General features: G+C 34.2%; 6 protein-coding genes across 12 annotated transcripts; 5 read left to right on the top strand and 1 right to left on the bottom strand.

The window, feature by feature from the left end:
* The first annotated feature begins 2,408 nt into the window (after window positions 1–2,408).
* On the top strand, window positions 2,409–26,569 carry LOC111048274 (acyl-CoA:lysophosphatidylglycerol acyltransferase 1-like). The gene is made up of 7 exons (XM_039438488.1): window positions 2,409–2,558; window positions 8,017–8,278; window positions 10,970–11,175; window positions 14,765–15,001; window positions 17,924–18,105; window positions 20,415–20,729; window positions 24,838–26,569. Exons 2-7 carry the CDS (start codon window positions 8,274–8,276, stop codon window positions 25,078–25,080), a joined length of 1,188 nt encoding a protein of 395 aa, XP_039294422.1. The 5' UTR covers window positions 2,409–2,558; window positions 8,017–8,273; the 3' UTR covers window positions 25,081–26,569.
* Window positions 26,570–35,370: 8,801 nt separating this feature from the next.
* LOC111055379 (protein lifeguard 3) lies at window positions 35,371–69,598 on the top strand. Of its 4 annotated transcripts, none has more exons than XM_039438492.1 (8): window positions 35,371–35,611; window positions 52,440–52,790; window positions 54,202–54,383; window positions 58,080–58,133; window positions 59,714–59,804; window positions 62,280–62,405; window positions 63,618–63,767; window positions 65,355–67,711. In XM_039438492.1, exons 2-8 carry the CDS (start codon window positions 52,440–52,442, stop codon window positions 65,508–65,510), a joined length of 1,110 nt encoding a protein of 369 aa, XP_039294426.1. In that variant the 5' UTR covers window positions 35,371–35,611; the 3' UTR covers window positions 65,511–67,711. The 4 variants fall into 4 exon arrangements, with proteins under 4 accessions (XP_039294426.1, XP_039294425.1, XP_039294423.1 ...); XM_039438491.1 differs by having other exon boundaries at window positions 35,385–35,611; window positions 54,199–54,383; window positions 65,355–66,839; XM_039438489.1 differs by lacking the exon at window positions 35,371–35,611 and adding an exon at window positions 49,133–49,607 and having other exon boundaries at window positions 54,199–54,383; window positions 65,355–69,598.
* Window positions 69,599–74,789: 5,191 nt separating this feature from the next.
* Window positions 74,790–80,608, top strand: LOC111055376 (mitochondrial import inner membrane translocase subunit Tim9). The gene is made up of 3 exons (XM_039438493.1): window positions 74,790–74,952; window positions 77,535–77,630; window positions 80,338–80,608. The coding sequence occupies exons 1-3, from the start codon at window positions 74,896–74,898 to the stop codon at window positions 80,449–80,451; spliced, it is 267 nt and encodes an 88-aa protein (XP_039294427.1). The 5' UTR covers window positions 74,790–74,895; the 3' UTR covers window positions 80,452–80,608.
* Window positions 80,609–83,810: 3,202 nt separating this feature from the next.
* LOC111055371 (39S ribosomal protein L48, mitochondrial) lies at window positions 83,811–93,441 on the top strand. The gene is made up of 4 exons (XM_022342558.2): window positions 83,811–84,058; window positions 87,223–87,509; window positions 88,302–88,404; window positions 93,141–93,441. The coding sequence occupies exons 1-4, from the start codon at window positions 84,032–84,034 to the stop codon at window positions 93,327–93,329; spliced, it is 606 nt and encodes a 201-aa protein (XP_022198250.2). The 5' UTR covers window positions 83,811–84,031; the 3' UTR covers window positions 93,330–93,441.
* Window positions 93,442–100,003: 6,562 nt separating this feature from the next.
* LOC111055380 (guided entry of tail-anchored proteins factor 1) lies at window positions 100,004–110,084 on the bottom strand. The gene is made up of 4 exons (XM_039438499.1): window positions 109,698–110,084; window positions 104,324–104,489; window positions 102,725–102,792; window positions 100,004–100,246 (listed from the first exon to the last, which is right to left on the bottom strand). The coding sequence occupies exons 1-4, from the start codon at window positions 109,767–109,769 to the stop codon at window positions 100,049–100,051; spliced, it is 504 nt and encodes a 167-aa protein (XP_039294433.1). The 5' UTR covers window positions 109,770–110,084; the 3' UTR covers window positions 100,004–100,048.
* Window positions 110,085–110,092: 8 nt separating this feature from the next.
* Window positions 110,093–121,659, top strand: LOC111055381 (high mobility group protein 20A). Of its 4 annotated transcripts, none has more exons than XM_039438494.1 (8): window positions 110,093–110,167; window positions 110,761–110,954; window positions 113,050–113,229; window positions 115,694–115,818; window positions 116,974–117,126; window positions 117,513–117,588; window positions 118,394–118,609; window positions 120,171–121,659. In XM_039438494.1, the coding sequence occupies exons 2-8, from the start codon at window positions 110,801–110,803 to the stop codon at window positions 120,305–120,307; spliced, it is 1,041 nt and encodes a 346-aa protein (XP_039294428.1). In that variant the 5' UTR covers window positions 110,093–110,167; window positions 110,761–110,800; the 3' UTR covers window positions 120,308–121,659. The 4 variants fall into 4 exon arrangements, with proteins under 4 accessions (XP_039294428.1, XP_039294431.1, XP_039294430.1 ...); XM_039438497.1 differs by having other exon boundaries at window positions 117,516–117,588; XM_039438496.1 differs by having other exon boundaries at window positions 110,101–110,167; window positions 110,773–110,954.
* Window positions 121,660–121,896: the final 237 nt, after the last annotated feature.

Below are 121,896 nucleotides of genomic sequence, written 5' to 3' on the forward strand. Positions count from 1 at the left end.
TAAAAATGAAAATTAGAAAAACATTATTATTTGTATAAATTGAGATCCGACAGCAGAATTTAGTTGAATTATCCTTAGACAAAAAGAGTCAAGTCTATGGACTTCACTTAGTATGATTCCCACTCTAACTCTAAACTATAAGTTTAAGTCTAGACTCATAAGTCTTAATTCTAGACTTATGTGTGGCTGATGAAGGATTATGAATGAATTTTCAGGTTTAGGTCAGTCCCAGACCACCTAGCTTCATGTGGTCACCTACTACACTGATATTAAATTTGGATCTATTCATTTTTCATTGATGGTCCAGCGATCTATAGAAGACATATTACAAAATAATTATGGAGCTCTTCAGAAAACACTGGGAAATTTTGTTCTTAAACTTTTAGTTTGATAATTTTTTAGATGCTATAAAAAGCTACAAAATGTTAGTAGCCGACATGATTATTGAACACATGGATTATGGACATATTGACCAGTGATTTCATACTACATTAGGCCTACATGATATGCATATCGATCACACCAAGTAACAATATTTAGGATCAACTTGAGCAACCTAAAGCTATATACAGTATATGGCATGCCAATTTCTTGGCTCAAATCAGTCTTTCCAATTCAAAATCAAAGTCAAATATTTTATTGCAGCAGCTAATTGAGAACATCAATTGCATTACAAATGCCAATGATAGATTGAATAATAATTACAAGCAAGGTTTCTAATTCAATGACAATACCATGTTGTCTTTCCTACGGAGGTAAACTTATCTACACAGATTTGATCAGGGTATTATTTTTAGTTGCACTTCATAGTTGAAGGTTTTTTTTTTGCTGAGGGTTATGCCCACATGAGCTCCAGGCTTGTGCGTGGGTAATGAGACTGATAATGGGAGGTTAGTGGACTTACAGCTTTAGGTGTGTTCCTTATTTATTCCCAATTCTTATTACAAACTCTTTATAATATGACATATCATTAAAAATATAAATAAACATAATTATTCATACATATACTTGAATAAGATAAGAAATTATTAATTAATTATTTACTTCAATTTGTTAGATTTGTATCGCATGGAAAATATTCTGTAAAATACTGGATGAATCTAAAAATGAAAATTAGAAAAACATTATTATTTGTATAAATTGAGATCCGACAGCAGAATTTAGTTGAATTATCCTTAGACAAAAAGAGTCAAGTCTATGGACTTCACTTAGTATGATTCCCACTCTAACTCTAAACTATAAGTTTAAGTCTAGACTCATAAGTCTTAATTCTAGACTTATTTGTGGATTATGAATGAATTTTCAGGTTTAGGTCAGTCCCAGACCACCTAGCTTGTATGTGGTCACCTACTACACTGATATTAAATTTGGATCTATTTATTTTTATTGATGGTCTAGCGATCTGTAGAAGACTTATTCGAAAATAATTATGGAGCTCTTCAGAAAATACTGGGAAATTTTGTTCTTAAACTTTTAGTTTGATAATTTTGTAGATGCTATAAAAAGCTACAAAATGTTAGTAGCCGACATGATTATTGAACACATGGATTATGGACATATTGACCAGTGATTTCATACTACATTAGGCCTACATGATATGCATATCGATCACACCAAGTAACAATATTTAGGATCAACTTGAACAACTTGAAGCTATATGGCATGCCAATTTCTTGCCTCAGATCAGTCTTTCCAATTCAAAATCAAAGTCAAAATATTTTATTGCAGCAGCTAATTGAGAACATCAATTGCATTACAAATGTCAATGATACATTGAATCATAATTACAAGCAAGATTTCTAATTCAATGACAATACCATGTTGCCTTTTCTACGGAGGTAAACTTATTTACACAGATTTGATCAGGGTATTATTTTTAGTTGCACTGTCTCAGTAGAAAAAAACAAAATATTGATTTAAATTTCATTAACGTACAGTTTATCCTACTACCACCACCACCCAACATACCAACTGTTTGACTATGAAGTTTATTTTAATATATTTCATCCAGTTACCTCCTAGTGAAAGGAGTACATTTATAAGGATTTATCAATTTTTTAGTAAAATTCAAGTATTTTAAACGGTTTGAAGATGTCAAAAATTAGTAACTAAATAATTATTCTACAGAGCCTACCTCTTGAATACAATGCATAATAGCCAGTTTATCGATACCGTTATGTAGCAATTCATTTAAGAGTAACAATGTAGATTATTACTAACTGAATGAATCATTATTTGCATTATTCTTATAGAATCATTTCTGATAATTTCCTCAACACAAGTTATGTTCAAAATATATTTCCTACTCATTATTGATGACAATACATTTCAATCATGTTGTTCCCAAAAGATGCAAGATAGAGGCTGTTGAGATCATAGGTTAATGATTAATAGGCGTTTAGTGTTTGATACAATAATCTATTAGCAAGTCATTTCGCTACAGAGCTGCTTGGGATTTCAACATTATTATACTGAATATTTTTTATCATACACAAAAGTTTGTGAAGTTAAGTTTATTTCAAGTGAAGATTTGAAATTTATTCCCGCTATGTTTCTATGTGCGTGAATGTCATGTGTATCTTTATTAATAATTCTAGTCTTGTCTTATCTTAGCAGAGGTATAAGATTGGAGGAAAATCAAGGAGTTATAAAACCGTGCTTAGAAGTGTTATACTGTTATTTTATATGTTAGATAGTAGGCACATAACAGTTGGAGAGTAAGGTGATTGGAAAGTGTTTGCGTTTTGATAATAGGCTGGCTAGTCCTTTATCCACAATATATTTTGAAAAAATATAGTTTTGTTTACCTGTATTTTTTCTTTAGGACTACTCTTAAATAATATAAATAAAAATTAGAAATCTAAGTACCCTTTTAAAATTGTTTCGATTATATAATGCCTTTCTATTATAATGAATATCATGAGTTATACAAATGTAATGAATGGCAGTATATAGCCGAAACATGTCGTGATTGGATAATTTTAAGAGGGTACCTACTTAGATTTCTAATACATATTTAACCGTAACCCTAAAAAAAGACAGGTTAATAAAACTATATTTTTTCATGAGATCACACTTTGAGATCCGTGTATTATGCCACTGTCCACTCTCATATTTCATATGGCATTGAGATTTATGGTGGGACTAGTGCATTAACTTGAATAGGATATTAAAACTCCAAAAAGAAGCAGTAAGAAAAATATTTAATTTAAATAGACAAGAGTCGTGCAGGACATTTTTTAAAAAGTTAGAATTAATGACTGTGTATGGACTTTATATTATAAAACAATATTACACGTAAAAATAATGAAGACAAATTCCCCAGGCAAACCAGTGTGCATGACTATAATAGGTACAAGAAATAGGAACAACTTTATTATCAAAGAACATAGTAAAGAGAAGTACAAACAAAGCCCGACCTATATGGGCATCAAATTCATCACTTATCTTCCTACTAAGATTAATCATGAAAAGATATTACAAGGTTTAAAAACAACTGAAAAAGTATATCGTGGAATTAGAATTATACAGTTATGAAGAATTTTATAGTGCCAATTCATTATGTATTTAGACTACCTATTGTTGATGTATTTTGTTTTTTACTTTTATTTATTTTATTATTTTGAAAATAATAAAGAAAGACGCATTCATGTACATTTTGATGTATGTTTTGAATAAAGAGATTGATTGATTGATTGATTGATTGATTCATAATATATTGTGTGATTGAACAATTTTAAAAGGGTACTCAGATTTCTTATAATACTTAGAAATCTAAGTATCCTAATTTCTAATTTTTATTTATTCTTGTTTACCTGTTTCACCTCTCCTAATACAATTTTTATGACAAATAATTGCTGTACAAATAAAAACATATTTTTTTCAAAATTACAAGTAGGGTATTATTATTATAATACAGTGTAGAAAAAGCTTCATAAATGTTCAATTCGCCTTCCTTCAGATATGTCCAGACGTCTACTATAGTGGGTTTCACGTTATAAAGTCAGAACGTGATTAACATTTTTGTTAGCTTACCTTTTCTGTCATTTGAGTTCATAGATAAGCATTTTTAGTTGAGTTCTGAATGTATTTCACTCCTGTTTGCAGACAAGATTTTCTTAAGCAAACAGTATTGTATTCAATGATCTGTATTATAATTTGTATAATGGAATGTGTTATGTAAGTGATATCATTGAATAAAAGTTGATTTGATTAGAGCAAGCAGATAGCTCTATCGTTTTCTACCTCCGCACTATTCCCAGATCGTTTCACTGTTTCGGGTTTGCGCACAGGCATTTTCCATGCATACAATTTTCTAAAAAATATTTGGCTTAGTGTTTTTATGAGATTGTTTTTATTTGTTGTTATTTGTATTGAAACTGAGTAGGCCTACATAAGATTTTTATTTTGTAAATTGCATTTTTTTGGAAATAAATATATTTCTGTCTGTCTGTCGTTTTTTGACTATGAATAAACATAATGATCTATCAAAATGTTTTATCTCAATTATCAAAATTTATTACTAAATCGTGAGAACATTATATCTTCTTGGCGAATAAAATACAAGGTGACCCAGAATATCGGGAACTTTGAAAACGCCATAAAATGTTAGTGAGAAGGGCAAAAATGATTTTATTCAAACTAATGTGAAGTTCAAGGCTTGCCATTTAAATAACATCTATTATTAATAACATCTATCACTTTTTGACAATAACTTCATTTAAATGGCTTCCTCCTGAACTAATACATTGTACAAATCTGTGTTGACGATTCCTCATTGATCGCTGCAATATCTCATCTGGTGTATTACGGATTTCATTTTGAGTTTGTTTTAATTTTTTAAAATTCAAAATTATTGATCAAATTGTGAGCGAAATCCACACTGCACAGCAGTTAATGGCAACTGTCCGAATGAGTATTGTTTGGTAACAGTGTAATCTCACGATTAGGTTGCGTTTCCTCATAGAGAAAGAATAGCGTAAGTAGATATCCCATGGTATAGGGCGTTTATGTCGCAACTTTTACTGTTATCTCAAGCCGATAGCCCACGTAGTTCTTTCCCGTGAAGCTTTATGACGCTGGTAGTCTCTCATATTGTGCCGTTCATACACTCTTACCCGGTCAAAACAGTAAAAATCAACAATAATCGACAGAAATCGGCTTGGGATAACAGTAAAAGTTGCGACATAAACGCCCTATACCATGGGATATCTACTTACGCTATTGTTTCTCTATGGTTTCCTGGTCCCATGGATCTGTCTACCTGCTATTTTCTGTTTGTGGAGCTATCTCAAATCAAGCGTTTTCACAACTTGACCAATAACTGTCGTTGAATTATAACAGACAATTCATAATTAAATAAAAAATATCCCATTTGAAATTTTGCAGCAATCGTTCAGGAATCTCAACACAGATTTAAAGAGAGTATTCATGCAGGAGGAAGTCATCTCAATGAAATAATTGTCAAAAAGTGATAGATGTTATTAATAATTCTCAAATGGCAAGTCTTGAACTTTACGTTAGTTTGAATAAAATAATTTTTGCCCTTTCCACTAATATGTTAAGGCGTTTTTAAAAGTTCCCGCTATTCTGAGTCACCCGGTATATTTGTTCTTTATTAACAAGGATCAGCAATTGATATTATAACAGATGTACCGGAATAACTTGAATCACAGCTATCTACTGTAGAAGGCGGTTATAATAGACAATTATTCTCATATATATATTGTCTATTTTCCTGTGTGGCGAAAAATAACGTTCTCACCATGGGCAAAAATGTTTTTCCGGCTCTCAATCTTTTCTAGTCCTCGGCCTACGGCCTCGGACTTGAAACCCGATTTCGAGCCAGAAAAGTCCCATTTTCGGCCCTAGGTGCGAAATATACTATTGCTTACCTTTTCTGTCATTAGAGCAAGCAGATAGCTCTATCGTTTTCTACCTCCGCACTATTCCCAGATCGTTTCACTGCTTCTGGTTTGCGCACAGGCATTTGCCCATGCTGACCATTCTCTAGAAAGTATTTGGACTAGTGTAGCCTATTTATGAGATTGTTTTTATTTTTTGTTATTTGTATTGAAACTGAGTAGGCCTACATAAGATTTTTATTTTGTAAATTGCATTTTTTTGGAAATAAATATATTTCTGTCTGTCTGTCGTTTTTTGACTATGAATAAACATAATGATCTATCAAAATGTTTTATCTCAATTATCAAAATTTATTACTAAATCGTGAGAACATTATATATCTTCTTGGCGAATAAAATACAAGGTGAACCAGAATATCGGGAACTTTGAAAACGCCATAATATGTTAGTGAGAAGGGCAAAAATGATTTTATTCAAACTAATGTGAAGTTCAAGGCTTGCCATTTAAGAATTATTATTAATAACATCTATAAATTTTTGATAATTATTTCATTAAGATGGCTTCCTCCTGCATGATACACTCTTTAAATCTGTGTTGACGATTCCTCATTGATCGCTGAAATATCTCATCCGGTGTATTACGGATTTCATTTTTAGTTTGTTTTAATTTTTTAAAATTCAAAATTATTGATCAAATTGTGAGCGAAATCCACACTGCAAGGCAGTTAATGGCAACTGTGCGAGTGAGTATTGATTGGTAACAGTGTAATCTCACGATTAGGTTGCGTTTCCTCATAGAGAAACAATAGCGTAAGTAGATACCCCATGGCATAGGGCGTTTATGTCGCAACTTTTACTGTTATCTCAAGCCGATAGCCCACGTAGTTCTTTCCCGTGAAGCTTTATGACGCTGGTAGTCTCTCATATTGTGCCGTTCATACACTCTTACCCGGTCAAAACAGTAAAAATCAACAATAATCGACAGAAATCGGCTTGGGATAACAGTAAAAGTTGCGACATAAACGCCCTATACCATGGGATATCTACTTACGCTATTGTTTCTCTATGGTTTCCTGGTCCCATGGATCTGTCTAACTGCTATTTTCTGTTTGTAGAGCTATCTCAAATCAAACGTTTTCACTTCTTGACCAATAACTGTCGTTGAATTATAACAGACAATTCATAATTAAATAAAAAATATCCCATTTGAAATTTTGCAGCAATCGTTCAGGAATCTCAACACAGATTTAAAGAGTGTTTTCATGCAGGAGGAAGTCATCTCAATGAAATAATTGTCAAAAAGTGATAGATGTTAATAATTCTCAAATGGCAAGTCTTGAACTTTACGTTAGTTTGAATAAAATAATTTTTGCCCTTCCCACTAATATGTTAAGGCGTTTTTAAAAGTTCCCGCTATTCTGAGTCACCCGGTATATTTGTTCTTTTATTAACAAGGATCAGCAATTGATATTATAACAGATGTACCGGAATAACTTGAATCACAGCTATCTACTGTAGAAGGCGGTGATAACAGAGAATCGGCAACTCTGTAGTCCTATAATTTCTACTGACTCTATAACGTGAATCGCACTATAGCATTTTACTCCAAAATGTGTGAAATTTATCCACTGTCACTGAAGCTGATGCAGCTGATAAATTTGTTTCATTTCTTGATCATTTCTTACTTTGAAGATCATGAGCGTCGACGAAGGATGTTTTCAGTAAACCCCTGTTCTCTTCAGTTTACTACAACCCATTTTTCTGTCTTATTTATTTAAATTACTTACTCCTCAGCTCTACAGGTCGCTACAACCCTTGGTCTCCCTCGTGAAGCGTCTCCATCTCTCCCGATCCACTGCCTGCCTCTTCCAGTTGTGAACTCCAAGCGTTCTCAAATCCTGCTGTCCATCTATTCCTTGGCCTTCCTTTTCTTCTTCTATTGTATATTTTTTCCCTCTATATATATTTGGCAATCCTTTCATTACCCATTCTCACGAAGTGCCCTGTCCACCTAATCCTGCCAGCTTTCATAAATGATGTTATTTATTCAAATTAATTATTATCAATTAATGAACATGATTCCATTTTTTTTTTCATTTAAAAATGGATTTTACTTTTTATCATTTTAACAATAGTTTTTATTGTTTTTCAGATCATAAACATGTGTGTCAGCGCAAACATTCAGCGAATACATAGTAACAACTGTACTGTCACATGAGGCTCAACAATTGTACCTATAACGATTGAGTTTGGTGGAGATTTGTGAGAAAATAAAGTGCCGAATAGACAAAATGCAAGCGAGTAACGAGGAATTGTAAAGCGTGCGCATGATTGTCATAACAAGAAGCCTGTACCGACTGATGGAACAAGCTAGATATCCTAGGTAGAAGCTGACAGAAATCTAACATCATGGGGTGAGTAAAAAGAAGACGACAATAACTTTTTAAATTATTTTCAATCACGTGGCCCTAGATGCACGAAAACCTGTTACATTTTAATCGTTACTCCAAGAGAACCAATCATAGAATACCTCTTTTTGTTGAAGTCTTCTCTGATTGGTTCTCGTCGCATTTAACAGGCCTGTTAAATTTTAATCGTGATTGAACTCCACGAGAACCAATCAGAGAAGACCTCTTTTTGTAAAAGTCTTCTATGATTGGTTCTCGTCGCAATTAACCATGATTAAAATTTAACAGTCTTTTGTGCAACCGGGCCGTAACGAATTATGTTTAAAGTGTGTTGTGTAGCTGAAGGCTTCAGGAATGCTTGGTAGGTGGAGAAGGAATCATAAAGGTTGTATTGTACCTTGTTAAGTCGTTTGAACACGATCAAATTGAATATTTAATTAAATTCAAAAAAGTGAATGCATAAGATTGATTGGATGAATTTAAACTGATTGAATATTTAATTAAATTCAAAAAAATGAATGCATCAGATTGATTGGATGAATTTAAACTGATTGAGTATTTCATTAAATTCAAAAAAATGAAGGCATCAGATTGATTGGATGAATTTAAACTGATTGAATATTTGAATAAATTCAAAAAATGAATGCATCAGATTGATTGGATGAATTTAAACTGATTGAATATTAATTAAATTCAAAAAATGAATGCATCAGATTGATTGGATGAATTTAAACTGATTAAATATTTCATTAAGTTCAAAAAAATGAAGGCATCAGATTGATTGGATGAATTCAAACTGATTGAATATTTAATTAAATTCAAAAAATGAATGCATCAGATTGATTGGATGAATTTAAACTGATTGAATATTTCATTAAATTAAAAAAAATGAATGCATCAGATTGATTGGATGAATTTATTACTGACTTCAAACTGAACATGTTGTACTTACTATAGTGAGGTCCACGTTTTAATGGCAGTGGAGAATGATAGGAGAGCAGCGCTGCCGATTCTCTGCCTTGACACGGCCTACTATGATAGATACTTGATACCGGTGTATCTGATGTAATAATATTACCCGTTTATTCTTTTCTCAATAATCAATTATATTTTATTCGTCAATAAATTATGTTTTTCAATGATTGAATAATGAATTTTTATGATTGAGATTAAATATTACGTTAATTAACTACATTTTTATATTGTTGAAAAAAGATCTGGCAACGCTGCAGAGGTAGAATAAGATAGCGCTATCTGCTTTTTCGACAAGGATAGCAACACCAATGTTAATCAAGTACTGCCATTATAACGTGGACCTCACTATAGGAGATGTTTTGTCTGTTTTTTCTTCTATAAATAACATTGTATTTGTTTGCTGCTTTCAATGAATATTAATTGAAAAAATGTTGAAAAGAAATGTTCTTAACACTTGAAAAAGCGAACCTATCTCTTAACCAATGTTCACTCTGAAAAATTGTAATTAGATTGTTGAGTGCAATTATTATTGCTATTGCCTGCTATGTCAAATCATCCGCACTGTGAATAATATTGGGCCATATGAATAAAAACTGAGCATATGCTCATGAGCATTAGGTAGAAGCATTTTTATATGAATAAGCTTTACCTTATGCTCCTGAACTCTGGAGCAAATTCTCACGTATTTTAAAGATTTTTCATCAGCTTATTCGCCTTACTTTGTTATTAAAGGTTAGAATGTGCCACTCACGTAAGCGCTAAATATGCAAGTATTGACACCGCTTATGTTTGGTCGTCTGCTCTGTTTCTATCTATGAATTGATTTTTAGGCTATTTGAGTTCTTAATTTTGAAATAATAGCGTGAAAAAATGTCATCTCTATAATAATCTTCAGCATAATCTTGTAATCTCAATAGCCTTCTCATAATCCTCTACACTAAAAAAAAGTAAATTCGTATGGCTTTTGTTGGTGGGGAGTCCCTTGCGGGAAGGTCCCACCGCCTGAATATATAATTTAAGCCGTCAATGGGCCTTACGACTGTCATACTTCAGCCGGAACCGACAGTTTAACGTGCCCATCCGATAACACGGGAGTGATCTGGTTAAAAAACTTTTGGTATTGAGAGGGTTTGAACCTGGGATCTCAATGCTGCTACGCAAGCACTCTATCCACTAGACCACGGATCACTCCATCCTCTACACTATATCATCTTCTTAAATGCCTACTTCCTACTCTGTGATGGCTATCTTTATATCCGATAGGTATTTTTTTTTATTCTTTTATTGGAATAATGGTGATATATAATATCATGGTTGAATCTAATAAGAGTTTTATAGTTCTCAACTATTGGTTGTGATCGTATCTGGTATAGTTTCCTCTTCCTCACACGAATTAGTTGAGCCATTTTACTATAAGCAAAAGGTGAAAAGCTGCTCTAGACTAGACTCACCTTTTTTGAAGCATTTTCTTCAAAAGTTGAGCAAATGCTCTAGTTTATTCATACAGTTTTAAGTATAAGCTTTTACTTTTGAGCAAATGCTCAAACTATTTTTTTATGAGGATGAGCAAAAGGTTTTGCTCACGTTTATTCGTAGAAAATGAAGCATATGCTCCATATTTTAGAATTATAAGCAAATGCTCAACATTATTCATTGTGTATTTTCAGAATTGTATTCATATGTTTTTATGATATGTTATCAAAGTTTGTCATTTTTTCACAGTGTGCTGCTCTATGCGAAGATAGTGCTGCGGATAGTGTTTGTGATATTGAACAACATCTACACGATTCCGACATACTGCTTATGGATGCTGGTGCTGCAGCCTTTCAAGCACCTGCACCCCGACTTCTACTGGAAGATGGAGGGCATCTTCTTCCACTGGCTGCTGGCCATGGTTAGCATGTGGAGTTGGTCAGCCGGATATGACAGTGAGTCTCATTTTATCTCATACAATTACTATAGTCAACCGCACAAAAATAGTCCTTCTGAAAACGCCTGAAAAAACTCTTAGTGTGGCTTAACTCTAATTCCGTATTATTGGGAGAGAGTATTAAACGATTGGGAGAGAACCCGTAAGGAAGAATCAGTAGAAGTGCTCCATACGTCTCATACGGCACGACAGGGCAGGAAGCTCTCCGATTGGTTGATTATTGGTTGTTATGTGGGATCTGTAGTGTTGAAATAGGAGGAATGGTAAATATTAGATTAAACTTTGACGTCTCATATACTGCGGGATCGTTGCTCCCTTAATGCAGCTCAGTAATTGTGACGAACAAGTAAAGTAAAGTAAAGATTATCAACTGATTCCCAAACGCCAACAGCCAATCGTAGAGCTTCCTGCCCTGCCGACTCGTCTGAAAAATGCCTCATGTGGCTTAGCCAGAAATGTCTAAAGGCTGACAGGACTTCCACTGATTCGCTCTTCCATGCTGTCTGATCGTGCTTATGTAGATAGGCCTACATGATTAAATGTAATTTTAGGGCCGGTTTCCGAACTCGGGATTTAGCTAAGTTCTAGACTAAACAGCTGGAGTCAGAAACTTGGCTTTCCGAAACGGCGCGTGGTCGTAGTCCAAGTTTAAATTAAGTTTCGAAAAACTAGAAAATTAAACACAAAATAAAATGAACAGAAATTAGTGTAAGGTTTCAGCTATTTTGAATTATTTAAGTATGTTTTATTTCGTCAAGGAAATCCGTTTTCAATTATAGAAATGAGAATATTATCATAAAACTACGATTACATAACCTACCTTTTAGGCATTGGCTTTTCCTACAGTTACGTTGAAAAGTGGCCATTGCTGCACTGATTACAGAACGCAAAGAATCACTTTTCCGCTCTAGTGCGGGAAAAATTTTTCTGCACTCCAGATTTGCAACATGGCAACGCAAAATACTTAGTAGGTTATATGGAGCAACAGTGCAGCAAAATCAAAATGAAGTTGGTAACAGTGACTGCTATGGCTGCTATAGTGAGCAGAGGTGCAACGAAGCACAACGCGCTAATTATTATTCATTATATATTATAACCAAGGACAACGAGGACTTTAGGATTTTAGGATTAAGGTTTTTATCAATAATAAAATTACCCAGAAAAACATTTGATGCATTTCAGGCAATTTTACCCATAATTACCCACTTTTCATATTCAATGGTAACTGTAGGAAAAACTTAATGTGAAATACGTGCGCAAAGTTCCTCTGCTGCACTCAAGAAACCATTCCACGTTTCTTTCGGTGCAGCAAACTGTCACTTTGCGCACTAGTTGCACAAATAACTATACTACTATACTATAAAAATTTGGAAAGGGAACAGTTTTGGGCTAGGCCTGTTGGTCCTTTTCTAATCATGTATTTGATTTGTGCATTGGTTAATGTGAATGAATAAATGAATTACGCCCCGTTCCAGAAAGCCAATTTTCTGACTCCAGCTGTTTAAAGTCTAGAACTTAGCTAAATCCTGAGCTCGGAAACCGGCCCTTAGAGCTGTCAAACAAATAACTATTGCATTTTTTCTCTATGCTACCAGTCTAATACTATCCATTTTCTACCAATCTTTTCACAAATTTACTTGTTTTAGCCCTTAACCTAGCTCCGCAGTGCAAGCTGGTTGCTTGGCTGAATCGGACTAGGCGCTGAGACAGCAAATAATAGCAGCGTTGATGGGAATGCGAGCGGCCGCAGTAACATCTTACACCCAGCAATGGTCGGCGTAGTTCCGCCTAGCGGACAGACGAAAGATCAAACCAGTCGGTTATTTGATCCCTCCAGCCAGGCTCAGCCAAGCAGTCGAGACAATAGAACAATGGAGTGGCGGTCTTATTCGCGTTCATCAGCAGTTTTCTTTCTCACGATTATTTTGTTTTTTGTGTGTCAATAATAACTCCAGTCACCAGTAAACAGTCACCCAGAAACGTGGTGTACTACCATATTAATGACTTTTCATGATGATTTTTAATTATTTAAAAACATTGTTGTCATTCTGAGCCTTTAGGCTAAACTTGGGGTCGCTGAGAACGAATCTGCAATCAGAATTCCTCTATCACGAAAAATAACGAAAAAAATCCAGCTTTTGATCTTCCGGCAACCGTTAACAGTCATCCTGCAATGCGGCCGAAACACTTCCAAGCCAGACACCCATCTCAAATGACAACAACGCCAAGCTGTGAGAAACCATCCTGCACTGCGGCGCTAGGTTTAGAGTTGTCATATAAATAATTATTGCATTTTTTTATCTATGCTATCAGTCTAATACTATTCATTTTCTACCAATCTTTTCACAAATTTACTTGTTTTAGCCCTTAGAGTTTTCATATAAATAATTATTGCATTTTTTTTATCTATGCTATCAGTCTAATACTATTCATTTTCTACCAATCTTTTCACAAATTTACTTGTTTTAGCCCTTAGAGTTGTCATATAAATAATTATTGCATTTTTTTTATCTATGCTACCAGTCTAATACTATCCATTTTCTACCAATCTTTTCACAAATTTACTTGTTTTAGCCCTTAAAGTTGTCATATAAATAATTATTGCATTTTTTTTATCCATGCTATCAGTCTAATACTATCCATTTTCTACCAATCTTTTCACAAATTTACTTGTTTTAGCCCTTAGATTTGTCATATAAATAATTATTGCATTTTTTTTATCTATGCTATCAGTCTAATACTATCATTTTCTACCAATCTTTTCACAAATTTACTTGTTTTAGCCCTTAGAGTTGTCATATAAATAATTATTGCATTTTTTCTCTATGCTACCAGTCTAATACTATCCATTTTCTACCATTTTTTTCGCAAATTTACTTGTTTTAGCCCTTAGAGTTGTCATATAAATAATTATTGCATTTTTTTTATCTATGTTATCAGTCTAATACTATCATTTCCTACCAATCTTTTAACAATACAAAAAACTACTGTTAACTGCTTACCATGGACTTATACTATCTCATATTAGGTATGCTATTTTAGAATGGGGTAATTCATCTCAACAAAATATGGACAGGGTGTTTAAGATTCAAAAGAAGGCACTCAGATGTATAGAGAAAGTGAATAGGTTAGACTCTTGTAGGCCTTTATTTAAAAAGCTTGGTCTATTAACTGTGCCATCTTTGTATGTATATGAAGTTGTAATGCATGTGAAAACGAGTGGTGTGATCCAGAATTCAGATGTTCATGAGTATAATACGCGAAACAGAGCAGATTATCATATAATGGGTCACAATAGTAGGTTATTTGAACAAAAACCAGATTATATTGGTAGGAAATTTTTTAACAAGCTACCTCAAATCTTGAAAAGTAATGATGATTTGAAGATTTTCAAAAAACAAATTAAAAAATATTTAGTTGATAGAGCTTTTTATAGTGTACAAGAATTCCTTTCAAACCTAAACTAGGTTGAACTACTTAGTGTTAGAATTATTATGTAATAACATGACTTGTCTTATACTCCATGACTGGAGTCTTTAGGACGTAATCTTAAAAAAAACAAAAAAACAAATTGACTTGTTTTGCAGTCGTCGAGGTGGGTGACGACATCCGGTGTTGCCTGTCTTGCCGCACCCTGGTGATAGCCAACCACCAGTCGACGGCAGATGTGCCAATGCTGATGGCCACATTCAACGCTCGGCCCACCGTCCTGCCCAACATCATGTGGATCATGGACCGCGTCTTCAAGTTCACCAACTTCGGCATTGTCTCTGTGCTACACGAGGACTTCTTCATACTGTCTGGCCGAAAGGCTAGGGATGAAGGTCAGCTAAGTTCAAAAAAAATGAGACTTGAGACTGGGTTTCACTAGGAGAGTTAGTGGTCGAGTAACTGGCATACTAACTCTACCGAGGTAACTCTACTCTATAATTATTATTTAACGAAAATCCTAAATAAATGCTGCAAATCATTTAGGATTTTCGTTAAATAATAATTATATATTAATTAGCATTTGAATAAATGCATTCTCTATTTAATTCCATCTGTAACTCTACTCTACTTGGTCGAGTAACTGTTTTTACTACAATTGAGAATAGTAGGTAAAGTGTGTTGTCTAGTGAATAGAACCAACCTTAAAATGTCAATACTTTTTGATAAATTAACACTTGAATACTTATTAACACTTTAATATATTAATACGTTTTAATAAATAACAATATTTCTTAAACTTGATAGTCCACGGCACGACTTTACTAGCTCGAGGCTATTTTCATTAGCATAGTAGTGGTAGAGTAGAGTGGGAAGCGATGTTGGGGGAAGGCAAGTGTTATTGAGTACTATCCCACGGTGCTATCCCACTCTACTAAAACCTAGTACTCTACTCTATCATGAACTTTCTCATTGATTGATTGATTGATTGAGTACTTTATTTATGTAGATTACAATATATACTGGCTTATACACTTATATACAATAGCTTATATACAGCAAAATTATAGATGAATTTACATAATATAGACTAAGAAAATAACTATTGAACTGTATATGATATGAAAAAGCAATTTGTAATATAATAACTGTAGATAATAATCATATTGTTATGCATCTACATAAATTGGCGGAGCTTTGGACATATCAATGTCCATTCTTTGGGAAGAATATTAAAAATATCCTCCCCACTAACTCTCTACCAAAAGAGTAGTATTATCTCTCTCATGTTATCTCTCTCATTGTGAGAGTTAACAGGATAGTTAGTACCAGGGAACTCCACTAATGAAAACCAGTCATCAGGGTGTGATCACATTGAATGCGTATGCACATCAGCACATGCATGAGTTGAAAAACAAAATTTGTAAAGTACCATTAAAACATGTTGTGACTTGCATGTAGCTACTCACACTGATCGCAACCGGTATATTGGAATTGTTATTTGTGCAACTAGTGCGCAAAGTGACAGTTTGCTGCACCGAAAGAAACGTTTACGCCCGAGCCGTAGGCGAGGGCGGAATGGTTTCTTGAGTGCAGCAGAGGAACTTTGCGCACGTATTTCACATTAAGTTTTTCCTACAGTTACCATTGAATATGAAAAGTGGGTAATTATGTGTAGAATTGCCTGAAATGCATCAAATGTTTTTCTGTGTAATTTTATTATTGATAAAAACCTTAATTTATTGTCAAATTGAATAAAAATGTTGTCCTTGGTTATAATATATACTTAATAATTAGCGCGTTGTGCTTCGTTGCACCTCTGCTCACTATAGCAGCCACAGCAGTCACTGTTACCAACTTCATTTTGATTTTGCTGAGTATTTTGTGTTGCCATGTTGCAAATCTGGAGTGCAGAAAAATTTTTCCCGCACTAGAGCGGAAAAGTGATTCTTTGCGTTCTGTAATCAGTGCAGCAATGGCCACTTTTCAAGGTAACTGTAGGAAAAAATAAATACGTGCGAGGATTTGGAACATGTAGCTGCTCACAATAAACGCAACCAGTACGTTGATGCGTTCAGTGTGAGTGTTCCTATTGCTCTCTCCATAGTTTGTCTCTTATCTGCACGCTTGGTCATGCATAGCCAAGCGTGCCCTTGCTCCTATACGCATTCAATGTGATCATCACACCCTTAGCGTACGAACAGGACGGTTAGGACGATATATTTATTTCAGCTAGCTATCGACCTTCTATAGATAATATCGGGGACCGAGCTTCGCTCTGGAGTACAAAAGCATAAAAAATGTATTACGAAATAAGAAATTATATTAAAATTCATACAGAAATGTTCTATCCAATCACAGTAAATTGAGATTAATTCCCAGAGGAATGCAAAAATTTCCCTCAAAGGCCCAGTTGCACAAAAGCCGGTTAAATTTTAATCCTGATTAACTTCACGTGAACCAAATCAGAGAAGACCATTTCAAAAAGATGGATCTACTGGAATTAATCAGGATTGAAATGGCTTTTTTGCAACCGGCACTAAGTACCTGAATGAATGATTACAAAAGTTCAACAGCTGAGTCATAATTTTGACAGAGTCCCACACACATGAACTCGCTCACTCACTTCCATCACCAACAGACGACGAAATAATTATTATCAGCTGTTTTTCTAAGGATGAATAATAATTATCCTTTTAATGTCCTTGAGCGAGTTTTCCCAGGTATGAGACCTTGTGCAATCGAATCTTTATATTATATACCTACTATGTTCTGAATTTCGTGAGAATCGTTAGAGCCGTTTTCGAGATCCGGTGAAATAAAAACATATATATATATATAACATCCAAACATCTAAACAGTAGTTGCTCGTTTAATAGTAGGCCTATAGGATATCTATACTCCATCTACACAAACAACAGACAAGATAAAACGACAAATTAAAAAAAAAACATACATGAAACAAAAATCATCTTTCAAGTCAGCTAATTTGTATAATTCAATAAGGAATTCCCTAAGTGTTTTTAACTCCTTCAAGCCCTCAATTTCTCTAATGTGAGTTGAATATTTTCATTCTCATACAAAACGGGCCACTCTCCAGCAAAGTCTATGAGGTGGGTATTTCAATCCTCTAAACCTTGTATTATAGGGATGATTCGCCTGGTTCTTTTCTTGTTGTATGTTTTAATTTGTAATACTGTTTCCTTTTTTCGTTTACTTTAATTTGTAATGTTTTAATTTGTAATTCTGTTTGTTTTTTGACTTTGTCTTGTGCTTTTTGGCTGGCTGACGATAAAATGTCATTTGTTTTGTTGTAGGTATCACCCAGCTGCGCAACCATTTGCACAATTCTTACTTGCCGCGTAACCGGAAGTTGATGATTCTGTTTCCGGAGGGAGGCTTTCTGCGCAAGCGCCGTGAGGCCAGTCAGCGATACGCGCTCAAGCACAACCATCCCATACTCAACCACGTGTCGTTACCAAGAATGGGAGCCATGCAGGTAACCTAACATTTATCCTTCTACTTCCTCCATTGCTTTCTTCCCGTACTCTTTTTCCTATCCTATCATAGGAAAATTATGGATTCTATGCAGGATTCCTATGCAGTGGCGTAGCCTCAAAACTTACCTATAGTCAGGTCCACGTTATAATGGCAGTGAAGAAAGATAGGAGAAAAACGTTGCCAAGTCTCTCCATTTTGCCACTGAGTGATTTTGCCATTAAATTTGATCTAATAATAATTATCATTTCCTTGTTAAAATAATCAATTTAATGTCAAATTAATCGAGAAAATATATTTTTTTTCATAATTTGATTCGAAAATTTGCTTAAATAACTGAAATCAGATGTTTATTTTTATACAAACCTGAAATGGCGGCTAATTTAAAAAGCTGTGATACAACAATCTGAATTTCAAAACAACAGAAATTAAGTTATTTGGTAGATATTCTATTCCAATTTCTTTTTAAAATAATAGAAAAATAGAAATACTATTTAAAATAAGTAATTTCAATGGAAATAATTCTGAAATAACCTTTCAATATTATTTATACCGGTACGAGTAGGTCTAACCTATACGTGTAGGCTAACTGAAGCATGGATGAAGTCTAGGATGGTTAGTTATCAACTTTTGAAATGTCATTTCAGGTATTTTAATTTGTGTTTCTCATACGTTAAATGTCTAAAAATTATTTTATTGTTTAAAAAATACATTTTAAATCAATTATACGACTTATGTAGCTACTCAAATATTTTGATAGAATGAAGAAAAAAAATGTTGCCTGAGAATTGTTTTTTTACTTTTGTACAGTCACTGTCAAAAGTAAAAATAAAATATTCTGGCAAACGGATAACATTGCAAAGCGAGATAGAGATAGCGCTATCTGTTTTGTTGTATGATAGAGAAGGACAGCAACAGTATTGTCAATCGTACACTGCCATTATAACGTGGACCTCACTAAAGGGCTAGCTCTCCTGGCAAATCCAACCCCCCACACATTAATTTTAAAATTACCTTTCAAAAGTCAAAAAACTTCATTGTAAATTATTACAGTTGTTACTTTCAATATCAGCATGGAAATATTAAACTAAATTCAACCTGTTTGTGCTTCAAACAGCTCTTGCGAAGCACGGGTTGCCTGTTACTGAAAAATAAAACAAACTTGTAAAAGCAATAAGCTTCAACAGATCGAACCAAAACTGGCAAAAACAAATAATATAACCTCAAACAATAACATTTCAAGCCTGCACTCAACTCGCATCGGCTTCAGTCGGCTGTTATCGCCAATATTCGGACGAAGTCATGCTCTCCTATCAGCGAAGCTTTCGCTCTGACTCACTCCACTGCAATGCAATATGAACCTACTCACTCAGCACCCCTCCTCCTTTGAGAATAACATTGTCATTATATGCCGATAGTCTAGCGCTCAGCTTTGCTCTAGCTTTGCGTATACGGCCTCATCGCGCCGCATCACACATGCTAAATTTGAGTTAGAACATGAAGCCACTACTGTTTTTACGAAACGTTCTACCTCTCTGAATAATACATGGATGATTATAATAATTATTTATTGAAACTAGTTGGGCTTCGCAGCTAGCCTAGCTAGCCTTGAGAATACGTCACTGATCCTATGACACTTAGAGCCGGTTTCCGAGCTCAGGATTTAGCTAAGTTCTAGACTTTAAACAGCTGGAGTCAGAACATTGACTTTCAAAAACGGGGCGTAGTCGCAGTTTTTATGACAGTAGTCGCCGTTTTTATTTTCTCATTTTTGCCCATGATAAGTTCTAAACTCTTCAGCCGTTATACGCATATCTCCAGTAACTCTCGTTAACTGATATCTGAATCACAAAACATTGTAGCTTATTATACAATAATATATGATTGGGATTAGACAATATACATAGCCAAAAACTGCCTTTCTCCCAAATCTTGAGCAATAAAGGTTTCGAAAAAAGAATGAGGTTATGTTTTCACTTTTCACTTTCGAGTCCAATTTTCACTCCAAAACTAACGACGAAACTAGAAATTTTCATGTTTAAAAACTAATTTTAAAACATTACGAAAGCACAAAACTTATTAAATACGGATTCCTACATTATCAGAGTCATTGACTGGTACAGTGAAAATGTAATCCAATGTAGTCTAATGGGACTATTCACACTGAGCACTGCCGGGCAGTGTGGGGATACTCCCATCAGAATTTATGGGAATAATATTATCACTAAACCGGATACGTTCACTGATACTGATGTGTGGGAATCTTCCTTAATCCACTTTTTCTGATTGTGCCTTCTTGTCGTTTTTTAGGCGATAATTGACACCCTGACACCGTCAACGTCGGCCAACAACAAACTCTCTTCGAACAACAACAGCACCGACTCGAGTTCGCAGTCGTCGACGACATCGCCGGCCGAGTCGCTGTCGTCGGTCACGACGCCGCTGAAGTTGTCGCAGCACCACTCTGGCGGAGGCAGCGTGGCAGCCGACGACCAGCTGAGTTGGGTACTCGACATCACTGTGGCCTATCCGGAGGGCAAGCCCCTCGATTTGCCCACTATCATTTGCGGGCAGCGCAAGCCTTGTCAGACGCTCCTGTTCTACAGGATGTATCCTATTGCACAGGTATAGAAAATATTGCATTGCTATAGATAGCAAAATATTAGATATGAGATATCCAAATCAAATCATCTTAATTCACTTCATTTTGCAATTTTATGAAACATATTATGCAAAAATAAAAATATCAAGTGCACTCCTCATTAGGAAGCCTGAGTCGAGGAATGGTTCGTCTTGTAACAAATAATTAATTAACTAAAACAAAAACAAAATCATTAGCTTTTATAAAAAATACAATTCAGCTGCTTACAGAAACTAATGTAGTGCCATTTGCATAAATCCTATAATTTGTATGTTATTAAGTGAATCTCACAATAATATACATTCTCCGTCAAAACAAATAAATTGTCAATAACAATGTTCAATTAACAGAATAGATAATTTTATTATTGAACGAAAATCCTAAATAAATGCTGCAAATCAATAATAGAATTATTATGTAATAACATGACTTGTCTTATACTCCATGACTGGAGTCTTTAGGACTTTAGTCTTTAGCACCCCTCCTCCTTTGAGAATAACATTTTCATTATATGCCGATAGTCTAGCGCTCAGCTTTGCTCTAGCTTTGCGTATACGGCCTCATCGCGCCGCATCACACATGCTAAATTTGAGTTAGAACATGAAGCCACTACTGTTTTTACGAAACGTTCTACCTCTCTGAATAATACATGGATGATTATAATAATTATTTATTGAAACTAGTTGGGCTTCGCAGCTAGCCTAGCTAGCCTTGAGAATACGTCACTGATCCTATGACACTTGGGGCCGGTTTCCGAGCTCAGGATTTAGCTAAGTTCTAGACTTTAAACAGCTGGAGTCAGAACATTGACTTTCAAAAACGGGGCGTAGTCGCAGTTTTTATGACAGTAGTCGCCGTTTTTATTTTCTCATTTTTGCCCATGATAAGTTCTAAACTCTTCAGCCGTTATACGCATATCTCCAGTAACTCTCTCTTCAACTGATATCTGAATCACAAGACATTGTATTATACAATAATATACGATTGGGAGAAGACAACAGACATAGCCCAAAACTGTCTTTCTCCCAAATCTTGAGCAATAAAGGTTTCGAAAAAAGAATGAGGTTATGTTTTCACTTTTCACTTTCGAGTCCAATTTTCACTCCAAAACTAACGACGAAACTAGAAATTTTTATGTTTAAAAACTAATTTTAAAACATTACGAAAGCACAAAACTTATTAAATACGGATTCCTACATTATCAGAGTCATTGACTGGTACAGTGAAAATGTAATCCAATGTATTCTAATTGGACTATTCACACTGAGCACGGCCGGGCAGTGTGGGGATACTCCAATCAGAACTTATGGGAATAATATTATCACTAAACCGGATACGTTCACTGATACTGATGTGTGGGAATCTTCCTTAATCCACTTTTTCTGATTGTGCCTTCTTGTCGTTTTTTAGGCGATAATTGACACCCTGACACCGTCAACGTCGGCCAACAACAAACTCTCTTCGAACAACAACAGCACCGACTCGAGTTCGCAGTCGTCGACGACATCGCCGGCCGAGTCGCTGTCGTCGGTCACGACGCCGCTGAAGTTGTCGCAGCACCACTCTGGCGGAGGCAGCGTGGCAGCCGACGACCAGCTGAGTTGGGTACTCGACATCACTGTGGCCTATCCGGAGGGCAAGCCCCTCGATTTGCCCACTATCATTTGCGGGCAGCGCAAGCCTTGTCAGACGCTCCTGTTCTACAGGATGTATCCTATTGCACAGGTATAGAAAATATTGCATTGCTATAGATAGCAAAATATTAGATTGATTGATTGATTGATTGAGTACTTCATTTATGTAGATTACAATATATACTGGCTTATACACTTATATACAATAGCTTACAATACAGCAAAATTATAGATGAATTTACATAATATAGACTAAGAAAATAACTATTGAACTATATATGATATGAAAAAGCAATTTGTAATATAATAACTATGGATAATAATCATATTGTTATGCATCTACATAAATTGGCGGAGCTTGCTTTGGACATATCAATGTCCATTCTTTGGGAAGAATATTAAAAATATTCTCCCCACTAACTCTCTACCAAAGTAGAGACCAATTTAGATATGAGATATCCAAATCAAATCATCTTAATTCACTTCATTTTGCAATTTTATGAAACATATGCAAAAATAAAAATATCAAGTGCACTCCTCATTAGGAAGCCTGAGTCGAGGAATGGTTCGTCTTGTAACAAATAATTAATTAACTAAAACAAAAACAAAATCATTAGCTTTTATAAAAAATACAATTCAGCTGCTTACAGAAACTAATGTAGTGCCATTTGCATAAATCCTATAATTTGTATGTTATTAAGTGAATCTCACAATAATATACATTCTCCGTCAAAACAAATAAATTGTCAATAACAATGTTCAATTAACAGAATAGATAATTTTATTATTGAACGAAAATCCTAAATAAATGCTGCAAATCAATAATAAAATTATATATTAATTAGCATTTGAATTAATGCATTCTCTATTTAATTCCATCTGTAACAGAATAGAGTTGTCGATATTTCAGTGAAACAAAAAAAAAACAAGATAATTCATAAAGACAATAAACATGAAACATACAAAAGAAAGATAATTCAATAAAGACAATAGTTAATATAGTTTTAACCTTCTACAGAATATGGGATAGCTATATCATGGAGAAACAATAGCGTAAGTAGTACACGGGTGAGAGTGTACACAGTATGAGAGACTACCAGCGTCACACAGTTTCACGAAAAATAACTACTAGGACTATCAGATTGAGTTAACAGTGAAATTTGGAACATAAACGCCCTATACCATGGGATAGCTATATCATAGAGAAAAAATAGCATAAGTAGATATCCCATGGTATAGGGCGTCTATGTCGCAACGTTTACTGTTATCTCAATCCGATTATTGTCAATTTTTGCTGTTTTGACCGGGTAAGAGTGTATAAACGGCACAATATGAGAGACTACCAGCGTCATAAAGCTTCACAGGAAAGAACTACGTGGACTATAAGCTTGAGATAACAGTAAAAGTTGCGACATAAACGCCCTATACCATGGGATATCTACTTATGCTATTGTTTCTCTATGATATAGCTATCCCATGATATAGGGTGTACATGTTCCAAATTTCACTGTTAACTCAATCTGATAGTCCAAGTAGTTATTTTTCGTGAAGCTGTGTGACGCTGGTAGTTTCTCATACTTTGCCGTTCTTACACTCTCACCCCAACAAAACAGTAATAATAGAATATAATAGAATGACTTGACGTGGCGAATTTTGAACAGTGATGTCCACTCTATCAATTAACCATGATTAGACGGACAGTAGTCGACAGTAATCGACTTGAGATAACGACGTATGCCATGGGATATCTTCTTATAGTATCTTTTTTCAATGCTAAAACGCAGTCGTCAAGTCATGTCAGAGGCCCACAGATTGATCAGGTGCGACCTGGAATCACTGACCAGTCAGGTCACACGGCATTCATTTTATCTATGAAATCATCAAAAATTAAATTTCCAGTTTCAAATATTAAGGACCAGTTGCACAAAATCCTGTTAAATTCGAATTATGATTAACTGCCACGAGAACTGATCACAGAAGGTTTATTAATAATTCTTAATTGATTCATACAATAAGTACATCATCAAAAATGATAGGGAGAGAAAAAATAAGGTAACCTTGTGCTATTCCTCTCCCAAATTTAGATAAGGTTACACATAGTCCGAAATAGGTTAAGTCTTGTAGTTGTTCTCTTCACAAAATCTTTATTCCTTCATTATTTTTATTTACAAAGTAGATTTTTAAATTTAGATGCTTCAAAACCAAACATAGAAGAAAAATATCTGAAAAGAATGCTACTTTGATTGGTTCTTGTGGCATTTAATTAGCCTAAGACTTTTGTGCAACTGGTCCTTAATATTTAAAACTAAAAATGTATTTTTTTATTATTTCAAAAATCTCATCTCTGTGGAATCATGTAAAATTTCAATTTTAAACATCCAAAAATCGTCCTTTTTTGTAATGTGTGAAACTAACGAATGACATGTTGCAATCTTTTTCTAATATTATATCATTGCAGCTACCCAAAGAGCCTGAAGAACTGATGAAATGGCTGTTCGCGAGGTGGGAGGAGAAGGAGAAAATTCTGAGTCATTACTACCAGACGGGGGAACTGCCAGTGAAGGAGTACTGCACCTCCCCCATGCCCCCCCAGCGGGTAGTCCAAGATGGCCTCCGCTTCTTCATCCTACACATGTTCTTCATCGCATCCACCTATCTACACTACAGGCTACTCACTTATTTCTATACGTTGGTCTGGTAATACACCATCATCAACTATCTTTGAGATACAGCGAATGATAGTACACTATCAGTGAATTTATCTTTGAGATACGGTGTTATGGTAGTTCACTATCAAGAACTATGTTTGAAAAACATTGGTGTGGAAGCAACCGTCTTTGGTTGAGAAAGAGACGTCTCTTTCTGGTGTGGTCCGAGAATTGTCTATGAAAAACGATCTTCGAGATACAGTGGTATGGTATCAAGTAGTTCACTTGGTAGTTCACTATTCATGAACGATATTTCAAGTGCGGTGGTATGGTAGTTCACTATTCAAGAACGATATTTGAAGTGCGGTGGTATGGTAGTTCACTATTCAAGAACGATCTTCGAGATACGGTGGTATGGTAGTTCACTATCTAAGAACGATCTTCGAGATACGGTGGTATGGTAGTTCACTATCTAAGAACGATCTTCGAGATACGGTGGTATGGTAGTTCACTATTCAAGAACGATATTTGAGGTACGGTGGTATGGTAGTTCACTATCTAAGAACGATCTTCGAGATACGGTGGTATGGTAGTTCACTATCTAAGAACGATCTTCGAGATACGGTTACGGTAGTTCAGTATCTAAGAACGACCTTTGAAGTATGCTTGAATGGTAATATTTCACCAATATCAACTGAAAACAACTTGATATTGTCAAAATCACCGGATATTAAAACAATTTAAGATACTAGTTTTGCTTTCTTAGTAGCTGTGAAGGTGATATTTTAGTAGTTCATACTGAATAGAAATCTGTGTTTAGACAAGATCTAGTCTTTTTATTCAATACTAGTTTTGGTTGATACACTTTTATCAGTAGGGGTACTAAAATTATTAAAACAAAAAAGTTATCTAGAACCCGTTTTTTATATTTTATGAATCACAACTATATCAACCCATTGGCACGCCATTCTCAAGTAGTAATTTACACTTGAAAATGGCTCTAATGAGTTGAAATTAGTTGTAATTTATTAAATGTACTTGATTATTTAATTTTCAATAGTTTTGGTTGTTACACCATTATCAATCTCTTGTAAACTTAAAGCTTAAACATTGAACATCAGAATTTATAGTGTGGGTGAAGCCCTGCAATTGGCCAGTAGCTGTCGTCCAATAAAGGCTGAGCTTTACTGACTACATAGGCCGAGACAAGACTCGGTAGTAGAGCTTATCCTTCATTGGTCAACAGCTAATGGCCAATTGTAGAGCTTCACCCTCAATACATTTGTAGTTTGATGCTCAATTTTTAAGCGTTTAGTTTACTAGGGATTGATAATGATGTAACAACTAAAATTAGTATCTCAAATTATTTTTGTAAACCCGTGATTTTGTCAATATCAAGTTCTTTTCAGTTAATATGGTTATTTACTACAACATTACCTTAACAACACCACTGAAAGTTGATAAATTCTTTATCAATGATCGATCTTTCAAATATGATGATTAACAATGAACTATCTTCGAGATTATGGTGGTGTCAAAGTACGCTATTAATCAACGATCTTTGAAATTGGTATAATATTACACTAAAATTGAATGATTCTCGTAAACTTCGTCTAAATACTGAACTGTAAGAAAGTGTTTTACGTCGAAAATAAAAATGAAATTGACAATGATTGAGTGTTTTTGCGTCGAAAATATGGACATTGAGAAATCTTCTATGCTCGAGGTGGTTCAAGTAACTATTAGATCGAAGTTGACCGTTATTCGCCTCCATACTATTAATAAATATTGAAGAAACTTCAAGTGTTATAACTATCAAATCAAAGTTAACTGTGGTTTTAGCATCGGAGATTAAATTAATATTGTAACGAAATGTTGGGAAATCTTCTAGGCTAGAGGTGTACTGGTTATGTAACTATGAGATCAAAGTTAATTGTGAGTTTTGACTGGAGAATGTGAAAATTGAAACGAAATATTGAAGAATCCTAAGGTTAATAAGGTTTAATAACTAAGGTATACTAAATAAGGTATACTAAGGTTTAATAACTGTGAGATTAAAGACCAACAAATTAAATATGGTTTTTTATAGTTTGAAACGAAATTTGAAAAGCTTTCAAATGAAGGTATAGAAAAGCGTTCCTCGTGGCTTTTGCCTTCAAAATTAACATATTTAGATATTCAAGATCAATTATCACATCTACAAATTTTGTTAAAATGAAAGTAGTTGACAGTTACTATATTCCATCTACATTGGAAGTTCTTATTAGTAATAATTGAAGTATTGGAAACCTCAATATTGAATTTACCTCTAAATTTATTCAAAACCTTGAAGATTGAAATATCAAATTCAAACCTAGCGTTATACGTGAAAATGACTTGAGTCTTTAATAATAATACTGTTCTGCAATCTCAATATCTTTGTCAGGAACCTAAATTGAAGGTTTTGAAACTAATCTAATCTAATCACCCTTCGTAAAAATAATCGAGAATAGTACGTATTGAAGGTTTTGGAAAAGTTTTAGCAAAAATCGTTATAAGCCTCAAAACCGTCTAGGATATCGAACGCTGTATTCTTCATAATTTTTCCTTGATGGCTTCGAAACTTGAATTCAAGACATTCTTTTGATATTTCCGTCTCGAGTTTCAAAAATATTTTGAAAATGTAATGAATATTAAGGCTGCGAATCAGTTTAAAGAAATAAAAGACATTTCTGAATATATTATGTTAACCTTGATAATGATGAGTCCACTATTTTACCTGTGAATGAACTATTAACGCACTAATTGAGTATGATCGTAACAGATGTCTTATTGGTCTAGTTTGTTTTATTTTTGCTTTCTTCAAGTTGAAATATAGACAAACGAGTTAATATAACTTTTTCGATTTTTATATATCATTTTACCTTCTAGGTTTGTATTGCTTTTTTAAAGCTACCGTTATGGAGGGTTTTTGGATACTGTCAGGGTTTCAAATAAAAATCCTGTGGTGAATATATTTCAAGTAACTAATTACTATTTTATGGAAATCACTTTATTGATAGATGTATTTCACAGTAAATATTCTACCGTTGGTTGTATTAAATAGTGGATAATTTACTGTTAGATTTATTTCACAATAGATATTGTACTGTAAGATGAATTTTACAGTAAATTTATACTACTGCTAGACATACTTGACTGGAGATGGTTTACTGTTCAACGATGTATTCAACTCTAAATTGTACTTTTTCACAAAATAAAAATGCAAATAATTGAAAAAATTGCTGTAAATTTCAGACTTGAGTTTTGGTAATATGTGATATTCAACATGACACCATGTATATAAATACACTAAACAAAATACATTATTAAAAAAAACACAAAAATATGAAAATTTCAAACAAGATTAGTTTTGAAGTGCTTTATTTATTTAGACTCATGTCAAAAATGCGGATGATTTTAAAAGTAAATTACTCTAGCATTTTACTAATTTCACATTCTTTCATAACAATCTCTGATCAATCAATTTAGAGCCGTATTATCTAGTATTCATGAACGATTCTGAAAACATACTGAGCCATTTTTTTAGTTTGGCTGAATTGTTTCCTAGCAACCAATTTCAAGTTGCTATGCAACCAAATTGAGCTTGACTAAGCACGTTTTTAACAACAGTTTATGAACACTGCACAAAATATTTTTAGAAAGTATGTATTGAATCATTCAACTAAATTATCAATTATTGTTTTCTATAATTATTGTTAGCTACAAAATGTTTTGAAAATTAATTTGTACTTTCAGTTTGTAAGTTACTTTGATAGTTGTGACAGTACACAAGAACTCTCCATAAGTTGTAATTTGTAATACTGTTGTATAGTTTTTAGTTAGTGTACATTAAAATTTCAAAGTTTATTTCTCATATATTGTGATTAATGTCGCATTTATTGTATAGTTTATAATGATTAATTGAAGGAGTTGATTTAGTATACTAATCCGGAAAATGTGAGAAAACCACACAAAAAAGGTTCGTCGAAATCTGTTGTGGCTCTGGAGTATTGTATATATATAATTCTTGTTGATTAATAATAATTATAATTTAATTAGTTATAGATTCGTATTATTTGATAATTGTCTCCAATCAAATTTGTGTAGTAATGCTGTAATTTTATAAAGCTGATGCATAGTTTTCATTTTTAACTCGATTAAGGAATTGAGTCGATAACTTCACAAGCCCCTTCAAGACTTTCAATTTGGAGATATATTTTTCATTTGATTTAAAAAGTAAAAAGTTTATTTTTATCCAACTTGATTAAGAAGATATTTTATTCTTGATTTTTATCATTTTTCAAATTGATTCTCTATTTAATCCAATACTGATTCTGTAATATTTTTCTGTTAATATGTTAACAATAATAATCTTCAAGGGGATGTTATTGGTGGCTTATTAGAAAAAATTAATAGGTTGTAACTGGCACAAATGATTATGAATCCTATTGAAATTGATTTTCAAGATTTGTTGTTTCTTTTGTTTAACTTGTATCTTTCTTCAATTTTATTTCCTTGATAAAATCTGTTACCATGTTGAATAGTGAAATAAGTAGACAGCTATGATGTCTAGGTAATTGTCAGTGATATTACAATTTTTAATTCAATAAGCCTCCTCAAAATAATTAAAAACTCATTATTATTCCTATAGTGAGGTCCACGTTATAATGGCAGTGGAGAAAGATAGGAGAAAAACGTTGCCGATCCACTGTCTTGCCAATGCCTTCTATGGAGGGTAACTGATACTGGTTCATTGATGTAATATTAACTTCATTTCTGTTTAATCAATTATATTTATCAAGGAAGAAATTATATTTTTCAATGATTTAATGATGAATTTTCATAATCAAGATTAAATATTTTGTTGATTAATTAGATTTCTACATTGTTAAAAACGATCTGGCAACAGAGCAAGGCGAGAAAGAGATAGCGCTGTCTGCTTTGTTGAATGATAGACAAGGATAGCAGTACCATTGCTAATCAAACAATGCCATTATAACGTGGACCTCACTATAGCAAATGCATTACTTTCAATTTTCAGTTGAAAAATTGATCTCCGAATAATTTTGAAACTGTAAACTGATTACCCCCTGCAGCTTTTACCCTACCAAGCCTTAAAAAATATATCTGTGATAAACTAGACTAATCAAAGAACTAGAAGCATTTTTATTTGCATTCCACTGGTAAAAAAGACTTGATTCATCATTTATCAATTATGGAACCATGTAGTTAATATACTGTATACCGTAGGGTCCCAATCTACTGGATCCCAAATTTGGGATTCGACTGAATGGGAAAGTTCCAGTTTCAATATTTCATTAATTCTGTCGAATGGGAAAAAGTAGTTCTCGGCTGTTTGGGAAAATATAGCTTTTCGGTCACTTGAGATTCGGTCAATTGGCATGCCACCCTGTATACTACCATGAGTTTTTCAATTAATTGATTTAGAAGAATATCTAGGTCTGGATATACGAATTTCTTACACATAAGGTACAGAAGATATCCTTGAAGTTATAATTTTATAAGAAACGAATGCGTCCAGCCACGCACGCCACGTGCTGTGTGGAATGGCCTTTATGTTATTAATGATTATTATTTGATAATGATCGTTTCGACTGTATATCGATCGTTTCGACTGTATATCCGATGAAGAAAACCAATGTTGATATGTACCAGTCATTCTATTTCAATCTCTTTAGAAGACAATAATGATAAAATTGTCAATCTTCCTCTATTTCTTGTATCTATGAGCATTTAATCAACCTTTAATAGCCATTTATGCCTAGAAAACATATTCCTTTATACTTCTATAAATTCAATCACATTTCAAATAAATAACTTAATCACCAAGTGCTTCATTTAGCATGTCATAAAATTAAGTGAAGGAATACCGACTCGCATTTCAAGTATGTTAATTTTTGTTCCATAATAATTGAAAATTCATCGGGTTAAGGCGGATTTCCTCATATCATTATCAGTCAGTGAAAATTTAATTCCCATGATTTTAATGGGACTATTCACACGCAGCCTGGTTTAGCGAGTATGAATGATCCCATTAGAGCTTATGGGAGTAATATTCTTACTGTATCGTACACTGATACTGATATATGGGTATCCGGCCTCAGTAGTCTGGAATTATAAATGAATTTAGATCAAGCTATATTTTAGGTTTACTTTAATTATATCTATATTGGCAATTAACTATTTTTTCCACATATGCATTTCGAGCTTTGATAACTAGAGTTGTGATTTGTATATTGATACTTTTCTACAATTAGAAACTTTTGTATCTTTTGCTTTCAGTTCAAATTCATTTTAGCAGTGTATTTTTCGCCTAGTTTCAGAGCATTTTCTATAACAGCTGCATTGTCATTTTACCACCTAATGTATCTAGCATTTATATTTTTGTATCAAATAAATTAGGAGATATTTTTCTACACGTTCTTATGTACTCCCGTCGAACGTATTTTAAAAAGTGTATTTCATTTAAATTGATGACTTTGAAATATTCACATCACTTCATTGAGATTCATAGTTGAAAGATTGAGAATGTAGTTTGCTTTGGTACGGCTGCACATTGGATGGTTTCAAATTTGTAAAATAAAGGACACTATTTCAATGTTCTATGACTTTTCATACTGTACACTGTTGCAATAGTAAAAGAGTTGAATGTACAAAAATCCAGTTAAATCTAATCATACTAAAAATGTAAGATGTCGGATTCATTGGTTGGTTACGTAAGCTGACGTCTCTTTTTGATTGGATTTTTATTCAACTGATCCTTTAAATTTATGTACATCACCATCTAAAATGTTGATAGATAATTGTTCAAATTGTTTCATTGTATATTGTACAAAAACATATTGTCATAATTCAGTTGGTCGTAATTTTACAAAATCATTTTCAGCAGCACTAAATCAATTTTTGCAACATCTATAATTTGAAAAATACTTCTGCAAATACCAAAAGTATTACTCTGTTGTAGTCAACCAACCCTCCAATATATTGTCCTATTCTAACAATATGTTACAAAATCTTTTATCGTCAATATAAATACAACTTTTCTGTTGATAGATAATAATTATGTTGAATCCTATAAACCATTGCACACAAACAATTCTATTGTATGCAAATTATTTTTAGTTCCTGATAACATTAGTACTGTGATGATCCTCTATTTTTATTAACTTGGAAAGACTTGTTAGTGATGGAATTTTGCTAAAAAAGATAGTAATAGGGCTTAGTGATATCGGAACATACCAGACTGGATTGAAATGTATAGAAATTATCGAAAATGGTGTGGAATATATTTGGTATATTGCTATAATTTACTTTTCTAGCCTTTCTACAGTCGGTAGGTAGGGAGAAAATTGTTTTCAAAGAGTTACTCTTATAAGAAAAAATATTTTATGTTTTTCTCTCACTAAGCTATGTAATCCATGGCAGATTTTCAACACTGCAATGAGTGAGGAAGATTCTGGTTTCCAGAAGTGTAAGGCACACAAAAGCTATTTTCTATCACTATTGTACAGAAATATAAAAATGGATCTTACAATGTAATGAAATGTGAAAACTTGTAACTATGCTACCCTTTTTCCAATGGAAAAATAAGTTGCACTTTACATTAAGATTTGAACTAAGAAAGAAAAATAATGAAGAAAATATAGAGATATTTAAAATTTGTTTTCAAAAATATACTAGTATTTTCTTATGATAGTCTAATTTTGCAAATAATTATTTTTCAAAGTTGACTTGTGAAATATAGATCTTTTTGATACGTTCACGATATAATTCCCAAAAAGGCAACAAGCTGTTGTATATTTTTAAATTGTTTAGGAATTATTTTCAAGTACACAGGTTTTTGTACATGTTTTGTTCAATTATTTTTCACTCGTGTTTATTAGACGTTTTATAGAAATCCCCCAAATTTGTTGGAGATTTTAATAGATTCAGTGTTGTGAGGATGACTTCTATGAATATCTGGCATATAAAATAAATATGTTAGAAGTCCTAGAAACGTTGTATAGCACAAGCTCCATGTTTATTGTTAGTCTATTTACAGTGCTGTGATAAATAATTAACAATCGAGAAAATAATTGACAGAAATCATTTAGCTTAATTGTCTATAAAGGTAAACGTATAAAGGTGTCAATAATAAATAAAACAGAAAATGTGTAAATTATATAGGTAGAAGTAACAAAAAATTGTGAACCTATGACATAATGAATATCCTTTATAAAATAATAAGCATTCCAAATAATGCATCTTGAATTTCTTACTAAATGACTGATCAAAATATCTCAGTTTCAGGGTTTTTATTGTTAAAATCATTATCAATAATAAAGATATGGTATTTCTTTCTACTGCTGTCTCAAACACTTGAAAACGCTTGTCTACTAATTTAAAATTTTAAAATAATTCAATAAAAATAACATTAATTTTATCTACAGTGGCATGAATAATAATTTGTACAGCTTTCAACAAATTGATTCTGTCAAGTTTTTTCAATAATAAAAATTTGGTAAAAAGTGTTGTGTAATTTAGTATCTACCCTAAAAACCATCCAGTTTTCATAATTATTAGTATAGTTTATTGTTATAGTATAGAGTGACATTTTTAATTTTAGCTTATATACGGTATTTCAAGGGACAGAACCCGTATTGAAATATGCTGTTTAAGAGAAAGGATTTGATTTCTGAGGTGATGACAAGTTTTTCTAAATGCTATGCTATATTTTGCCAGTCAACTGGCACATTTATCTGAACATTAAAAAAATGACAAGAGATTACCATAAATTATTTTCAAAAGCAAAGAATTTTACAAATCTTCACTAAAAATCTATAATGATTAACTTAGGACTATCAGTTACTTTTACATTACCTATTTAAAAGAAGAACATTACTTACTACCATGGCCATCCATATCTAAGTAGATATTTAGCCGCACCAACAGAGCCCACCTCTCTCGACTCTCCGCGTCCTCCTCGGATGCCCCCCAATTCTCTCCATATAGGCCTTCACTTGACTCCATCATTTACGTCGTGGTCTTCCTCTCGGTCGTCGTCTTTCCGGATTGGTTTTCAAAACTTGATTGAGATTGCTGTCATCTTTTCTTTTCAAAACATGCTCAGACCAAATGATCCTTCTACACTTGAACTCGCATACTACATCTGGCTCCCTATAAAGGCATCGAAGTTCTCTGTTGTGTCTCTTCCTCCTCTCTCCTCCCTCCATAGATTTTTCTAAGGATCTTGTTCTCAAAAATAATCAATTTCCTTTCCTCTACATCCACGTCTCAGCACCGTAGAGCAATATAATTGTTTTATAGATTTTAATTCTCGTAGTATGAGATAACAACTTTGAGGACATAAGTTTGTTGCATGCATAGAAACATCTGTTTGCAAGGTTTAGCCTATTCTGTATTACTTCTGTGTTTTGTTTAGAAATGACAACGCCTTAATACTTAGAAGTATCCACTTTTTTCAAAGTAGGCTACTGACCGTTCACTTGGAGAGAACCTTGGTCTCTGTTATCTCGATTTTTTTGTGAAATGTACATGTATTTTGTTTTTGTATTATTTACTTTTAATCCAATTTTCCCTGCTTCTTCAATAAACACTTTTGCTAATTAACTTTTTAGGTCGCAAAAATTATCACGTCATCAGCAAATGCTAGTGTGTTGAATCCAGATCCAAGAGAAAAATTTTATATACAAGTGGATAAAGTATTTAAATACAATTGAATGAAGAAGATTTTACAAACTTTGACAATAAAAAAAAATAATGTAAGATCCACATTTTAAGGTAGCCTCTATTGTAGGTACTTATTCTAGAAATATTTTTACTCACTTAAAACTAATTAGTATAATATTAGGCATGCACTGGATAGATCGCGTTTATACCAAACTAAACATTGCGTTAAACTATCAGAAAAGCTGCGTTTACACCAAAGTTATTAACAAAATGTTAATAACTTGATCCTTATAGATTCTATTAGATTGAACATAACTTATCATACACATGATGAACATAAGTGTTGTCAAGTTCCGTTCAATCTAATAGAATCATCTATAAAGATCAAGTTATTAACATTTTGTTGATAACTTTGGTGTAAACGCAGCTCTACATTCCTTTCTCCAATTCAAGTGATTTATCAAATGTCAATAAGTTTATTAAATAAAAATAATCAGTTTTCAGTACCGTATTTAAAATGCTGCTTGTATCTCAGCTTGAAATCTTGATTCTTCATTCAAATATTGCCGCCACAGTACGGCGGTCTTGTCACGTGGCTTTGTTTATCTCAAACTGCCGCTTTGCGCATGATCAATTTTCTCCATTTTTCATTTCTCAGGTCCCTCTTTCTCTGACTTGCGTCGGCGTATGCTTGGTATTCAACGTTATCACTATTAGCTCTATTAAAACATTACACAACATTAGAACATTTTGTTTAAATTTGTTGAATTCTTGAAAAGTAAATCAAGTGGTTAGTTCTAATCAGTGAGTTGTATTTGTGCTGTAAATATCTAGGAACGCACGTTTTGTTCCACTTGGATAAACACATTCAAGGTACGTTGGTAAAAGTAGGCCTTGTCCAACCTATCATAAATTCATGTAATTTGTTACTTAAATTAATAAAATCTCTCTAGATTCTTCATATTTTGAATGTAAATGAAAGTTCAAACTTTTTTACTTCTTTTATGTAGGGTTCTTTTATTTCTTGAGTAAAACTCTGGTTTACTGTAGTAGGCTAATAATTTCCTTATCAGCTCAAGTTGAAACTAGACCTCTGATTAGTTGGGGCTTGGTTATTGAATTCTAAAATTGTCCAAAAATGCTTTTTCACTTAAATACAAAAATAATAAGCATTTTTAGGTTATGATGTATAGTAGGTTTTAACCTTGGTACTTATGTTGAGATAAATTTTCTATTGGAGCTAGACAATCCCAGCTCTAGGCAAGAATGTTCTTCCTATTTATAGTACTGTAGCCATAAATTTATAGGCTAATGTTCAAACAAATTATATATTTTAAATTTGGTAGGCTATAGCATTATGAGCTATGCTATCTTTCCTCTATGGTTAGGATAATAGTTTATAATGAAACCTTTTTGAAAGAAATTCTTTTTAATTTTACCATTCAACTTTAATTTATTATGAATTGGCACCCTACTAAGACACTTCAGAACAGGCTATTAATTGATCTATCTATCAAATTAGAGACAGAAGCTCTTGTTGATACTTTCGCTTCCAATCCATCAGGAACAGGAATAGAATCATAACCTTCAAAATTCGGTTGTTGACGCACCCAACAAAGGATTTGCTGTCTTGAAAATGATGAATTGATATCTTTTCACCAGCCTCTATGGAGGCATTCTTTTTCATTGTGGGTGTGGAAGCACCTGATCAATCAATAATCAGAAAACCCGCATCTAGAAGACTGGCTACTAACGACAGGACATGCATGATGAAATGTGTGTACTAGCGGGTGTACTAGTAATGGTGGCTAGCGGGATAAACGCGCGGAATACTTGAAGCTTGTTTACAGGATGCATGGTCTCCTATGAAAAACACAAGACAAGATGTATAGTTTGGCTTCATATTTATGTATTCATGCATTTCACAGACTTACAGTATAAAATTCACTCGTCTATTTTGCTCGTACATAATATTTGTATAGTCTATGGGCCCAAAGACTACCTATTACTTAACGAAAAGGCACTCAATGATAAGCAATAGAATTTGTCTCAAAACAAGAGAAACACCAATAAGCTAACTACCCAGACTTGCTTCATTATTTAAAACTGTCGGAAGACGCCATTCCAATCAAATTAACTCTGGATTTTTTCTGCTGAAAGTGATGCCCACGTGAGCCGGCTTGTGCGTTGGTCATGAGGCAAATGATCATGAGCGATGAGTGAGCTTATCTAAATGTTTATTGATCTAGTAACTTCCAATTTTCTCTATTCAATTTGTATCTGAAAACATTCTAGAGATATATAAAACTTTTTTGTGGTATATGGTAGGCCTAGAAATCCTTCTTTTTCAATTCAATTCTTCATCAATCCATAACCAGCTTGTGCTGGATAGATTTCGTCATGAAAGAATTGAAAACTCAACACTAGAGCACAGAGACTAAAGTTCACACTAATAACACTCAATCAAGATGGCATGCCAAATAGGTAGATAAAACTTGTGATCTCCCCCTCACCCAATGAGTAGAGAGGGTGGTAGTGGTGAGTGGTGAAAATTAATAGAATTTTAAACATCGTTTGAATACCTATAAATAGTGAGGTCCACGTTATAATGGCAGTGTATGATTAGCAATGGTATTGCTATCCTTGTCTATCATTGGTATCAATGCAGATAGCGCTCTCTCTTTTTCGCTTTGCTCTGTTGCCAGATCGTCTTTTAACAATGTAGAAGTAATTAACAAATATTTCATCTTAATTATGAAAATCCATTATGCAATGATTGAAAAATATAATTTCTTGCTTAATAAAATATAATTGATTATTTTAAACGAGAATGAACAATTTTAATATTACATCAATAAACCTGTATCAGCTACTTCGTCTATAGATGGCATTGACAAGTCAGAGGTTCGGCAACGTTGTTCTCCTATCTTTTTCCACTGCCATTATAACGTGGACCTCACTATAATATTATTATGCTAAAAGATGCAGAAAATATTTTATAGTTTATATCTATTTTCATGTTGAGTTGGAAGAAAAATTTACATATTAAGGTGAAGTGAAAGAGATGTCAGTTTCATAATAATTCAACATCTTTTTTATTGTGTGTTATTATAATTATGACCAGGTGACAATATGGAGAAATTAAACAACTTATCTGTTTCTGTTGTTCATTTATTTTTTTCTAAATACAATTTTTAGCAGAAACAATATTTGCAGCTGATCAAAATTAAATCCTTTTCAAGGAAATAAAAATAACACACATCAAAATATTTTATGAAAAATTTGTTAAAATTCGTCAATAAATAATGTGTAAATTGAGAATTGAAAGACAATGTAACTAAATGAGAATCGTATATTTGCCTAAGATAAGGTTTATCTCGTATACGAGATTGAATTAAATTTGAAAGCCAACGGTTATCAACTATCAACTGTAATAATATAATCAAGACTCTAGTAGTCTCGTGCACTGAATGAGTCATTGTCATGCAAGCATTTCTCTTGGGATAGCACGGCGCTTATTGATGAATAGATGTGACGTAGATATGTGACGTCATGATACTCTCAGATTAAACTGGTTTAGAGGATTGGACAGTTTCCTTTCCAAAAATAGACTCCTCGAAAAGGCCACTTGGATGGCGCAAATGGTGAATCATATTCACTGTATACAGATTTACCATATACACATATGCATTTACTAAATTCACATTGTATACAGTATTAAACAATGATCGTTATGCATGCTACACGCCTATAGTGAGGTGCACGTTATATTGGTAGCATTTGACATTGATATTTATATCCTAGTCTATCATTCGAAAAACCCGATAGCGCTATCCTTTTCCACATTCGCAACGTTGCCAAATCATTAACAAGAATAAACAGTTTATATTTCGTCAGATATACCGGTATCAGCTACCTTCTATAGAAGGCAGTTGCAAGGGAGAAAATCGGCAACGCTGTTCTATCTTTCTCCACTGTCATTATAACGTTGACCTCTCTATGTGGTTCAACCAGTTATCAATTTGGATCCATACCATATTGCTTTCAAGAAAAATCTCAATGTTTGGAAAAGCTTTATCGTGATCTCTTTTAGTTCTACTTAACAAAAAAAATCCTTTTTATTCTTAAAAGAACTCCTCCTATATTGTGGTAGGTCCATGTATTCTTCGTTCATCCATTGAATCAAACGACTTGAAATACTTATTAACTAATAAATAATAATCTATTTTCTGTTCCATTATCAATATCTAGTGAACTCAGTTTCTTGAAATCTGTAGTAAACTATAAAAAGTTCGTTATCTGAGATTGGCAGTGGTTTTACAACCGAATCTAGCTCATTCATTTTATTTGTTCTTCTAGAAAGATTTGGGGAAATATTTGGCAGGCTATTGTCACCTGGTCATATGGGACATATATATGATTCATATATTTATCTCATATTGATCAGGATTTTAGAGTTTTATTTTACGAAAAGTTTAATGAACGGTGTTTCTGCCTTTGAACAGTTTTGTCATCGACAGAAAGATTGTTTATTTCACTTGTTATCAAAATTATTGTAGTTTCTCTTTTGTTTTTCATAACAAACGTGATCGGCTTGTGCGACTGATAAAAAATATGTATTTGAAATGGCTTCATGTTTGGCATTGACTGAGTTATATATTAATACCCAAAAATTTTACTAGTGGTGTGTGAGCTCGTTCGTTAGGACTGAGAGTAAAAGTCCGGCTGTTCTGGTGAAGGGGATAGATTTTGTTCTTGTTTTATAATACAGTTTTCCTGTCACAGTTCGGGCAGTTTAAAGAGAATTGTATTATTGAATAAGAAGGGATCTGAACCCACTTCATTAGATCAGTTTTTTTATTTATTTTTCATTAATAATTAACGTCGCGATTAACCAGTGGATGCCAAATTGGGGGCCATTATCATAAAGGTAGGTGACTACTGAGTCATTGTTTTAAATTTTCCATAATCACAACAAATTTAATCTTCACTAGCAGCCAAGCGAGTAGCCCTTGAAATATTTATCTATTTATTGTTATTTCATAATTTCTAATTATAATTCTAATTTTTTTTGTACAAATAATTTATTGTTTTGTTTTAATTATCAAAACCAGTACGATCATTTCTTGTTTTCATTTCCCCACCTTTACATACTCGGTGTAGGCACATATTGCTTACATATTTGGTGGAGGTTTATCCTGCCGTCCATATCTTGTTTACACTATAGCTTTCAATTTGTTTTTGTATGAATCAGTCAGTGATCAATACGATAAAATGCACTATTTTACTGCTAGGTTTCCTTGAAGGATATTGTTTCACTGATACAGTAGACTATTTTTTCAATTTACTTTTGTATTGGCATCTGGCCAAGAGCATGAATGCTGCTATGAGGAAAATATAGCAATTTCCAGGAATACAGGCGAATACAGCTTTAGTTTCCCTCTTGCTCTAACAAGGTTCAAGTTACTTTGAATGTACAGTATTCACTCTTCTCTGAGTTCATCCAAAGTAATACAGTTGATCTTCTGAAAGTAATACATAACAGTTTTAACTAAAGCTGGATTCGCACACAACAGTGAAAATATAGTTCTCATAAGTTGTAATGGTATCATTCATACTTACTCGGCTGGGCTGAGCGGGAATAGTACAATAAGAAATAATAGGAATTATATTTTCACTGTCACTGCCACTGTTGTGTACGAATCCAAATTAAAACAGTAGAGCTTAGAGTGAACATATTGCTTCGCCCTTGAACCCCTTTGCAATAAAATTATGACTTGGACGCTGGGAGTAGTGGGAAACAATGTTTGTCGTTCTGTGTACATGGAATGTGGTAAATTGTCCGATTCACAATTTACCAAGTAAAAAGTTCCGCGTTCCATGGGAAGAATTTTGACAGATTCTGTTCCAGAATCCTGTTCCAATCCCAACTTTCTGCCCCACAGTTGAAGTATGGTAAATTGTCCGACCTGGTACCGTTCCAACTATCTGAGCTCTCATTGGTCGATTATTGTAGTCTGCTTGCTTCTCTGCAACATGCACTGATAGTTTGTTTACCATAGCATAGTATAGAATACATAACCAACAATATGATGTTTGATAACCATCCATTAAATGAATTTTTCTGGATAGAAAATTTGAGAGTAATGGAATAGAAGAAATTTACACTTTTCTAGACGGTAGGTTTGTAAAACAGCCTTTCTTTATTCACGCAGCTAGTAAACGACACATTTTAATGTAAATCAACTTTATATGTGCGCGCCAAAAGCTTGAACCAAAGATTTTGAAATGGAGTTCCATGGGAACATTTTGCACTAGTCATGTGATGGAACAATTTACGATTCGAATTGGAACAATTTACTGTACACAGAACGTACACAATATTGAACATAATTTTTCATGTACATTTAAATGTTTTAAAATGTTTCATGCACATTTATTTCATGTTCATTGTATTTTTTGCATTGTAGGTCTTCAATAATTCCTCGCATCTCAAATAAATTATGTAATCCATATTTTGTAGCTCTGCAGGTGGAGTAGTGTAGAATATTTTATATGCAAATACAGCTTGCAGTCTATCCCATGTGACCTAAAACGGCCTAGCCTGTAGTAATGTAGTAGATGCCGTAATAGGAGCTCCCAGCTTCGACCTTGGCATTTTTTTAACAATGAGTCTGTCGTTGACTGTTCTTCAACTCTTATCAAATGTTTTATTCCACATTAAAAATTCTCATAGAGCTGAACATTGTTGTTTATTTTTTTTTTTCAGTTAGTAGACTGTAACAATTTTTTCATACGAATTCAACTGTTAGTACGTCTGATCCATTGAGAGAGAAGAATTGTTCCACTGCTCATCTCACATTACAAGGAATTAGGGAGAAATAAAATATTTGGTTTAGAAATAATGGTGTGGTTTTGAACCCTGTGAAAACAAAAATTGTTCACTTTAGGATAAGAAGGAATGATAGCGATGGTGTGCACGCTGGTGGGGGTGATGATGTTGAAAATGTAGACTCAGCTAAGTTTCTTGGCTTGCTTGTGCAACATAATTTGGAATGGGAAGGCTACCTACAGAAATTACAGCAAAGACTCTGTCGTGCTATTTATGCCATTCGTACAGTTATAACAATTACACATTTAAAGACAGTGCTTTTATTATACCATGGATACTTCCTTTCAATTATAAGGTACTAGCCGTCAGGCTCGCTTCGCTCGCCATATCCGTCTAGCCAGGGGGCTCTGCCCCCTGGACCCCCGACTTGATCGTCCAAGAATGAGATCAGCAGGCTCGCTCCGCTCGCCTGCATTTTTCATTTGAGCATTTTTATCATATGTTAGGACGATCCAGTCAGGGGTCCAGACTAAATGTCTGGCTAAACGGATATGGCGAGCGAAGCGAGCCTGACGGCTAGTAATATAATATTCCCAGGATTGAAGTAGCAGTGCCCAATCAATTTTTCCGCGATAAATGCATTTAAATCTTCAACTTGGTGCCAACCTAACAAAGTCAACTCAACTTAATGCCAACCTGACAAAATTATTAATTTAGTTGCCAGTTAACAACTGCTTCGAAGAGGTACTCTATCTAGATTATAGTTCTATAGTAACATATGATATGGAAATTTCAATTATAATTAAGAGATTGGGAGAAGAAGAATATACATGCTAAAAGACGAACTTTAAACCCTTAAAAACAACCCTTAGAGTTGAAATATTGCCAAAAGATTTCTTAGTGCGCCTCTAAAGGGCCAACTGAACATACCTACCAAATTTGAACGTTTTTGGTCCGGTAGATTTTTAGTTATGCGAGTGAGTGAGTGAGTCAGTCAGTGAGTGAGTGCCATTTCGCTTTTATATATATAGATGGCATAATTTTTTGGGGCTCCTCCACTGGCGCATTAAACATTTTTAGAATCCAAAAAAGAGTGATCAGGAATCTAACTCACTGGGAGGAGAAACTCTTGCTGGCCCATATTTCGCAGACTCAACCTTTTAACCCTTCCGGCATTATATATTGTTGACATTTTAATGTACACGAAAAGAAATAGTGAGATAATTGCTGACAACCATCCCATTCACAGGTTCCCTCAGCGTAACAACAATCTTTATTTGCCCAAGCACAGACTTACCGCCTATGAGAAGGGAGCATTATATTCAGGCATAAAAATATATAACTCTTTGAAAAATGATTTGAAAAAGGAGACTAATTTGAAAGTATTCAAAAATAAAATAAATGATATACTATTAAAGAGTTGTCCCTATAGTGTTGAAGAGGGAATGAGGTCCTTGTCTGGTAGTTTAGACGTATTGGTTTTAAGAAAATTAATATATTGGAAAATGTATTAAATAAAACCAATCTTGTATGTAAAAATATATGTAATTGACAGGTGGCATGTTGTGTGAGTTTTAATGAAGCTCACATATACACAACTAAGCGCCATGAATAACAATAATAATAATAATTGAATAATGTTTAGAATATCAACTCGAAAGTTTCACTAGTTATAATGGCAGTGGAGAAAGAAAGGTATGTCTGTTCCATTGAGTGTAAAATATCAACTCGAAAGTTTCACTATTATAATGACAGTGGAGAAAGATAGGAGAAGAGCGTTGCCGAGCTCTGCCTTGCCACTGCCTTCTATAGAGGATAGCTGATATCTTATGTAGGCCTAATATCATGTTCATTCTTTTTAAAAATAATCAATCATATTTAATTCATCGAAATAAAATATTGTTTAATGATTTAATAATTTTGAATGAAAAAGACTAAGAAATTGTCAAAAAACCACTGATTTATTGATAATTAGAAAGACCGGTTTCGGTTATTACACCATTGTCAATCTCTGATAAACTAAAACTAAATACAAGAGCAGCAGAATTTATACTAGTAGGCGAGTACTGCTATTGGTCGAGGGCATGAACGCCTGCCATTGGCCTAGCTAGACAGTCTCCTCCCCCTCAACGGTGTGACAAAATGGCGGCTTAAGCAACAGAATCGCCATGATAATAAAATTTACTTTTAGTACAAAATAAGAACCAAGAAAACAAATGTGAAAGATAATAAAACAAATATGTAAATGGAAAAACTATTGACTAATGTATGCTTACATGTTTATGATAAAACTAAATTTGTAGTGTTGTACTGGTTGAAATGAAACTGGTCATTTAAACTATACTGGGGATTTTCCTTAATTACTCTTGTTATTTCTAAAGCCTCTAGAATATTCAAAGATCTGCCTTTGTTATTAACATGCAGAAACTCAACATTCTCCTTAACTGTGAACTTGTGATTATTTGTTATCAAATGTTCTGCAAAGTTAGATTCCCCATTTTGTTTATTCCAATCTCTGATGTGTTCTTTAATTCTACTTTTGAAACTTCTACCAGTCTGACCCACGTAACAAGCATTACAATCATCACATTTAAGTTTGTACACCCCGCTTTTATCCCAATATCAATTTTGTCTTTACTCCAGCTAAATAGACTATTTAAAATCGGTTTGGTCTTGAAAGCAACATGAAATCCATTCCTCCTCAATTCCCTACCTATCTTATCAGATACAAGGCCTAAATATGGGATTGTTATCCAAGTCTTCTCCTCACAGTTTGAGCCTACAAAGCTAGAATTGATTGAAATTTGTCTATTAATTTTACTCAATAATCTGTCCACCATACCCACCAAAAAAAAAGATTTAATAATTCATTTTTATAATATAACATTAAATATTTTGTTTATTAATTATATCTCTACATTATTGAAAAAAGATCTGGCAACGTTTCGAATTTAGAAAAGGATAGCGCTATCTGCTTTGTCGAATGACTGACAAGAATAGTGACACCAATGTTAATCAAATACTGCCATTATAACGTAGACCTCACTATAGGATACTGAACTTCTACGATTGATTCACCTAGTCTGCATTGAACTTATCTTTCCTAATTCAAAATTTAAGAGAATCAAATTTGATTGAGCCTGGTTGAAAAGCTGCGTTATTTTTTCCATTTTAAATTTTATTTCATTTATAAAATGTAAAAAAAATCAGTAGTAGCCTAACTAAAACAACATCATAATTATAATCATAAAGTCGATTTCTAGATTGTTCTAGAATCTTCATTACTGTTCTCAGCTATTATTCAAGCCGTGGAGTGATCCGTGGTCTAGTGGATAGAGTGCCTGCGTAGCAGCATAGAGATCCCGGGTTCAAACCCTCTCAATACCAAAAGTTTACATCTAGAGTGAAAAATACGTCTTTTTCTCCCTGAGGGAAAAGTTTGAAGCCCGAGGCGAAGCCGAGTGCAACAATTTTCCTGAGGGAGAAAAAGTATTTTTCACTCGTGATGTACACAACATTTTTCCTCCATCTACATTTTTTTATAAAAACTGCAAATAAAATCATTTTAATAACTTACGTATTGGTGACAATGTTTCCTAACAACATAACCTAAAATCTAAAAACTGGCCGTCTGATTGGCACTGCCGATTGCGCTATCTAGCAAAAGTTGTAACAATTATATCAGCTGGGTGTCTACCAAAAATGGCTGACTCCAGATCACGCGGTTCAGATTTGAATTGCAGATCAAAAATATTTGTTGGCTGGTATTTAGAATAGAATAAGATATTTTAAAAATTGTATAAATTTTTATCGTCTACTAATATTAAGAATATAATATCATACAAACATATATTTCATGAGTTGATCAAATTTCTGGTTGTGGTATTGAATTCAGTTGACTCAATGGCAGACACCTCTTTATGCTTTCTCATCTGAGCTTAGACCTTCTAACCTATTATAATGTAAGTTTTTAAAATAGAGATGCTTCCCATGTTATTTAAATGGAGTCACTTTTACTCCCTGGGGAGTTTTTCTGTTTTTTACTACCGAGAGCGAAAAAGTGACACTTTAGTATTATGTTTCAGGGAGTAAAGTAAGTACTTTAGCCAGTAGGTGGAGGAAAAAGTTTTTTAATCAGATCACTCCCGTGTTATCGGATGGGCACGTTAAACTGTCGGTCCCGGCTGAAGTATGACAGTCGTAAGGCCCATTGATGGCTTAAATTATATATTCAGGCGGTGGGACCTTCCCGCAAGGGACTCCCCACCAACAAAAGCCATACGAATTTACTTTTTATTCAAGCCGTAATTAGCGTCGTTTGAGGGTTTGGACTACCGGACAACCTGTTGGTCAACGTAAGAAGGTCACGGAAAGTACTAAAAATAATTCTCTTGCAATCGATAAAGTTTTGTTGTCGTTTTACTGTTATTGCGCTATCCACTGCCTTTTGGACGCATTTTTCTTGGACAAGTCAGTTGTCATGTTATCTCATTCTAGTTAACATGCGGTCCTACAACCTTCCTGTTCTATTTTCAAGTTCAATTGTTGGAAAGAACATCACTGATTAAACAACTTGTGTTACGGTTCATATAGGCTGGCAGTGTTTGGAAGATAGAGTTTTGCACTACTATGTACTGTGATCAAGTGTTATTAAACCTGTGATACAAGAAATGCGCTTTGAATGCGCATTTCACAAAACTTTTCATTATTCAAAAACATCTTTTAAAAACTATTCTAGGCAAACCCAGACTTTTTCCAACAAAAGATTTATTCAGGGAGTTCAAGGTTTTAACAGTTTGACAACTTTTCATAAAAAATTTGGTACTATATATTATAAAAAATAAAAATTTATTTGAACCTCGAGAATCTCTTTTGGGCTTGCGCCCCGCGCGAGACATTTTCCAATTTGTCAGAATGGACTTGAATGTGTGTAGGAGACAGTTTTCTTATATTTCCAATAAATTAATAAACCACATTCCCTTGAATATTCTTGAAAAAACAAACATAAACCAAAGGCTTAGATCAGACATAGATAAATGGATAATAGCAAATAAAATCGAGGAAAAATTGTTTTAAATAAACTAATTTTCGTCTACTCCATGGTTGCAGTTGACTTACCTACCTCTTATCGTTCTCTTCTTCTTCGTCTTCTTCTTTCTTCTTGGCCTTTTCCGTCTTTTCTCCTTCCGTTCCTTTATTTTTAGTATCCTCTTTATTATTAAGTACTAGTTTTTATTCTATATTTTTTTCAAGAAATTTGTTTTGGATCATTTTTGTTAAATATTTTTGAAAAACATTTATATTGCAACTCACACCTGCGCACAGGGTTTCTTTGCAGGTGTAGATTCTTATATATATATTTTTTTTGTCTTGAAAGTGTTGTATATTTTTTTGAGAATCAATAAATTTGAATTTGAATTTGAAAAATATTATTTATAGAAATTACAACTAGATTCATGTTAGTTGGCAGTATACAGAGTGCTTTGAAAAAAGGTGCCCATAAGCCAGGGGGCGATCCTCACATCAAAAGAAGAAAAAAAGTTCTAATTAACATAGGTCCGAAAATGCTTAGTTACCAAGTTATATAGTGTTAAAGATTTCAATGCTTGTTATGTCAGTCAGACTGGTAGAAGTTTCAAAAGTAGAATTAAAGAACACATCAGAGATTGGAATAAACAAAATGGGGAATCTAACTTTGCAGAACATTTGATAACAAATAATCACAAGTTCACAGTTGAGGAGAATGTTGAGTTTTTGCATGTTAATAACAAAGGCAGATCTTTGAATATTCTAGAGGCTTTAGAAATAACAAGAGTAATTAAGGAAAATTCCCAGTATAGTTTAAATTACCAGATTCATTTCAACCAATACAACACTACAAATTTAGTTTTATCATAAAATTGTAAGCATACATTAGTCAATAGTTTCCCATTTACATATTTGTTTTATTATCTTTCACACTTGTTTTCTTGATTCTTATTTTGTACTGAAAGTAAATTTCATTATCATGGCGATTCTGTTGCTTAAGCCGCCATTTTGTCACACCGTTGAGTGGGTGGAGACTGTCTAGCTAGGCCAATGGCAGGCGTTCATGCCCTCGACCAATAGCAGTACTCGCCTACTAGTATAAATTCTGCTGCTCTTGTATTTAGTTTTAGTTTTTCAGAGATTGACAATGTTGTAATAACCGAAACCGGTCTTTCTAATTATTAATAAATCAGTGGTTTTTTGACAATTTCTTAGTCTTTTTCATTCAATATGAATAATTACCACAATATCAACTTATCAACTACACAAAAAGTGAAAGATTTCGTCTGAATTTCAGTTCTCCTGCCCTCCGTGTATTTGTTGGCTGTTAATTAAGATGTTAAATGAGAGCTTATCAGATTTTGTTTATTTTTCATGCGTTTTTTTAAATTAAGGATTATTTTTTCAAGGTTGCGTTTGTCTATTACAGACTTATTCCACATTTTTCTCTTCGAAATTGAATTTTCTACAAGTTCTGTAAGAAAATATTGTGTGTTTATTGTACATTTAACATAGTAAATCTGCTTCAAACCTTAAAAGTACTTGTTTTTCGGGACTAAGTTTCGCGTATTTCATCACATATATCTTGAAAATTACTGTAGCTAACGGTCTAGAAACGGTTTTATTCAATTTCTCAGTTCATTTTACATAAAGTACGCTGAATTTAACATCTTAATTAACAGCCAACAAATACCCGTAGGGCAGGAAAACTGAAATTCAGACGAAATCTTTCACCCTGTATAACTTGGTAACCAAGCATTTTCGGTCCTATGTTAATTAGAACTTTTTCTCTTCTTTTGATGTGAGGAATCACCCCCTGGCTTTTGGGCACCTTTTTTCAGAACATCCTGCATACAACATATGCTTCTACAACACTCCTAAACATTTTATTTATACTGTGGTACAAAAATTAATATTACTTATAATACGAATAAAATATAATCGATTATTAACAGTTAAGAGTACATTAGATATACTGGTATCAGCTATCTACTATAGAAGGCAGTGTGGCAAGGCAGAGAATCGGCTACGCTGTTCTCTTATCTTTCTCCACTGCCATTATAACGTCGACCACATTATAGGAATTTTCCTTCTGACAAGTTACTTGAACAGTACTACAGTACAGAGTCATTCTATAGTGTGCTTCACCTCATACCGTTGTCATTGTTTGAATACGTAGCATAGATGTTATATAATGAATGCTAACATTTTGGAGTGACTCATTTGGATGATTCATTGGTTAGTGCGGGTTTTTATTACTAGTGAAGTGGAGAAAATTAAAACCTTTTTAGGAGATTGACACATTTTGAAAATAAATTAATCATTTATTACTCAGTATTTATGATGCAATCTTATTTTATTATCAGTAGACTTTTTCTTAAAAAATTGCTCGTGATTTAATAGTTTCTTGGTAGTCAACAAAAACATTTTATTTATTTATTTATTTATAAGGTTAGCAAAAAATACAAGAATCGGAAAAGAAAAAACAGGCTATTGCCTAAAACTTCTTCAATTTCCTAATTTAGTTTTGAATTGTCCAAATATTATAGGTTATGTCCATTTCTACACCAAATCACAATCTAAAATTTAAATTAGAATAAAACAAACAATTTCAAATTTGGATGGATTAATAATAAAAGTTTCTTAAAAACATGAAACAAACTATAAATTCACAAAAAATAAAGTATAAAAACACTTAAATTTTGAGCTCGAAAATATCACATTCACCATAGATTTTCCAAGATTTACCATCAATACATCTACAAATTGAAACTTCAAGTGTGAGCTAGCACAAAATTGGTTTAAAACAAATGTGAAACTTGGACTGAATTGCTTCAAAAACAAATGTGAAGCTCTTTCGAATTAAAGAAGTGAAGTGAATGTTATGAAAAATTATGAAATTAGTGCAACAACGCAGAGACTAGTCTGGTGAACTAAATAATCATTTAAAAGTGTCATCGTGTGTACATAATATGTAAGAAAATGATGACACCACTTGAAAGTGATAAGGTAATCTAAATGCCTCTGAATCTAGTATAAAGTATGGTTTTCCTTGTTCAACTTTATAAGTGATTATCTTTCCAGTTCTCCTTTCTCGAGTTATCCATTCATTCGAGACTTATTGGTTACTGTAATATTATGTTGAAAAATGTTTACTCTTCTTTGATTTTGCCTGCTTTACGATAAGGGACCTATTGTTTGGGCAAATACAAATATATATATATATAATATATATATATATATATATATATTATATATATATATATATTACATTTGAGTGTTTCGCGGATGGATATATTATATGTAAAAGAATTAACCGGGTACATCCGTTTGTTTTGACTTACTTGAGTCTGACGTTTCGTCGCCATCGCAGACGACATCTTCTGAGGGTGGCGTCGAAATCCACACTGAGTCCTAGGTATTCTTTCTGGGTCGAAGAGCATACCTCCTACCCCCTCCCTCCACTTGCTTGTGCTGGCGCTGTTGGGTGAGTGAAATTCCAGGAATGTTGTCTTGTTTTGGTGACAATGGTGCTGTAGCGGGTTTCATTGTACCAGGTACTGGGCGTTTGGTATTCAAAATTAACTTCCATAAGGGAGACACGTTGAGGCTGTCGTCTCTTTTATTTAGAGAGCCTTGCTTTTCGATTTCCAACGCCTCTCTCACAATCCTGACTTGAAAATCTCGAATGCTGGCTATTTGTTTGGAATTCACGAAATTTATTGTATGACCAGTATTTTTCACATGGTTATATAGGGCTGAGGTTGATTGTTGATTTTTTATGCTTAATTTATGTTCATCTATTCTAGCAGAGATTCTCCTATTTGTTTGGCCTACATATTGCTTGTCACAGTTCAGGCAGGGGATACTGTAGACTCCTTGGTTTTCTAGCTCCAGTCTGTTGATGGGTTTTTTTAAGATTTGGGAAATGAGTAGATGGGGTTTGAATAATGGTTTGATTTTGTGGGTTTTTAATACTCTTCCAATTCTGTCTGTGGTGCCCTTGATGTATGGGAGGAGTACTGTTTTTTCAAAATATTCTTCTTTTTCTTGTTGATTCCCTTTTTTAAGTGGAGACAGATTATTTACTATTGATTTTTGAATGATTGTCACAGTTCAGGCAGTTCAATCATTCAAAAATCAATAGTAAATAATCTGTCTCCACTTAAAAAAGGGAATCAACAAGAAAAAGAAGAATATTTTGAAAAAACAGTACTCCTCCCATACATCAAGGGCACCACAGACAGAATTGGAAGAGTATTAAAAACCCACAAAATCAAACCATTATTCAAACCCCATCTACTCATTTCCCAAATCTTAAAAAAACCCATCAACAGACTGGAGCTAGAAAACCAAGGAGTCTACAGTATCCCCTGCCTGAACTGTGACAAGCAATATGTAGGCCAAACAAATAGGAGAATCTCTGCTAGAATAGATGAACATAAATTAAGCATAAAAAATCAACAATCAACCTCAGCCCTATATAACCATGTGAAAAATACTGGTCATACAATAATTTCGTGAATTCCAAACAAATAGCCAGCATTCGAGATTTTCAAGTCAGGATTGTGAGAGAGGCGTTGGAAATCGAAAAGCAAGGCTCTCTAAATAAAAGAGACGACAGCCTCAACGTGTCTCCCTTATGGAAGTTAATTTTGAATACCAAACGCCCAGTACCTGGTACAATGAAACCCGCTACAGCACCATTGTCACCAAAACAAGACAACATTCCTGGAATTTCACTCACCCAACAGCGCCAGCACAAGCAAGTGGAGGGAGGGGGTAGGAGGTATGCTCTTCGACCCAGAAAGAATACCTAGGACTCAGTGTGGATTTCGACGCCACCCTCAGAAGATGTCGTCTGCGATGGCGACGAAACGTCAGACTCAAGTAAGTCAAAACAAACGGATGTACCCGGTTAATTCTTTTACATATATATATATATATATTATATATATATATATATATATATATAGTTTCAATGAAGCTCACATGTATACAACTAAGCGTCATGAATAACAATAATAATAAGAACTAATAATATTAGTAGTCAGCTAGGTATTACAATAGGAAATTAATAGAATAGCTAGTATTTTCTCATGCAACAGGACCCTGGTGTAAACTTGATTTTAATTCCCAATCTCTTTTTTCGCCCATCTTATTCTTCTTTTTCTTCTTTTGATCATCAAGAAGAAGAATGAAATAGGCGAAAAATGAGATTGGTTATGAAGAAGGAGAAGAAAAAAGGAGAAAAGGAAGATTTGTGAACTTTTCCTTTTTTATCTTCTACTTCATCATTATTCCTTTTTCTTATATTTCTTCTTCTTCTTCTAAGAATTTTTTGTGGCAAAAATATTATGTTTACAATAGTCGTACAAAATAATCAATCAATTTAAAATGTTGTACATTTAACCTTTTTCTCTTTTTTCTAGATGTAATTTTCCTTCTTCATCTTCTACTTTATCATTCTTTTCTTCTTCTTCTTAGAATTTTTGTGGCAAAAATATTATGTTTACAACGGTCATACATATTCATTTTTTTCATTTATTGTATAAAACACTATAATCATAATACTGTATAATTATGACATTGGAGGAAAAACTAGGCTGAGCCTGTATTATTTCTCTCCAAAAATTTTGATAAAATGTTAATGTTGTCCAAAAGTAAAGGTTATGTAATCACACACTGCTTCGTCACTTGATTTTCAGTCCAGGAATAATGATTTGAATTTTTTGAATTTTGAAGGTTGAATTTATACTCTAAATGAATCACAGAATACTTATTATTAATTATCAATTAATCAAAAATATTGTAAATTTAACCTTTTTCTCTTTTTTCTAGATGTACGGCTTTCAGAGACAGGAGGAACAGATAATCCCGGGTAACCCCCCCTACCCGCCAGGTGCACCCCAGCCTTATGGGGGCTACGGACAACCCCCATATCCAACACAGGGCGGAGGATATCCTCCACAAGGTGGTGGATATCCACCACAAGGAGGTGGTTATCCACCACAAGGGGGCGGCTATCCTCCCCAAGGAGGTTATCCTCCACAAGGATATCCTCCACAAGGATATCCTCCCCAGGATGGAGGCTATCCTCCGCAGGGGGGTTATCCTCCTATGGGAGGAGGTGGATATCCTCCAATGGGAGGCGGTGGATATCCACCCTACGGAGGCGGACAGCCAGTTGAAGTGAGTTTATTTTTACAAAAAAATAATTCTTACATATTTGAATGTTCTTTCTTTTTTCTCTCGAGTTCTTCTCTGTTACAGGAATTATTGTAATAGTTCAATAATCATTAGCTGAGTAATTTTTGGTGGCACAAAAAATATGCTTCAAAATAGTCAAATCTTAAATGGTAAAATTTAATTTGGAGTCTAATAAAACCGGTTCCAAGCTCGTCTATGGCTATTGAGATATTTGAAAAAATGTGCACAATTATTCAGTACAGTTCAAGGAATATCCCACCAATTATTTTAATATCCTCCGTAGTCAATGTTACAATTTATTCCTCTACTAATATCTCAGCGTACGCATCTATAGTCCATACGAGGAAACATTATAATGATTTTATTTTGATTTGTAAAGTGTTTTTTACTCTGGAGATGAATATTTGATTTAGAATAGGAACATTAAATAATATACACACTAGAAGGAACATTTTTGAGTTTCGTTTAAAAGTGAGTGTGTAAGGGACAAGCCAAATGAAGCGTTTTTCAGGCGTTTTCGCACTGGCGACGGACGAGGGACAAGTCGGCAGGGCATGAAGCTCTTCGATCAGGTTGACGTTCGGGAATCAGCTGATAATCAGCCAATCGGAGAGGTTCCTGCCCTGCAGACCCTTCTGAAAACACCTGAAAAAACTCTTCGTGTGGCTTGACTCAAATACTGTATTATTATTTGTACATACACGTATCATTGAAACGATTGATTGATTGATTGATTGAGTACTTTATTTATGTAGATTACAATATATACTGGCTTATACACTTATATACAATAGCTTACAATACAGCAAAATTATAGATGAATTTACATAATATAGACTAAGAAAATAACTATTGAACTGTATATGATATGAAAAAGCAATTTGTAATATAATAACTATAGATAATAATCATATTGTTATGCATCTACATAAATTGGCGGAGCTTTGGACATATCAATGTCCATTCTTTGGGAAGAATATTAAAAATATCCTCCCCACTAACTCTCTACCAAAAGAGAGAGAACACATAAGAAATAATCAGTGGAAGTGTCCTTACATTTAGAGCCAAGCCACATGAGGCGTCTTTCAGACGGCACGACAGAGCAGGAAGCTCTTCGACTAGGTTGACGTTCGGGAATCAGCTGATAATCGGCCAGCCGGAGAGCTTCCTGCCCTGACAATTAGTCCGAAAACGCCTGAAAAAACTCTCCATGTGACTTGGCTCTAACTGCTATTTTGCTATTTCAAATCATCCATATTTCATTGTGCATTAGTTGGTTTTAATCATATCCTGAAACATACAATTCATTATTGAAGTTTGTAAATCATTAACATATTTTCTTTGTCAAAAAAAGATCAATAATTGAATGATTTGTGTGTTGCTATGTTAGCAGCAGATGCATATGGGGGGTCCGTACCGGCCGGGACGCCAGGGAGATCCCGAATGTAATCCTGAGGGATTTTCAGACGGATTCACCGACGCCACAGTTCGCCAGAACTTCGTCAAAAAGGTCTACCTCATTCTGTTCGTGCAGCTAGCCTTCACTACGGCCATCGCTTTTCCCTTCTCCGTTGTGTAAGTTATTTTTCCTACAGTTACGTTGAAAAGTGGCCATTGCTGCACTGATTACAGAACGCAAAGAATCACTTTTCCGCTCTAGTGCGGGAAAACTTTTTCTGCACTCCAGATTTGCAACATGGCAACGCAAAATACTTAGTAGGTTATATGGAGCAACAGTGCAGCAAAATCAAAATGAAGTTGGTAACAGTGACTGCTGTGGCTGCTATAGTGAGCAGAGGTGCAACCAAGCACAACGCGCTAATTATTAAGTATATATTATAAGCAAGGACAACATTTTTATTCAATTTGACAATAAATTAAGGTTTTTATCAATAATAAAATTACACAGAAGAACATTTGATGGATTTCAGGCAATTTTACCCATAATTACCCACTTTTCATATTCAATGGTAACTGTAGGAAAAACTTAATGTGAAATACGTGCGCAAAGTTCCTCTGCTGCACTCAAGAAACCATTCCGCCCTCGCCTACGGCTCGGGCGTAAACGTTTCTTTCGGTGCAGCAAGAATCAAGAATCAAGAATCAAGAATTTTATTGGCCATAAAACAACATTACAAAAATGTAAGCAATAGGCTTCGTCAATAATAAGTAAAATATCACAAGTTGGACTATAAAACGAACAAATTTACAAATACACATTGAAATATTATAGTAAAATAACACGAGTTGGACTATAGAAACGAACAAAATTACACATATACATTGAAATATTCGAGGTACTCATTGACAGAATATAAAGCTTCAGACTTGAGCCATTTATCAACAGAAATACAAAACGCTTTCAATGGTAACTTCTTAACATTATCTGGTAATAAATTAAACATGCGAATTTGTAGGTACTTATGACTTTTTAGAGTTTTAGTCAATCTAACTGCAGGTCTAGTTATATCGTCCCTATGTCTAGTATAATGTGAATGTATAGAAATATTTTTATCAAAATTAGACAGATTTTTCTTTACTGAGATTAAATTATAATATATATACAGACAAGGCAAGGTCATAATTTTGTGTTCTACAAAAATTCCTCTACAAGATTCATTGTATTTCATACCAAATATAACTCTTAAGTGCTTTCTTTTGCCATATAAATGCTTTTTTTGAAGAAGATGAGTTGCCCCACAGTTTTACACCATAAATCAAGTGTGAATGGAAGAGACCAAAGTAAATCATTTTAATTACATCAAGGTTTACACAATATTTCAGTCTTCGTAAGAGAAATGTTACTCTAGAAAGCTTTTTACATAAATTCACTAGGTGATACTCCCAGCTGAGTTTACTATCTAAGTACATTCCTAGTAACTTTACAGGCTTGAAAACATCATCATTCAGATTCAGGTTACCAGTACTTACATTGTTGAGAGAAAATATTATTTGTTCTGTTTTGCTCTCATTTACCTTAAGTAAGTTGGCATTGAACCATACCTTAGACTCATCCATAGCCCTTTCAAGCGTATCCTGAACAGTTTTTATATCAACGTCCTTATGTACCAGAGTGGTATCATCTGCATATAATATTGAAAAGACAGAAACATTTTTACTAAAATCATTTACAAAGACCAGAAACAGAAAAGGGCCAAGGACTGATCCTTGAGGCACCCCCATGGTTACATCAAGGAAATTTGAGTTTGCACTATTCAAGCTAACCATTTGTTTTCTATTTTTCAAATAACTCTTGATCAGCATGAGCTCCTTATCTTTAATACCATACTTTTCAAGTTTTTTGCAGAGTATAGAGTGAGAGACACAGTCGAATGCCTTGCTTAAGTCCAATAGTAAAGATCCAACTGGTTGCTTGAGTTCAAAACCATTCAAAACATATTCAACAAGTTTTTCAATTGCATCAATAGTACTATGATTCGGTCTAAAGCCTACTGAGAAGGATAGAACAGCTGGTTGTTAACAAAATATTCATTAAGTTGAATTACAATACATGTCTCAATGATTTTACTTAGTATAGGTACAATTGCAATTGGTCTATAGTTCTGGGGTTCATTAGGATCCCCCTTCTTATAAACAGGTGTAACTTTGGTAACTTTTAGAAAATCAGGAAAAACTCCTTCACTCAGTATATAATTTACAATATAAGTCAGTTCAGATATAAAACATCAACTACATTTTTCAACAAATAATTTGACATACAATACACATCCTCAGATTTTGAGTGACTCATTCTATTTATAATAAGACTAATGATTGTTTCATCAACCTTCTTAAATTTAAAATTTTGGTTATTCAGATTACTATTGATACTATTATTTAAAAGATCAGAGAAGTCTACATCATTTGTACTATAACTATTTGTTTGAATATTACCAGTAGCACATGACACATTAACAAAAAAATTATTAAACTGCTCAGGAGAGATTGGAATGACCTGTTTTGTTGAATTTACCAGATTACCTTCATTTTTGACAATTTGCCAGGCTGCCTTGCATTGATTTTTAGCCTCAGCTATAAATTTACCATTAGCTGCAAGTTTTGCCCTAGAAATCTCTTTCTTGTATTTTATCTTTAAATTCTTGAACATAATTTTATACTCAAGGTTATTAGTGCTCTTCCATTTATTATATATCACAAGAAGTAGTTTACGCATACTATCAAGTTCAGGAGTAAACCAGTTTATCACAGATGCTTTCTTCTTACCATTTATATTTCTAACATTTATGTATGGACAGCTAACATTGAAATACTTTGTAAAAATAAATAAGAAGTTCCTAACAGCACTATTTACATCTTTGGTATAAATATCAGACCAGTCTGTGGTAGTCAATAACTGTCTGAAATAGTTTAGATTATCTAGAGTAATAAAACGCTTCTTAATGTATGTTCTACTACATGCGTCATCATTTTCAACCTCTGATGTAGGATCCAAATAGAAAGTAGACCAGATACCTGCATGATCAGAGATCATGTCCTGTTCTAGAAACTCTAGCTCCACACTGTTGGCTGAAATATTTGATGCTACAATGTCAAGACAAGAATTGAATCTGGTAGGACATTTATGAACACAGTAGATATCAAAAGATCTTAGTAGATTTAACAATTCAATACCAGCACTATTATTTTCTTTTAAGATATCTACATTTAGGTCTCCTGTAATAACTATATGTTTAAAATGTTTAGGTCCGTTTGTCAAATCAGATAAAATTTTTTCAAGATTTAAAATGAACTGGTTAAAATTAGAACTAACTGTCACTTTGCGCACTAGTTGCACAAATAACTATAAATGCATTGTATTTCGCATAAAACTGTTCATCTTGTTCAAATAGAACATCAACGAATAGAACATGTGAAAAAATCAAACTTCTACATGCAGACGTAAGCAGACATGTAAGCAGACGGACGTCTGTGTGCGTTGCAACATTTGAAAACCTGGGGAGGGATTTTCCTCCGTCTGTCTGCACACGTCCGTCTGATGCTGCTGTGTGTGTTTGCCTTGAAGGCCCATGTGCAACACTCACTTCAACTCCAATCCATATTTACTAAAGATCCCTTTTATGTGAGTTCATGGTGCATGAGATTATGATTTTGGCCTACTATTTTGAGTGTTTGAAAAATTATAACTGTACTAAAACTTTCATAACTTTTCTAATCATGTATTTAATTTGTGCATTCTTTAATGTAAATGAATGAATAAAACTGTGATCTGCAACCACAATCTTTGAATTGTTTCCATTTTGTTTTTTGCAGAGATGGCGTCAGAGAGTTCGCACATGACAAGCCGTGGTTTATGTTTGTTGGACTGTGAGTATCGATTTCTAACTTATTGATTATTAAAGAAACCAACCAGTATGGTTCGGTTTCACAAAAGTTTGTTAAATTTCAATCGTGATTGAATGCTACGAAGACCAATTAGAGAAGCTTTTTTTTCAAAAAGGAGCCTTCTCTGATTTGTTCTCGTAGCATTTAATCATGATTGAAATCTAACAGGCTTTTGTGCAACCGGGCCATAGGCATATGATTGTGAGTGTGCAAACTTGTAATTTGTACAATCATTCCTTTCAATATTTTGTTTAGAATGAAGTGGATGAATTTGTATTGATTTGTTTATAGATCAATGTGTATTCTTGTCTATTATAAATATTCTTGACTATTATAAATATTCTTGACTATTATAAATATTCTTGACTATTATAAATATTCTTGTATAGTCTAAGGGTAACCGTCCACTGGAACCGTATTCAACCGATCCGTTCGGCCGTTGGATCGGACGAATCTGCCGGCCGTTAACGGTCGTCCATTGGAACCGTTTATGCAGTCTAGTTCAGTAGTTGGCTGGTTGCCAGAAAGTGAAGTGACAAGCTAGTTAGTAGGGAAACTGATTCTTCTTTGTGTGTTTACTTACAAAGTCTTTAAGATTCCATCCATCGAATGGATTTCGATGAGATTATGCTACTTGAAAGTACCTACTAATTATCAATTATAACACTAATTATTTCTACTTTGTAATTCTACATTAGTAGAATTTTCTACATTTTTCCACTTGAATTCAGTTTTTTTCTCTTAGTTTTTTGTAGTTGTAACAAAATAGATTAACTAATAATTTTCCTAACACATTAAAATAACTTTTTAAATTCACAGATATTTATTCATTTACATAATACAAAATGATATTGATATTCATAATTATGTATGTTATTCATATCATCATATATTTATTAACTAAATACTAACGAAAGTAGTAGTATTTTATCTTAATAACTTGAAATTATATTGTTTGATGACTTTTGAGGGTTATTTGAGGATGAACGCTATGGCACAATTATTATAGAGTATGAATTTTCAGCCGATATTGAAATAAAACAATGATTGTAAAGCGTCTGTATAAAACAGAACAACTTCAAAAGACAAAAACAAACAAGACTGTGAAACAATTTTGGGTTAGAAACACTAGTTGTTGACTCAGCTCGACTTGTTAGTTCGGCCGGATAAAGGAGGAAAACCCCATTCAATTCGGTTCAAAAAATTGATCGGCCGGAGACGGCCGTGCACGGATGTTGCAATGGACGAGCATCTATTAATCTAGCATCTATCGTTCATCATTAAGCATCTATCGCATACATCTATTCCTTTATTTGTTGGGGGATCGTTCGGTAGTTTTCGGCCGATGCTAGTTCGGACGAAAACGGTTCTAGTGGACGGCCCACCTAAACGATATCATACTGTTGCTTGTCTACCAATATTAAGGTTAATTAGCAACCTACAATATTATTTCAGCAACATACATATTATTACAATATATTGATCATTTTAATATTCTCAATGGACTTTTATTACTTGTATCTCATTGGTGGCGCTAAATTAATTTGATGTATTGTTTCCAGGGGAATATTCATCGTGACACAGATAATGTTGGTGTGCTGCGAAAGCATGCGCCGCACCTTCCCTACCAACTTCATTCTTCTTGGATTGATGGTGAGAATTTGATCAATCAAGCCTTTAGGTTTCAACAAATTATTACTCATCTGTCTGATCCAAAATTAGAAGTGGAAAGGTTATGATAGAATAATCTTAATTGATATATTATGCTTCAAATCATTCATTTCCTCTCGAAATCATCACAAGGGCGTTGCCAGGGGGTGCTGAAAACCAAAAAAATACTTCAGTTTTTAAACCTGACTGATAGGTCGAAACTAGTTGTTTAAAAGTGATTATTTAACAAGCAGTTCGTAATGGAATCAAACATTGAAGAGACCTTAGTTTGGCTGCTTTTCTGGTTAGCTTACCGAACTATTGAGCGAGGTTACTTGGCGCACAACAAACGCATACGGACAATTTAGCCCAGTCAATAAAGGTTTTTTCGATCCGAAAATTAAATAAAAGCTGAATCTTCTACAAACGATAGAACCCTCCCAGAGGGTCATTCTCCCCAAAAGTCCCAAGAAATCCCATTGGAGCTTTCCCCCCTAGCCCCCCTCAAAGTTGGAAAATGCAGGTAATCACGGAAAATCAATTATCTCTGTACCCATTGATTGGTAACAGTTCTATTATATGCCATTCGATTCGTTACATTATGGACTACAATATTAGTTCTATTCATTTTTTCAATAAAATTGACAGTTTTCTTGATAAAATAATATATATGTAAAAATTTAGGGGGTTTGCGATTGAATTTTTTGTTTTCTTCGACTAACTTCGAAGCAAGTAGTTTTAAAGAAAAATGAGCCGAATAATTAATGTAGCCACTCTCATTGCAAATCCATTGATGTATATTGTTATGTATTTGCGATTCTACACGGGATTATAGATAGAATCTATATTAGGCTGGTCACTATCGGTGGAACATGCATGAGAGACACACATGTTCATCATACATGTTTTGTGATTAGCTAGAGGCTTCCATCATAGAATTAACAACCAATAACAATAAATTAACCATTGCTAAACTACAAATCATATTGATAGAAAAATAATTTAAACTCAAATAGAGCAGCGAAGAAAAAATGAACGAAAAATCGGAGATTTACAAAGAACTAAATTCAAAAAATTTTGCTCGGAGCCTTTCACAGTGATGACGCAACAATGTATGACGAGACGTGTATCATGCATGTTCTACAGTGCCAGCCTTATAAAGAAAACCTTGTTTCTCTTCAATGATAGATAGATAGATAAATTCATTTATTTATACACTTAAAAACATTACAAGTAACGAAGACGCAATGACGGAGGTATATTTTAGGAATTGGGTAGTTTTAGTCTCAAGTCCATCTGCTAGAATTTGAAAGGAAGCAGAACAGTAGTAAGTCGAATCTTTGAGCTCCGTGAAGCTTCTTAAGGTCCCATTCACACAACGTTTGACCTCGGACGTGGCGCGGACATTTTTCACTCCCATGTATACGTATGGTCCAATGCATACAGAAAATACGTGGTGTCGCGTCACTTGTGTGTGCATTGGATCATATGCTTATATAGGAGTGAAAAAAGTACGTGCTTTAATACGCAAATTCCGTTTGATTCGGGCCTAATGCGGCCGTACTATAGTTTTGAGCTTTCAAAAGTTTTTCAATAATCTTAAATCTCAATTCAAGCTGTGCTTTTAGAATATCAAGTTTGTTTTTTGGTCCTGCAAAATTATTTCTTTAATTTGTGAATATTTCCTATTTTAGTGAAAATAATGTGAAATATTTCTTCTGTTTGGTTTTGAAGCATCTAAATTTAAAAACCTACTTTGTGAAAATAATAAAGGACTGAACATTTTGTGAAGTGAACAACTACAAGACTTGACCTATTTCGGACTAGGTGTAACTTTATCTAAATTTGGGAGAGGAATAGTACTAGGTTTTATCTCTCTCTATCATTTTGATGATGTACTTATTGTATGAATCAATAGAAAATAAAGTATTAAGAATTATCAGTTGGATTATAAGTGTGTCTTTACAATCCTAATATTATATAAAAACAGAGTTTTTACTTGAAATAGAATAAAAATTAAGAATTATCAGTTGGATTATAAGTTTGTCTTTACAACCCTAATATTATATAAAAAAAGAGTTTTTAGTTGAAATAATAGAAATACTGTACTTGATTCTACGCCTGCCTGAGTGTAAATACTCCTCGTCGCCTGAGTATATGATTTAGTTTTTAGTTTGAATCCTAAGTTTGTCATTTATATTGATCGATATTTTGTCAATGGATGCTCTGTACATTGCATAACATTTTCTATAATACTATATAAAATCAATTTGAAAACTTGTGAAATGCCAGTTCAAATAGACATTCCAATATCAATAAATAATACAGATCAATATATACAGTAATGTATATCATAGTTATCAATATATCTCTATAGTTTGTCAATAGATCAACTTTGAGGTCTCACTACATGAAATGCCCTCTCTATATTTTACTGTATTTATAAATCATTTTTGTATTAATTTTATCTGTTTGCAGACTTTTGGAATGTCGATTATCGTTGGATTTACAACAGTAAGGTACAAAACTGAAGTGGTTCTTATGGCTTTCCTGCTGGCTGCTCTGGTCTGTCTTGCTGTCTCTCTCATCGCCTGGTGTTGTCCTGTAAGCTCCTCTCTTTCTAATATTTATTAAAAAAAATTAAATCATTCAAATCTATTTAATATTTTGACTTTGCAAACACTTGAAATTAGCATAAAATTTCAAAACAAACGGAAAATTGCACTGATTCGATTTAATATAATTACAGAAGATCAAATTGAAGCTGTGCTTCTAAAAAATAAGTATGTTTCTCATTTTTTTTGGTCAATTTTTTTTAAGTAACTCGTTATTTTACAGTTACAGATTAATGAGTGTAATGTCGTTATTTGATTTGGTTTTAAACAATCTAAATAAAAAAATCTTGTTTTTAAGGGCCGGTTTCCGAGCTCCGGATCTAGCTAAGTTCTAGACTTTAAACAGCTGCAGTCGGAAAATTGGCTTTCCGAAACGGGGCGTAGTCGCAGTTTTTATGATAATCTTTATTGTCTCATTTTTATGATTGGAAAAGTTTCTCCATGACTTGAAACATTTCTAAATAATTTAAAATAGCTTAAACTTTTACACTATTTTTTCTTTATTTTATTTTGTGTTAAATTTTCTAGTTTTTCCAAATTTAATTTAAACGTGGACAATGCCCCGTTTCGGAAAGCCAATTTTCTGACTCCAGCTATCTAAAGTCTAGAACTTGGCTAAATCCCGAGCTCGGAAACCGGCCCTACGTGTTTTCACTGAAAATTGGACTCAAATTCAAAAGTGAATGAAACATAACCTATTTCTTTGAGTAGTGTATGAATCGAAATTCGGGGAAGGAACAGTTTTGGGCTGTGTCTGTTGGTCCTTCCTCATTCATTTTAATGAGTTGTGTTTTGTGTATCATTGAATAAATAAATACAGTATTAATTGATAATTCATTATTTATTTTTGTCATCTCCGAGGATATGACGTATATGTATTGATATGTTATGTATTTTTTGGTAAATTAAATATTTGAATTTGAATTCCTATGAATATTATAAGAAAAAAGGTACACCCCTTGAAATGACTAATTAAGTGCGTGTCATCAATTGAATGGTATTAAAAACTGTACTTGATTGAATGAATAAAGTGAAAAGTTATGTTTTTGAAAATTTATTGTTGTATTGACGAATTGGTTGTGTTGTTGAATTTGGTGTGTATTATATTGTTGCTAATATCTATTATTGTTGACAATTTCAAGACCTTGTACTGTACTCCAAATAAATGAAAATTTATCGAATTTATATTGTTCTGTTTTAGTTCGATATCACCGGCTGCGGTATGCTGATGTGTGTGTTGGGAATTGCCTTCTCAGTTTTCGGTCTCGCTTCGATTGTTCTCGTCTCTTTCTTCAAGATAAAGTTCATCATGCTGATCTACGCTGGATTTGGAGTTGCTTTGTTCAGTTTGGTAAGTTGACATTCATTAAATAGTAGTGTTCATTCTCTTTCTACATTCATGCTTCAAATCAGTAAATGTGGATTGATTTGAAGTTTTTCTCAGGGTGCTCCTGAAGAGTTAATGAAGTGGTACAGGTACAGTACTGTAATACAAGTCTGAGATACAGATTGAAGTACAATAGATTGTACAGCAGATTGTACAACAGATTGATTAATACAGTACTGAGATACAGATTGAAGCTTCATTCGCACACAACAGTGGCAGCGAAAATATAATTTCCATTAGCTCTAATGGGACCATTCATACTCACTCGGCCGTGCTGAATGGGAATAGTCCAATTAGAACTCATGGGAATTATATTTTTTCACTGTCACTGTTGTATGCGAATCCAGCTCAAGTGACTGGTACTGTGAAAATATAATTTCTATCAGTTCTAATGTGACTATTCCCACTAAGCTCAGTGATATTCAACTACTATTGAAAAATAGCGTTCACATATTCATCTATTTGGTTTGTATTACAGTACTTGATGACTTGAGTCCGAATTACTCCCCAAGTACCTGTAGCATGAATTTATCCTCATCTAATTTTTTTGAACAATCTATTCATATATTTGTTATGTTTTAACAGTACTTGATGTCTCAATTATTTTGCAAGTACATGTAGCATGAATTTAACTGTATCTATAGTGACGTCCACGTTATAATGGCAGTGGAGAAAGATAGAAGAACAGCTTTGCCGATTCTCTGCCTTGCCACTGTATTTTATGAAGGATAGCTGATACCGGTTTATCTGATGTGATATTAACAGTTAATTCTTGTTTAAAATAACAAGAAAATTCATTTTTAATGATAAAATAATAATTTTCATAATATTTTAATATCAAATATTTTGTTAATTGTAGTTTACATTGTAAAAAAAAGATCTTGCGACGTTGCAGAGCTAGAAAAAGATAGTGCTATCTGCTTTGTCGAATGGTAGACAAGGTTAGCAACACCAATGTTAATCAAATACTGCCATAATATAACGTGGACCTCATTATCATAGAGAAAAGATAGTATAAGAAGATATCCCATGGTATAGGGCGTTTATGTTCCAAATTTCACTGTTAATTCAAGCCGATGGTCCAAGTAGTTATTTTTTGAGAAGCTTATTGAAGTTGGTTGTCTCTCATACTGTGCCGTTCTTAGGCTAGGCGCACACTAGTTAGTCAAGACAAAACAAGGCTCGTTTAGTCACAATACTTCACATAGTTTCTTGTGACGCATCTCACACTGATTAGTCATTGCAATTAGACATGTCTTCATAAGCAATTATGTGAAGTATTGAGACTGATCATTTCTTGTCTTGTCTTGACTAACTGGTGTGTGCCTAGCCTAATGATAGACAGTAGTGAATGGTAATCGGCTTGAAATTTGGAGCATAAACGACCTATACGATGGGAAATCTACTCATGCTATATTTTATTTATGATATTATCGATTAATTTCAATTATTTACAGTATGAGTTTATCTGTATAGAATTGTTTTCATCTTTGTTTCATCTATTCAATTGTTCTTTTCAATTGTTTCATCTATTCGTTTGTTTGTTTCCAGTACTTGATGTTCGACACCCAGCAGATAATGGGTGGCAAGAGAGTAGAGTTGTCACCGGAAGAATATGTTCTTGGAGCTCTGCAGCTGTACATCGACATGATTGAAATATTTCTGCACCTTCTGCCTCTTGTAGCTGCTTGCTTCAGTGATGACTAGGCATCATCATCATCAATTAATTGATTACTCAATCTGAAAATCGCAGTAACCATCTCTACACAATATAACCTGCAAACGTTGTGAATTATTTGTGAAAGCGTTGTATATTATGTGTTATTCACTCATTCTAATCCTTAATTTGGAATTTATTTTTGGTTGTTCACTATTGAATCTGTGAGTTTCAGCTCTATGTAAACGATTTATATATAACCTGAACAAGAACCGTAATTAACGTCATCAAGTACCCATTTTTAGTTAATCAAATCTCAACTAGTTTCAATGAATGAGTTGAAACTAGTTGAGATTAAAGGTGATGGTTTCTTGATCCATTCCGTGCTGCTTTGTATTAACACACTTTTCTTATGTATTTAAACACGACATGCAGTCAATTATTAAGTAAATAATTAAAAACTTTTACTTACTGACTGAAGTACTTTCGATCGTCTAGCGATCATTTTCAACAGTGCAGACCGGAAATGTTTTGATGGTTAGGAAGTTTCTTGGTGTTTATTATGTGATCAAAAAGTTTGTTGATTTGAAACTTTTTGATCACATAATAAACACCAAGAAACTTCCTAACCATTTCAAAACATTTCCGGTCTGCACTGTTGAAAATGATCGCTAGACGATCGAAAGTACTTCAGTCAGTAAGTAAAAGTTTTTTATTATTTACGTAATAATTGACTGCATGTCGTGTTTAAATACATAAGAAAGTAGTTGAGATTTTTGATAAAATAGAAAAAGGTACTTGATAAAGTTTAATGTGTTGAAATGATTTCAGAAGCCCCACATAGAAAAGTGAGAACCTACAGTTTTGAATTATTTGAGCAAAGCTTTGTTGATGTGCTATAACAAACTAGTTCTACCACTTTCTCTTAATTCATAACCAATTTATCAACTAATACTGAAAATGAGAATTCAGTGCTATTTACACAAAATGTAGCCTATAGATACAGCAAATTCAGTAAACAATTGCAGCCTATAATACAACAAATGCGAATTTTACGCATATATAGTCTACAGAAGTTGTGATTTTTTGACTGTTTTATAATTGCTAGTTCTAAACCATATTGATTTAGAACTAATTCATCATTATTGATTGATAATCAATATTGAAGCTGATGATTGTCGAACACAGTGTATATAGTTCTAGATTTATCGTCATAGTTGGAAGTTTCATAGCCACGATACCTTCATCATAATAATTTAGTATTTATGGAATCATTTCGTCTTATTAATTCATGGACTTCTATTGTTTTGATGTGATAGTATTATTAGTGTTGAAGTAATACTAATTATGTATTGTTAATTATAATTATTCAAAATGGCTACTGATAGTGTGTATGATTGGGATATTGGTTGAGGTCAAAATTTAGTAGAGCGGTGAAGGTAGAATGTAGCCGAGAAGGTAGCTGAGAGTGTTAAAATACACGTATCTAATATCCTTCGCCGTTCACCTTGTATTGACCTTTACAGTAATATATACTAGCAAGTGTTCTTAAGAACAGGAATTTAAGGAAACTTGAGGAAGTTTCATTTTATTGGATAGTTGAGAAAATTTGTAAGGGTTGCTATTAATTTTTATTGGATCATCTTTACCAATTGTTAATCAATTCATGAATTGCAACCACAGATTGTATCTTGATTTTTCAAACACCACTAAACTCTGTGAATTTCTTTCACTATCAATCAATTTATGAGTATTAATCATTCAATGAATTTCATAACTGATCATTCATCTTTATGAATACGATTGAAAATAATCTATCTTGTTATTGTCTTGAATTCAATAGTGATGATAATAATATACCAAATACAGTATGTAATTCTAATTGGAATCTTGAGATTTGAGCAAGCACTTTGAACAGTTGGATTTTTGAATTTAGCTTGAAGAAAATTAATTCTACAATATTTCAAAACAACGATATAGCTGTAAAATGTTGTGTTTTCACTGGAAGTTGATAACAATAATATTCTGAGATTCCTTTTTTATTCTACTATTTTCCATCAATTTCGTTGTAGTCTGTTTGAACACCTGAAGCATATAGTTTGAAAATTCGATAGTAATTTTCAAAAGATAAATATATAAATTTCCCAAGGTTTCAATGAAGATGAGAATCTTTGTGAGTTTTTCAACTCCCCAACTATTATTATTTTGTCGATATGCAAGGCCTTCATGTACATATTTACGAGACTTGTAAGTTTATCGTTGTATTCTAATACTATTTAATATATGATAGCTAAGAGGTGATTAACATGAAATTGATTTGCTTTGATGTTGAGATGTTGCATAATATTGCACGTAATTAATTTTAATTATCCATTATAATGTCAGTTGAATGTGTGGTGAAATATATTGCAAATAATATTGAATTCATTAAGCACTGCATGAGCTATCCAATGTAATTGAACTATACTTAGTGCTAAATCATATTAAATAAATACTATTGGATTGATAAAATATTTAGAATAGTCAAGTCGTTAATAATATGCATTACTGTGTATTTAACAGAAATTTCTGTTTTGAGATTAGTAGCATCTATTTTAAATTTGTAAATTTACAAGATTATATTCTATTCTACTATGGTTCAATACTACAATATCCTATGAATAGTTTGAAGAATAATGTTGACAGTGCCTAAAATTCCTTTTCAATAAGTTTTTCTTGTTTTAATAACAGTAAAATGTTTTTGACGAGTCATACATTTATGATATAGTTGATTGAGCAAAATATGAGTAATTACTGAATATTTCAATTATTATAATTTTCAATACCAATATTATGATAGAATATTATTGTGTGAGATTATTCAACACGTTATAATAAACGTTGATAGTTATTAAAAATTTAAATTTATTATGTATCTCAAATTGATTGATTCACAAGCGATACCAATAACAGACTGGTAGCTAATTTTAAAATTTTGGATTTTCATTTATTTATTCAAAATCTCACATTCTTTATGGTATCTGCTCAATTTAACATCGGTTAATGAAACTTATTCACAGATAAAATGCATGGTAATTTCTGTATGATTTTTTTCTCCTTAATTTTGTTATATTATCTGGAAATAGAAAATTCTTGTTTATTTTTTCAATGATCAGCCCCTAAATAGAAAATGTATTCCATAGCAATTTGTATTTTCATAATAAAAACTATATATTTATGGTAGCCTATGAAATAATCCACTGATTAGCTTTTGTATTAAATTGTTGGTACATATTAAAAAATATATATTCTGATGTCCATTAGAGGTGTTCTAGGCAGTTGATATTATCTATCTTTATAATTCAACTTTAACACAACACTAAATCACTATTTTTAATATGATTTATTTTTATAATATAACGTGTGAATCGAGTTTTGAGCCAAAAAATATAATATTATAAATACACAATCTACATGAAATAATAATATAATACAATACTTCAGAGCCTTATGTGTGTTAGGGTAGTGAGGATTTTATTGTGAGTATAAGCATATGCAAACAACGTTATTCATATTTTGCGCATGAATAGAATTTTGCATTAGCTAAAAGGTTTTGCCAGCATTGAGAAAATATATGCAAAACTTGAAAAGCAGTTGATGTAATTTTAAAACTACAATACTATCATTCCATCTTGCTATTATGTCGTAATAAAATGATTAAAATTTATTAGCGAGTCTTTATTGCATTAAATTCCAAAGAATAAGAAGATATATTGCCTTATTGTATTAATTCTTTATTTGAATCATTTTATAAATTGTATCTTTACTAAAGCAAATAATATTAATCATTAATTAACTTTTCAGATGTTCATTAAACACTTCTGATTACATTAATATTGTTTTTGAAAATTTTATCGACGATACCAATTTTTAAAATTAATTGGTGAATTGAATTTTCACAATTTTGTAAACCAAATCTTATTATTTTTAGAATAACTACTATTGTTGTGAAAATGGTTTGGTTGATTAAGATTTTTTTATTTTAGTTTTACTGTATTTCAATAGTCTGATAATATTGTATTTATAGCTTAGAAATTTTTTGTCCATTTATCTAATTAAAAGTCGAATTTGAATGTGTCAATAAATTTATTCATTTGTTTCAAGTAGCTTTATTGTCTCTGCCCTTTCTTATTCCTATCCTTTGATTCAATTATTATTGTGTATTAGCTACAACATTTTGTAGGCTATAAAGTAGTGATGTAAAATTTGGATTGTTAAAAATTATTTAGAAATTCCAAATAAGTTAATATCTTAGAATACTTCCACACAAAATGGATTTTATGTACTTTCAAACTGAATAAGAAAACTAGATATTATCTTGGAGAAACAATAGCATAAGTAGATATCCCATGGTATAGGGCGTTTATGTCGCAACTTTTACTGTTATCTCAAACCGATAGTTCATGTAATTATTTCCCGTAAAGCTGTGTGACACTGGTAGTCTCTCATGCGGTTCATACACTCTCACCCCAACAAAACAGTAAAATTCTACAACAATCAGCATTAATCGGCTTGAGATAAAAGTAAAAGTTGCGATATAACGCCCTATACCATGTCTATTTACGCTATTGTTTCTCTATGATATTATTCAGTATAACTACCACAATATCAACTTCACAACTACTCAGAAAGGAAATTTTAAATCTGAATTATTATTTTATTAAAAACTCAATTTTCTGATAGAGCAAAATTCATGTAAAATTGTCCGACCTTATACAAATAATACGCTTGAAGTAAACTGTAGTATGGAAGAAAGATAGTATAGAAGATATCCCATGGTATAAGTGATTTATATTCCAAATTTCAAGCAGATTCTTGTTAACTCAAGTCGATTTCATTCTATTATTACTGTTTTGGCCGAGTGAGAGTGTAAGAACAGTAAGCCTAGTTTATACGATGTCAATTGGCTAGACAAATGTCATAAGGCAACTGACTGGCATGAAATTATTGTCTTCGTATAAACACTTCAGGCCAACTGTCTCCGGGAGTAGACTATGGACAGTCAATTGGGCCCAGCGAGCCCCCCACCACTCGTAATCTTAATTGGCGCCGTGTGAACGGTGTAGGCCAGTAGCGCTGTCTTGGTTTTGCCAGTTCAGCTGTTTAGTCACAACAGATGACGAGAACTCGGACATGTTTAGCTGTCAACTGAAGTGCCAATAGTTGGCCGCGTATAAACATCTCGTTCAACTGGCCTGGCCTCCGACAATCCGCAACCACGTGATGACAATTTTATTGTTCAAAGACAACTGTCTCGCCAATTGGCATCGTATAAACTAGGCTTATGAGAGACTAAAATTTTATTGGACAGGAAATTAACATGGCATCCTTACATTGAGAGGATATGTAATAAGATATCATCTGGGGTATTTGTCCTGCGGTAGCTTGCTAGGCTGAATGATAAAAAACTACTGTTCACTGCTTACCATGGACTTATACTATCTCATATTAGGTATGCTATTTTAGTATGGGGTAATTCATCTCAACAAAATATGGACAGGGTGTTTAAGATTCAAAAGAAGGCACTCAGATGTATAGAGAAAGTGAATAGGTTAGACTCTTGTAGGCCTTTATTTAAAAAGCTTGGTCTATTAACTGTGCCATCTTTGTATATATATGAAGTTGTAATGCATGTGAAAACGAGTGGTGTGATCCAGAATTCAGATGTTCATGAGTATAATACGCGAAACAGAGCAGATTATCATATAATGGGTCACAATAGTAGGTTATTTGAACAAAAACCAGATTATATTGGTAGGAAATTTTATAACAAGCTACCTCAAATCTTGAAAAGTAATTATGATTTGAAGATTTTCAAAAAACAAATTAAAAAATATTTAGTTGATAGAGCTTTTTATAGTGTACAAGAATTCCTTTCAAACCTAAACTAGGTTGAACTACTTAGTGTTAGAATTATTATGTAATAACATGACTTGTCTTATACTCCATGACTGGAGTCTTTAGGACGTAATCTTTAAAAAAAAAAAAAAAAAACTACCGTACCAACATTACTTAGCTCCACGAAAAATAACTACTAGGACTATCAGCTTGAGTAAGCATTTAAATTTTCAACATAAACGCCCTTATACCATGGGATACATTATTATGAATCGTATCTCTATACCGATAACAGTAGTCTCCATTCATGACCAGCACTTGCTGGATAGATTGCTTAGAAATATTATAAATCTATTTACAAATAAACGTATGACCAAGATGGGATGTCAGTTCTAGAGCTCAGAAAACACTGTATTCATTCTTTATTGAGGGACTAGAGTGCCAGATCAATACCTACTATTACTTATTGTAATAGTAGGTATTGTCCACACTCACAAGCCTCTCACGAAGTGCCCTCTCTATATTGAGTTCCATGATATATGGCAATATTTTGATTCAACATTGGTGTTGCAATCCTTGTCTATCATTCATCAAAGCTGATATTGCTGTCCTTTGCCAGATCGCTTTTAAAAATGTAGAACTATTATTAACAAAATATTTTATCTCAATTTGAAAATGTATTACTTAATCATTGAAAAATCTTATTGAGGAATAAAATGTGAATGATTATTTTTTGAATGAACAGCTAATATTACATCAAATATACAGCTATCCTCTAAAGAAGACAGATGCAAGGTAGAGAATAGGCAACGCTATCTTTCTCCACTGTCATTATACCGTGGACCATACTAAGGCCATATATAGTGTGTGTTATTTATTTATTTTCTTTTGCTGAGGGTAATGCCCACATGAGCTCCAGGCTTGTGCGTGGGTAATGAGACGGATGATAATGAGAAATGAGTAGAGCCACTGAAAAGTGATTTGAAATAATAACGTATTAACTTTAACATACAAGTTATATGGAATTTAAAAGTGATTTTTTCTTTTGTTTTAATAATGAGTAATGCTGTTAGCATAATGGGAGCTAAATTATCAGATAGTGCTAAAAACTATAACCTGAACTTATTATATCTTCCTAATTAAAGCATTGAATCATTTTCTTCAATAAAATCATTTTTATTATTAGGTACCTAAATTATAGCATTTTTTTTATAAATCAATTTGAATCGACTTTTAAATATTAGCGGTTTCTTGTTGCCTGCCAATAGGCGATGTAAGTGATGACGTAAGCCGTTGCTACGCCGCCATTTTGGTTTCTAAACAAACCGTTGCTATGGAGAGAGAGCATGTTATTCAAATGGGACTAAAACATCACCTTGCATTTACGAGTATATCAATGAAATAATAGATTTCTAAGAGTTGAGAATATTTTTTTCAAGTTCTACACACTCAAATAGTCAATTTCCAGTATTTATTCAGATCGAATAAATTTTTTTGGGACAGCCAAAGCAGAAAGTCTCACGAAGTAGAGCTTATAGTACCATGTCTGTAGTCTGCTATGGAAAACCTACCTGTAGAGAAAGTTGAAGTGCAATTTGAATTATTACCTAGAATTTCATTAGATTGTTATAAAGTTGTATAATTTAAAAATTCATATGAATATATTCTGTTTTCCTATTGTTTAGTGTAACTGTTAGAGTAGACTAAAGCTTAAATATATAGGTTAGGTGTTTTGGTTTAGCTCAGGTACTTACTTATAAGTTTGGTGTTGAGGTTTTCTCTGAAGTATATAATTGTTTTCAATTTACGTGAAATAGTAAGATATTGAATGAACTCAACACAGTAAAAAGATGGAGATGCTGTGACCACTAATCATGTTGTATACTTCCTACATTCTAACTAAACGGTGATGATGTTTACAAGAATTTAAAAAGGGGTAAGTGAACATGTAAAGTAAAGCAAATAATTATGTATTTTATGTGCTACATTCACTGTAAACATAATTGTATTTGAATTATTGTATTAATAATTCCACTAATGTACCGTAGTTATTCTAGATAAATTTGATTTTTATCAACAATAACATAACCTAAAAATGTAGTACAGAACTTATAGAGGCGAGCTAGACCTTGGGATTTTCAGGAAATCTAAAAAAATGGTATGTAGCCTGCCTTTTCACTGTAATGTTTACAGTCAGGAACAAAGAAAATGTTCGTTTGCTTCAAACCATTTTCATTTGTCATAGAAATCAGACTGTATATATACCGTATTTTCAAGTAAACATTTCTAATGTGAAACAGCAGACTAAAACTTCCAGCATATGCTGTGAAAGTAAACTTATATTGAAAACAAAATAATAATTAAAAATTTCATGTAAGAATTCATGTGGCACTTTAACTTTCTCTTCAACAAGGCTTACCATAGCAGCCTACATACATAGTAGGCCTAATATGCACTACTTCCTGAGACTTTCTGCTTTGGCTGTCCCAAAAAAATTTATTCGATCTGAATAAATACTGGAAATTGATGATTGAATGTGTAGAACTTGAAAAAAATATTCTCAACTCTTAGAAATCTATTATTCATTGATATACTCGTAAATGTAAGGTGATGTTTTAGTCCCATTTGAATAACATGCTCTCTCTCCTTAGCAACGGTTTGTTTAGAGACTAAGATGGCGTCGTAGCAACGGCTTACGTCACACTACATCGCCCATGGGCGATGTAAGTGTGACGTAAGCCGTTGCTACGACGCCATCTTAGTCTCTAAACAACCGTTGCTAAGGAGAGAGAGCATGTTATTCAAATGGGACTAAAACATCACCTTACATTTACGAGTATATCAATGAAATAATAGATTTCTAAGAGTTGAGAATATTTTTTTCAAGTTCTACACATTCAAATCATCAATTTCCAGTATTTATTCAGATCGAATAAATTTTTTGGGACAGCCAAAGCAGAAAGTCTCAGGAAGTAGTGCATATTAGGCCTACTATGTATGTAGGCTGCTATGGTAAGCCTTGTTGAAGAGAAAGTTAAAGTGCCACATGAATTCTTACATGAAAATTTTTAATTATTATTTTGTTTTCAATATAAGTTTACTTTCACAGCATATGCTGGAAGTTTTAGTCTGCTGTTTCACATTAGAAATGTTTACTTGAAAATACGGTATATATACAGTCTGATTTCTATGACAAATGAAAATGGTTTGAAGCAAACGAACATTTTCTTTGTTCCTGACTGTAAACATTACAGTGAAAAGGCAGGCTACATACCATTTTTTTAGATTTCCTGAAAATCCCAAGGTCTAGCTCGCCTCTATAAGTTCTGTACTACATTTTTAGGTTATGTTATTGTTGATAAAAATCAAATTTATCTAGAATAACTACGGTACATTAGTGGAATTATTAATACAATAATTCAATACAATTATGTTTACAGTGAATGTAGCACATAAAATACATAATTATTTTTTAGGTTATTTTCTGCTAATTCGAAGTGTGATCTAAGTGAAATAGTGTAATAATTAAAAATATTTACTTTATTATAAATTGAAAAAATGTCATCTGGTCTAGCGCAAGGTTTGGAGGATGTCAGTCCCGATCAAATCAAATCAGTAAGCTTATGAATTCAAAATAGATTGTAATCGTACTCTAAAATAACCTATAGGGTAAACATCAAGTCAATGTTTTCATGTTTGATTGTAATTTGATTTAAGTCAGTAAATCTGAAAAGAACTGAAGGTGTAGAATTAATAGATAATTTTAGATAAAATCAGTTACCAATATTGAATACCTTGAATTTGAAGGCCTCAAGTCTCGTATTACATTTAGCCACCAGTCTCGACAACCAGTGGGTCGCCAAAATGGTGACAATAGTCACCGTTTTAGTGGGAATTAGTTCTTAGGCTTCTTATTACGCCCATTGCACTATATAAATCAGAATATAGCGGCCAACCATGACATTTTGGCGACCCGACTAGTTTCTCAAGTTGCTAGCCCGGCAACCAATTTTGGTATTTTAATACCTTATACTTCATTCATTACCCACACTTGTAGGGTCAATGGCGTCATAAAACTCAAAACACGTAATACAAGACATTAATCCATAAATCGTTCAGATGGCATCGATCCAGTGACCGCTTTCAGAAAAAATTAAATTATCACTCATACATTCATTTACACTGTAATATGCCTGGTCATACAGCAGCTTCCGGACGGTTCTCTTGAAGGCAGCCTCATCCATCTGTTTCTCACTACCTATTGGGCAGCTTCAGTAATTCAGTATATTCAGTCCATGACCGGCAGTCGCCAGACAGACTTCGTCAAAATATAAAACAATCAATACACAAATAACGAGAGATGGCCGCAGATAGGTTGTTTCGTGTGGCTCTGTAGATGGACTGCCATAGTAACTCATGAAACAATCTCAAACTGGTCTATAAGTCTACTGGTCTCATCATCTTTCAATGAGTAGAGAGGGTAGTTGATGAGTTTTTCACGTACCAGCCTACAAAACTTCCCATACTCCAGCTCACGAACACAAATTGGCAGTCTGTTGAAAATTTTTAGCATCCGTAAGGGGTAGCATTCGTGTGCTTTCGATAGTCTGGAGTAGGGCAGGTCAATGTTGCCCCGTCTCCTGGTATTGTGGTGGTGCAGCTGGCCCCTCTCCTGGTAGGCATGAACCTCACTCCTTAGGAGCTACTGACTGTTGTACACATGAACAACAAGTTTGTTACATGTACTGACTGTTGTACACTATCAGTATTTTCAGGCGTTTGAAGATTGGCCGGCAGTGCTCCAGGTAATGCGATGACGTGATGACACAAAGAACTTTCTTCTGTAGAAGGAGAATCCTTTCACAGCTACCCGCATGGCCCCATAGTACTATTCCGTAGCTTATATGACTATGGAACAGCCCATGGTAGGCTGTAATTAAGTAGTTGGCAGGCACATGTTGCTTACTGCCAATTTACCCCGAATTTATTGGTGATCAATCTTTCTTTACATTAGACCGCCAATGATTGGTCTATGGTTAGGTACTAGCAACCCACTGATAGCTAAATTTTATATGAGTCAATGGACCATATACACCATCCACATTAAACGCTAATCTGTGATTAGGCTACTTATAGACATGGTTGCATCTAATATACCGTAATGTGTTTCATTCCGGTTTCAAACCAATAGCTGATCTATCTCAATTCAAACCCATATGGTGAATACAGGCAATACAATTTGAGATTGTTTCATGATTTAGTATGGCAGTCCATCTACAGAGCCACACGAAACAACCTATCTGCAGCCATCTCTAGTCATTTGTGTATTGATTGTTTTATATTTTGACAAAGTCTGTCTGGCGACTGCCGGTCATGGACTGAATATACTGAATTACTGAGGCCTGAGTATTGTCAGCCTAATGAAATTCTACTCTGATAAGCAATAGTTATTTGTGCAACTAGTGCGCAAAGTGACAGTTTGCTGCACCGAAAGAAACGTTTACGCCCGAGCCGTAGGCGAGGGCGGTATGGTTTCTTGAGTGCAGCAGAGGAACTTTGCGCACGTATTTCACATTAAGTTTTTCCTACAGTTACCATTGAATATGAAAAGGATAATTATGGGTAAAATTGCCTGAAAACCATCAAATGTTTTTCTGTGTAATTTTATTATTGATAAAACCTTAATCCTAAAATCCTAAAGTCCTCGTTGTCCTTGGTTATAATATATAATGAATAATAATTAGCGCGTTGTGCTTCGTTGCACCTCTGCTCACTATAGCAGCCACAGCAGTCACTGTTACCAACTTCATTTTGATTTTGCTGCACTGTTGCTCCATATAACCTACTAAGTATTTTGCGTTGCCATGTTGCAAATCTGGAGTGCAGAAAAATTTTTCCCGCACTAGAGCGGAAAAGTGATTCTTTGCGTTCTATAATCAGTGCAGCAATGGCCACTTTTCAACATAACTGTAGGAAAAAAATATTACCCCATATTGCACTTCGTTCCTATAGGAGCGTTGACAAAGTGAGAGATAAAAATGTGTGAATACTCCCATGAAAAATAATGTTTTTTCCCTGTTATTGGTTATTCTACCCACACATAGATGTATAAAACTCGAGCAACATCTTGGAAGAGTTTTACATGCAATTTTTACCGCGAATACTGGCTACTCTAGTAATTTTCACATTTTTTTCAGTTCAAGGACTTCCTACTATCCTACAATAAGCTGTCAGAAATATGCTTTGCGGACTGCGTATGGGACTTCACAACAAGAAGCGTAAAGAATCAGGAAGTAAGTAGGAAAAATAACATTAAAATTATGACAATATTTATATATATTTTTAATATTTTACAAGGCTTAATCTTGAAGACTGCATAGTGATAGGTAGTGTGTAGGCAGTAAGGCAAACTCACACAAACAGCAGACGGACTTGGAAAAAATGAAACGTTTGTATGCAGACGTATGAATACATACGGGCGTCTGTATGGGTTGCAATGTCTGAACAAGTTGAAGGTACAGAACAAGATATGGATGAATAACTTATCCGTCTATCTGCAATCTGCAGACGTCTGTCAGCTTTGTGCGTTCGGTTGTAGTGTTGAGTTGGATTCCTAGAATATCAGTGTCAATTAAGGGCCGGTTTCCGAGCTCGGGATTTGGCTAAGTTCTAGACTTCAAACAGCTGGAGTAAGAAAATTGGCTTTCCGAAACGGGGCGTAGTCGTAGTCATTGTCAAAGTCACGTTTGAATTAAATTTCAAAAAATAGAAAATAAAAAAACTAGAAAATAAAATAAAGAGAAAATAGTGTCAGCTAAAAGTTTCAGCTATTTTGAATTATTTAGAAACGTTAATTTCGTCAAGGAAAAACGTTTCCAACTATAGAAATGAGAAAATAAAAACTGCGACTACGCCTCGTTTCTGACTCCAACTGTTTAAAGTCTAGAACTTAGCTAAATCCCGAGCTCGGAAACCAGACTTATAAGTGACTGGTACCGTACAGTGTCAACATAACTCAGATTCAATATAGTTATTTGTGCAACTAGTGCGCAAAGTGACAGTTTGCTGCACCGAAAGAAACGTTTACGCCCGAGCCGTAGGCGAGGGCGGAATGGTTTCTTGAGTGCAGCAGAGGAACTTTGCGCACGTATTTCACATTAAGTTTTTCCTACAGTTACCATTGAATATGAAAAGTGGGTAATTATGGGTAAAATTGCCTGAAATGCATCAAATGTTTTTCTGTGTAATTTTATTATTGATAAAAACCTTAATCCTAAAATCCTAAAGTCCTCGTTGTCCTTGGTTATAATATATAATGAATAATAATTAGCGCGTTGTGCTTCGTTGCACCTCTGCTCACTATAGCAGCCACAGCAGTCACTGTTACCAACTTCATTTTGATTTTGCTGCACTGTTGCTCCATATAACCTACTAAGTATTTTGCGTTGCCATGTTGCAAATCTGGAGTGCAGAAAAATTTTTCCCGCACTAGAGCGGAAAAGTGATTCTTTGCGTTCTGTAATCAGTGCAGCAATGGCCACTTTTCAACGTAACTGTAGGAAAAATAATTGTTCATTTAGTCTATGATAATTCCCCCCAAGAAAATCCAATAGGACTAACAATACTCGCTCGGCCATGCTGAGTGGGAATAGTCAAATTAGAACTTATGGAAATTGTTATATTTTCACTTTGCCGGTCACTTTCACTGATACTGATATGTGGGAATCCAGCATAAGATTGTTGAAGTACACTGTACAAGGTAGATGGATGAGGCCCGGTTGCACAGAGGCCGGTTGAATTTTAATCCTGATTAATTTCACGTGAACCAAATCAGAGAAGACCATTTCAAAAATTTGGTGTGGTACACTCACACAACTTTCCTTGCTCATATTTGAAACTACGATCAGACTTCTGTATATATAATTGTTTTCAGAGAACTTTTTCTTTGTGTGAATTGTGAAATTCGATTATTTTTTTTAGTCGTCATTTTTTTAAAGTCGTAAAAACAGCTGTTCTACAGATGAAATATCTCGACTATGTGTTCTTTTTATGAACTGCGCTACCTACCTACCTCATGCACGAGAAGGAGGTTAGTCTACTAAGTCCATTTCTCAAGGATGGGGTGGACCCCCCATTGGTTTCCCAGAAAGGAGACTCATGCCAGTTGATAGAGCTGATAAATAATTATACAGGGTATGAATTTGAAAAAATCGGTCAAGTTATTTTTGAGAAAATCGTGAAAAACATGGTTTCTTAGTAATTATCCGCCATTTTTCTCAAGAATATTACGGAGCTCCTGCAATTTTCCCAGAAATGAGACTCATGTCATTTGATAGGGCATATAAATAGCTATCCATGATATAAATTTGAAGAAAATCGTTAGAGCCGTTTTCGAGAAAACCGTGAAAAACATGGTTTTTAGTAATTATCCGCCATTTTTTCCGCCATCTTGAATTGAATTTTATTGAATTTCTTATTGTCGGATCCTCATGGTATAAGGACCTTAAGTTTAAAATTTCAAGTCAATCGGTTAATTAGGAATGGAGTTATGGTGTTCACAGACATACACTCTATTTTCGCCACTCCACTTTATTCTGACCTACACAACTAAATTGATTCCAGTATTGACCTTAAATATTCAGCATTGGTTGAATAGCTTTAATTTGATCTATAAGGAATACTGATAGAATAGACTACTTTGTGAAAATAATTAAGGACTGAAACTTTTGTGAAGTGAACAACTACAAGACTTAACCTATTTCGGAATATGTGTAACCTTATCTGAATTTTGGAGAGGAATAGCTCAATTTATCAATAGCACAAGTTATATTTTTTCTCTCCCTATCATTTTGATGATGTACTTATTGTATGAATCAATAAAAGACAAAAAAATGATTTTTGTAGTGAAATTTCTATACCTCCATGTGAAGTGAGTCCAACTGCTATTTCTAAATTATCCAACAATTCTATTCATTTTGATAACCTTTCCTTTTGTTACAGGATAAATGTGTTATCAATTGTGCTGAGAAGTACATGAAAATGAATCAACGAATTTCACAACGCTTTCACGAGTTTCAAATGGTGGCTAACGAGAATATGATGAAGAATTCTTAATTGATTCCAGTACATTATTCAAAAATATTTCAACAATTCAAGTTTTGTAAATAATAGCTGTTTAATGTGTAAAAGTAAGTATTGTATTAGTGTTTGAATGAGATAAACGTTGTTGAATGGAGAATAAATTGCTTTTGTTGTTTTAAATCGGCTCAAATTTGTGAATTTAATTTGTTCTATTACTTGATGTCTGGCTTCTACAAATCCTTAACGAGGTTCTAAATGATTTCATAGTTTGTCCACTTCCAATGAAGGTCATTCCTGTAATGAGGTGCACGATATAATGACAGTATTTGCAAAACATTGGTGTTGATATCCTTGTCTATTATTACTATTGTCTATATTATATAATAGCGAAATGGCACTCACTCACTGACTGACTCACTCACTCGCAGAACTAAAAATCTACCGGACCAAAAACGTTCAAATTTGGTAGGTATATTCAGTTGACCCTTTAGAGGCGCACTAAGAAATCTTTTGGCAATATTTTAACTCTAAGGGTGGTTTTTAAGGGTTTAAAGTTCGTCTTTTAGCATGTAAATTCTTCTTATTCTCTTAATTATAATTGAAAAAGGCCATACCATATGTTACATAGAACTATAATCTAGAGAGAGTACCTCTTCGAAACAGTTGTTAGCTGGTAACTAAATTAATAATTTTATCTGGTTGGCATTAAGTTGAGTTGACTTTGTTAGGTTGGCACCAAGTTGAAGATTGAAATGCACTTATCGCAGAAAAATTGATTGGGCACTGTTACTTCAATCGGAGCTATTCCTTATATATATCCCCTATTCCGGGAATATTATATAACTAGCCGTCAGGCTCGCTTCACTCGCCATATCCGTTTAGCCATACGTTTAGTCTGCGGACCCCCGACTGGATCGTCGTAACATATTATAAAAATTCTCAAATGAAAAATGCAAGCGAGCGAAGCGAGCCCGCTGATCTCATTCTTGGACGAACCAGTCGGGGTCCAGGGGGCGGAGCCCCCTGGCTAGACGGATATGGCGAGCGAAGCGAGCCTGACGGCTATTATTTGTATATAGCCTAACTTTAAAGTGAAAAATCTGGTGTGGCGCACTCACACAACTTTCCTTGCCGTTATGAAAATTGATCACCTGACGCTAGTGTTCACGCGCATCTCAAGTCTACTATTCAAAGATTTGAGCCAGCTGGTGACAGGGCAATAACGCTGGAGACACACATGAGGTCTGCTATCTCTTCATAGTGAATGATTTAATAGAATTAACAATAATTTGCAATTTAATAATCACATTTTCTCGAATTTAAAGCTTATTTTCAATTTTAGGTTAAAATGTTACTGAACATTAATTGTAGAGATTTTCATGGTTAATCTACTCCACTTGATTTTTTTTGTTTAAATTGTATCTAAAGCCTGATAATTGGGAATCTAAAATCAAACTTTGCATTGATGGGGCGGAGCTCCTGAAATTTTTACAGATATGGGACTTGTGGCTGTTGATAGAGCTTATCAATGACTATTTTAGGTATGAATTTGATCAAAATCGTTGGAGCCGTTTCCGAGAAAATCACGAAAAACCCTGTTTTTGACAACATTTTCGCCATTTTAGCCGCCATATTGGATTGCATTTGATCGAAATTGTTCGTGTCGGATCCTTATAGTGAAAGGACCTTAAGTTCCAAATTTCAAGTCATTCCGTTAATTGGGAGATGAGATATCGTGTACACAGACGCACATACACACACACACACACACACACATACAGACCAATACACACACACACATACAGACCAATACACAAAAACCACTTTTTTGGACTCAGGGGACCTTGAAACGTATAGAAATTTAGAAATTGGGGTACCTTAATTTTTTTCGGAAAGCAATACTTTTCTTACCTATATGGTAATAGGGCAAGGAAAGTAAAAAACATTCATTCACATTCTTTGGTGTGGCGACGACCGTTTCGTGCTGATGTTGCAAATTCTCAAGCCAAACAGAAACTTGTCTATTATTCGACAAATCACATTGCGCTATACTCTTCTACCTTCCGCAACGTTGCCAGATCGTTTCTTAACAATGTAGAAATATAATAATTAATGAACAAAATCATATTAAAAATATATGTACATTTTCTTTATCGAATATAATTAATAATCTTTTACAAGAACAAACAGTCAATAATACATCAGATACGCCGGTATCAGCTATCCTCTATAGAAGGCAGTGGCAAGACAGAGAATCGACATCGTTGCTCTCCTATCTCTCTCTCCACTGCCATTATAACGTGGACCTCACTATATAGGTTCCTATAATATCTATTATCTATTTCCAATATATGCGATCTAGGTACAGATAGGATTGCAGATCGCTCTGTATCCAAGGCCGAGTCCTAATACCGCTTTCACACTCTTGCCAAGTCGCTTGCCAAGCGGCTCGCTGTATCTATACCGGTACTGGCTGAGTGAAGGAGAGCGCTTGCATAGTAGCCATCCACACTCTCGCGCTCGTTGTCATTTATACGCACTTGGCAAAAGTGTGGAAACGGTTTCATAAAATTTAAATACTAGAGTCCGAGAGATATTACTTTTTACACGGATCTCTCTCAAAGATAGAGAGGCCCGATGCTCTCTCCTTCACTAATCACTGCCACCACCTAACAACAGCATTCTTCCTACTTTCGTGTCAGCATCAAATTGGGGGCAGCTTTCTTACTCCTCTCCACTACTCTGTCCATGCCACAAACTGTGCAAGGAGAAATCGGTTTCCCCTCTTCATGTTGAAATTTATACCTCTCGGTCTATAATATGGTCGCAGATTGCTCTGTGAATGGGCCCAATTGATTTTAATTTTTATGATTAATACTTTTCTATGATTATAGTGTTTTATACAATAAATGAATGAAATTACAATTAGGTGACCAATTCTCTAAATTGTCACCATTGGTTGAATGAGAAGTATATTGAATCAAAGGTCGGAGCCACATGAGGCGTTTTTAGACGAGTCGACAGGGCAGGAATCTCTCTGATTGGCTGATTTGCTTAGCGTTTGAGAATCAGCTGGTAATCAAGCAATAGGAGAGTATCCTGCCATGCCGACTTTTCTGAAAAACTCCTCATGTGGCTTGGCCCCTACCATACTTCGGCCGATGAAAGAAGCGACATGGAAACCAAGAGTTTTGCTCAAATATGTATGTATAAAAATTTACTATTTCCGGTAGAAATATATCAAGAATTTTTTTACTGTATTTCAAAAAATTAAGCTGTATTATAATGCTTGTATATCAATATCGAAAGTATGAATTTTTACGATAGTATCGAAGTTACAATTAGATACATCGATAATACTGATCGGGTTCAAAATATCGATGTATCGAGTTTCTGCCTCGACTCTCGATCGCCATCACATTATTCACATTCACAGAGTAATTTTGAGGTTATGTTGAAGTTTTTCTTCAAAAATAGAGTTGTAAATATTTTTATTTTATTTTAATGTGAAAACTCTTGCTAAGGCTTAGACAAGTTATGCTTGTGTGATAAAATAAGCTGAAATATATTACTACTTAATTACAGAAGTCCACTAATTGAAGAATCATCAAATATGGCTTTGAAAATTTGTTTAAACTCGGTAAGTTAAGCACCGTTTGTCTTTGGATTTTGTGTGTTAGTTTCAGCTTGATGTTCATTACAATAACAATAGCCTTATAATTTTCGGTTTCTAATAACTGATCAAAAGGATGTTATTAATTTATTGATTGTAAGTAATACATCCCAGTAAGTTACGTCTCTTGTTTGGTGCTTACAAAATTCAATAACAAAATTTACAGATTGAACATATCATACTTTGAGGCTCTTATTACATTAGGATACCAGTGGACACCAGAGAATGACTATGTGTCATTGGTGTAAAGCAAGCTATAGTAGCCGGACTGGTAACTCGCGTGATACACCAGCCGGCCGCCAAATCATAGGGTTTACTAAATAAAAACTAATAAGTCTCCGCAAATCGCTAGGTCTCTTAACGTCCCACAGGCAACCCAGTGGTGTCCTAATGTAATACGCTTAGTTTACATTTATCCTGATGTATATTAGTACACCTAGAGTCCGTCCTGATATATATTAGTAGACCTGATGTCCTGGTGTATATTATTACACCTGATGTCCTGGTGTATATTATTACACCTGATGTCCTGGTGTATATTATTACACCTGATGTCCTGGTGTATATTATTACACCTGATGTCCTGGAAAAAGTAATAAAACACCTGATGTCCTGAAAACTTAATGGAGAAAGTAATAAAATTTCAAATTACTGAATTCTTTGACTTACATGGGATAATAGAAGACCACCAATTTGGATTTAAAAAAATAAATGTACTGATGATGCTTTAATCCATTTCTCGAATTCTGTGGCAGATTTGTTAAATAAGGGAAAGAATACACTTGCGGTTTTCCTTGATTTAGCCAAGGCTTTCGATACTGTGGCTCACAACCAACTACTAAATAAACTGGATCGAGCAGGAATCAGAGGTACAACTCTGAGATTGTTCCAGAGCTACCTTGCACATAGGTCACAATTTCTTATTCTTGATGACTGTGTGAGTGATCTGCCTCTCTCCGGTTACGGTCTTCCTCAGGGAACAGTCTTATCACCAATCTTATTCCTTCTTTATGTGAATGAGATGCTCAGATTAGACCTGAATGGAGGTTTGGTATTCTCATTTGCTGACGATACTGTGCTGTTGTTTGGAGAGAGCACCTGGCAGAGAGTCTATGGAGCCGCCTCTAGAGGCATATCCACTCTGAAGAAATGGTTAGATGTTAACTTTCTAAGCTTAAATATTGAAAAAAAAACAAAATATATCGCCTTTTCAAGAAATATTTCTGGACATGAAGAGACAAATTGTAAACTTAAATTGCATTTAAATTGTAATTTATTTGATGATGCTTTCTGTAGATGTCCTGAGATTGAAAGGACTAGTCAAATAAAATATTTGGGCTTTATAATCGAGGAGGGATTCAAGTGGAGAAGGCATATTGAATACCTATGCCATAAACTAAGGTTTGTCTTCTATAATTTTTATAAGTTGAGGTCGATACTTGATTTATCAAAGTTGAGAATGCTTTATTTTGCAATTATTGTACAATCTCTGTTAAATTATGGCTTGGTGGTTTGGGGAGGTACTTATGACACTCTTTTGTTACCACTATTCATTATACAGAAAATGATCATAAAAACCATGTTAAATAAACCCATATTGGTCCCTTCAAAAATTGCATTCAGTGAACTGGGAGTCATGTCAATCCGTCAACTCTATGTGCTTAGCATATTTAAATATTTCAATAAACATAGCAGTTCATTTTCAAGAATCAATGTAACTCATAGAACAAGATACAATCTACATAGATATATTACTTATGATTCTAATTTTACGGTCATTCGTAAGCAGCTGGTATACATCGCTCCAAAGATTGTAAACTGCATACCGAACCAGTTCATCGGTGTACCTATTAAGTTTGTTCCAATAAATATTAAAAACTGGTTACTTCACAACTATTACTTCCATCTTAATATTTTATGAGTTCAACATTTTTTCTGCTTTTAAAACTATTCATTACTGTCAGGATCAATTCACAATTTATAGCATTTATTTCAATTATATTGTTTAATTAAAAAGATTCCATTTTAAATTATTAGTTTAAGATTTAGAAACAGTTAAGTCTCTACTCCTACTGGCGAACAAGTGTTTCACTTATGCCAGTAGTTCTTCACCTCCAGCCGTATTTTTCAGATAGTTGATATAGATATTTAGAATAATAATTATTGTTTTATATTCTGATTGTCACATCTTTGTACTGTTTTCTGTGTTTTGGTGAAATAAATTGAATTGAATTGGTGTATATTATTACACCTGATGTCCTGGTGTATATTAGTTTACCTGGGCCCTGATGTATATTAGTACACCTAGGTTGACTAATAAAGTTTAATTAAAGGTTTCATTTATTTTTACGGTTTCATTGAAGTTTAAGAATCCTGTAAAATAAGGAAAAGGGATTTAAACAATTTCTTTTGTTTTATAGGTTTTTGTATAATAAATGTCTGTTGTAATATTACTAGTCTTCTCAACTCAATAGCTGGTATGTGCAACAGTAGATCATTCCTTAAGGGTGGGCACACACCAGTTAGTCAAGATAAGACTAGTCACGATTAGTCACAATACTTCACATAGTTGCTTATGAAGCAACACACACCGATTAGTCATTGCAATTAAACATGTCTTCATAAGCAACCATGTGAAGTATTGTGACTAAACGTGTCTTGTCTCGTCTTGACTAACTGTTATGTGGCTAGCCTTAAGCAATAGACGGACGGATGGAGAAAAAATGTCTCACCAGGTTTTCGAATTTTGCAACGCACATAGACGTCCGCTTGCATTTGTCCGCTTACGTCTGTCATTTGCTGTATACATTGGTCTTTAGGGCAACGCCTAATGAAGCGTTTTTTCAGCCGTTTTTTTTTACTGGCGGCGAACGATTCGGCAGGGCAGGAAGCTCTCCGATTGGTTGATTATCAGCTGTTTGGGTAAATTGGGTTGGCGTTCGGGAATCGGCTGATAAACAGTCAATCTGAGAGCTTCAGCCGCCAGTGCGAAAACGCTTTATGTGGCTTGGCCCTTAATCTATCATAAACTGAATTAGTAATCATTTAGTGTCCATATATTTCTTAAATGTGTTTTATTCACGTAACAACTAAATAACCAAACCTCTAATCTCGTCTCTCTTTAATTTCAGATCAAAAACTGCACCTCAAAGCTGGTGACGAGGAAATCACTTGTTCAAAATAACCCGATTCATCATAAACTTCTTGTGAATCCGGCTACTAACCTGACTGGCACATCTATTAGACAAGTTTTCACTGACAGGTGGGATCCTCCTTATCTGGAAACTATGAAATCGAAAATTCCACTCCACGATGTGCTGAACATTCAGATAAAAGGATATGATTTTGCACTGGTTGAAAGCTATCAGAGTCTGATTCACAGTATTGCTAACACCATGGGATTGGATGTAGAGGATTGGTGAGTTTATATTTTTTCCTACAGTTACGTTGAAAAGTGGCCATTGCTGCACTGATTACAGAACGCAAAGAATCACTTTTCCGCTCTAGTGCGGGAAAAATTTTTCTGCACTCCAGATTTGCAACATGGCAACGCAAAATACTTAGTAGGTTATATGGAGCAACAGTGCAGCAAAATCAAAATGAAGTTGGTAACAGTGACTGCTGTGGCTGCTATAGTGAGCAGACGTGCAACGAAGCACAACGCGCTAATTATTATTCATTATATATTATAACCAAGGACAACGAGGACTTTAGGATTTTAGGATTAAGGTTTTTATCAATAATAAAATTACACAGAAAAACATTTGATAGATTTCAGGCAATTTTACCCATAATTACCCACTTTTCATATTCAATGGTAACTGTAGGAAAAACTTAATGTGAAATACGTGCGCAAAGTTCCTCTGCTGCACTCAACAAACCATTCCGCCCTCGCCTACGGCTCGGGCGTAAACGTTTCTTTCGGTGCAGCAAACTGACACTTTGCGCACTAGTTGCACAAATAACTATATTTTACAAATATTTGAATTTGTATACGAATTCCATCGTATTTTGCAAATTCTATTCATGATCATTGTGTTTTTTTTAATTTGATCGAAATGATTTATTCTAGAATAACTTCTAAATCAATATCGTAATTATTACATTCGAATAGGTCAAATTTATAAGGGCATTAACCTATGAGTAAGCTACTTGATATTCAGTAAATTATAAATGAGTAAATAATTTATAAAATTTGTGTTTTTTAAAGTTGGGCCACACCAGCCACTCAAGCAAAGATCTTGAGATACAAACCTAGGAGTGCGCTGCCTGAAGCTGAGTACCACCTATCACTTTATGAGCGCAATGTACAGGTAATTTCTCCACTTCAATTACTATTTTTCAAAAAAAAAGTAATTCAGATAATAGAGTAGGCCTACATTGTTTTACTTTCCTTGACCATAGGTAAATTTCTATACGTTTCAAGGTCCCCTGAGTCCAAAAAAGTGGTTTTTGGGTATTGGTCTGTATGTGTGTGTGTGTGTGTGAGTGTATGTGCGTCTGTGTACACGATATCTCATCTCCCAATTAACGGAATGATTTGAAATTTGGAACTTAAGGTCCTTACACTATAAGGATCTGACGCGAACAATTTCGATCAAATGCAATTCAAGATGGCGGCTAAAATGGCGAAAATATTGTCAAAAAACAGGGTTTTTGGCGATTTTCTCGAAAACGGCTCCAACAATTTTTATCAAATTCATACCTAGAATAGTTATTGATAAGCTCTATCAACTGCCACAAGTCCCATATCTGTAAAAATTTCAGGAGCCCCGCCCCATCTATGCAAAGTTTGATTTTAGTATCCCAATTATCAGGCTTCAAATACAATTTAAACAAAAAAAAAATCAAGTGGAAAAGATTGAGCATGAAAATTTCTACAATTAATGTTCAGTAACATTTTCACCTAAAATTGAAAATAAGCTCGAAACTCGAGAAAATGTGATTATTCAATTGCAAACTGTTTGCAACTTTTGATTCTATTAAATCATCCACTATGAAGAGATAGCAGACTTCGTGTGTCTCCAGCGTTATTGTCCTGTCACCAGCTCGCTTGGATCTTTGAATAGTAGTAGACTTGAGATGCGCGTGAACACTGGAGTCAAGGGATCAATTTTCATAACGGCAAGAAAGTTGTGTGAGTGCACCACACTAGATTTTTTGTTATTGTAGCCTACCTCATGCAAAGTTTTTAGTCAGGTCATTCCCTTGTTATCGGATGTGCACGTTGAACTGTGCTGATGTGGTCCCGGCTGATACATATTTGATACTCGATGTCGTCGTCCACGACTGGGTGTACCAGACAGACTGTGTCAAAGTTTTATAAAAAAAATACTCTGAAAAATGTGGCTCCTCGGTCAGTTGCTTAGACCAGTTATAGAATAGACACGTTGGGAAGTCTAGCCTCTGAAGCCAACATCTACTGCCAAATCCTCCCACCTTGACGCCACAACAGTGACGTCACGCATCATATTGAAAACTTTCAGACTTGAAAAACTTTCTTGTGTCAATTGCAGATTCATGGTGTTTTTAGGTTATTTCTAGCTACGGGCAAAAACGATATCTGTTAATTAATTATGTGTTATGTGATATCGGCTTCAAATTTATAATGTGTTTTGAAAATAATAAGGTACGGTAGCCTACAAAACGTATTTATTGTCATGCTGCAATGAGTTCAATAACATCATAACCAAGGATAATATTACAGTTACAACTTACAATATTTATGTGTATAAATTTCAACTTACGCATGAAAAGATATTCCACTTTTTTTCCTAAAAATTTCAGTGCAATTATATGCTGCGCAGGAGATTCATTTTCATAAATAATAATTATATAAATAAATAATAATCTGCTATGGAAAACAAGCTATGTTTAACAACAATGCATTGTTTAACAACAATGTAAGTTAAACACCACAAACACTTACACAACAAACTCAAAAAAGTTTTCTATAATTTCTATACGATGCGTGACATCACTGTTGTGACGTCAAGATGGGTAGATTTGGCAGTAGATGTTGGCTTCATCGACTTTTAGTATGAATATACAATTGGCCGTGTCTATTCTATAACTGGTCTAAGGTCAGTTGAGTCAATCAATAAATTGGTCTTTTAACAATTCAAACACCCCGCTCTCATAGTATACTAATTATTAGAATAGCGGAGTCATCACTCAGTCCACCAAATTGGACTTTTGTACCGGTGAGCTGAGAAAGTGATGACCGTGCATAGGTGAAACTGGAGGGAGAACGTTCCAAGGCGCGCTAGAGGAAGGTTGTGCGTGAGATAGTGAGATGTAGTTTTTAGTAATGTGATTAAGGAGTGATTATGTTTAGAGAGAGAGAGAGTATAGATGTTTGTTATGGGATTTTTTCAATAGAGTGAAATTGTTTTGGTGAATTTGCGTATTCATTTAATAATATTATCCTTTAAAAGTAACAGGGCCCAGGACCCTAAAAACCTGGTGGTGGCAGCGCTACTGGAGAGCACCGTCATGCTCGCCACGCAGCCACAGTCTATTGATCAATTTCTGTCTGACGAGAGAGCAGAATTTTGTGTGAGGCGCATTTTACCTCATTGGCAGTCTGTTATGACATTTTATTGCATCTGATGGGAAGCCTCTCTGTGTACTAGCCAGCCTGCTGCAAGGAACCTCAAGATCTGTAGCATGGCGAGTGTTGCAGGTGTAAATCTCATCTCTTCTCACCAGCCTTTTATTATTTATTATTTTTTATTGCATCCCAAACATCCGAATAATCAGACTGGGGATAAGTCAAAAAGAGCAACCTAAAGGAGGTTCTCAACACATATCATAATACATTAAAATACTGTAATTATACAATAGTCACATGAAATATTAATAAATATATATATACAGTATATATAAAAACGCAGTTAGTCAAGATTACCTATGTACAAGGACCTGGGAAGAATCAAAGACAAGGAACAATAATATATGACTCCTGCAGAAACTCATCCACAGAATAGTATGGCCTATCAAGCAACAGCCTCTTTAACATTCCTCTGAATCTTCGTAAGTCCGCCATGTCTCTAATATCCTGAGGTAATCTATTATATATTTTTGGGCCCATATATTGCGGATATTTTTCAAACATGGCGGTTCTATGAGCAGCCACTGATAGGGAGGCTGAGTGCCTTGTATTGTAACTGTGGATTTCATTATTGCGGGTGAAGTTTGGTAGGTTTTTGTGAACGTATGAACAGATCTCCAAGATATACAGTGACGGCAGTGTAAGTATCCTGCTACTCAGGAATAGTTCTCGACAGGGATATTGGGGGGGCTTACCAAAAATAACTCTTAATGCTTTTTTCTGAGATCTAAATACTTGGATGAAGAATTTTGATCTTCCCCAAAGGGTTATGCCATACTTAAGGAAAGGAAAAAGATAACCGTAATATACCACCATTAGGGCTTTGAAGCTCAATGTGTTTTTGAGCACTCGCAGAGAGAAAATAGCGAGTTAACCCTGGAGCATATTTTTTGAGTGTGTACTGACCAGTCCAATCTACTATCTAGTGCTACTCCTAGAAGATCAACAGCAACGCTCTGCTGGGGTACACTCAAATCGGCCAACTCATTAAAGTTTCTGGCTGCAAAATGGGGGGGTTGGAAGGTAATGAACTTGGTCTTACTTGAGTTCATAGACAGACCATTTGCAGCAAACCATTTCTTGATATTCAGTAGCTTTTCCTGTGTTTGGGTGACTACAGCTCTCAAACTTGAATTAGTGATAATAGATGATGTGTCATCGGCATACTGAATAAGTGGCTTAGTAGAGCCTTCACAGATTATCTCAGACATTGATCAAGGAGGACAGGATGTACTGGCTGTGGATGGATCTTCAGTTCTTTGAAGATCGGCCTACAATGGTCCCTATGACCCGCAAAAATAATCATCCTGATTGCCTTCTTTTGCAGCAGTAACACATCTTGACTAGGAGGTGCATGTCCCCACAACATAACATACATTTGAGTCGTGACGGTTCAATAGTTATTTGTGCAACTAGTGCGCAAAGTGACAGTTTGCTGCACCGAAAGAAACGTTTACGCCCGAGCCGTAGGCGAGGGCGGAATGGTTTCTTGAGTGCAGCAGAGGAACTTTGCGCACGTATTTCACATTAAGTTTTTCCTACAATTACCATTGAATATGAAAAGTGGGTAATTATGGGTAAAATTGCCTGAAATCCATCAAATGTTTTTCTGTGTAATTTTATTATTGATAAAACCCCTAATTTATTGTCAAATTGAATAAAAATGTTGTCCTTGGTTATAATATCTACTTAATAATTAGCGCGTTGTGCTTCGTTGCAGCTCTGCTCACTATAGCAGCCACAGCAGTCACTGTTACCAACTTCATTTTGATTTTGCTGCACTGTTGCTCCATATAACCTACTAAGTATTTTGCGTTGCCATGTTGCAAATCTGGAGTGCAGAAAAATTTTTCCCGCACTAGAGCGGAAAAGTGATTCTTTGCGTTCTGTAATCAGTGCAGCAATGGCCACTTTTCAACGTAACTGTAGGAAAATATATATTCAGGCTGGGTGGAACTTCTGCCCACCAATAAAAGCCATACGATTAGTATGCCAACAACATTTCCTATGAATCATTGAGATCTGCACAGAGGACATAAATTTCCATAGAATTTCTGCTGAAGAGTGCTGAAATCAATATTATAAACAGGAAACAGAATTTCTTCTCAGAGAACAGAACTTTTCATAATAACGTGGACCTCACTATTGATATAATTTATTGAAACGATGTAATAGAGAAGTACTTACAAATAAAAGTTTACCAGAAGTTTTTTAACCAGATCACTCCCGTCTTATCGGATGGGCACGTTAAACTGTCGGTCCCTGCTGAAGTTTGACAGTCGTAAGGCCCATTGACGGCTTAAATTATATATTCAGGCAGTGAGAGCTTCCCGCAAGGGAGTCCCCACCATCAAAAGCCATACGAATCTTACAAATTTGTAGTTCACAGAAGATATTGGAATAATATTATGAAATGAATGAATTGTTTGTTGGCAGATAGTCGATGTGCCGTCGACTACATTTGCACTGTACCTGGAAATAATGGAGGCGGCTCTCCCTCAAGGTGTGACCTTGACAGTTGTCCCCCACACAGATGATCACGACGAAGTGAGGTATGTGCCAGACTACGAACTTGACGAACTAAAAACTCAGCTCAACGTGCTCATTGAGTCCAGAAAGAAGTAGATCGTATGTCGTCGTCGTAACTTGTCATCGTTTGTCACAGGTTGACAGGTTTGTCTGTTGCTTTTCTAGAGTATGTAAGTTGGTGTTTATAAAACATGTTGTTTATAAGTGATTCATGTTTTAATGATTTTGTTCAAATCCTTTGAGTGATTTATATATGTAAATGATTACAGACCATTCTATGAGTGGTTTATATGTAAGTGATTACAGACCATTCTATGAGTGGTTTATATGTAAGTGATTACAGACGATTCTAGGAGTGGTTTATATGTAAGTAATTACAGACGATTCTAGGAGTGGTTTATATGTAAGTAATTACAGACCATTCTATGAGTGGTTTATATGTAAGTGATTACAGACGATTCTAGGAGTGGTTTATATGTAAGTAATTACAGGCCATTCTACTCTGTGGAAGAATATCTATAGAATGACGAACACGACGCGACAGCGTTCCCAGTGGGATAAAATCAAGTATCAAGTAAGACTTTTTAGGAGAAAGAGGCTTTTCAAACATGATGAACCTTAGGACTCAGGGCTCTGAGCACTCAAAATAGACAATGCATCTCTTAAAGACCGAAACATACAAGATTTTTTTTAGATGAATCGGCTCTGCAAGACAGGACAGGAAGCTCTTCGATTGACTGATTCCCGATACGCCAATTCAATCAAAGAGCTTCCTGTCCTCTCGTGCCGATTTGTCTGACAAAAACGCCTCGTATGTTACGTCCCTTATCCTTCCCCACTACAGAATTCCATTCAAATCAATCATTTAGGGCCGGTTTCCGAGCTCGGGATCTATAAGTTCTGGACTTACAGAGTCCAGGACTGAAATAAGCTCTCGGGTCTAAATTGACTTTCTGAGTCACGATTTTATCTTCTAAACTCCGGAGTTTATCAAGTTCTCGACTTATTTGAGTCCAGCACTTTAACGCATTAAACGTGAGGGAAATTCACAATATTTTGCTGTTGTATTGTTGGCATTATAGCAAAATGGAAACAGCTGATTACAGCGGGACAATTCAAATGAGCATGCTCTCCAAACTATATTGTAAAAATACGTTTCGATTTCTTTGTAGGCTTATTCAAAGCAAAACCTTTGAAAGGTGAATGAATAAACATTATTTCATTTTACGTTATGCTATTATTGATCATTGATCCTAACCAGTGATTTTGGAATAAAAATTTCATTAGGCTATTGAGTTTGAAAACGTATTGTTTAAGTCTAGAACTTGAATTTAAACCCTACCCCAGTCGAGGGTTTAAAATCACGCTGTTTTAAGTCCTGGACCTGACGATTTTTGATAAATCCTTGACTCAGAAAGAGGCGAGAATCTAATTCAAGTCCTGGACTTATAAGCCTTTCACTCAGAAAGCAAAATTAAAAACGCCAGGGTCTAACATGATCTCTAAACTCCAGAGTCTATTTAAGTCCTCAACTACGTTAACGCTCTGACTCGGAAAGCCAATTTTCTGACTCCAGATTTTAAAGCCAGTTAAAGTCTATAACTTAGCTAAATCCCGAGCTCGGAAACCGGCCCTTAGAATAACACAACTTCTAGAAAAGTAACACAGCCTTGAGCCCATAAAGGTTCCAATTCTAATTTATAAAATCTGGTGTGGTACACTCACACAACTTTCCTTGCTCATATTTGAAACTACGATCAGACTTCTGTATATGTGTATATATAATTGTTTTCAGAGTACTTTTTCCTTTGTGTAAATTGTGAAATTCGATTATTTCTTTTAGTCGTAATTTTTCTAAAGTCGTCAATAAAGCTGTTCTACAAATGAAATATCTCGACTATGTGTTCTTTTTATGAACTGCGCTACTTACACGAGAAGGAGGTTACTAAGTCCATTTCTCAAGGATGGGGTGGACCCCCCATCAGTTTCCCAGAACGGAGACTCATGCCAGTTGATAGAGCTGATAAATAACTATACAGGGTATGAATTTGAAAAAAAACGGTCAAGTTATTTTTGAGAAAATCGTGAAAAACCTTTTTTTAGTAAATATCCGCCATTTTTCTCAAGAATATAACGGAGCTCCTGCAGTTTCCCTAGAAATGAGACTCATGTCAGTTGATAGGGCTTGAAAATAGCTATCCATGGTATAAATTTGAAGAAAATTGTTAGAGCCGTTTTCGAGAAAACCGTGAAAAACATGGTTTTTTAGTAATTATCCGCCATTTTGAATTCAATTTTATTGAATTTCTTATTGTCGGATCCTCATGGTATAAGGACCTTAAGTTTAAAATTTCAAGTCAATCGGTTGATTAGGAATGGAGTTATCGTGTTCACAGACATACACACACATACACACACACACACACAGACCAACACCCAAAAATCATGTTTTTGGACTCAGGGGACCTTGAAACGTATAGAAAACTTGAAATTAGGGTACCTTAATTTTTTTTGGAAAGCAATACTTTCCTTACCTATGGTAGTAGGGCAAGGAAAGTAAAAACAGTTGAAATATAGCTAGGTTATGTCACTTTCCCATTTTGAGTTATACTCCAACTCCATAGGAGAGCAATGGCTCGTAATACTCATGTTAAGGATCCCAGTATCTAGCAATAAAACCCTTGAGATTTTTGACAGGGCTAAGGCTGTTGAGCTTGAACGCTTCAAAAGAGTCAGCATGACATGACCATGATTCCGTGATCCAAGGCGACTCCCAAGAAATTGTGGCATTAGAGGGAAGATGCTCGTTATAGTGAGGTCCACGTTATAATGGCAGTATTTGATTAACATTGGTGTTGCTATCCTTGTCTATCATTCGACAAAGCAGATAGCACTACCCTTTTCTAGCAACGCAAAGTTGCCTGATCGTCTTTCCACGATGTATAAACATAATTGACAAAATATTTAATCTCAAATTATGAAAATTTATCATTAAATTATGAAAAGTATATTTCTTGACGAATTTATTATTTCTAACAAGCAGAACGAATAGTTACCATCTCAACAGATATATCTGTATCAGCTATCCTCTATAGAAGACAGAGAAATCAGCATCGCTGTTCTCCTGTCTTTCTCCACTACCATTAAGAAACCTCATGGACCTTACTATAGTCCTATTATCGTGACTGAACAATAGCAGCAGATAAACATCTTTATAAATAGTTATTTGTGCAACTAGTGCGCAAAGTGACAGTTTGCTGCACCGAAAGAAACGTTTACGCCCGAGCCGTAGGCGAGGGCGGAATGGTTTCTTGGGTGCAGCAGAGGAACTTTGCGCACGTATTTCACATTAAGTTTTTCCTACAGTTACCATTGAATATGAAAAGTGGGTAATTATGGGTGAAATTGCCTGAAATGCATCAAATGTTTTTCTGTGTAATTTTATTATTGATAAAAACCTTAATTTATTGTCAAATTGAATAAAAATGTTGTCCTTGGTTATAATATATAATACTAATAATTAGCGCGTTGTGCTTCGTTGCACCTCTGCTCACTATAGCAGCCACAGCAGTCACTGTTACCAACTTCATTTTGATTTTGCTGCACTGTTGCTCCATATAACCTACTAAGTATTTTGCGTTGCCATGTTGCAAATCTGGATTGCAGAAAAATTTTTCCCGCACTAGAGCGGAAAAGTGATTCTTTGCGTTCTGCAATCAGTGCAGCAATGGCCACTTTTCAACGTAACTGTAGGAAAAGTATATTTCTTGACGAATTTATTATTTCTAACAAGCAGAACGAATAGTTACCATCTCAACAGATATATCTGTATCAGCTATCCTCTATAGAAGACAGTGGTAAGACAGAGAAATCAGCATCGCTGTTCTCCTGTCTTTCTCCACTACCATTAAGAAACCTCATGCACCTTACTATAGTCCTAATATCGTGACTGAACAATAGCAGCAGATAAACATCTTTATAAAAAAATATTTCTCCGAGCTGAGATAATTATTTTTCCTACAGTTACGTTGAAAAGTGGCCATTGCTGCACTGATTACAGAACGCAAAGAATCACTTTTCCGCTCTAGTGCGGGAATAGTATATTTCGCACCTAGGGCCGAAAATGGGACTTTTCTGGCTCGAAATCGGCTTTCAAGTCCGAGGCCGTAGGCCGAGGACTAGAAAAGATTGAGAGCCGGAAAAACATTTTTGCCCATGGTGAGAACGTTATTTTTCGCCACACAGGAAAATAAACAATATATATATGAGAATAATTGTCTATTATAAGCACTTCCGAAAGCAAAAGTGGAAGGTCATAGCTCTAGCAAATCTGAGGTAATCTGAATATCAAGAAATTGTCCAAGTATTTTTATTTTTTATTCTGATTTGTCTAAATAACCTAAAAGATTATGTTCAATTATGTAAGAGGTTGAGTTTATACTTTTTATTCTTCCAAATGACAATAAGATTATATTATTATAAATGTTTTGATTATTGAATGATAAACACAAAGAATGAAAAGTTTTTGATCAGCTGTTTTAGCACACTTGAAATTTGGCCAATCTGAATGTCAACGGAAGTTTAGGTTAGAAGTTCTATCCTACTCTGAAAATAGAATTATTTGAATAGTTTATAATATATATCTTATCTGTATTTTATTCATCCAAATAAAATGATAGTATATTATTACAGAATACTTTATTGAATTCTAAAAGCATAAAATGATTCCGTTTATCCACCATGTTCCATGATAAACGCTGTACTAGGAGGTTTGAGGTTAGATTCTATTATACTCTGAAAATTGAATTTGAATAGTTTATAATATCTCATTATTTGTATTTCATTCATCCAAATAAAATGATAGTATCTTATTGCAAAAACTTTATTTAATTCTAGAAGCATAAACTGATTCCGTTTCATAAACTATTTTGTAAACACGTTCACATCAAATTAGAATCAGCTGACTTCAAGGTTATTTTACAGCCCTAGGGCCGTAAAAATTTTACCGGCCTGGTCAGAAAACAATCACTTTCGGCCTCCATATGACACACGTAAACCAGCTCATTACATCCAAGTGGGGCGAAAAAATTTTTCTGCACTCCAGATTTGCAACATGGCAACGCAAAATACTTAGTAGGTTATATGGAGCAACAGTGCAGCAAAATGAAAATGAAGTTGGTAACAGTGACTGCTGTGGCTGCTATAGTGAGCAGAGGTGCAACCAAGCACAACGCGCTAATTATTATTCATTATATATTATAACCAAGGACAACAAGGACTTTAGGATTTTAGGATTAAGGTTTTTATCAATAATAAAATTACACAGAAAAACATTTGATGGATTTCAGGCAATTTTACCCATAATTACCCACTTTTTATATTCAATGGTAACTGTAGGAAAAACTTAATGTGAAATACGTGCGCAAAGTTCCTCTGCTGCACTCAAGAAACCATTCCGCCCTCGCCTACAACTCGTGCGTAAATGTTTCTTTCGGTGCAGCAAACTGTCACTTTGCGCACTAGTTGCACAAATAACTATATCAGTCTCTTTTTCTCTTTAGGGCTACTTTTGAATATAAATCTAAGTACACTTTTTTAAAATTATTTAATCAGGCTATATAATGCCAATGCTTTTATCAAGTCTAGGTAATCAAAATAGTCTATATAATGTCTAGATAGCTGTAAGTCTTGATAATGGCCTTATATAGCCGAAACATGCCGTGATTAAATAATTTTAAAAAGGGTACTTAGATTTGTGTTTATCTATAAATGTACCCAATATATTTCAATTTCCGGTTGGACATGTTGATCTCAAATTTTGCTGATCCAGAATAAAATGCAATTCGCTTAGTGCAGGCCATCATCTGAAGTTTGGGAACCACCAGGAAAAACACGTTTGCCTCTAATTGTTTGCTGTTTTTGCTTTTATAACTTTTTCAACATCGATGGAAAAAATAAATGCTGATTATAAGCTTATAGAGCAATGAATTCTCTTCGATTTAATGTATAATTTCACATATTTACGCATTTTCCTACAACTGTTGCAGCAGCTTTAGTGTTGGGAGTGAAATCTCTAGTTTTGCAACAATAGACCATTTGAGAGAGGAATTCGGAGGGAATGTTTTGAACTTAATTTTTCAACGCATTTTCCTACAACTGTTGCAGCAGCTTTAGTGTTGGGTGTGAAATCTCTAGATTTGCAACAATAGAAATGCAACCATTTGAGAGAGGAATTCGGAGGGAATGTTTTGAACGTAATTTTTGACTTTGCAGCTTTGTTGGGACTAGTTAGGAGGAGAACATATAAAAAGTCCTCATCCTTACCTCATGTGCTAAAGGGATGAGTGTGGTTTAAAAGTTGCAATTGTGAGTTCATTATTTAAACAGGAACGCTCTCAATCTTTGGGACCACTTTTCTGTTCAAAAAAGGTTTCAATATGAAATCACAACCATGTCCTGCCCCTATGATATGGGAGTGAATAGAAAAATTGATTGGTTAATCTCTCTTAGAAAGAAACACTCCTCCGCTTCTCTCCATTCAATGGACTGGACACAAAATAAACTCGATATAATAATTCTATTATCAAGCGTTTTGTTTCCACGCTCATATCTTGGGAAAATGCGTTCAACTGACATGACTAACTATTCAAAAATGAAGCTTGATAAATCTACAATTTTAGTTGAGTAGAGTTTTGTGCATAGCCATCATCTGAAGTTTAGGTTGTTTGGGAACCACCTGGGAATTAATAATTAGAAAGCACCAGAACAAATTTTGTGATTTGAACCATGTTTATTTGTATGAATTTATTATCAACTTATTTCTTAAACGTTATAAGTGTAGACGTTGATTTGGCGAACACTTTGCAAACACTGAACCAGAACGGAAGCCCGATTGCTCCGTCAATCGAGGTGGGGAAAGAGATGAAAGATGAGATTGGAGCTACCCAAGCTTTGGGAAAGACAAGGACAGGTTCATACCAGTACATCCATAGGAAAGTAATTGTGATCAGGCCCTGCAACAAAAAATAGAAACATTACAGTTGTGTTGAGTGTGATATCATTAAGAAATACTGAGTGATTAAAAAATGACTTTACAACTTTGAAAATTCATATAAATCTTATTAAACAAACTGGTTTTGGTGTTGTTTTAAAGGAAAACACTTCAAGTTTTTTTTACCTTAAACTAAAGATGTTCTAGGTGACTACTGTAGGTTATCCTGTAGACATACCATCGATAGTTTTTCTCTCCCATTCTGTGCTTCATTGTAAAAAAATAAACGAATAAAGAATGAAAAAAGAATAGTCGATTTCACTCAACGACTTCGTCAGATGTGCTTGGACGACTTAAGGATTTTGTATGTTTTACTGAACACCCTGTTTCTACAAAAAATCTATGCTACTCATAAATTGTAGGCCAACTATAGTGAGGTCCACGTTATAATAGCAGTGTACGATTGACAATGCTGTTGCTGTCCTTTTCTATCATACAACAAAACAGATAGCGCTATCTCTCTCTCGCTTTGCAATGTTGTCAGTTTGACAGAATATTTTATTTTTACTTTTGACAGTGACTGTACAAAAGTAAACAAACAATTCTCAGCCGCCATTTTTTTTCTTCATTCTATCAAAATACTTGAGTACACAAGTCGTATAATTCACTAAAAATGTATTTTTGGAACAATTAAATAATTTTTAGACATTACCGTATGAGAAATACAAATACCTGAAATGACATTTTAAAAGTTGATAACTAACCATCCTAGACTTCATCCATGCTTCAGTTAGCCTATACGTAAAGGTTAGACCTGCTCGTACCGGTATACATAATATTGAAAGGTTATTTTAGAATTATTTCAATTGAAATAGTACTTATTTTAAAAAGGATTTCTATTATTTTTAAAGGAAATTGGAATAGAATAACTATCAACTTGATGATTTCTGTTGTTTTGAAATTCAGATTGTTGTATCACAGCTTTTTAAATTAGCCGCCATTTCAGGTTTGTAGAAAAATAAAATCTAATTATGAAAAAATATTTTTTTTTCATTAATTTGACATTAAATTGATTATTTCATCAAGGAAATGATAATTATTATTAGATCAAATTTAATGGGATGAATTGAGTAACAGCTGTGTACACTAAGTGGCAAAAAGGAGAGACTTGGCAACGTTGTTCTCCTATCTTTCTTCACTGCCATTATAACGTGGACCTCACCATAGGAGTATCTTTAGTGTACTTGGTACGAAAATTACGCTGAACTGTTGTCGCAGACTTTGATTCTTCAAACCAAAACACCCAGCTAGCACGCTCGTGTCCAGTGAAGGAAGCCATCTTTGTCGTAACTGCCGCTAGCGTTTGTGCTGCGCAACCAGGCACTAGCGGGCTACGCGAATAAAAACTTGGAGTGTTTTTCTTTAAAAAAACACCAAAACCAGCTCAGTACCTTGTTTAATAAGATTTATATGAATTTTCAAAGTTGTTAAGTCATTTTTGAAACATCCGGTATATTTTATTTACTTATAAAATATTATTATTTCAAAAAGAGTGAACAGTTAATATTACATCATATATTCCTGTATCAGCTATCCTCTATTAATAGATGATGGCATCCTCTGTAGATTAAAGATATAATCCTCTATAGAAGGTAAGGTGGCAAGGCAAAGAATCGGAAACGCTGTTTCCTATATTTCTTCACTGACATCTTTGAAATTTTGTGTTTTCCTAAAAATAGAAAGCTTATTGCACTTTCAAGGATAAGATTAGTACTGAATAAAACAGCTAGGTACTCACAAATATTCAGAAAGTGATAAGATTAGTAGTAATAAAATTAGTAGAATTGATGGCGATGTTGTGAAATCTCTCCATAATAAGAAAACAAGGATATTGTCAAATTTCACTAGAAAATTTATTAAAAACTTTAAAACAGTACCATGGTTTCACGTTTATCAACGCATCATCAGCTGTACTGAGGAATGAGGATACAGAACGTTCAAGGTACTGTTTTAAAGTTTTTAATAAATTTTCTAGTGAAATTTGAAAATATCCTTGTTTTCTTATTATGATCAAAGACCTTAAAGAGATATAGACCCACAATGCCTATGCCTTCCCAATGATAGCTCTTACTTGAAATTGAAGGCCGCCATTGGGGTATTTTAGCACGAGATATTATATATTTGTAATACTATAGATCACAAAGGCATTGGTGGCATTGGTATGTAATAATCTTATGGGTTGCCCCCTCAATGGCGGATTTCAATTCCAAGTACGACACTAGCGCTGCATGTGAGTCTATGCATCTTTAAGGTCTTTGATTATATGATTAGTAGTAAGTTATCACTTTGAGACTACAGGAATAGAATATCATTGCGATCAGGTCCAGCAACAAAATTGCAAAGATTATTGCAATTGTTAGAATAAAATTTAAATCTAGGATTTAAATATACAGTACTGTATAATTAAAATGATGATATAATGAGATTAGTTGGTACTTACTAATAAAACTTGTGTAATGCCTGTTACCAGTAAATTTAATTTGACCATTTCTTGGAGGTGTTGAGTTGCTGAAACAATACACGAGATTGATTATCTTTTTTCCAATAAAATTTATAAATTTATGCTACTACACTACAGTACTGCATTTCAATATTTCATACAATTTCATGATCAAATTTTGATGGCTAAACATGATAGTTATTTTTTCTCTAGAATAGTATCTGACTTTCCATTGGTAATTGACATGAAACAAAGCTGATATTTTAATGACTTAGGCCCGGTTGCACAATAGCCGGTTAAATTTTAACCATGATTAATTTCACAGAACCAATCAGAGAAGGCGTTTTTGAAAAGACGGCTTCTCTGATTGGTTCTCGTGGAATTAATCACGATTAAAATTTAACCGGCTGTTGTGCAACCGGCACTAACAGTAATAATTATAATTGAATTATCCAGTATGAAGTTGAATTCTGTTGGATGGACTAGAAGACGAAAGAAGTCCTTTCTGAAATCTACAGTTATCAGTATTGCAGATAGTTTTCTTGAAATTTTGATAATGCTTGTCACTCATTTAGGCTAATATTAGTGATTAGATATCAGGCTAACCGTTGGGTCAGGCACACCCCTATAGTCCCTACAATGAGGTCCACGTTATAATGGCAGTGTTCAGTTAGCAATGGTATTGCTATCCTTGTCTATCATTCAACAAAGCGGATAGCGCTATCTCTTTCTCGCTTTGTTCTGTTGCCAGATCGTCTTTTAACAATGTAGAATTAATAATTAACAGAACATTTCATCTTAATATTATGAAAATTCATTATGAAATTATTGAAAAATATAATTTCTTGCTTGATAAAATATAATTGATTATTTTAAACGAGAATGAACCGTTAATATGAATTAAGAGTGGCCACCCACTTTAAAATAAAAAAAATCATGAGTAATTCCGGTTTTTCAGAGTAAAATTTCAAATTTTCCAAGTATTATCCGCGGTATTTGAGGAACAAGATACTTTCGTAAAGAATTTATTATGGAAATCTTCAGTTTGATCTTCCATGACGAATAGCAATAGCAATGCAAACAGCATATTTAAATTTACAAATAATATATTGATAATTTTTGACATGACAAGAATATTATCCATGTTTTTAGATATTTTTTTAGGTTAGGTAGTTCAAAAACATTATTATTAGCCAATTATTATTGCTAGCCGTCAAGTATGTTTTATTTGTGTTTATTGGTACTGTACACTTCTTTACTAAATTAATAAAAACTTATGAAAAATTCATGAGTAATTGGAAAAATTAATGAGGAATTCTCGGTTCTCCCGGTAGGTGGCCACCCTGATATCAATAAACCTGTATCAGCTAAAATCTATAGAAGGCATTGACAAAACAGAGGATCGGCAATGTTGTTCTGCTATCTTTCTTCACTGCCATTATAATGTGGACCTCACTATAATGTAATATTATAAATATTTCCTATTTGTAATAGGAAGTGAATATATTTTTCTTATCATATATTTTTTTTTAAGTTAGGAAATATTAATTGAATAATAATAATAATTATAGTTATTCATTACAACGGTATTGATCTTACATTCGCTTCCCAATTTATCTTTCAAAGCATTCAACTTTCTCTGGAGTCTAGCATACTTTGCGAACTCATCAATCATAGATATTTTACTAAGTTCATCCTGTAGATTTGAAATGTCTTGTTTTAATGGCTTATGTGGACTGTTTTTTCTACAAATGACAGCAATCATCTGAAAAGCAAAACGTAGATTAAAGTGTTATTATCACGGATTACTAATTAATTTACACTGCCTTTATTACTAATTAAGCTGCTTATTAGTGTAAACTACTTGTTGGTTTAAATATAAATCTGAATACCCTTCCTAAAATTATTTTGTCACGACAAAATCAAATTTATATTTTTATTGATATTCAAAAGTAGCCCTAAAGAAAAAAGACTACTTGTCTCAAATACCTGCAGGGTATTGCTTTCAGAAACAGATTTGAGTTGTGAGAAGAGAAATCCATTCTACTATGAATGAATATTTAGATGCGCACAAATACAGTATAGTTTGACCTGCCATCTTGCTATTTTTGACGTCATCTATTTGACTGTTTCTAGCCTGCAACTCCGTATTCGAAAGTGAGAATGATCTACGTGAATCATTATCAATTCTACTGAAAAGAAATTGGCTTCTGAGCGCCCCTTTTCAAAAATACGTTTTCATTGTTATGAGAAATAATAAAAGAAATTTTTCTTCCGTTTTTTCATCCGTTTCAATCCCACTCCATTATGAATCCTGAAATAGAAGCCTTGAGAATAGTTCTGGTCCCTCGCCTTCTCCTATATTTGACTGATCACGTGGGGGTAAGGAACTCTTCTCAAAGACTAGTGCCCTCTGTGATAATAAATTAAGTTAATAATATAAGTTATTTTAGTAATATGGCTTAGCCTAATGTACTTAATGTATTTTTGGCTGAAATAAATCATTGAACCATTCCTAACTTCTATCCTCCAAAAATGACGTTTCTATTATATTGTATGCTATCCTATTTTCGTTGGCGGTGAGGAAATCTCCTTACTACTGGCCTCCAAAACCGACGTTCCTATTCTATACTGATCAACGAAGTCATTGATGCATTCGAGAGTGGAGATTCTGTGTGACCTGTCACGTGCTTTTGACTGAGTGTCTCATGAGCTTCTCCTTGGAAGGTTGAGTCAGTATGGTATAACGGACATTGTTGCTGACACTTTCAAGTCCTATCTTTCTGACAGAAGGCAGATAGTGAATGTTCGGGGTGCATCATCTGGCGAACTGCATGTACGGCATGGGGTACCGCAGGGCTCTGTCCTGGGGCCAGTCCTGTTCATCCTGCATATGAACGATTTGAGAGTCGGCGGAAGTGAGCTGCTGTTTGCGGATGACACAACCCTTGTTGGGAGAGGATCCTCGCCTGCAGCTGCCACCCTTGAGTTGGAGGAGTCCTTTGCTGGTGCAGAACGCTGGTTTCAGGAGAACAAGCTGTTGCTCAACGTCGGCAAGACACAGAATATCATGTGCACTCTGAGAAACCACTTCAATCATTCACTGAATGAACCGGTGAAGCTTCTGGGATTCAACATCGATCCAGAGTTAACATGGAGTGCTCATGTGGATGCTGTATGCAGAAGATTGTCTCGTGTGATCTACCTGTTGAGAAGACTGAGGTGCTTGCTGACTGAGGAACATTTGATTATGGCCTATTATTCACTGTTCCATAGTCACATTATATATGGAATACTGCTGTGGGGACACTCTTCACACTGTGAGAGTATTCTTATGCTGCAGAAGAAGGCAGTTCGGATATTGTCATCCAGTGGTCATCTGGAGCACTGTAGGCCACTCTTCGCCAGACTCGGGATTCTCACAGTTTTTAGCCAGTTCATCTTTGCTTCCCTGGTTGGTATTAGGAATACCAATCTGACAGTGAATTTGAGGGGGTTGTAGAGTGCCTACTCACTTCGAAATGCTCTCGAAGTCAATGTTCCTCGATGTAGGCTAAGTAAGGCTCAGAACTGTTATCCCAATATCGCTATTAAAATTTTTAATATTCTACCTCCATCTGTGCGTCATTTGAGTGACAGTGAGTTTAAGAGGAGACTCAAGTTCTGGCTGCGTGCCAGACCATACTACTCCTTGAGTGAATTTTTTCAGGAGTCTACAGTTGACATTTAGTGGCCATCACCGTGTTTAGCCATCTATGCCATTATGTTTTATTTTTCTGACGTGACAGTGTTGTCAAAAACTTCTGTGTGATATTGTATTTTTGACGTGATGACCAACCCAGCTCATCTGGCTGGTTAATGGTCCTACAAATGAAGATTGAAGATTGAAGATATTCTATGCTTGTTTCCGACATTATGCACGCTGAGAGAGAAAGAATGATATGTGCGAATGAGAAAGTTGGTCTCATTTCCAACGTATGAAATGAAAAAATCTTTATTAGGCGGAGTTAGGAGCAAGTCCTTTCAAGTCCTCTGTACCACTCAACCTCAACGTATTTGAGGGGTTAGGAGCCACAGCTATTCTCGAGACCTCTGGTACTCAAATTACTATTTTATTCATCTTGTTTTCATGAACTAACAAGTAAAGCCTGTACATTGAAGCTCCCCGGGGCTTGGATTACACTGTGATTACTGTACATTGGGATTGGAGTTCTCATCATACGGGTGTTTGACTCAGTGGTCGAACTGATAAGCTATCGCTCAGCTAAGTTAAGATTCATGTGTCTGTACTCCCATTGGAACGGTGACCGCTTGAGCCAACTCCTCTGTATATTATGATTCATGAGTTGTAAAATCGCTTTCCGGTGGTTCGGAACCCACCTATAACTGTAGCATCTCTCATTATCATTACCCACGCACAAGTCTATATTGAGGTCCACGTTATAATGGCAGTGAAGAAAGATAGCCGAACAACGTTGCCGATCCTCTGCCTAGTCAATGTCTTCTATAGACGAGAGCTGATACAGGTTTATTGATTTAATATTAACGGTTCATTCTCGTTTAAAATAATCAATTAATAATGAGTGCAATATTTCTAAAGTTTTTAATTCATTGTGATACATTCTGTGATTCATTTAGAGTTTAAAATCAACATTCAAAATTTTAAATCATCATTCCTGGACCGAAAATCAAGTAACGTATCAGTGTGTGATTACATAACCTTATCTTTTGGACAACATTAACATTTTATCAACATTTTTGGAAAGAAATAGTACAGGCTCAGCCTAGTTTTTCCTCCAATGTCATATTTATATTATGATTATAGTATTTTATACAATAAATGAATGAATGAATTATATTCTATTAAGCGAGAAATTATATTTTCCAATAATATCATAATTAATATGAATTATTTTGTTAATTATTAATTTTACATTGTTGAAAGACGATCTGTCAACAGAGCAAAGCAAGAGATTTGTTGAATGAAAGACAAGGATATCAATACCATTGCTAATTAAACACTGTCATTATAACGTGGACCTGACTATAAAGATCATTTGGACTTCACCTTCAGCAAAAAAATATTTATTGTACAATACAATACATTGAGATGGAATTGTATGTTCGAGGAGGCAAGGCTGTGGTTTGCGGCAAACAGGCTGAAGTAAAGCTGAATGAGGAGAAGATATAAATTATTGTCTGTTTTTTGAAGGGGCACAAAACTACACTTGAACCGGCCCAACTGTTGGGCTTCTGGCTTGATGGAAGACTGTCCTGGAACTAGTGTCATAGAGAAACAATAGCTGAAGTAGATATCCCATGGTATAGGGCGTTCATGTCGCAACTTTTACTGTTATTCCAAGCCCATAGTCAACGTAGTTCTTCCCCGTGATGCTGTGTGACACTGGTAGTCTCTCATATCAGCCGTTCATACACTCTCACCCCGCCAAAACATTAAAAATCCATAGTAATAGACAATAATCTGGTTGAGATAACAGTAAAAGTTGCGACATAAAAGCCCTATACCATGGGATATCTACTTACGCTATTGTTTCTCTATGCTAGTGTATTCTCGAATCTGAAAAGAAACCATTCAGAAAAATACTGCGAGATAAACTGCTTAACCTCCCACTTTATTGATTGGGTGAAGAGGAGATCACAAGTTTTGTCCACCTATTTGACATGCTATCTTGATTAAGTGTAATTAGTGTAGACTTGAGTGGTTTTAATTTTTATATGACGAAATATATTCAGCATAGGCTGGTCATGGATTGATGAAGAATTAAATTGAATAATTGAACCATCAGGTGTGCTGGAACATTTCATAGTCATTTGCCTCTTACGACGGCTGAGAAACGAGGTTGACAAGCCTAGTGACCGCTTTTCTCTCTTTTTGACTCTTCCACAGTCATCTTATGCAGGGAGTGCTCCTATGGGGACATGCTTCTGCTGTTTAGGATATACTGCGCATGCAGAAGAGAGAGCACTGAGATTAATGACTTTTGAAAACTACATTGATCATTGCTGTCCACTTTTCAAGAGCCTTGGCATTCTCACAGACTACAGCCAGTACATACTGTGCTCATTGCTGTATTTTAAGAAGACCAAAGAGCTGCTGCCAAAAATGAGTGACATACACAACTACAACAAACGTCATACTGCCATACTAGGGATGCCTCGAGGCAGACAGTCGTGGACTCAAATCAGCTTCCCAATTTTCTGCCCATAACTGATGTTTCAACGTGCCAAGAGAAGTGCAAGACATGCAGTTTGAGAAATTCAGCTCAACACTAAGGAAGAGACTACAGTATAGACCTCTGTATTAGCTGCAGGATAATGAGCCTCTCTTTGGCGGTTTGGCGATTTCCACAACCCAGATGATTCTTTATTTATATATTCTGGATCGATCTGGAAATTCCAGTCCTTGGTGAACAGTATCAAGTGAGTAGTCACTGAATAAAACACTGTATATTAAAGCCCTCATGTAGCTCAAATATACAATATAATAAATTGAGATGGCATTGTAGATAAATACTTAGCAATGTACAGTGAGATTTCTTTGCCAAGGCCGAGAGTGATGCTCATATGAGCCTGAAGCTTGTGCGTGGGTGATGGATAGGATGATGAAGATGAGGTATGAATCTTCAATTTCAGGTGGGTTCCGAATCTTTCGGAAGCAACAATTTAAACATAATATTATCCAACGGATTTGGGTTTTAAGTTGTCATCCTTCTGACAAAAATAGCAGGCACTCAAATTTAATACTAATCTCAGAGTTCTTATCAGCGTGGCCACAGAGCTAATTGCTACAGTATTCTAAACTAATGAAATGACTTCACTTCATTATAAGTAAACTCTCCAGGGTCATGAGTTTTTAGAGTTTCTATGACTATTAATGCATTTAAATTTGTTAGCATATTATTAGCTTTCACCTAGTAAGTAATATATTATAACATGACATGAATTAACTCACCGGTTTTAGAAAAATAGACACATATTCCCAAAGGAATGCTAAAATTATACCATTAATTATCAAGAAAGACATTTTGATTATCTAATTGACTAAGCATAAACATATAATTTTATGGAATCCAATATTATTCAATTTTAGAGTATACAGTTTTATCAAAAACATTTATTTACAAACAGTTTACATAACCTCAAAATAAGGGAAGATTTAATCAACAAGACATTAGACGAGTCGATATTCATGATAATCTTGTTATATAAAAATGAATTTATACTATTATTTATCTATTATAATCACAATGATGAATCTTATTAATATTTTTTATCATTTATTCTATTCAGAATTTCTGCGATTTTGAGTTAAAAGGTTATCTAACGGAAATTATTATTTGATCCAAAAGGCAGTTGCAAAAACTCTGCTTGTCTGCTTTTTTGTTCAGCTTGTGGTTGTGTTGTTGATTCATAATATTTTACGTAAGTTTTATTATTAAAATTTATATAATTTTTAGTTGTACATATAAGTAAACTTTAGATTATTTAAAATTTATTATTTTGTCTCATTGAATCAGCTTTTATGCTTCTGTAGACTAGAAAACTCCATCCTTCATCCTTTTTGTTTTTGTGACTTATGACAACAAAACATTTTATTTTAATCATCAGATAAAACCTATATTTCATTCTGGATCATGATAGGATAATGAAATGTAGTCAATAAACTTGAAATATTGAAACTTCATTTTTATTTTTCTTACTTTACCCATTTATAGTTACTCAAATTTGTCACACATCCGCCGGCATGGTTATGTGTAGCTCATAGGTTCTTTATCAGATTTTGTTTTAATTTAAATAATCTACTGTCTTTATAAACATGAACAATTTGGTATTTTATTGTGCTTTATATTCTTGTAAGCCGGTGAAATATTTAATTGTGTATTCTATAAACAGTTCAAGTTAATGAGAGAGTTTTGTTATTTTTTTAAAATTATTCATCACTTGATCATACAATAGAAATATCAAAAAACTGTTCTAACACTATCAATGTAGTTAATTTAAATTCTTTTCAATAGTGTTGTAGATAGTCAGCTTCCCTGAGAGATCCTTCTGACAATGGATACCTCTGAACCACTACCAAACAATGAGACAGAAAACAAAACAGACGTACCGGTTACAAACCCTTCAGCTGTGCGTGAGGGTACATCAACTGCAGCCATTCCGATTGCCACTGCAACTCCTGTCAACAAAACTGACACTCCAAATACTGGTAATCTACTGTATTTATATTTTAAATTAATCAAACCTAGCGTAACTGTGAAGGTTCCATCAGTTTTCTTAAACAACTGTCTTTTGTTGTTAATTGTTAATTAAATAAATAAATAATTGGTTTTATAGGTAGATATATGGTGGAGATGAATATGCCAAGGAAGCTTGTGAGACTGGTGCAGATGACAATGAAGAAGGTGTTATGCTATGTAAGGATTGGAAGTAGCTTATCGGAGCCCTTTGAAGTGAAAAATGGTGTAAGGCAGGGGGATGCCCTTTCATGTTTGCTTTTCAACCTTGCTCTAGAAAAAGTAATCAGGGACTCGCGAATTAATACTAGAGGATCACTGTACAATAGACTGACTCAGATATTAGCGTATGCAGATGATGTGGACATCGCATGTAGATCGCCAGCAGCTATGAAGGACGCCTACACGCGGTTGGAGGAAGCTGCAGAAATCGGTCTGGTAGTAAATGAGAATAAATCCAAAGTTATGGTGGCCTCCAACTCTGGAGAAGGGCGAGAGCATGGTCAAAGCATAGAGATCTAGGAGAAAAACTTCGAAATCGTAGAAGAGTTTGTATACCTGGGATATTCTATAAACTCCAGAAACGATTCAAGTAAAGAAGTAAGGCGAAGGGTTATGCTAGCCAATAGATGCTATTACGCGCTATCAACTCTGATGAAAAAACGTACTCTCAGTAGAAAGACCAAGCTGCTGCTATACAGAACAATCATCATGCCTGTCTTACTGTATGGTAGTGAAGCATGGGCAACTACGGTGGCGGATGAAAGAATGCTGGGCGTCTTTAAAAGAAAGATCCTGAGAAGAGTGTTTGGAGGCATACAGGAAGCAGGAGTCTTGCGTAGGAGGCATAATGACGAACTTTATAGGCTGTACCAGTATGCAGATATAGTCACTGTGATGCGAGTTCGCAGGCTTAGGTGGGCAGGACACCTGGTACGAGCTGACGATGCCTACCCCCCAAAGATGGCAATGGAAGGGAAAATATATGGCCGGCGAAGGAAAGGGCGACCCAGAACAAGATGGATAGACGTAGTGTATAAGGATGCAGCAATAATTGTGGTGCGAAGATGGAAAAGTGGAGCGGTTGACAGAGATGCTTGGAGGCGGAAATTGAGGGAGGCTGTGACCCGCGCTGGGTTGTAATTCCAGATAAGAAGAAGAAGATAGGCAGAGATCAGGAGCCTTTTTACTTGAATACTTTTTCCTAAGTTGTTGACTAGGACTGGGATCTCCAGATTGGAAGTTTCAAAAAACTTCTGTCACATACTTTCGAAAAACTGCATGGATATTCCTGTTTTGAAGGTGCTAGATCCCCAAAAAAAGGCTCTTTACTCAAGTTCCTTGGTGAGTGGAGTGGCTTTTCAACGAGTTTGTTCTTCACAATCATGTAGAACCTAGAGTTCTAGTATCTCCTTGGGAAAGCTGTTGAAGAGTCTTATGGCTTGTGTTAGAGAGCTGTTGTAAGTACCAGCTAGTCTGTTGCGAGGTATCTGCAATGAGACAACATGTTAGTATCGTCTTCTTCCTTTCATTGTTCAGGAATTACTGCCTGTTCCGAAACAATGTGCCTTTAAAATCGATCCTGGGACATCTAATATTGTACACATGAATATCACCTCTTTTTCGTAGCAGATCCTTGTTTTTCTTCATGTACATCAGTGAGCACAATATATACTGGCTGTACGTAGTGAGGATTCCAAGATTCCTGAAGAGAAACCGGCAATGATCACTGGAGTCTGAGAAGGACATCCTCAGGTATTTTTCTGTATGAACAGCACATCATGAACGGCTTGTGCGTGACCCCATAGAATTAATCCATAGTTGATGTGGCTTTCAAAAAGTGAGTGGTATAGGTTGCCATTATCAAATTAAAATCAAATGAAATTCATTTATTGCCTAATAATAATACACAAAACATAGACCTCACTATATCAAATTATTTCAAATTTTTTTTACTCCTGCTCTGATGTAGGATAAATTGGAACTTTATAAATGTATGAGATCAAATTATTTCAAAATTAAATTTCTTAAAAATTCACTCTTATAATTTATTAATTTGTATTGCAGGGACACCAGCTACTCCCGCTTCATTAGCAGTTGAAAATGGCGGAACGAAACGGGGCGCCGCCGGCTTGCCAACTGCTGGCACGGCCAACAATGCAAACAGTGCTGCCAACTATCCCAACAAGGCAAAGAAAAGAAAGCGTACGCCACGAGATTTGACTGCGCCCCGGCAACCTTTGAATGGTTTGTATCAATGAATGAGTTACATTTCATGAATGAATTTAAAAAACGACTGCATTCAGCTCTTGTTCATTAAAGTTCACAAATTTATTTTGTTCCATTTGCATCTGAATCAGAAACAAGCATAACTATGTTATAGATTCTTATGCAATTTTGTAATTGTTCTGTAAAAATGTTGGATTGTAAATTGCAGTGTGTAAATGAAAAATGTGAAAAGAACACATAACCTAGCTACATTTTGACTGTCGTATGAATTAGAATTGGAACCGTTTTGGGCTTAAGTCCGTCGTACTTTTCTGGAATTTGTGTTATAAAATGTTATATGATTGAATATAGTTATTTGTGCAACTAGTGCGCAAAGTGACAGTTTGCTGCACCGAAAGAAACGTTTACGCCCGAGCCGTAGGCGAGGGCGGAATGGTTTCTTGAGTGCAGCAGAGGAACTTTGCGCACGTATTTCACATTAAGTTTTTCCTACAGTTACCATTGAATATGAAAAGTGGGTAATTATGGGTAAAATTGCCTGAAATCCATCAAATGTTTTTCTGTGTATTTTTATTATTGATAAAAACCTTAATTTATTGTCAAATTGAATAAAAATGTTGTCCTTGGTTATAATATATAATGAATAATAATTAGCGCGTTGTGCTTGGTTGCACCTCTGCTCACTATAGCAGCCCAGTCACTGTTACCAACTTCATTTTGATTTTGCTGCACTGTTGCTCCATATAACCTACTAAGTATTTTGCGTTGCCATGTTGCAAATCTGGAGTGCAGAAAAATTTTTCCCGCACTAGAGCGGAAAAGTGATTCTTTGCGTTCTGTAATCAGTGCAGCAATGGCCACTTTTCAACGTAACTGTAGGAAAAATAAATAAATGTGTAGATCATGCATGAGCCAAATAAAAAAATGTGGAAGATGCCATTGAAATATGTTGTGACGTGCTCACAGTGAACATAACCAGCAAGTGCAAGCGTTCAGTTTGACAATATCTTAGTCTTTTTCATTCAATTCAGTGTGTGTTTCCATTGCTCTTTCCAGATTTTATTTCTCATCTGCCGCTTGAACATGCATAACAAAGCGTGCTCTTACAAATGTACTCATTCAATGTGATTAGGCTACACCCTCAGAATAGTTTACAAATACAGCCCCGAATACAGATACATAAAATTATATAATTTTAATGTGATACAGTAGCCTATAGTGTATTGAGAATGATGCATTGACTCTCAGATATTATTATTTGAATTTTTATCTCAAATAGGCTTCCTAGTATGTAGTGCATCTAAAGGTACGTTTTCGTTTATGTGTAAATTTCCGCAGTCGTCGACGGCAAGCATTGTTGACATTCATATTGTCAAAATTTCAAGTTTGCCAAAACAGCTGATCAAATAACTTTTTCCTCCACCTACTGTCAAAAGTACTTACTTTACTCCCTGAAACATGATACTAAAGTGTCACTTTTTCGCTCTCGGTACTAAAAAACAGAAAAACTCCCTAGGGAGTAAAAGTGACTCCATTTAAATAACATGGGAAGCATCTCTATTTTAAAAACTTACATTTGGAATAGGTCAGAAGGTCTAAGCTCAGATGAGGAAGCTTATAGAGTATTCATTAAACCAACTAAATTCAATACCTCAACCAGACATTTGATCGATATATAAAATTTATGTTTGTATGCTGAAATTATTATTACAAACTTCATATCACTATACTAGAAAAAAATTATATTTTTTTTTCTTTTAATCCATGTTATTCAAAATACCAGCCAACGAATATTACTTATTAACTAATCAAATTTGAAACGGGAACTTCATCATAGCTGTAGTTGTGGCTGTCATTGTTGTTACAACTTTAGCCGACAGATAGTGCTGTCGGAGGAGAACTGTGATTACAAGCCAGCTGTTTCTATTTACTTTTTAGATTATGTTGTAACACATTGTTTGGTCACATACGTTTTTAAAAATTATTTTATTTGCAGTTTTTATAAAAATGTAGATGGAGGAAAAATGTTGTGTATATCACGAGTGAAAAATGTTTTTTCTCCCTCAGGAAAATTGTTGCCCTCGGCTTCGCCTCGGGCTTCAAACTTTTCCCTCAGGGAGAAAAAACAGCACTTTTCACTCTAGATATACAAATAACTATTCATTATTTGTGTTTATTTTTAAAGAATTAAACATTTCTTATAATATCAACATGTTGCCATTTAAAAGTACAGTATAGGCCTAATGTCAACCTGCCCCATTCAACATAATTGAACATAATCTTTTAGGTTATGTAGACAGATTGAAATCCACCCAATCTGAAATTCTCTCCCTGTCGTGGTCGACGACGGCATTTACGCATAAAGGAAAACCCAGCTTTAATGGGATTTTAACTTGAACAAAATCTCATTTTGGAAAAAATTGTTATAGCCTGTTAACACTCTAAGCTATAATTTGGTAATTTATTTTGGTTTCTCTTACAGGTTATGTACGTTTCTTGAATGATAACCGCGATAGGATCAGAGGGGCAAATCCCAACTTACCATTCCCGGAAATCACGAAATTGCTGGCCTCAGAATGGAGTAGCCTTCCCCAACAAGAAAAACAGGTTAGTATCAATCCTAATTTGTGTTTCTATCATATATGTTTTAAATTAATCTTATACTAGTAGTTCTGTGAACAGTAGACCTCGCGTTAATTAAGTTACATTGACCTGCTGTTATGTTTTCTCAAAAATTAATAAATAATTTATCAATTTAAAATGTCTATAAAAAATCTTAAATAAACAGAGCTTTCTGTCCTACGGTGCCGTGACACCATGTCGTCCAGGAATGTGAGTGTGAGCGCTGTTATCAGGTCTGGCTGCCGTCGATACGCCAATCCAATCAACCCATCAGAGAACATTTTGTGTTGTCGTGTTGGCGAAAAATCGGTGTGTTGAAATTAACAAAATAAACTACCATAATACTAATATTTCCTACAAACTTCATTTCTCACTTTTCATGATTTTAGAAATCAATTTCTTTCCAATAATATTTGTTGCAATTTTAATCATCAGATTAAAAAAGAAAAATGTAAAAAAATGTTTTCTATCAATAGGCCTAACTCAGAACTCATGAGCTACCAATCAATCTTATACTAGTACTGCTGTGAACAATAGACCTCGCGCTCATTAAGTTACATTCACCTGTTGTTATGTTTTCTCAAAAATTAATAAATACATAAATAAAAATGAAAAAAAATTATGGAGAAACTAGAATCATGGCCTCAGCTTATGGAAAGTTAGTAGACATCTACCTACTACTAACGTTGATGGAAAGATACATTTTCAAGATGTTCGATGTTTTTGAACGGGTAGTATTATAGTCCACTAGACAGCTGATTATGATGAATAGTATTCTATAGTCTGATTTTTACGGTAATATTGGTGTTCGAAGGAAACTCCTTTTCCTTTTGTATTATCCTTTAAATACAAAATTTAAAAAAAAAACCTTATGTATACGTCGACGCGAAATTCAAAAAGGAACATACCTGTCAAATTTCATTAAACTCTATTGCTGCGTTTCGCTGTAAATGCGCAACATATAAATATTTGAACATTTTAAGAAAAAGAGAAATGCAAAACCGTCGACTAGACCTTACTTCGCTCGGTCAATCAAAATCTAACATTTGTACATAAAAATTCCCATTTGTACATAAAAAATAAACATTTGTTCCTTAAAATTGAACCAATAGGTCTACCAGATATGTTTATTTTTTTCAGCAATATTTGAACGCAGCTGAACAAGACAAGGAAAGATATATTCAGGAAATGAATGCCTACAAGCAGACGGACGCTTACAAGATGTATGTAGCAGCAGCTAGAATGCAAGCTAATAAAAAACCAAAGGATGAACCCCAGAAAGAGGATATCAAGGTTAGTTTCAATAGGAAATATCTATTAAATATAGGCCTAAATTTAAATAAAGAATAATATGGCCTGATTATTAATTGAGTTTTTTCTCAATCAATTGTTTTGGAATCTCACTTCACTTCTTTATCACTGTATTTGAGGGGCGATCAATAATCATGCATTGAGTGATAATAATACTAGTTGTTGATCTATGAGTTCTTTTTTACATTGTTGGTTTGGAACTCACCTAAAATTGTTGTGAGTCCCAAAGGACCATTTCGCCTTTGGTAACAATAATTGTCATTATTTTCTTGTACTAAATATTTTTTTTATCATATTCAGTGAGTGCAAATCTTTGTGAAACCTAACAATGTTTAGTTCAAAATTAGGCCTATAATAATTTTTTTCAGCAGGAGAATGAGAAAGAATCAGAAGATGGCTTCGACATTCCAATATTCACTGAAGATTTTCTCGATCACAACAAAGGTGAGTACTGAATATACTACATAACCAACGATATGATTTTATTCAAGATTCATTATTTACATCAACTTGATCATAATTATTATTATCATCAAATTAAATTTATTTTGTCAAACTACAACATAACAAGTAGGCCTATTGTATTTTATAAAAACCATATTATCTATAAATAGTGAGGTCCATGTTATAATGGCAGTATTTGATTAACATTGATGTTGCTATCCTTGTCTATCATTCGACAAAGCAGATAGCGTTATTTTTTCCCACCTCCACAACGCTGATAGAACGTTACTTAACAATGTAGAAATATAATTAATTATTAAGAAATTCAATGTCAATAATTAAATTTTTATTAATCATTGAAAAATATATTTCCTTGACGAATAAAATGTAATTGACTATTTCAAACAAGAAATAATAAAGCCATTTTTAATAAAGCCGGTTAAATTTTTAATCATGATTAATTACACGGGAACCAATCAGAGAAGCCGTCTCATCAAAAAGGCCTTCTGTGATTGGTTCTCGTGGAATTAATCATGGTTAAAATGTAACTGGCCTTTGTGCAACCGGACCTAAGACTCTAAGGTCGTTCAACAATTATGTACTAGTTATTCTATTAGTTTTTGACTTATCGACTATGCATTAAACCGACTTCTTTGCTTTTTATCTATTAATTCCCCACACACGGACCAATAGTCTATGTGGGGAAATATTTATTTCCTGAAAATTGTTATTATTGAATTGTAATGCAAATGTTTTATTAATGTGTTTTTGTTGATGGAAATTGAATTTGGTTTGTGTTTGTCAGCTCGAGAGGCAGAACTGCGTCAACTGCGCAAAAGCAACACCGATTACGAACAGCAGAACGCCATTTTGCAGAAGCACATGGAGAATATGCGGGTGGCGGTAAGGAAGCTGAACGCGGAAACTGAACAGCAGCGAAGCAACAATGCCGCCCTGCAACAACACCTACAGCAGCTCAGGACCACGCTAACGGCCAGTTTTGCCAACATTCCACTCCCAGGTCAGTCAAAATATTGATTTCTAGAGAAAATTTATCAATTTCTTCAGAAAATCTTTCAATTTCTTGAAAAAATTAATTTATTGAGAAAATCTATTAATTTCTTAAATAAATCTATCAATTCCTTCAGAAAATCTATCAATTTCAAAATCTATCGATTTTTTGGGAAAATTAATCAATTTGTTGAAAAAATCATCCAATTTATTGAGAAATTGGCAATCAATTTTTTTAGAAAACCAATTCATTAATTTCTTCAGAAAATCTATTCATTTCTTCAGAAAATCTATCGATTTCTTGAGAAAATTAATCAATTTATTGAGAAAATCTATCAATTTCTTGAAAAAACCAATTAATTTCTCGATAAGAAAGTTTTTATTCTAACTGGGGCCTGATAAAATACAGACTGATGATACCAGCAGTCACCTGGTTATTAGAAAAGTATTAAACTATTGCTTGTATTTTATCATGCAGGCAGAGAAGCAACCTCAATAATTCTCCTCCCAACCTCTCTGACTGTTTTTTCAATAGTTGTAGTACTGATCCTATGTTTCTAATGACTGCTGAAAGTTTATTAAAATATCTCATCCCGGAATATAATGCTTTCTCAAATGCTGTGCTGCTGTGAATGGAGAAGACAATAATTTATTTATTTATTCATTTTCATTACATATAAAGGCTTACAGAAATCCATGAAGAGCCTTATTTACACAAGTAATCGAAACAACAATTTAACTTATCTACATTATGAAATATAGTAAAAATAAACATGTTTCTATTTTATTACATTCCGTTTGTGGTTTGTGTATGACAAGGATAGCAAAGTAATGTTAATCAGGTGCTGGCTTCATAACGTGAATCTTACTATAAATATAAATGAAAATTATTTATGTAATAGTTATTTGTGCAACTAGTGCGCAAAGTGACAGTTTGCTGCACCGAAAGAAACGTTTACGCCCGAGCCGTAGGCGAGGGCGGAATGGTTTCTTGAGTGCAGCAGAGGAACTTTGCGCACGTATTTCACATTAAGTTTTTCCTACAGTTACCATTGAATATGAAAAGTGGGTAATTATGGGTAAAATTGCCTGAAATGCATCAAATGTTTTTCTGTGTAATTTTATTATTGATAAAAACCTTAATCCTAAAATCCTAAAGTCCTCGTTGTCCTTGGTTATAATATATAATGAATAATAATTAGCGCGTTGTGCTTGGTTGCACCTCTGCTCACTATAGCAGCCACAGCAGTCACTGTTACCAACTTCATTTTGATTTTGCTGCACTGTTGCTCCATATAACCTACTAAGTATTTTGCGTTGCCATGTTGCAAATCTGGAGTGCAGAAAAATTTTTCCCGCACTAGAGCGGAAAAGTGATTCTTTGCGTTCTGTAATCAGTGCAGGAATGGCCACTTTCCAAGGTAACTGTAGGAAAATTATATTTATTATTACCACTACAAGAAATGATATCTTAGTATTATGGGGAGTCCGGTCCCCACAAGGTGTCAAACCATCAATCCGATAACTGAAAAACCTTCAATAAATCAAATTAAAATGTTTTTTTTTTCTAGGAACCAATCAACTACCTACCATGCAAACGATTGACAACTACATGTCGAAACTGCACACTCTGCTAATGGATGCGTCCAATCACCAGTTAGCTGCCACGGTCAGGGAAATCATCACCAATCGGATGGATCTCTGCTGAGTCAAAGACTAATGAAATGTGTAAAAACTGGAGTAAGTTTATTTGAATTTATGAGACATTTCAATGAAATCTAATTACCGTACATTATCACCAATCGGATGAATCTCTGCTGTGTCAAAGACTAATGAAATGTGTAAAAACTGGAGTAAGTTTTTTTAAATTTATGAGAGATTCCAATGAAATCTAATTACCGTACTTGAATGTTGATTCATTGAGAGTGGTTACTGTGTCAAAAGTTAAGGGACTGGAATAACCAACCAGCTGTTTAAAAAGAATGATTTATTTCAACATACTAATACATGGTTATAAGCGATGTACGCTCTACGAGCTCTGCAACAGACTGGCTCGAAAAAGCAACTAAACTAATGGCTAGTAAATAACAATGCCTAGCTACATCAGCATTATAAAGCGGGTTACCAAATGTAACTAAAGACTAGAAAATTGTGTGTAAAAACTGGAGGAGTTTTATTTTGGTACATGAGGATTTTTTATAGTATTGATTGGGATGTGTTGAGTTCATGTGCATTGGTTAAGCTGCGTTTACATTAATCAAGTTCCTTTGAAATCAAGTTTTTTAATTTTCGAGTTGAATGGACGATTTTGAAAACATGTCAGTTCACTTGAATAACTCAACAGTATGTAATTACGAAGTAAAAAATAGAATTTGTTTCAAAGTTTTCTTCTCTTTTTCATACTTTTCTATTATTTTGTTTTTTATACATTCTGCATTGACTGACAAGTGTATTTATCTCATTTCCCCATTTGTAGGTTTGATTGTACCTGGACGAACTCATTTTCAACAGTATTTTATCATGAAATGTCAGTGTAATTTGATTTTCAAGATTCAAGTTGAATCCAAAAGTCAAACATGTTGAAAATCGACCAAGAAAACTTGAAGAAGGGTCTACATTGGTATAGTGGATTCAAGTTTCTGTGAACTTGTAAACTTGACTTCAAGTTTGCGAAGTGCATTCATTTTACACAAAACTTGGATTCAAGTAAACTTGACTTATGTAAACGCCCCTTTACTGTGTAAAGGATAAACAAATGTGTTGAAAACGAAAGGAATTTTATTCAAATTTATGTTAAATTTTTATGAAGGATGACTTTAGTATTGAGTTGGAATAGGTCTATGATTCATAGGGAGTGGTTACGCTACTGTGTAAATAAAACAAAATGTGTAGAAACGAGAGAATTTTTAATGTATGATGTTTATAGTATCGTACTGGAATAGGCCTACGTTTATTCAAGGGGAGTAGTTCATTTGTGTTTTTTTCTAAAAGAAGGATATTTGTATAATTTTCTTATACTGTAAGTTCAGCCAGAAAATATATTAGTGTTTCTGAATTGTATTGAGTCTACAAGTTGATTTTGAGATTCCCATTTTTTTATTCAATAATGATGTTTCTAGTGTTAGATTTAACAATTGTGTATGAATATAAATATTTGTTGCTATTACAATTATAATAATCAAAACAAGGAGAGAAAACAACGTAAAAAGGTATTGATCGTTCTGCAATATTTTTATCACTTTAAACATTAATATACAAATGAGGTTTCAATAAAGAACGTGATCTGGATAAAGATTC

Source organism: Nilaparvata lugens, chromosome 11, assembly GCF_014356525.2.
Source record: "Nilaparvata lugens isolate BPH chromosome 11, ASM1435652v1, whole genome shotgun sequence".
Taxonomy (NCBI): Eukaryota; Metazoa; Arthropoda; class Insecta; order Hemiptera; family Delphacidae; genus Nilaparvata; species Nilaparvata lugens.

What these genes read in the sequence shown, in the direction of transcription:
- LOC111055381 (XM_039438494.1), top strand. Translation starts at nt 110,801, where the DNA reads ATGGATACCTCTGAACCACTACCAAACAATGAGACAGAAAACAAAACA. An exon ending in TTTTCTCGATCACAACAAAG is followed by an intron (nt 117,589 to 118,393) that starts GTGAGTACTGAA and finishes TGTGTTTGTCAG; the next exon opens with CTCGAGAGGCAGAACTGCGT. An exon ending in TGCCAACATTCCACTCCCAG is followed by an intron (nt 118,610 to 120,170) that starts GTCAGTCAAAAT and finishes TTTTTTTTCTAG; the next exon opens with GAACCAATCAACTACCTACC.
- LOC111055379 (XM_039438489.1), top strand. Translation starts at nt 49,581, where the DNA reads ATGATGACACCACTTGAAAGTGATAAG. An exon ending in CACCACTTGAAAGTGATAAG is followed by an intron (nt 49,608 to 52,439) that starts GTAATCTAAATG and finishes TCTTTTTTCTAG; the next exon opens with ATGTACGGCTTTCAGAGACA. An exon ending in TCATTCTTCTTGGATTGATG is followed by an intron (nt 59,805 to 62,279) that starts GTGAGAATTTGA and finishes ATCTGTTTGCAG; the next exon opens with ACTTTTGGAATGTCGATTAT.
- LOC111055380 (XM_039438499.1), bottom strand. Translation starts at nt 109,769, where the DNA reads ATGTCTTTCTTGATAATTAATGGTATAATTTTAGCATTCCTTTGGGAA. An exon ending in AGATAAATTGGGAAGCGAAT is followed by an intron (nt 102,793 to 104,323) that starts GTAAGATCAATA and finishes GTATTGTTTCAG; the next exon opens with CAACTCAACACCTCCAAGAA. An exon ending in GCATTACACAAGTTTTATTA is followed by an intron (nt 100,247 to 102,724) that starts GTAAGTACCAAC and finishes TTTTTGTTGCAG; the next exon opens with GGCCTGATCACAATTACTTT.
- LOC111055371 (XM_022342558.2), top strand. Translation starts at nt 84,032, where the DNA reads ATGGCTTTGAAAATTTGTTTAAACTCG. An exon ending in GGATTGGATGTAGAGGATTG is followed by an intron (nt 87,510 to 88,301) that starts GTGAGTTTATAT and finishes TGTTTTTTAAAG; the next exon opens with TTGGGCCACACCAGCCACTC. An exon ending in TTTATGAGCGCAATGTACAG is followed by an intron (nt 88,405 to 93,140) that starts GTAATTTCTCCA and finishes GTTTGTTGGCAG; the next exon opens with ATAGTCGATGTGCCGTCGAC.
- LOC111055376 (XM_039438493.1), top strand. Translation starts at nt 74,896, where the DNA reads ATGTCATCTGGTCTAGCGCAAGGTTTGGAGGATGTCAGTCCCGATCAA. An exon ending in GTCCCGATCAAATCAAATCA is followed by an intron (nt 74,953 to 77,534) that starts GTAAGCTTATGA and finishes CATTTTTTTCAG; the next exon opens with TTCAAGGACTTCCTACTATC. An exon ending in GAAGCGTAAAGAATCAGGAA is followed by an intron (nt 77,631 to 80,337) that starts GTAAGTAGGAAA and finishes CTTTTGTTACAG; the next exon opens with GATAAATGTGTTATCAATTG.
- LOC111048274 (XM_039438488.1), top strand. An exon ending in TTGGTCAGCCGGATATGACA is followed by an intron (nt 11,176 to 14,764) that starts GTGAGTCTCATT and finishes CTTGTTTTGCAG; the next exon opens with TCGTCGAGGTGGGTGACGAC. An exon ending in CCGAAAGGCTAGGGATGAAG is followed by an intron (nt 15,002 to 17,923) that starts GTCAGCTAAGTT and finishes GTTTTGTTGTAG; the next exon opens with GTATCACCCAGCTGCGCAAC.